Genomic DNA, 142237 nt, shown 5'->3' on the forward strand with positions numbered 1-142237 from the left:
GGCCGGCAGTCTGGTAAGAGGATTAAGCTCCACCCCCACATCCCTGCAACTGACCTCAGGCCACTGACCTGTGGCTTTGGCTAATGGAATGTGGAAGGAAGCAAGAGTGGCACTTCTCAGCAGTCGTGGGGGCCTCCAGGGCCCTTTATCCCTCTTCTATGAACGCGTCACATCCCCAAAGGGGCTATTTGGGGTCCTAGAATGAAGAAGACAGACCACAGCCTCCTGCAACCATGAAATATGAGTGAGGGATACTTTGATGGTTGTAAGCCACTCTCATCTGAGGCTGATTACTACCCCAGCACAACACAAGAAGTTAACTTCCTTTTTAACCGCAGATCGGAGTTGAGTTAATCCTGTTCTCCAGTTCATGACACGTTGTCACCACTGGTGCTATTCCATCTTGCATTTTATTTTATCCACTTATCCTATTTATTTATTTATTTGGCTGTGTCGGGATCTTCGTTGCAGTGCGTGGGCTTCTCTCTAGTTGTGGTTCGCAGGCTCGGTAGTTGCGGTGCACAGGCTTAGCTGCCTCGCGGCATGTGGGATCTTAGTTCCCCAACCAGGGATCGAACCCGTGCCCCCTGCACTGGAAGGTGGATTCTTAACCACTGGACTATCAGTGAAGTCCCCTACCTATCCCTCCATCCACCATCCATCTGTTCTCCCAGCTCCTGTCTTTCAGTTTGAGTACTACCTTCTAGTATCTTCCATCAGGTACCACCTTAAAAAGTTATGGGGGCATGTAAAGAAAAAGTGAATTTTCTTTTATGAATTCAAGTTCAAACTAAGGGATTCAATTCACTCAGTGTTGATGTAAGCCACTAAGCAATGTTTAAAGGGAAATTTATAGCATTAAAGGATTATGTAAGAAACGAAGAAAGGTCTCAAATCAGAACCAGAAAAAAAAAGAGCAAACTAAAGCCAAAGTAAGCAGAAAAAAAGGGGGAAAATAAAAGAGCAGAATCAATGAAATATAAAACAAAAAATAAAGAAAATAATGAAACCGGAAACTAGTTTTTGCAAATGGTCAAAAACTGACAAACCTCTAGCCAAACTGATCAAGTAAAAAGCACACAGATTATCAATATCAGGAATGAAAGAGGGAATTTCACTACAGATCCTACAGACAAAAAATTTTTTTTTTAAGTTTTAAACATTTTATTCTTTCAGCTTTATTGAGATATATTTTACATATAATAAAAATCACACTTAAAAGGGAATATTGTGGACAACTTTATGCCAACAAATCTGGAAACTTAAATGTAGTAGACAAATTCTTCAAAAGACACAAACTACTAACGCTTATCAAGAAAAACATATAACCTGAGTAGCCCTATAACTGTTTAAAAAAATTGAATGTATAGTTAAAATCATCCCAGAAAGAAAACTTTAACCCCAGACGTTTTCACAAGTGAATTCTACCAAACACTTAGGGAAGAAATAATACCAATTCTACACAGATTCTTCAGAAAAGGGAAAGTAAGTACTTCGCAACCCAGTTATGAAGGCAGCATCACCGTGACACTAAAACAAGACAGAAACATTACCAGAAAACTAAACATAGTATCCCTCACTAACCTAGACACAAAAATCCTCAACACCACTTCGTTATACAGCAGAAATTCACACACCATGGTAAAGCAATTATACCCCAATAAAGATGTTAAAAAAAAAATCCTCAACAAAATAATAGCAAATCACATCCGCCCCAGTATAAAAAGGACAACACATTATGACTGCTGAGAAAGGCAGTCTTGTGCACACAGTCTTTTAATCCCCCACTTGGCCCATAACAATGGGCCTTGGGCCTGGAGCACTTCCTCACCAAGAGGTAAAGAGTCCTCAAGCCTGTACTGGGCTTGTCACCTTGTGTGGGAATATTTTCCCCTGTTTTAGGCTCAATATGTGTTCCTTTGTTCTGCTTAAGAGTGTGTGCCGTAGGGCACCTGACCAGCCCCACATCTGCTCCTTGTAGGGAGGAGACGGGGTCCTCCTGCTGCAGCACAAGCGGGGTGCATGCAGGCTAATGGCCACATATCAGCTGCTGGGAAGGACCCGCTGGCCATGGGAGACCAACACTCACTTGTGAAGCTGTTATTTTGCTCTGTCACTTCTCTGTGTGCGTAAAGCTTGTTCCATCGAGTGCTTGACCGTATTGTGTTTTCCTTGGTGACTCCTAAAGCAAGATGTAGTGGGCAGAAGTATCTGTACCTCTCTTCCTGATAATAGGCAATAGATGCTACTTGCCTGAGAATGACCAAGTGGGAATTAGATTAGGAATGCCATAAATGTAATTCACCATACTAACAGACTGAAAAAGAAAAGCCATATAATAATCTCAACAAATACAACAACAACAAATTGACAAAACTCATCACCTGTTCATGATTAAACAAACTCTCAGAAAACTCGAAATAGATTTCAACCTGATGAAAATTTTCTCCAGAAAAGCATCATACTTAAGGATGAAAAATCAGATGATTTCCCACTGAAATCAGGAACAATGGGGAATTCCCTGGTGGTCCAGTGATTAGGACTCTGTGCTTCCCTGGTCAGGGAGCTAAGATCCCTGCTGCGGTGCAGGCACAATAAACAAACAAACAAATAAACAAAGAATAAAAGGCATGCAGGTAGGAAAAGAAGCATTAAAACTGTTTCTACTTACCTGTGATATGATTGTCTATATAGAAAATGTTGAGGAATCTACAAAACTAGCTGCTAGCGTAAGTCCATTTAGCAAGGTTACAGAATTAAAAGGCAACTTGAAAAATCAAATGTATCTCCATATACTAGTAACAAACAATTGGACAAGAAAGTATTATTTAAAGTAGTATTTACAGAAGGATTAAATATACAAAATACTTAAAGGTAAATTTAACAAAATGTGTGCAAGGCCTGTATACTGAAAACTACAAAATATTGACAGAAATTAATGAAGACCTAAATAAATGTAGAGATAAACCTTGTTCAGGGATCAGAAGATTCAACGTTGCTAACGTATCACTTATGCTCAAATTAATCTATAGGTTCAGTATAATTCCAATCAAAATCATCTGGTCAGCATTACTAAGAAGACTGCTGATAACACCGAGGTTTGGTGAGGGGATGGAGTGCTGGGAACTTTCATTCTGCTGAGGGCAGTGCGGAATGGTACAGCCACTCTGGAAAACAATGAGTCAGTTTCTTATAAAGTTAAATGTAAACTTAAGACACAACCTAGCAATTCCACTCCTAAGTACATACCCAAGAAAAATTAAAACATACGTTCACAAAAGACTTGCACGTGAATGTTAACTCATAGTAACGCCACATGGACAAACTATGTCCATCATCTTGTGAATGGATAGTCAAATCTTGGTGGAATTCTACTCAACAATAAAAACAAAGCATTGTCAAGTGAAAGAAGCCAAACATGAAAGACTACATACTTTATGATTGTAGGAGCATTAAAGTTTTTACTAAAACTACAGCAACAGAAATCCAATGAGCAGTTATGTAGGGCCTGGGGCGGAGGAGAGCATGACTGAAAAGGGGAACTTTGGTGGAGGGTTTGGACTAGTCCTGTATTGTGACTGTGGTGGTGACTCATACCAATGTGTACAGTTGTCCAAACTCATTGAATCGAACACTTAAAATCAGTGATTGTTATTGCACATAAATTGTGTCTCAATAAAAACACGCACAAAAATCTGAACATATACATTACTCATGATCCAACAAAATGCAGGCTCAAGTGCATCAGTGCACAAGCATAAGAAAGTTCACAACAGCTTTATTCATAATATCCCCAAACTAGAAACAATCAAATGCTCATCATCAGTAAAATGGATAAATAAATTGTGGCACATTCGCACAATGGCTTAGTACCAGCATTAAAAGGGATAATCTACAGACACAACAACAGGCATTCAGTTGGACGAAAGAAACCAGATGTGCAACAATCATGCTCTATGATTCCATTTGTATAAAGTTCAAAAAACAGGCAAAGCCAAACTGAAATGTTTAGGGGCGCATGCTTAGGTGATCAAAGTACAAATAAACACAAAGAAGTGGTTTCAGTGAAGTCGGCAGAACCTTTGGGGGAGGGCAGGGCGAGCTGCATCTTTGCATCTTCAGTGTGCTGTTTCCTGATGTGGTGGCAAGGACGCAGGTGCTCATATATGTCATTAAACTGTTCCATGCATATTTTATGGATGTTCCTGTGGCTCTATTATATTGTACAAGACAAAAGCTTATAAAACAGTAAAGTGCATGCTGTATCGCCAATAATTCACTGGCTCTGCTTTTGTGAGACTGAGCGCTTTACGTGAACCATCACTTGTGCAGCGTTGGCACAGAGACGCACACACTGCACCTACACGTGAAGATCAATATTGATTGTTCCGGGAAAAAAAGGGGCTTAGAATTAATAATAATAGAAACATTTGAGCATCTAACCAGTTAAAAAGATAAAGGATAAAAATGCTGGAAAGTTAAATGAAAAACAAATTAGAAAAAATAATTAGAATCAGCCAAATTAATTGAAGTAAACACTGTAGGAGATTGGATTTTAGATGCTAATAAATATGTAAGATTAAAATGCAATTTAAAGTTAATAGGGAAAATATTCTTCACTTGACACATGATTACCTCTGTAATCAGAAAAAAACACATGACGGTTTAAAAACATCGTCATCTCTGCTCTCTGTGCCCTGTTTTTAAAATGTGGCAGTGATGCGTCCCACGCGCTGGCGACTCAAGGGTCCCTGTGGATTTGCTTGGCATGTGGTAGGGTCTGTGATTGCAAAACTTACTCCTTCCCACCTGCCCCTCACCACCTAGAGGGGCATTTCTCACGAGGGCGGTGCTTCTTTCCGGAGTGAGCTCCCTGCCTCAGAGTTCACTGTGGGGCCCCCAAGTCACTCCCTGGACCGCAGCTGTGCCAGGGTCCCCGCTGGCCGCTGCCGGGTGGCTGGGAGGGGAGGAGCTTCACAGGTGAGATGGTCAGGGGTTGGGGAAAAGGATTCTGTCAAAAAGCAATGGAATTAACTTTCAAAATGTGCATGGGTTGTTTTAATTTACACCCCTGGTCGTAGGTGTCAGAAACCAGCTCAGGTGCACAGGCGCTCACTGTGAAAGTGGGCGGTTACAGGGTCCCTGTGAGCTTTGTATGGCAGGGACCCCAGACTTCTGCCCCTCCCTCCTGCGGACACAGAGGGGAGACAGACACACTCTCGGCAAGATAGCTGACCATCTGCTGAGTGCCAGGCGGTGGGAGGCCGGGCGGGGGGGAAACCCGAGATGAACACTGTGATGGGGGCAGGACTGTCCACCTGCACGAGACCCCCCACATGCCGCCATTTCCCCAGCCCAGCCTTCTCGAAGCAGTGCTTCTAAAACACAGCACAGCATCCTTTGGCCCTTCTAGGGTCTCCCCATCCTCAGGATGAAGTCCGAACTTGCACAGCTCAAGACACTTTATGACAGGACACCCGCTGGTCGCTCTCTGCCGGCAGAGCTCCACAAGCTCTCCGCAACAGGGAGGTGGGAGCTCTCCCGCCTGCTGGCCTGGCCTGTGTCACCTGGCCCTGTTCTCCTTGGGAGCAAACCTGGACTGACATTAGATGCTGTCACAGGACAGAGCAACCCCAGGTTGGCTGCCATCAACCCATTCATCCATCTGGTCACTCGTCCATTCTGCTCGGCTAGGGCAGGGCCGAGCCCTGATGGGGAGAAGGTGGGGACAAGTCGGACACGGACCCTGCCTGCTCCGAGCTCCCATTCTGGTCGGGAAGACAGACGTTGAGACCACTGGGAGATCCTGCTTGTTATGGGAGACTCTTTGTTAGGAGCTGGAGGGCAGGGAGGTGGGGCGCAGGGAGGTGGGGCGCAGGGAGGTGGGGCGCAGGGAGGTGGGGCGGAGGGAGGTGGGGCGGAGGGAGGTGGGGCGCAGGGAGGTGGGGCGCAGGGAGGTGGGGGGCAGGGTGGTGGGGGGCAGGGGGAGGGCACAGAGTCTGGGTTTGAGTTCTGTCTCCACAGGTCACCCGATTTTGGGTGGGGAGCCTCTGTTAGGATCACAGTGCCAGGTGCCTCAGGGTTTGTCGCAAGGACTGAACAAGAAAGCCCTGGGGAGCACTCTTTACATTGCCGGCAGGACAGAGGGCGCCCAACAAAAGTTAGCTCCGACTAAGGGAGCTGAAGCTAAGCTCTAAGAAATGAAAAGGCTGAGGATGTGGCATGGGGAACATAAAGCAGAAAAAGGCAACAGCACATGCCAAGGCCCTGCTTGTGGAAGAGGCAGGGCTCATTTCAGGAACATAGAGGTGGTCAACGGGAGGGAAGTGTCTAGTGAGAGGGGGCGTTGGCGAGCTCCGGAGGAGAGAGGAGGCCAGATCCCGGAGAAATACTAAACCACAGACCTGCCTCGTTCAGGTCGTTCGATTTGAGAGGCTGCTGCACGACCCCGCCCCCCAGCCCGCCCAGGCCGACTCAGGCCTTCTTTCGAGGCCGGGCGCAGGACCAGGCGAGTCAGCTCCCTTCTCCCCGCAAAGCCTAATCAATCGGGCTGCTGCGGCACCGCATTGGGAATGGAGAAGCGGCTCCATCCTTCACGGAGGTGGCTGCAAACCTCGTCTCCCTGGAAACCGAAATAATCATTGGAAGTCAGCTCATGGCAACTCCGCTTACGCGCGTGGGTGCCACGATTATTATACAAGCTGATTTACACACTGTCCTTTTAAAACCTATACGCCATAAATGTGAAAGAAGGCTCACTACCCCTACTTTTCTGGCAAGTCGTCATGCATGCGGAGCAGGACGGAATCAGGAGGTTCAGCCGATGTTCTAAAATCTGCACCCCCCGCTAAAAATACCGCCAAACCTGCTCCTTCTCCGCGCAGCTACTGACGTTCAAGTCAATCCCACGCAAATGTCCAGAGAGCCGCATGAAGGGCGCTCACATGTATTCACTGGGCAGATGGCTTCCGTGAAACGTGGGCGAGGGACCCCTGCGCGCGGGCTGCCTGGCGAATGCGGGTGAGGCTTTCTCCAGACGCAAGCGGCCTCTGGGGGCTTGTGCCCCTGCTCGCCGGGCACCCTGGACACTCTGTGAAGGAAGGGGCATGACGCTGTGAGTTCTGGGGGACGTCTTCCCAGGCCTGAACTTGCCAAGCGGGCGTCAGGAACGCGGGTGTGTTCTCAAAGCACCCCTGCACCTCCCCCGTCCCCTCCTCCCCCAGCGCGTTCTCTAGCTGCTGCCACTCCCGCCTCCCCTGGATCCAGCGCAAAGTTATTTAACGCTGCAATTAGCCGGCAGGGTGAGTCATCGGCTCCCCGTGCCTCGCTGCAGCAGCGGCAGCGACGGTGTGGAAAGAGCCGAGGGCGCGGGCCCAGCCGCTCGGCCCGGTGGGACCTCAGAGGGCTTTCCAGAGACGCCCCTCCCAGGTCTGGTTCCGGGAGGAGGCTGGGGGCCCAGAGAGGCCTGGGGGAAGGCCATCTCCACGCCCCCAACCATCCCCAAGCCTTCCTCTCACTCATCGAGAGTTCTTCTCGGTCCGCGTCGGTCGGAAGGAGCCGATTTACCCTCCCCCGCGCTGCACCCCCCTCCCCCGCGGTGCTCTCAGGCCGTGAACCGCCTTCTGATGAGTTAACTCACTCGCACCCGCATCTGGGGGAAATTCCTGCATGATCCCTGAGAAGGGCTTTTGCGACTAAAGCGCAACGAGACTCCTCCAAGGTTCTGCCTGAGGCTTCACCTCCAGTTCCGCAGCACTTGCACCCCCTCCCCCGCGCCCTCGAGCCGGTACTACCCGGGCGGCGCCGGAGGGTCGCAGCCCCTGAGCTCCTCCTCCAAACCCTGCCCCCCACCCCGCATCCGGCCTCCCGCCCTCATCTCACCCCTCCCCCGAGCTCCGAGCTCCCCGTCCCTTCCCCCACCCCCACCCCCGCACTCAAACCTCCTTCCCCCCCCCCGGGCTCTTCCTTCTTCCGCTTTCCCCCAGACTCGCCTCTTCCCCCTCCCGGAGTCAGGCTCTCCCCCGTAGCCCCTCAGCGCCAGGGCGCCCCTATTCCTGCCCCCAAGCTAACTTCCCAGGCTTCCTGATTTCTAGCAGGCCGGTGGGCATGGAGTGAGACCCCAGCCCTGTGACCAGGGGAGCGCAAAGGCAGGGTCTCGAGAGGTGGGAGGTGCCGGAGGTGGGGCCTGGGGGCATCAGGGGAGGGAGGCAGGGGTGGGGGGTGGCGTTCCCAGAGAGGCCAGGGGCGCTGATAGGGGGAGGAAGGCGGAGAGACGCGGCGAGCGGGCACCTCTCCTTGGGGAGGCGGCAGAGGGGTGTCCTAGGGGCTACGGGGGTTGGGGGGAAGGGGGAAGGGGGGAGGGCGGCGCCTGGGCCTGGCGCACCGGGCCGCGGGTGGGGTGGGGGGGAGCTGAACGTCCTGGGAGGGGCACCGCGGGCTGGGGAGTGGGCGCGCGCGTCCTGCGGTCCTCCGCGTCGCATCGGTTCCCTGCGCGGGGCCGCGGCGGCGGCGGCGGGAGGCGGAGGATGCGGGCTCCGGCGGCGGCGGCGGCGGCGGCGGCGGCGCGGGCCCGGGAGGACGCGGGAGGATGAGGAGGAGGCCGGCGGTCCGGCCGCGCGGCGCCGGGAGGAGGCGCAGGCGGCGGGGGCGGCGGCGGGCGGCGGCGGGCGCGCGGGGTGCGGGCCGGCTCGGGCGCGGAGGATGAAGTGGAGCGTCCGCGGGGCCTGCGCCGCGCTCTCCTCCTGCCTCCTGCTCGCCTGCGCGCTCAGTGCCGCCGCCGTCGGCCTCAAGTGCTTCTCGCTGGGCTCGGAGCTGCGCGGGGAGCCGTTCCGGCTGGGGGCGGCCGCCGGCGCCTTCTACTCGGGGCTGCTGCTGGCCGCCGGCCTCTCGCTGCTCGGCGCCGCCCTGCTCTGCTGCGGGCCCCGGGACGCCCCCCTCGCGGGGCCGGGGCCGGGGCCGGGCCCGGGGCTCGGGGTCCCCGCGGCCCCAGCGGGGGCTCCGGAGGCTGCGCCGGGCGAGCCGGGGAGCGCAGCCGGGCCCTCGGGGCGGGTGAACAGCCAGAACCTGCTCCTGCTCGGCGTTCTCGTCTTCATGCTCGGGGTCCTCAGCGCCTTCGCGGGCGCCGTGATCGACGGCGACACCGTGTCCCTAGTGGAACGCAAGTACTCCCACTACTGCCTGCCCCCGCGCGCGCCGGCCGCGGCCCCTGGCCCGGCCGCGGGCACTGCGGCCGCGGCCCCCGGCGCGCCGCGCGCCCGCAGCACCCTGGACAGCGCCACGTCCGCCAAGTGCCGCCAGCTGAAGGACTACCAGCGCGGCCTGGTGCTTTCCACCGTCTTCAACTCGCTCGAGTGCCTCCTGGGCCTGCTCAGCCTCCTGCTGGTCAAGAACTACAAGTCCTCGCAGGCCCGGCGCGGCCGGCGCGGCCGGCGGAAGGGAGGCCGGGCCCTGGCGCGGCCCCGCGGCGGCCCGGGGTTCCGTGCGCAGCCGCCAGGCTCCCGGGCGCGGCGGGGCCGACGGGGCCGGCGGGGGCGGAGGCTGCAGCAGCGGCCGAGCGAGGCTTCCATCCTGTCCCCGGAGGAGTCGGACTTCGCCGCCCCGGGGGACTGCGCGGGCTTCGCGGCGCGCCACGCGGTCTCCTACATCAACGTGGGCGTCTTCCACGCGTTTGACGAGGCGGGCGTGGAGGTGTGCTGCGGGGGGCACCCGTCTGTGGAGCTGCCGGGGTACGCGCCCTCGGACCCCGACCTCAACGCCTCCTACCCCTACTGCTGCCGGCCGCCCTGCGACGCGGCGCGCCCCTGGGAGCCGAGCCGGGCCTGCTGAGCCCCCGGGCCGATCCGGATGTACTGCGGCCGCCTCCCTACCCGCCACCGCAGCGAGGGAGGTCGGGGGCTGGCGGGGCGCAGAGCCAGGCCTCTCCGTGGCGACGCATCTTCAGGGGCGGTCTGGCCCAGCGCCTCCGGGGGCCACCCGCCACGAGACTGGCCCTCCAGTATGATTATTTCTGTGTCTGGGAGGTTTCTCTTCTTTTCTGTGTCTGTTCGTATCCGGACTCCATTTTAAAGTTTACAATAAATGTTTTGGGGTTGGCTCGCCCCACCGCACTTCTCTTTGGCAAGTCCGTTCCCTGGGCGCGTTCCCTGGGCGCCCTCCGAGACCCGAGTGAGAGCTCACCCAGCGAGGGTGATTTCGCGGCGGGAAGAACGCTCGCTGAGAGGACAGAAAGACAGAGCAGCTGGTCCTTTAGGAATGGAAGAAGTGAAGAAGCACCCAACAGCAACACTTTGTACACGGATGTGCCTGCTTTTGTTGATACTTTCTTACTGTAAAGCTCTCCATAAACAGTGAAAATGTTTGGTAAATTTATTGCAATTTAAAATTGGTGAGTTCCTTTATTAAATTAATTGCCATGTTATTGGAGATATTCATCACATTGGGGTTAGAGGATGTCGACACAAATCCGTTTTGGGGGGAAATGATTGAATTTGGTCAGACAAATGTTGAGTTTGAACAGTTGTATTATGCTAGTTGGTTGACTAAATCCAACCTCTTTCTGAGACTAAATTTCTGTGTGTATATCAGGTCCCATACATTTCTTTTTCTGGAAACTGGCGATGGGGTTTTTACAGCAAAGCTGAGCTTATTTTGGTTAATACATAAGAACAATCCAATCCTATTCTGGAAAATCACAGTCATAGTTTTTCTGGCAAAGATTATTATCCTGTTGATTAATTCATTAATCTGGTGATTTTGAATATTATAGCATTTCATTTGAAATATACCCCTTAAATAGCCTTAATTGATGTGAAGGTCATACTTTCAAATCATTAGGATATGCATGTGTGTGCATGTTTACACATGCAATATGAAATGCGTTCCAGATGATGGTGAAGTGTGTTTCCACCCAGTCTTGTGGGCTGACTGGGAGCCAGGCAGGCTCTGAATCTTGGGAAAAGGTGATCCAACTCCCATGTGCTGGAATTGTGGTGCCAGGCAGGTGTGCTGCTAATTCTGAACGTGCTCTAAGCAGAGCCCCACCTTGACCCAAATGGTGTGTGCCTCCTGCAAAAGGAGTTGAGGATACACTCTGTGCTCTGCTAGGGTAAGCACAGCACAAGACACCTGAGGTGACAAAAGCTAAGGAAATAATGTGTACTCTCTCGATCTAGAGGGTATAGGGGTCCACTTCTAACTGTGAATAGGTAGCCAGATGTAGCGTTGGAGATGTAGTTTCCGGGTGCAGGCTCTGGGTGAGACCTCTCCTTAGCTCCCGGGCACTGCCTGCAGCTCGAGTTCCCATGTACCCAGGTGACCGAGGCCCACATCCAGCCGGGACCTGGCCAGACTGCCCAGCTGCAACGGAAACTGCTACAGAGAGGAGGCCCTCTTTCCACTCAGAGAAGTGCAGACCTGTCACCGTTCAGTGGAGGAGGCAAAGCAGTCGTGCTGATGCTTGGACAATTACTTTGAAACCTGGGGATTCTGATCGGAGAGGCCACGGGCAGTGTCTTCTCCTCGTTATGCTGATGCCACCCGAGGAAGAAGAATCATCCAGAGCCAACCTACTAGGTCCTCATCCACAGACCTCTTCAGATAATGGTCCATATTGGGCCTCTGGCTTCAGCCAGGCTGAGGGCCCGGCCCAACTAGTCCCACTCCGGTCCTTATGGCCTGGCGCCCCCTGCCCCCACACCCCCAGCCCACTGGCCATCAATGTAAGTAGAAAAAGTGATAAGTGGCAGCACAAGTGACTTTTAAAATACTTTTCCCCATCTACCTAAGCCAAATCAATACGGCACTGCCAGGCATCTCCTGCCTGCTGAGCAGGGCTGCTCCTCACTCCTGGGGCAGAGACCTCACCGGCAGCTGCAAGGCTTGCCTTCCAGAACTAACGAGGAGGCAGCCTGGCCAGTGTGTGCCCAGTGGCTGGGCACGCGGTGGGCTCTTGCGGAAGGCAGCTGGGCGGGGACCCCCGGCACGGAGCAAATGCGTGAGCAGCACAGACGTCAGCTGTCAGACCCTCCCGTATCCTTCCTGTTTTCTGAGGTTCTGTCTTACACGGTTTGTGCAGCTGAAAATGTTAGATGCCTTATGAATCTTTCAAATTTGCAAGCAAAATCAAGTGTCAAACTTTCTTTGGGGTAGAGCAGGAGGGCAGAACGGGGCGGGGCAGCAGAGAGCATCTGGGGGTGTGGACAGGGGCTTCTGCCCCGTCAAATGTACGTTTGACCAAGAAGCCAGATGGGATTTTTAAAGATGTGTTACTAACTCCATGAATATGGTTAAGTCCACGTTATAGAGGCTGATATAATGATGTGGGATGCCAGGGTTTTAATTTTTAAAGTTTACTAGAGGAAATAAAATCTCAAATATCCCTACACTCAAATCGTTCCAAAGACCAGTACTCGGGGAAGCGAGTGGAGAATCGTGAAGCTGCCCAGCTTCCTTCTAATTGGGACGAACTTCCTGTGATGGCTCCAGAGTCCTGGCAGTTTATCCACCGCGCAAGCCCTTCTCATTCACGCTTGTTCTCCTTTTTGAAAGTTTAAGTTAGTTGTTTAGAATTGATTCTTTATGCTCCTTGGAAAATAATACCAGTTCTTGGAGCTTTCTTAAAATATGGGTCTTATTCTATTTCTCAGAATAATGATAAACTCTTGGCCTGGTGGAGGCCAGACCAAGAGTTTATTATCATCATGAAATACCAAAATTAAACACATTTTAGTGTTTTTACATCACTTAATGCTGAGTTTGTAAGTTACTATTTTAAACATAAAGGTTGTTTATATTTAAAAGAATAATTTAATTAACACCACACATGACACAGTCACCAAACAAGCCGTGTTTTCTTAAGACTGATGAACCAGTGATCCCAGAGTGCCTGGGTTTACATGCTTCCTCAGGCAGAGGAGGTGCTCTTGGCAACACAAATCGCAACCACAAAACTGAATTTTCTACTGATATTCAATTAAACAATCATTTAATTTAAAAAATCAGGCAGATGGTGTTTGTGGTGAAGATGAAACTGCTGGTGAGCAATGTTTTTACTCTTGGCTGGTGTCATGACGCCGAGCAGGTGGGAACCTCCAACGTGTACAGAGGCACACACATATGTATGTACGCACACTTATGAATGCACACACAGGCACACAGTTGTGTGCGATGCATGCATGCACATATGAGCGTGCACACACATCACATGAGTGCACACACACATAGGAAAGCCCACAAACACAAATGCACACGTGTGCACATGTACACATGCATGCATGTGTTCATACTGCCACACATACACTTGTTTGCAAGCACATGCACCAGTGTATGAACACACACACACACACACACACACACACAGCCTCCCTGGCGATGTCTGAGGGCCAGGCCAGTGGCCCTGCCTGGGGCACCCAGGACGCCAGGTGGAACGTGTCGGGTGGAGTGGCCTGGCCGTGGGCTGGTGCTTCCCTTGACAAGGCATCATAGGAGCGCAACTTGGAGGGCACCTGTGGGTGCTGAGCGGCACCACATAGACCTGCACACTCTGTCGCATCCAGGTGTGGCGAGCTGGTGGGACGGCGCCTCACCCAGAAGCCAGCACAGCACAGCCAGCCACAGCAGGGCTGCACCGGGGTCAAGGGGGCTGGGCACAGGCTGAGTTCCCAGGCTCCCAGGCGGCAGTGTTGGGGAGACACTGCTGGGCTTGGTGGGCACTGACCTCTGGGTGACCTCCGGGCCGGGGGAGGGCTGCACGCAAGTCCTCAGTGTTGTTATTGCCCCAAAGCACTGTTTTCTCACCAAGATGTGAATGAAAATTAATAAATGAGAGACTCGAAGAAAAATGAATTCTGGCATATAAATAAGAATAAACTCTTTATATACCTGTGTACCTATTTTTGTAGGAGACAGAGGCAGCAGCCTAATGTCCATTGGTTTATTTTCTAGATGATCCAATCTCTTTGCTTAATTTGCTACTTTTCAGCCTAATGTTTTTCAGGAAAAACCCCCACCAAAATGGAAAAAGAAAATGTAACTTTGGAAAACAGTGCCCATACATCATTATGTCCCCAGTTTGAATTCTAAGGACTTACTGGGGAGGTGGGAGAAAGCCTGGTGGTTCCTGTCGCTGTTTATAATGGTTTTCTTAAAATCTCCATGTTTGTTTCATGTAGAGAAGCCACGATCTCTACTTTACCTTTTTATCTACTATTCATCCTCAACAGAATGTCAATAGAAGTCCTGTTACTTTAGGACCAGTGAGATCTGTGTCAAAGCACAGCACATTCCACAGAATGATCATTTCCTCCCTGTCTCTGCGGCGCTTGTCCTGATCGAGCAAACTGTGTGTGTGGTCACGACCACGTGGGCTCTACCGAGGGCAGGAGCTCCCAGCAGACGGGGGTGGGGGTGGGGGTGGGGGATGGGGACGGCTCTGGCACCCGGAGGGCTGCCTTTCTCCCTGACCCCAGGCTGGCTTTGGCCGCACACCTGCCATGTCCGTCCACTATTCCTACACCGCCAGCCTGAGCCCTTTCTTCAGCTCCACTCCTGATACAACTTTCTCCTAAAACGTGTGTCAGATTGTGCTGTCCTACCCAGAAACTTTCAAGAACTGCCTTTTCTGAAGAAAAGTAAACCCTCATGGACCTGGCCCAGCCTGACCCTTCACCCTTCTCCGGGGGCCACGGGGGGCCCCTGTCTGGTGGGGCCGAAGTAGGCGTGGTGACCGAGGCCGGTGTGCTTCCTTGGGGAAGCGAACGGAGCGGTGGTGCTGAGTCCGGGGGGAGAGGAAGGGGCGCGAGGACGCAGGCCTGGACCTTCGCGGGCTCTGTGCTGCCTCGGGCGCCTGGACGTTTTAGGAGCTTATCTTAGTTTCCTGGGGCTGCTGCCACAAGGCATCACAAACTACGTGGGTTAAAACAGCAAGTATTTATTTTCTCACAGTCTGGAGGCCAGAAGTCTGAGGTCAGGGGGTCGGCAGGGTTGGCTCCTTCTGGAAGCTCTGAGGAAGGATCCGTTCCGTGCCTCCCTCCAGGCTCCTGGGGGCGGCAGTCCTAGGCGTGCCCGGGCCTGTGGACTCACCGCTATCTCTGCCCGCCTTTCGTGGCCTCCACCTCTGTGCGTCCTTCTCTGCCTCTTAAAAGGACACCATTGGCTTTAGGCCCCTCTCTAGTCCAGAGTGATCTGCAAAGACCCTATTTCCAGATAAGGCCATGTTCTGGGTGAACAAGAATTTGGGGGGGACAGTGCTGAACTATATTGAACCCAGTACAGAACTCAGTCGAGGCTGAGTGGTTTGCTCCTTCCTTCCTGCCTGGGGCCAGCTCTGAGGACCCCTGGGGACAGGCGCCCCGTCCCTGAACCGGGGCACAGGCATGAAGCTGGTGGAGCCCTCGTCAGCTGTCAGATGAACATTCTAAGAGACGCTGAAAGAGTAAAATTAATCCCCCGAGGCGAAAAACTTTCTGAAAATAAGTTCCATTTGGTGTATTTGCAAACATTTTCAGATAAGAGCCCCGGAGACTGCGATATTTTGTGAATCCAGCCTGTAACGTATCACCCTCCTCTTCTTGGCAGGTTGGGGGGTGGGTGGCCCTGGTGTCAGAGGCTCTCCTCCCGCTGGGAGACTCCGCTCGGGTTCAGGTGAAAGGCCACGGACTGTGTGCTCCCGGCCCCAGGCTGCTCCGAAAGGGGGCTTTTCCCGTCTCCAGGCCTCTGCGCCTGGGGCAGCGCGGACCCTGCTGCGGCCTCGGTCTTGCTCATCTTAAGGGCTTTCTGCCCACCTGCTCTTTCACCTCCCAGCCTTGGTTCGCACAGTCCCCTCAGCGCCTCTGCCCATTCCTGGACCCTTGTCCCCGCCCCGTGTCGTGGCCCCGCTGGGACGTCGCCTTTGCTGGGAGCGCCCCTCAGGTGCACCTGCAGGACCACCTGCGCCGCCGGCCCTTGAGGCAGTGCCCCCTGCCCCTGCCCAGTGGAGCCGCCCACAGCTGTGAGCTCTGCCACCCTCCCGCCTCCCTCACCTCTTGCCATCCCCATCCCTTCCTGGAGGCTGGGAAAAGCTCCAGGGGCTGCCGGAGACCATGCCCTCACCTGCCCGTGCAACTAGCCTTGACGGAGCCTGCATGCCAGCCCCCGGGGTCCCACACCTGCCGCCATCTCTGTCAGCACAGGCATCACCTGATCAAGGGCTAACTTGTCTTGAGGGCTCACCATGGGCCAGGCCCCATGTGGCAAGCACTTTGCAGACACTGCCTCCCCTAATCCTGGAAATGGCACTTTACCGGTGGGCAAACCAAAGCTTAGAGAACGTGCTGTGTGCCCGGGATGGAGCTGGTGTGAGAGCAGCAGTCTGAACCCAGCATTGCCTGGTGCCTGGGCCCCCTGCCTGTTGTAGCCACAGGCAGGACCAAGGTTCTGTTCCCAAGTGGCATTTGTGGGAGTTTTGTGAGCCCAGGTGTGGGGTGGGCAGTGTAACCATCTCCAGCTCCCTCCATACCTCTGTGCCTTCAGCCAACGGCCTGCTCACTGCCCCCTTCAGGGTCCCTCAGGACCCTAAACTAAGCCTTTCGCCAAAACTCAGCATCTCCCTCTTCTTGGTTGAGGGGCTCCGTCCCTACGCCCGTCACCAAGCCCCTCAACGCAGCCTCCGCTAATTCATCTCAGTGTTCATTCAGCAGCTACCCGCTGGGCCAGATGCCGATTCCAGAGGGTGCTGCACGCTCCCTCCCTGCCCCCGGCCCTGATGCAAGTGCATGTGCTCACTCTTGGGAGACTGGAGGGGAAAGAGACTCATATTCTTTTTTTTCCATACGAAGTGCACAGATCTGGTTGTATTTTACACTTAAGGCACATCTCAATTTGGACCGGCCACGTTTCAAAGACTCAGTAGCTGCCGTGGCGCGTGGCTGCTTAGCACCCTAACAGCGGACAGCCTCCTCCCCACACGCTTCCTTTATTTTCATCAGTAAAGATGTTAAATGTGATGCACCGCATATAATATAATACACGCGCATCCACCGTCTAGATTCAGTTTACATGGCATCAAAAATAAAACAGAAAACTCTCAACAGTCTAAAATGTCATTCCCCATACTTGGTCCCCATTTCTCTTCTAATTTTAAATATGTAAAGTGGTACATGGACAGCCAGGGTGTCCCCGTCGTCCTCTGGGTCACCACTCACCTCTCGTTGGTTGTGGGTCATGCCTGGGGTGTTTTCATGCTTCCACAACAAAAGTGTGTGTCTGTGCACATGATATAGTGTTGCTTTGAAATTTTTTTTTAATTGAACTATAGTTGATTTACAATGTTGTGTTAATTTCTGCTGTACAGCAAAGTGATTCAGTTATACATATATATGCATTCTTTTTGATATTCTTTTCCATTATGGTTTATCACAGGATATTGAATATAGTTCCCTGTGCTATACAGTGGGACATTGCTGTTTACCCATCCTGTATATACTAGTTTGCATCTGCTAATCCCAAACTCCCACTCCATCCCTCCCCCTTGGCAACCACAAGTCCGTTCTCTATGTCAGTGAGTATGTTTCTGTTTTGTAAATAAGTTCATTTGTGTCATATTTTAGATTCCACATATAAGTGATATCATATGGCATTTCTCTTTCTCTTTCTGACTTACTTCACTTAGTATGAGAATCTCTAGGTCCAACCATGTTGCTGCAAATGGCATTATTTCATTCTATTTTATGGCTGAGTAGTATTCCATTGTATATATGTACCACATCTTCTTTATCCATTTCTCTGACGATGGACGTTTAGGTTGCTTCCATGTCTTGGCTACTGTAGATAGTGCTGCAGTGAACATTGGGGTGCACGTTTTTAAACTTTACATAATGGTGTCATACTGAGAATAGTTCCTGGACCCAATTCCAATGACTGTGTGTGGAGGCTTCTTCACACCAAGCCGTTCTTGATGCCAGCGTGGAATCTGAGAATTCCACTCAATTCTGACACTATCAACCCAGAGATAGAATCTGATTTTGCCCTCCACTTCAGACACCAAACACAAGTCCAGGTTGTACCTCTGACAGATTGACTATAAATCAGAGGTTCCCATGAGTCCCTCCTCTGGGTCGTTCCATTAATTTGCTAGAATGGCTCAGAGAACTCAGGAAAACCTTATGTTTACTCAGTAGTTTAGTGATTTATTATTAAAGGATATTAAAGGATATGAATCAACAACCAGATGAAGAGACACACAGGGCCAGGTCCTGAACAAAGGTGCTTCTGTCCTCGTGGAGCTGGGGGCCCAGCACGGTGGCACCAGGAATCTTCCTGGTTCCCTGACATGGAAACTCTCCAAAAAGGGTCAAAAAGAACTCCTTTTTTTTTGGTTTTTATGGAGGCTTCATTAAACATAGTCATGATTGACTAAGTCATTGGCCAATAGTGATTGACTCAACCTCAGCCCCTCCCCGCCCCTCCCCAGAAATCAGGGGGTGGGACTGAAAGTTCCAGCCCCCTAATCACCTGGCTGGTTCTCCTGGCAACCAGCCCCCACCCTGGGCTGGGATACAAAAGTCACCTCATTAACGTAAACCCAATTGTGATAGACAGGGCTTGTTACGGATAACAGGACAACCACTTCACCTTCATGGCCGTGAAACACTTTCAGAAACTGAAGACAAGAGGCCAAATGTTATAACAAAGGATACTCCCGTTGCTCTCATCGATATGAAAATTCCAAGGGTTTTGGGAACTGGGAGCCAGGAACTGTGGGTGAAGAGCAAATACATCTGAGAAACACATTTCCGTCACGTGCATATTTTGTAAATGATAATATCACAGGACATGTAGTGTGTTAACCTCAACATCATGTCTTTGAGATTTGTCTGTGGTCTCACTGGAACTTGCTCCCGTATTCTAACTGCTGTGCTGCGTCGGATCGTGCAGCCAACCCTCAGCTCCTTTGCCATTTCCCCACTGAGTCGCTCCTAGGGGATTTCCTTTCTCCCCTTGCAATCCGTGCTGCACAAAACCCCTCACCTGTCTCATTCCCAGGGAAGGCTTCTCGAAGCTTCACACTCAGGTGTGTTCCTGGGGCCTGTGCCTTTCTGCTCTCCCAGGAGCTGCACCATGGGGGCTCTGGGCAGGCGTGTGTAGGGCCTGCCCCCACTGCAGCTCAGGGCCGTCTCCTGAACCTCCCTCAGAGACCCTCGCGTTTCCTCTTGTTAGTTGCTGTGAAATGGTATCTCACAGTTTTCACCTGCATTTCCACAGTTACTAGTGAGGTATTGACTGCTCTGTAACTCCTATGTTCTTATTCTCTAGCATGAAAAAAAAATTGCTTGTCTTTTTACTGATTGATTTCTAGACATATACCCTGGGTACTGCTCCTTATCCCAGAGCTGAGTTGCCTTTTCGTTTGGGGTGTCATTTGTCAAAAAGTAAATCACATTTATTAATCCTTTCCTATATGGCTTGTGATAAATAAAGAAAATGCAGATTAAGTCATCAGCCACTGCAGTGCTGACCGACGTGCACCCTGAGAGGAACTTAGGAAGAAAACAGGATGAGTGATCTGCGCTTTGGACAAGCGGTCTCCTTAGATCATTAGATGCATATGTCAGGAAGAATTTTAATGAAGCCAGGCTCTTGCATCTTCCCCTACATAGAAAAGCACTAAAACCTTTAACCTGAGATGTCTGTTCTTTGTGAACAGCAGTAGTCTTTTACCAAGATGTAAGCTTGACTGCACGTATTCCCAGGCCAACGATTATATATAAGCTAGGCTTCTCGCCTGACCTCTTCAGAGCAGTTTCTCAGAGCTACCGAGTGGCTGTCTCCCAGGCCATTGTCCTCAGTACGGTCCCTGAATAAAACTTAAGCTCACAACACATATGTTGTGCAGTTTTCTGTAAGTCGACGCTTGTCTTCCTGTTTCTTGCTTAAGAAATTCTCCCTATCCTGGTGGTTTTTTGTTTTGTTTTGTTTTGTTTTCGGCCCCGCAGACTCTTCGTTGCAGGGCTCGGGCTTCTCTCTAGTTGTAGTGCGCGGGCTAAGTAGTTGCGGTGCGTGGGCGTAGTTGCGGTGCGCTGTCTCAGTTGCCCTGCGGCATGTGGGATCTCAGCTCCCTGATCAGGGATCAACCCGTGTCCCCTGCATTGGAAGGCGGATTCTTAACCACTGGACCACCAGGGAAGTCCCTATCTTGATGTTTTAAAGATATTTTTCCTTTTCTTGTAAAAGTTTTACAGTTTTGCTTTTATATTTACGTTGTTGGGGCCCAGGGTAGGCTGCCCCAAAATGTGCCTCAATGGCATTTGGATTATTTTGAATTAAAGTTACTTAAGAAATGGCCAGTGCAAAAGGGACACTCTGGACCTCCTCTCTGTGCCCTGAAAGCAGGAAATAAGTCTCCCATGTGAAGGTGCCCTCCCTGTATCTGGACGCAGAAGGACACCCTTATCTCCAGGGACAGGGAATTAGGGCTGAGAAGCCTGTCTAAACAAACCTTGTTACTTTTAAAATTTATTCCCCAAGCCCAGACTCTGCTTAGATTTTTTCACTAATTGAGCACTAAAGCCTAAGTTTCTTTGTCCTCTCTCAATTCCTCACAAATTTATAGTTTCTTTGTCTAAAAAGGATAAAAGCTGCCTGCTTTGGCCACTTCTTAGGTACTATTTCTGTGAGACCTCTGTGCACATGTATTAAATTTTGTTTCTTTTTCTCCTGTTAATCTGTCTTGAGTCAGTTTTATTACTAGTCCAGCCACAAGAACTCACGTGGGATAGAGAGAGAAATTTCCTCCTTTCCAATAAGGCCTTTAATCCATCTGGGAAGTTATCTTTGTTTATAATGTAAGGTAGAGATCTCACTTTATCCTTTATTATTAGATATAAGTGTACGTGTTAACCACCATTTTAGAATCTGAGATGAGACCTGATTAAAATAAAAAGGTGTTTATTTGGGGTTTGTTAGGACTGTAGCCCAGGAGGCACAGATCCAGGATCACTTGAATTGTGTTCTGTGGGACTATGAAACAGGGGATGCGTATGAAGGCAAAATCAGCAAGGTTACAGTTAGTTAAATGAGTTTTTTATCAAGAATTATAACTGGAGCCGGCAAGAAGTAAGGATGCTAGTTAAGCAAGGATTGGTTGGAGTCCGAAATGTTTGCATAGTTAGAAGGGGAGACCTTGAGATCATAAGGTTACAGCTGGCAGTGGCTAGCAGATACTGTCTTGAGAACGGCTGGTGGTGTCCTTGAGTTTAATATGGTTCAGAAAATTCAGGTTCTCAGTGGTGCAGGTAGTGTCTGAGACCAGGTCCTCAGTGGTTGCCTGACTCCATTGTTGTATGCCTTGAGGCAGGAGATAGATGGGCCCTTGGCTGAGCGACTGGAGTTTGTCCCCTGTGGACAGATACTGCCCGACGCAGAGGAGGGGGAGCTGAGCGCTGCCCAGATAAGAGACCGCATAGTTCTCATTCTCGAGGTCAAAGAGGCCTTCCCGACGATACATGCACAGAAAGGCTCCTTGGAGGTCAAAAAGGGAGTGATGTCAACCTACCCATAGGCCTCTTCACTAGAATCCACCTTGGCTAAGAGATGCACGCACATACACGGGAGGTTCCTGAGATAAAGCAAATACGGACTCAAAAGGAGACAAAGCGAGATGATTGGCCAGAGGAAACCTGGAAGAAATGCCCCATGAAAGTGATTCAAACTACCACGAAGCCCACTCTCTCTCTGAGCCTACCCCTGTGTGCCTATTCACATGTACTCTTTTTCCTCCTAATACACACTTCACTTATTTCACTACTTTCTGTTTCTTTGTGGAAATTCATTTTCTGCAAAGCCACACGGGCCAGGGCCTTGTTACTGGCCACTGGTCTAGTGGCTAGGATTCAGCCTTCTCGCTGTCGCAGCCTGACTTCAGTCTCTGGCCAGGAATCGAAATCCTGCTTCAAGCCGCTGCAGGCCAAGGCCACCCAAGATCACGCCTGAGCTATTGTTGCCGAAAACTTGGCCTCTGTGCACTGGTGCCGAATCAAATCTCAGAGACAGAGTTTTGGGTGAAGTAGAAAAGAAGAGCTTTATTGCTTTGCCAGGCAAAGGGTGCCACAGTGAGCTCATGCCCCTCACAAACTGTGTGGCCCCACCCGGGAGGGTTTGGTGAGGAGTTTTATAGCAGTGGTTCAAAGGCAGGTTGCTGGTAAGGATCAGGGTGTGTGCAGGGCCTGCACTCCTTTAATCTGGCCTCAGGTGGTCTCCTGATGAGCTTCTCTGGTTCCTTTAATCTGGCCTCAGGTGGTCTTCTCTGGAATGAAGAATGCTGACATCTTCCATTTGTTGGGGGTTTTAGTTCTGTAAGAAGCTCAAAGACATTGGTTTTATAAAAAAATTATTATTTATTTTATTTTTGGCTGTGTTGGGTCTTTGTTGCTGCACACGGACTTTCCGAGGTTGCAGCAAGCGGGGGCTACTCTTTGTTGCGGTGCACGGGCTTCTAATTGTGGTGGCTTCTTGTGTTGCAGAGCATGTGCTCTAGGCGCTTGGGCTTTAGTAGTTGTGGCACGCGGGCTCAGTCGTTGTGGCGCACAGGCTTGCTGCTCTGTGGCATGTGGGATCTTCCCAGACCAGGGCTTGAACTCATGTCCCCTGCATTGGCAGGCGGATTCTTAACCACTGTGCAACCAGGGTAGCCTAAAGATATTGTTCTGTGTATCCCTTGAGGCGGAATCAGGACCCTCCCCCAAGGTGGTGCTATTGTTTCTTGGCTGCTCCTCCCTTGTCTCTGCATCCCCTCCCTTCCCTGATTAGCAACTGTTTGGACTTGCCATTTAGGACTCAGGGAAGGCCCTGGAGGCTGGAGTCTGTTCCCTATAAACAAGAAACAGGGGACACAGAAAGGCTTCTGTGTCCAGGAGCCCCACAGGGTCCTCTTCAGTTTCACTATGATTACTCTATTATAATTTTGATTTGTCATCAAATGTGTGTGTGTATCTATCTGTCATCTATCCAGGTATCTCCTTTATCATTTTATCTTTATTGTAGGGATAGCTAATTTTTCTCACACATTTTCTTTTTTATTTCAGTGCCTTTATTAAATCTATTATTTTTAAGCTGTTTGTAACATCCTCTCTCACGTAGGGGAACAAAATTTGCCACCCCAAAATGTGTCTCACAGCATATTATTTTAAGCTGGTTATTTTCTAAGAAACAGCAAGACTTGGGGAAAACTCTGAAAACCAGGCAGGAATTTCCTCCCCTTTTGTAAGAAACATTTACATTTGTAAGGGAAATCTCCATTTGTGAGGGCGCCTTCACCTCTATACCAGGAAGAGGAGGGTGACCAAATCTCTAGAAACTCTTAACAGTGGAGAAGGCACTGACTTAAATCGGCATCACAATCTTACCCTTGTTTACTGTGCTTTTCCTGTAACCACCCGTAATTGATTCATCCCACCCTGAACATTCTCTCTCTTTTTTTTTTAAAGGAAATAGTTTTTTTTTGTTTGTTTGTAATTTTATTTATTTATTTTTGGCTGTGTTGGGTCTTCGTTTCTGTGTGAAGGCTTTCTCTAGTTGTGGCAAGCGGGGCCCACTCTTCATCGTGGTGCGCGGGCCTCTCACCCTCGCGGCCTCTCTTGTTGTGGAGCACAGGCTCCAGACGCGCAGGCTCAGTATTTGTGGCTCACGGGCCTAGTTGCTCTGCGGCATGTGGGGTCTTCCCAGACCAGGGCTTGAACCCGTGTCCCTTGCATTGGCAGGCGGATTCTCAACCACTGCGCCACCAGGGAAGCCCTGAATATTCTCTTTTGTCTTTAGCTGAGGATGGTATTAAAGGTGAGGGCTTTGGCCATTTTGGTCAGTTTTCCTGGGTCTCTCCCATGTATACGTGTTAGTAAACTTTTGTGGAATAAAATTCATATTTTATGGCAAGACAAGAAAAATTTAAACATAAAATTTTTCTCTGCCCTTTGGCCTCCTATCTCCCCTCACCGTACATTGTGTATCTGCATTATGCATCAAGCAAACCTCCCCATTGGCAGGAACACCTGCTCAGCCATAAAGAGCAACATTCTCCCAGTGTCAACAAGATAACTCCTTAAAGATAACATTCCGTCTTGATCTTCTAAGGGGTCACATGACCCACCACGATGACGCTTAGATCTGGATTATGTAAACTGTCAATAATACATCTTTTGATGTACAGCCCTCTGTCTCAAAAAACGTATATAACTGTGCCTTGACTTCTAACAGGCAGAACAGTTCTCAGAGTTTTCTGAGATGCTCTTCATGGGTTATAATCCTCAAATTTGGAGCAAATAAAATTTTCCATTTCTTCCTTAGATTGACTAATTAACTTTTCATTGACAGTTTAATTTTCTCCTGTTAATTTGTCTCATGTCAATTTAATTGTTAGACCAGCGGGAAGAACCTAGAAGGGGCAGGAAAATTTCCCCCTCCCCAACACTCACATGTATTGATATTCTATATTTACACAAATTTTCTTCCATGTTATTCATTTTTTTCTATTGAACTGCATGTCCAATGTCTTTCTTCAGAATGTTGCTCTTGGCACTTTCCATGTGCATTTCAGATAAGACTGTCATGTACCCTGCATTACCTTGCCAGGGCACAGGCTAGAATTGCATGGGGTTTACACATTACTCTGAGTAGAATGCCATCCTGTAATTTTGAGTCCTTCCATCTTTGAATAGGTCTATCTCTCCACTTATTTGGGTCTTCTTTTATGTTTTTCAATAAAGCTTAATACTTTTCTTTGTAACTGTCTTGCATGAGTTCTGTTAGATTTTCCCTGAGATGCATTTTAGTTTTTGTGGCTATTGTAAATGTTGCCTTTTTAAAAACTTCATTTTCTATTTGGTTATTGCTGGTGTAAAGACTGTTACTGACCTGGTGTACTAATTTTGTAACCAACAACATTGCAAAAATTTCACTTTAGTTCTAATTATTTGTCCATTTCCAATATCATCTGTGACTAACAATGTTGTCATCCATCTGGTTGTACAAGGGCCAGCTCATTAACCACTGCAGTCGTTAACCTACGTTACGGAACACAAGTCCATGTGCCGGACGCACACTGAGGCCAAACAAACCAAAACGTCGGAGTTTGGAGCAGAGAGAGGTTTATTGCAGGGCCATGCGAGGAGACGGGTGGCTCAAACTCCCTGATGGGAGTATTTCTCAGCCAACAAATGCACATATACTGACTGCTCCCCTACCTCTTCGGAGCAGTTCCTCAGAGCTACCTGAGAGGCTGTCTCCTAGGCTATTGTGATCAGTAATGTCCCTGAATAAAACTGAAACTCACAGCTCTCACATTGTGCATTTAAAAATTTCAGTTGACATAAATGATGTCCTTGGTTTCCAAACCCTCTGCAAGTGATCCAAGTGTTCTTGCTAAGACCTCTGCTGGGGCCCAAGGTAGGTAGAAAAATGTACCTCAATGGCATATTAGTTAGTTTGAGTTAAACTTACTTAGGAAATGGCCAACACAAGAGAGACACTCTGACCTTCCTCTCTGTGCCCTGAAAGCAGGAAATGTCTCTCATGTGAAGGTGCCCTCCCTGCATCTGGATGTAGAAGGACACCCTTATCTCCAGAGACAGGGAATTCAGGGTGAGAAACCTGTCTAAACAAACTTTTACTTCTTTACTACTCAAACCCAAATTTTGCTTACATTCCTTTTTTTTAATCTATTTATTTAGTTGTGTTGGGTCTTAGTTGTGGCACACGAACTCTTAGTTGTGGCATGTGGGATCTAGTTCCCTGACCAGGGATCGAACCCTGGCCCCCTGCATTGGGAGCACGGAGTCTTAACCACTGTGCCACCAGGGAAGTCCCTTAAATTCCTTACTAGTCAAGCACCCAAACCTAAATTTCTTTGTCCTGTCACTTACTCTCAAATTTATTGTTTCTTTGTCTAAAAAGTATAAAAGCTGCCTGCTTTGGCCACTTCTTAAGTCCTTTCTAAGAGCCCTCTGTGATCGTGAATTAAGTTTGTGTCTTTGTTTCCTGTTAATCTGCCCTGTGTCAATGTTACTAGTCCAGCCACAAGAACTCAAGGTGGGTACAAGGGGAAATTTTTCCCTCCCCGACATCTCCAACACAAAGTTGAGTAGAGGTGGAATGACAGGCCTCCTCTTCTTTTTTCTGAGTTAAGTCATTAAGTATGAGGTTTGCCTGGAATTTTGGTAGATACTTTTTAACATTAAGGAAGTTTCTTCTATTTTTAGTTTGCTAAGAGTTTTTTTTGGGGGGGATGGATTTTGTGTGTGTGTGTGTGTGTGTGTGTGTTTTCCAATATAAATAAGCATTGAATTCTATCTATGTATTTTTCCATCGATTATCATGATCATTTGTTTTGTCAACCAAAGAGGAAAAAAAGCCACAGAAGCTTGCACCTAAGAAAAGAGTTTATCTGGGGTCTTAAGAATTATAATTCAGGAGGCACAGATTCAGGTAAAACCAAAAGCGTGTTCTAGGGAATAGAAAGAGTCAGAAGCTTATAAACCAAAAGCCATGAGGCTGTGCTCTGACACAAGAAAGGAAATATTTGTCCTTAAGCGATGGCTGTCATGAGTTGTTTTAGGATGAGGGTCAGATTAGTATCTTGAGTTTCTGGCAGATGCCTTCATTGGGACATTAACTGGTCAAAAGGTCAGATTCCATTCAGGTTGGGACCATATAAGCTCCCGCAGTGGCCCCCAGCTCCATTTCAGAGCTCTCTTAGCAATACTGACTCCATTTTGATTTTCCTTCCACAGTTTTTTCCTGGATTAATCTGTTACTGTGGTAAATTATACTAATCCAGTGTTCAATTTTAAGTCAAGCTAATACTACATCTAATTTGAAAGTCAATTGTACTATTGTTTTATCTGTCTATTCATATTTCCACCCCTGTAAGCAACCATTTTCTTTGATAATATGCCTCCATATGTATGGAAAAAATGATTACTATGCTGGTTATTTCCATTTTAGACTATTACTGATTTCTTTTTTTAAAAATTTTTATTGGAGTATAGTTGATTTACAATGTTGTGTTAGTTTCAGGTGTACAACAAAGTGAATCAGTTATACATATAAATATATTCACTCTTTTTTTAAGATTCTTTCCCTATATAGGTTATTACAGAGTATTGAGTAGAATTCCCTGTGCTATACAGTACGTTCTTATTAGTTATCTATTTGATACATAGTAGTGTGTATATGTCAATCCCAATCTCCCAATTTATCCCTTCCCCCGCTGATTTCTTACTATTGAACATTGGGACTAGTTTTTTTATACCCCCTGCCTGACACACAACCTTCTCTCCCCAGTAGAGTTTTGGGATTTTTAGGGGTCAAATCAGTATTCTCCTTTATTAAGATCATAAACATTGTCCATAGGTGAGGTAAATGGGGTTCTGTGACTACATTCTCTTTCTTGTTTTTGTTGAAATTAACAGCTGACTGATGTTTTCCATGAACCTGTGGCCATGTCATCCCCAACTTTTAATTTTTTTTTTTAATAAATTTATTTATTTTATTTATTTTTATTTTTGGCTGCGTTGGGTCTTTGTTGCTGTACGCGGGCTTTCTCTGGTTGCGGTGAATGGGGGCTACTCTTCGTTGTGGTGTGCGGGCTTCTCATTGCAGTGGCTTCTCTTGTTGCGGAGCACAGGCTCTAGGTGCCCGGGCTTCAGTAGTTGTGGCACGTGGGCTCAGTAGTTGTGGCTCGCGGGCTCTAGAGTGCAGTCTCAGTAGTTGTGGTGCACGGGCTTAGTTGCTCCGTGGCATGTGGGATCTTCCCAAACCAGGGCTCGAACCTGTGTCCCCTGCATTGGCAGGTGGAATCTTAACCACTGCACCACCAGGGAAGCCCCATCCCCAACTTTTGACAGAAGTGAAAACATTCTCTCCATGTGTTCAAATGTTCCAAGTAATCCAGGATTTCTTTTCATACAGACCTCCTTCTTGAGCTCTCATCCCTCCTGACATGGGCTCTGGGGGTCTCTGCACAGTTAATATCCAGGGACCTCCCTCTGCTCTGCTCAGGTCCCTGCATGCAGCTCTACACTGTGTCCCAAGATCTTGGTGTGTGGCAAGTGGGGCTGAAATCCCACTGAGCACACTAGCCAGTCACAGATGTTTATAGCAACTTTACTCATAGTTGTCAAAACTTGGAAGAACCCAAGAAGTCCTTCAGTAGGTGAATGGATAAACTGTGGTCCATCCAAACAGTGGAATATTATTCAGCACTAAAAGGAAATGAGCTATCAAGCCACAAAGAGACATGGAGGAAACTTAAATGCATGTGACTGAGTGAAAATGGCCAACCTGGGAAGGTTACAAACTGTATGATTCCAGCCATGGAGACAATAAAAAGAGCAGGGGCTCCAGGGAGGGTGTGGAGCACGAGGGATTTTTAGGGCAGTGAAATTATTTTATATGATGATATACCATTAGATATATGTCATTATACATTTCTCAGAACCAGTAGATATATAAGACAAAGAGTGAACACTAATGTCAACTATGGACTTTAGCTAATAATAATGTATCAATATTGGCTCATCAATTGTAAAAAGTGTACCACACTAATGCACAATGTTAATAATAGAGCAAACTGTGTGTGTGCAGAGAGGAGACTGTAACATGAGAACTCTCTGTACTTTCCACTGAATTTTTCCATACAGCAAAAACTATTCTAAAAGATAGTCTGTTAATTTAATATAAAGACAATGGTGGGGCTTCCCCGGTGGTGCAGTGGTTGAGAGTCCGCCTGCCAATGCAGGGGACACGGGTTTGATCCCTGGTCCGGGAGGATCCCACATGCCACGGAGCAACTGGGTTCGTGTGCCACAGCTGCTGAGCCCGCGTGCCAGAACTGCTGAGGCCCGCGTGCCTGGAGCCCGTGCTCCGCAATGAGAGAGGCCACTGCAATGAGGAAGCCCGCACACCGCAGCGGGGAGTGGCCCCCACTCACCGCAACTGGAGGGAGCCCGCGCGCAGCAACGAAGACCCAACGCAGCCAAAAATAAATAAATAAATAAAATAAATTAAAAAAAAAAAGATAATGGTGAAGATAAAATGGAACACTAAAAAGCATTAAATTAACCCAAAGAAGACAAGAAAGGAGACACAGAAGAATGACAACAATGACCAAAAATGAAACGAGAAAAATGGCAGCTCTAAATCCAATTCTATCAATAATTACATTAAATGTAAATGGACTAAAAATTTCAATTACAAGGCAGAGATTGTCAGACTGGATAAAAAAGCAGGATGCAAATTTTGAGCTTACAAGAGCCACTTTAAACAGAGTCACAGTAGGCTGAAATTAAAAGGATGGAAAAAGATATATGCAAACAGTAATCATAAGAAAGTTGGAGTGGCAGTATTAATATCAGACAAAATAGAGTTTAAGACAAGGAGTATTACTGGAGATAAATAGGGATATTTCATGATGATACAAAGTAGATATATAAGGAAAATATAACAGACAGTATATATGTGTCTAACAACAGTTTTAAAATATATGAAGAAAATCTAACAGATCTAAGAAACACATAAATCCACAATCATAGGTGTGTTTTTCTTCATTGTTTGAAGTATTTACAATTAAAAAATGACAAAAAATATTATTTTTCCTTAAAAAGGTGGGGTGGGGCAGGCCCTAGAAAGGTAAGGAGGAGGGGGAAGAGGGCAGCAAAAGGAGAAATAAGAAGGTTCAAGGTCAAGAAAACAGTGCAGGAAAGCACAGCTCCACAAGCAGTACCACACATGACTGGGCACTGCCTTGTGTGCAGAAGGAGCTGGTGCAGGCTGCAGACCAGGGCATCTGCTGAGGCAAGGGCAGGGCGGCACAGGCCAGAACCAGGAGCTTGGGTTTTATTCTAAATGAATGGGATGAGCCCTAGAAGGGTTTTGACCAGGGCACTGTTGCCTGGTTTTTACTTTCAAAGATGACTGTGGCCTGCTCTATTCAGAACCCAGGCGAGAGACGCCTGTGACTGAGGCCAGGTGACAGGGTGCATTGATGGGTGGCATATGCCACTGAGGGGGGTGTGATGGGCACCTGGGGTGGGGGAATGCTGCCGTTTCCAACACAGGGCCAGGAGGCAAGGTCTGGAGCCTTCTCTTCTCACATCAGGTCTGGGGTGACCCTGAGCTTTCCCACACACTGCCTGCATCCCCAGATTGCTCCTCCTCCTCTGCGTTCCCGCTGTGTGGCTGCTCTGCCCTCCGCTGGCCACTAAGCCCAGAGGGCCACTGACCCTGGACCAGCTCTCTTGCACTTAACTCTTCATCCCATGTCCTTCACCACAGCAGAGCCTCATAGTGTCTGATCAGACTGCCCACACATTCACTAGCTTTGTGGCCCCAAACGGAATTTTCTGCCTCTACACCTGTTTTTCATCTGTGGTTAGTTCTGATAATAATCGTCCAGGATGGTGGGAAGGTCATATGCAAAGGGCCTTGCAGACAGGGCATGGCCTGCTTTCCTCAGCAGCTCCCCCTGGGGCACGTGCCCCTCCAGCACTCTGGTCAGTCCCCCTTGGTCCTGGCTTTGTGGCACTCTTGCAGCAGCAGCTGGCCAGCCCGCTACATTCCCTCCCTGCTTACGCATCTCCCTCAGCTCCTTCCTGCTGCGGGGCTGTGCTGACCTAGGTGTACCTCATGCACACTTTGTTCAGGGCTCTGCTCAAAGTTGCTTCTTCAGAATAGCTGATTCTGAACATCCTCTCTAAAAACAGCATTTTGGCCATTCTTTACACACTTCCCTTCTTTATTATCATCTTATTCTCAGCAGGGAAAAATGGATCTGAGTTATATCTGCCTTCCATTAGAATGTCAGCTCCATGAGGGCAGGGTTTTGCCCGTTTTGTTCACTAAGGTTCCCCAGAGCCCAGGATGTGCTGGCACCCAGGAAGCAAATATTTGTCCAGGAGCTGAAATCAGGCTCTAATTCCTAGTACCTCAGCAAGAACGATCAGAGGTTCATTCTTTCGAATAAACTCTACAGGCTGCCTGTGATGGGCACCAAGCACATTAAGAGCAACAGTGGGTCAAACCGCTATGCCCGTGGTCACGGTGCTCCTCACCGCCGTAGCTCAGCAGAGGGGCACCAGGTCCCTTAGGACATGCTGGCCGAAGCGGACCGATCCCTCAAGAGCTGGGAATGTACTTGATACACAGGATGCGCCTGGACCGCGAGGTTGTTTCCAGGAAAAGCCCCATCACTGAATGCCATTATTTGTACTTGAAAGAATGACAAACGGGTTGCCAGGGTTTGGGTATGTGGCAGCCATTTCCTTGAAAACGAACCAAGTGAGACTGCCAGTTCAAGGAAAAAAACACTCAGTATTTGCTGTCAACCATAAAATTTGAGTTTTCACATGTAAGTAAAGTTTTGGAAAACTTACATTTGCCACTGTGAGCTTCCAATACTTAAAGACTTTTCTGATGAGACTGTTGGTGACGTGACAAGTGAATTTTGGTGAATGCTGGACCGACTGGGCCAACAGCCGGAAGATCTATACAGCTTAAAGCATCGCTTTTTCCCAAATGATAATACAGATGTTACAGAACCACACCCGTGTAAAAGATGCATTCAGGGAGCAGGACAGATCAGTGGATTTTAACGAAGCAGAGCACGAAAGTTCATTGATACGGTTTCAGATTCCACAATGCAACTGATCTGTTCTTTTTTAAAATAACTTTTATTTTGAAAAGTTTAAATCTCACAAGTTATAAAAATATTACCGAGAGTCCCACGTACAATTCACCCAGCTTTCCCCAACAAGAGTACCTAATATGGCCACAGTCCTTGTCAAACCTGGCAGCGGACATGGGTGCCAGTCTGTTCACTCAGGTGAGACCTGAGTAGGTCTTCACCTGTTTTACACACGCTCATTTCTTCTTTCTCCAACTAACCTTTAAGAAACTGTCACAGATCCAGTTTTAGTGCAGTATCAAGAAAGAACATCCATGATGATCAGAAAAGGATATTAAAGTACTCTTCCCTTTTCCAATGACACATCTGTGCGACTGCTGCAACCACACACACAGACCACAACAGACAGACACAGAATCCAACCGCCTTCAATTAAGTCAGACATTAGATTTACAAAAATGTAAAGCAATGCCACTCTCCTCGCTAAATATTTTTGTTTTGGAAAATATAGTTATTTTTCCTTAAAATGTTATATTAACACACAACGGGTTTATAACCTTAGTTTCAAATGAATACTTATTTTTGAATGTCTTAGTTTTAATTTTAAATGCCATAAATGCTGACAGACGTAACCCACATAAACCCAAGCTGCTGGGGACCCCGGTAGTTCCTGAGTTCTGCGAGGGGACCCCGGCAGCAGATGAGCCTCATCCCCCAGAGGCCCCAGGCCCTCTGGGGCTCCCGTGCACTGTGACAAACCTGGAAACTTTTTATTCTTCAGTTTAAACTGATATATTTGGGTAACTTATCCAGAGGAAATTAAAAGTTCAGAAGTTCCTGGAGTGATTGTCAACAGGGGAATACAATTCATATCCAAACGAAGTATTTTCAAATGACCTTTTTAAACCACTTACTATTTACCCTAAATTCAAGTACAGTAGTCAAAGAAACTGAAACTATTCATCAACCTTATAGAATTCACACCCTGTTTTTTTAAGAATGATCTTGCATTTAAACAGATTTCTTTCATTATGCAAATCCATGAAGTAAACAGTAAAGTTTAAAAATATATTCTTTTTCCAGTGTCTTAATAGCTTAGTCTAAGACTTTGTGCTGCTTTGGTCCATGGCTGTGAAGAATACACAGACAGCAGCTGTGATGAGTAGATGCATTCCCTCATAGAGAAGTTTTGGAGAAAACACACTCCATATAAATAAATGATAACGCAGGGATGTCACCAAAACGATATACGCAGAAACTGGAATAGAACAAATCAGCGCGTAGCAGAAGCAAGCATGACTCAGCGCCGAACCGCTGTTAATAAAAAGGGAAACATGCGTTAGTACCTGCCACCTCTGGATCACGTGAGGCGTGAACACACACAAATAATCGATATTTGCACTTTGACTACAGTAATTCCTGTCCCAGGGACTTAGTCTGGCGGGCACTGTGGCGCCCGAGGAGAGGACAGCTGCAGACGGGCACCTCCAGTCACTTAGGGCCACCACAATCTGCAAAACAGTTTTGAAAAATGCACCCCCAAATTCTACAGTAATTTATTTTAAAATTATACATGTTATAACATATAAACAATGAAAAGAAAATCACGCAAGGATGAGATACGTGTGGTGTCCAGTGGGGTGTCTGGTCTGTCTGGTCTGGTCTGGGGACATTGGCTCACTCCTGAAATAAGAACAGTCCCCCTCAAGGCACATGCATGCACTGCCTTTGTTTCCAAGCCATCCCCACACCATTACATAAATCTAGCCTGTTCTTCAAGGCACCGCCCGGGGTTGTGACCATTTCAGGATGACGAATTCCACCACCCAGGCACCTTTCACTCCTTGCCAACCCCACAGATCCTCGGGGGCCAGGCTTCCCCGACTCCAGTCCTGGCGCCTCTCCTCACACCCCGCCCCGAGTCTCCAGGTGGCCTGTCCGCGGTCAGCCACGATGCGCATCGCTGCCGCTCACCCCTCCTGGAGCAGGGGTTCCGTCACGCGGGCAGGCGTCCTTGCCTGGCCCTAACTGGCCCCCCACTGGGGCTTCAGTGCCCATCCTTCCTGCTGGGCTCTCCAGCTGCCCGTCACCCTCAGTGGGCAACAGGCTCTGCTTACTTCTCCTTGATGCATCACGCAGTCTCGACTCCTACCTGCAGGCCCTCTTCTGGGATGCCGTCCTGACCCCTCACCCCAGCGTTGTGACTGGCTCATTTCGCCACTGCCCCACCGGACTCCGCGCTCCTGGAGCGAGTCCTCATGCCCACACCTTGGGTCCCACTTGGGATCCAGTCCATCCGGCAGGGGATCCCTGGAGAGCTGGGCCCCGAAGCATCACCTCCTCCCTCCCCAGGGCCTTTCCCCCAACACCCAGCAAAGGGCACCCTAGGGAAAGGCCTGGTGGACGACGGGCCTCAGCGGGGGCTCTGCTGCCCCCTCCTGGGGCATCAGGGCGTCTGTGCTCAGCTGGGAGCCTGCTGACCCCACTCCCCTCTTGACCAGACAGTGAGGGAGGGGAGCTCAGGACACTCACTTCCTTGTGTTTCGATTTCACACACTCGGAAGACTCTGACTGGGGTTCCTTCCACAGAGACAGCCAGTGGGGTGACAGTTCCCGTAACCTCAACAAATGACAATTTGCGACCTAGGGGATGAACGAAGGCCCTGCAGCTTGGACCGCTCGGCTGTCCCCGCTGCCGAGCTCCAGACCGGAGGCCAGCCCCCAAAGCAGAGGGGCACGGGCCACCCAGGGCCTAAATTTTGAGCCATTAGAAACATATTTTCTTTTTTTACCACTTTAATCTGGTTATAGTTTTCTTATTTTACTAGAAAAACTAGAAACAATGAGTGAAACTTGAGTGAAAATGAAGAAGAAAAACCTTTACTAAAATAAAGGAGAAACATTCCTTAATTAGGGAAAACATCACACAACACTCTCCAACTGATTAAAACGCTTTCAACTCACTTTAAAAAAATGCTTTCATCTGTCTTTTTTTCTCCCCAGTACAAGTGTAATAGATGAGAAGTGCCAGGAAAATCAAGTTGTGATTTTAGCACTAGGAAGCTGCTCTTCACAGAAGCCCAGGCTCTCACCGTCTGGCCCTCACCCGCCTGGGTCCACCTGCCCAGCAGGCCTGGGGTCTGCAGACGCGGCACACGCAGAGAGCCGTGTTCCAGAGCAGGCAGCCCTCTGGGGCAGCGGCAAGCTCACCTCACCGGCTCCTGGCCCCTTGGTCCCCGACATGCGAAGACACCCGTCGGTCAGTTTGGGCCTCTCGACCCCACCAAACCCACCCCCAGGGGCATCTAGGAATCCGCTAATGAAAGAACCCACAGCTCAGCGGCGATCTTGCAGCTGACGTGGGTTCACGTCCAGCACGAAAGCCTGGGAGGGCGTCCTGGGCCGCACAGCGACCCCACGTCCCTCCGCTCCCGCCAGCAGGTGCTCGGCTCGCGGGAGACCAGATCGGCAGTGGCTGATCAGAGGGGAGTCCGTCCAGACATCCCAGGGGCCACATGCAGGCCCCTCCCTTGTCCTCAGCAAGCCTGCAGCTGGGGAGAGAGAGCCTCTCGCTGGGGAAGCCGAGGGTCAGCCGTGGCAGTCTGGAGAGCAGAGAGCAGGTGGAGCCCACCGGGAGCCAGCGGCCTCAGGGCAGAAGCCCACCCTCCGCAGCGGGAGCCGCATCTTGCTTTCTTGCTCCAAAATCCGATGCTCGCCTTCACCCCGTCCATCGACGTGGACGTGAGCTTGGTGCGGAGGTAGAGGGTCCCGGAGGCCTGTGTCTCAGGAGCTGGTCTGGGGGTGACACGTGGGACTGAGAAGAACCCGTGAAGGAGGCCGAGGAAGCGGGGGCAGCTTCAGTGTGGGGTCAGACGTCACCACAGTGAGGCCTGTGCTGTTAACTCGGGCGGAGAAGTGGGGGCCCCGAGGGGGGGCTGGTGACAGGAAGCTCGCCCTCCCCTCAGCTGCGAAGTGTCCTCCTGGGGCCTCCCTGACCCGCTTGACCCCCCGGGGTGCGGAGGGGAGCGTGTCAGGAGTTCAGAGGCGCTAAGGGAGCCTCACACCCCGCGAAACCTCACATGGGCCTACAACCCGTGGCGGCGACACCATCGCCCGTTTTACAGACCGGGGAGCCAGGGCCCGTGTGGGAAGCACGGAATCACGCAGCCACGCACCGCTCGGGCTGCACTCTGCCAGGTGGGCCCGGGCACCGAGGTTACTGTGTGGATAGAAGCTGGAGGCCCCTTCCTCATGAAGCCCCCTTTCTGCGGGGAGCGGTGTATAAACCAGGAAGGAAGCACTGCATGTGAGGGGGTGGGAACACTGTGGAGTAAACAGGCAGGGGAGGGGGGACGGATGGACGTGCCGGGCAGGACAGAACAGTGGGCTGCCCCGCCAGTCTGGTGGGAAAGGAGCCTTTGGGGCTGGTGACCGTTGGACCCCACGGGGGCGGGACAGGGCAACACAGAGTCGCACCCCCATGGACAGCCCCTCAGGCCTGTCCAGGCTCCTCTCTCCAGAAGGGACCCTGGAGGTGAGAACCAGCACCTCCTGTTCTCTTGTTCCAAAGGGAAGCCCCCCATCCCCCCCGCCCCGTGCTCCAACCAGGTCACCAGCAAGTAGAGAAAATGCAAAGAGACTTTCCTTCTTGTCCCTCTGGAGACACACATTGGTATGAGCTGGAAAAAGCCAGCAGGGGCGTCTGAGCCGTCCCCACACAGACCAGCCCTGCCACGCGCCGTGGAGTGTTCAAGGTAAAGAAAACCGATGAGAGAGACCTTTGAGCCCCTGGGGTTCAGGCGCCCTGTCTCCGTAATAGGAGTTAAGCTGCCGTCAGATCACAGGCGAAGGAGCTCACCTGCTGGCCTCCGAGGCCAGGAAGTTCACCAGGTGGCCGGCCCACAGCACAGGCCCCGTGTACGTCGCAAACGCCGTCAGGAGCACGGCTGGGATCTCCACGTAGGCGTCCAGGCCCACGAAGCCTGCTGAGATGTCCACAGTGGCGATGCTGTTGGAGTTTCCCTGGACACGGGGAGAAACATGCTGAGCCGGCTGGTCTCATACCATGGCCACGAGCAACTGTGAGAGCCAGTCACGGTGACCTGGACACACAGGAGCCCCAGCTGCCCGTTCACTCCTGGTTCCGGGGCTGACCCTAGATGCTGTCCCTCCACCTGCCCGCCTCATGCCCAGGCAGGAGGAGCAAGCGGAATGTCTTTTACCTTCGAGAAACTATACAAATGTAAGTCTGGTGATGAACTATGGAAAATTCCAAACTTCCCCAGATCTATTTACTTCAGACAGACACACCGACCTCCCTCCTCAGGGACCCAGTCTGAGGGCTGCACGTGGCACGGGGGCGCTGAGGGCGGTGTTGCCACGCGGCTCGCTCGAGGGGGGACGCTGCTGTTAGGTGGCGGAGGGAGGGCGGGCTGGCTGCCCGGTGTCTGGCTCACGTGTCAGATGCAAGATCCTGGCCAGTAACAGGACAGCTTGTCCCTCGCAGGGAGGGTGGGGTTTTGAATCCAAGGCAAGGGTCTCACAAGGTTCAGTCCCTCTCCACTCTCAGTCTTTATTGACGCTGGGGGCCTTTTCTGAGACACTCATGATGTTTACGGGTCTGACAGCACAAATGTCTGTCCCAGCGAAGGCCCCTCCCAGGAGCTCTTGACCCGACGGCCTGGGACACAAGTCCGGCTGGGTGAAGCCCACGCCTTCTCCCTTGGCCGTGTGCCACTCCCGGCAGTCACTGGGTCGTGGTGCAGACCCCAAGCATCTCAGAGCTGTGCCCTTCTCTCGACAGTAAGCTCCTTCGTGCAGCTTCCCCCGACCCCCCCGCCCACGTCCGCCTGGGCTTTCCCCCAACTGCACGACTCCCTCCCTGGAGAAGGAGGAGACCCTAGAGCTGCTGAGAGGAGGAGGGGGGGAAGAACAAGGGTCCCAAACACCACGTTGAGGGGAGGCGGGCCGAAGATGGAAAAGCGGGTCCGACACCAGGCAGGTCGCTGGAGGTCCCGCTGAAGCCGATTCAGCTGTCAGAGAGGGTCGACCTAAGGCGCGGCCTGCATGCTCTGGGGCTTTCCTTGCGTTAACTCACTAGATCCTCAACAGTCCTGACACCGTGCAGGTGGGGAACCGAGGCAGGGAGAGACCCAGGGGCCCGTGGAGAGCTGTGGATGCCAGCTGGGCACCACACTCCTGACCCCATACCACGAGGAGCTGGTGAGCTGAAGCCCGGAAGGAGCAGAGAGCCTGTGATTCTCCTGCCAGGAAACCCGACAGGGAGAAAAGGGAGACGCCCGGGGGAAGGGCTGTGGGAGGGGAGGTGAGGAAGGCCCCGGGGCGCTCTGCTCCCAGGCCCGCACAACTGCTGTTCGTCTGACTTGCTGCGCGGCCCGCCGTGCACGGCCGACCTGTGCTGGTCTTGCTCCCGAGGGACCGCTAGCACGTTTGACGGCGCCCGCTGCAGGGACGCCCGTGGCCATTGGACTCGTGCGCTCTGGCTGCCCACGGGCAGCGCCCGAGATGTGCCAGCACCACATGCCGTCACGGGAGCTTCGTGCTCACCCCCGTGGGACGAGGCCACATGCCCCAGGGGAGCAGACCGAACGTCAGAGGCTGCCTCCTCGCTCGGGCGCTACCTGTGGTCAGTCCTCCTGACACTGAGGCCTCAGCGCTGAGCCAGGCTGCCTGACCAGCAGCCGCCCTCTCCATCTGGGTTCAGAGGGAGACTGTGGGCACCAGCCTGATCAGGCCAGCAGGGTCTGCTGTGCCACCAGGACGCACCTGCAGCTTGTAGACTGTGTGGGTGCTGCCGGGAGGGCTCCCACGCAGAGCTGTGGGGCCGTGCGCCCCCGGGCAGGGGTGTCCTGCGTTCATCAGACAAGCCCACTGTTGAGCTGGGCCCTGGGGAGCCTGGAGAAGGGAGAGGGACGAGGCGATCTTCCGATGTGACAGCGTTCCCATTCCCCACCAAGCCACTTGTGCTCAGAGACAGAGTGACCATCGTTAACTGACCTCCGGACAGGAGGCAACCACCAGGAACAGGCCTGCAAGTGACGTCCAGATGAAGAGAGGAAACAGACTGACATGGGCCATCTGGACATCTCTTGAAACGTGCAGTGAAACCTACAGTCCTTCCGAGGCCACACATGAGCTACGCCAACCGGCCGGCGGACAGCTCTGACGCAGGCGCGCTCGGAACAGGCACTCGGGCCGCTCTCCTCCCTCCTCCCTTGGGGCCCACGTTCACGCTGGTCCCTTCGCCGTCTTCCCACTCTCGGCTGGTACTCTGCAATTCTGGAAACACAAGCTCTGCATTTCCCCACATCCATGACGCCTGTGACCTTCTGAATTTCTTCTGACAGGTACGAACAGCTGTGCCCTTGGTGGTAAAACACCATGAGGCACACAAGGAACAGAATCTGTGGTCCGGCGTTCGGTTGTCAGAGAGGGCGCCGTCCTGCGACGGGGGGCTCAGACTCCAGGGAGGTGCGGTCCACTCCCTGGGTCCGCACGGACCCCAGCTGTGACGTCACTGTGGGGTCCTGGTGACAATGGTAGGCACTGAAAGTGGGGGTCCTTGGGGCGAGGCTACAGCTGGAGTGAAAGGGAGATGGAAGGAAAGTGGGGGTGGAGGATTGGGGAGGCACAGACAGGGTGAGGGTCAGGTCACATCCCTCCAGGACTTACAGATTTCTAGTACTTTACCCCTACCCACTTCTGGGCTTCAGGGAACAAAAGGAAAAGCCATGCAACTGTAGTGAGGCTGGAAGCAGCAGGAAACCAGGAGAGGAGGAGGAGGAGACGAGGAAGAGGCCCCAGGCCAAGCTGTCGGGACACAGGGAACCAGGCAAGCTCCAGGGTCTAGACAGAGGAGAAGGGAGGAGATACAGATCCTCACTGTACAGATGGGAAAACACACTTAGACGTTCAGTAGGTTTGCAAAGTTCCTTGGCCGGGGAGTGCGGAGCAAGATGGCGACTCCGGCGATTGCGCTCCACCCTCAGGGGTGACGCATGCGGTCCAGGTCAAGGGCGGGGCCACCTGACCCAGGGCAGCGATGCGGGAAGGCTGGGGTGGAACTCGGTCCCTCCAAGGCCAGGAGCTGGATGCTCCATTCACCTGTCCAGGTGCTTCCCAAGTACACAGCTGCACACTGAGGTCTACCCTGGAGGCGGCTGGACTTGCCTTTACGGGCCCTTCAACACTGGAGAGAAGACGTGACAACCACGGGGCCCAAGAGATTAATAAGCAAGTGGGGAGCCCCAGTAACGCCCAGTGCTGACCGCCAGGGGAGCAGGTGACAGCAGTCACCATCCACATCCGATAAAGCCACGGGAACGCGACGCGCTTCCCTAACTGCCCGCTGAAAGCAGATCCAGCACAGCTACTACACGCTGCCACCAAGGATGTCTGTCTTCAATAACTACATGTACTTTATGTTGTATGTGCCATTTAAGCATAATTCACCACGCCATACTGACAGTTCTTTCACTAAACATACATTATAACTTCCTAGCTTATGGTAAAATTTTCTCAAAGAAAAACTAAAAGATAAACGACATAAAAAGTTAATAGTCTTCTACCCACGATAATGATGAAAACCTACCTGAAAATAGAAGAATGCTTGACCGAACCAGTAATGCATCACGGTGACCTCAGCTGCGTCGTGCCTCAGGGGCCTCCAGACGAAGTGAGTCATGACGGTCTGGATGACGAGGCTCAGCGCTAAGACGGGAAGATTGTGAGGCCTGAGGAGCAGCGCCGCCAGGAGAACTAATCCACTGTATATTTCCCAGAGGCCCACGGTCTTGACTGTGAAGTCATCAGCAGTGATTTGAGATCTAAGCAAGTCTTTGGTGCCCGTGAACAGAATGCCAAGGACAAAGACATAAACAAAACGAGCTTCGGTAATGCCCCTAAAGAAAGCAACACAAGTCAGATTCATTAGCACCAGCTAGAAAAATTCAAACACACGTTTTCCCATGAAAACCACGTGTCTACTGAGCTGACAATACAAGCTTTAGGACCCACCCGCCGGGGGAGCTCTGTGGAACCGAGGGCGTCTGCCTCTGCACATCAGGCCCCCAGGACCCCCTGCCCAGAGGCCGGCAGGCCTGTCCTCTCTGCGCTCACTTCTCTGATGGAGCTGGCTTACAGGAAATCTTGCTCATGTGGCCCAAGGATCACCTGGGTGTAGGACCAGAGCCATTACTTGTAGCCAAAAGAACTGTCCACCTACTTTGCATAGTTAGTTTGAGAAACCACTGCAGTAGGATAAGGTCCAGCTCTGTCAGGAAATTCCCTAAGTTCATAAATGCTAAGACACAACCGAGCATGTTCACGACCAAGCAGTTTAAGTACGTGCTTGCATGTGTATACAGACACACACATACAGTGGTGCAGTCCAGACTGCGGGTCTGGAGGAAGGTGGCGCCAGGTTAGTCTGGGCACTGCCACAGACGAGCTCTGCTGTTGGGGCAAGTTAATTACGACTTCTGATGCTCAGCTTCATATTCGTAAAATGAAGAGAAATGGTACCTCCACCTCACAAGGCTGTCCTGACAATTAAACAAGAGAGCGCACGTAAAGCGTGTGGCGCACAGTAAGTATTAAATACTGCTGTGGGTTAAGTATTTTAGTAGTCATCACCTGTAAAGGATACAATTTACGGCACTATATATTCCTAAAACGTATTTTAGATCCATTTCATAAATCAAACATTTAATAAATACTAGAAAAGCTGATTATTTAAAGTGACGCTAAGTAAATAAAATTTTAAATGAAATGTTCACCTTAAGAATGTATCTGGGGACTTCCCTGGTGGCGCAGTGGTTAAGAATCTGCCTGCTAATGCAGGGGACATGGGTTCAAGCCCTGTTCCGGGAAGATCCCACATGCCACGGAGTCACTAAGCCCGTGCGCCGCAACTACTGAGCCTGTGCTCTAGAGCCCGCGAGCCACAACTACCTGAAGCCCGCGCCTAGAGCCCATGCTCCACAGCAAGAGAAGCCACCGTAATGAGAAGCCCGCGCACTGCAACAAAGAGCGGTTCCCTGCTCGCCTCAACTAGAGAAAGCTGCACACAGCAATGAAGACCCAGTGCAGCCAAAAATAAATAAATAAAGTAAATAAATTAAAAAAAAAAAGAATGTATCTGTGTTGAAAACTGAATTTTCCTATATCAGATTTTCTTAGGAAAAGGTTTATGCATTTTTTAAAAATAGATTTATTTATCTTATTTATTATTTATTTTTGGCTGTGTTGGGTCTTCGTTGCTGCATGTGGGGCTTCCTCTTGTTGCAGTGATCGGGGGCTACTCTTCGTTGCAGTGTGCGGGCTTCTCATTGCGGTGGCTTCTCTTGTTGCAGAGTACAGCTCTAGGCACGCAGGCTTTAGTAGTTGTGGCACGCAGGCTCAGTAGTTGTGGCTTGTGGGCTCTAGAGCGCAGGCTCAGTAGTTGTGGCGTACCGGCTTAGTTGCTCGGCGGCATGTGGGATCTTCCTGGACCAGGGCTCGAACCCGTGTCCCCTGCATTGGCAGGTGGTTTCTCAACCACTGCACCACCAGGGAAGCCCAGTTTCTGCGTTTTTTAAAAATGCTTTTTTTTTAGGATGATCAGTTTAAGTTAAACAGTGGAGCACTATCTACTGGCAACATGGAGACACCAGAGACTGATATGAGGCCTGCCACGGGGCCACATGCTGGTGGAGGAGCTGGGGTCAGATGCAACCACAGCCAAGGTGTGTGCTAAGCTGAGTGCTGATGACGAACCCACAGGGTCAAAGAGGGAGAAATGAGCAAAGGTCCAAGTAATCAGAGAAGTTCCAAAGAAGAGAGGGGCTGGGTTCTGTATCAAGGAGGACGCCAGGGCAGACTGACTGTGAAGAGGAGGGAGAGCACCACCGGATGCCTTTAATGGATCCACCTCTTGCCCTAACCAGTCAGCTGTGCCTGCACATCCAGAACCACTGAAAATTGGCTTTCTGCTCCAGCCAAGTCTGGGCTTCATAGTGGAGAAGAAAGTCAAGAGTTAAATGTAGAGGATTCTAGAATACCGATGGACAGCAGCACCTGCGGGGACTGAAAGGAGAGAAGCAGCTTTCAGGGAGACCTAGAATTAGGGCAGCTTTAGAATTGGGGCAGATCTAGAACCAAGAGGGGTCTAGAATCAGGACAGATGGGGGTGGAGGATGGAAGCATTCTACGGGACGGATGTGAACCAAGCAGTGCCGGTTAACGAAAGGGTGCACTGACCTATAGTTTGGGCACCAACAAGGTACATGCTGTTGTATCCATGAAAGGTAAGGAAGTCATCGAAGTCTTGAAGTGAGTGATGCTGAAATCAGGTGCATCCGAGAGGAAAGAGGAATTTATTCATGTATTGCACTTTGAGATTTAAACAAACACCCCTGGATTGGACGCCCTCACATGTGACATCCAGCCTTGACATCTGCCCAGAGTCTCAGACTTTGAAGTGAACAGTCTTCAAGGTGTCTCCCCACCATGCCCTCCCCACCTGACCTCCCTGCCTCAGGTGAAGGCCTGCCACTCTGCCGTCACCTCAGCCAGGCCCTTGGCATCACTTTGACGTCCCACACCAGTTGACAGGTCTTGTTTCCAGGTGTGGCCCTTGTGCCCCTCAGCCACCCAAACAACCAGGCCATAGCCCTCAGAATTCACCTTGACACCCTTTTAGAGAGGATAACACTTGCTTTTCTTTCTCTGATTAGGAAAGCAATACCAAACATCTAGAGAAGACTTAATACCTATCCTTCTCAAACTATTCCAAAAAACTACAGAGGAAGGAATGCTTCCAAACTCATACTATGAGGCCAGCATCACCCTGATACCAAAACCAGACAGAGATATTGCACACAAAAAAATTATAGGCCAATATCACTGATGAACACAGATAACAAATCCTCAACAAAATATTAGCAAACCGAATTCAACAAAACATTAAATGGATCATACACCATGATGAAGTAGGATTTATCCCAAGGATGCAAAGATGGTTCAATATTCACAAATCAAAGTGATACACAACATTAACAAATTGAAGAATAAAAACCATATGATCATCTCAATAGATGTAGAAAAAGCAGTTCACAAAATTCAACATCCATTTATGATAAAAAAAAAAAACTCTCTAGAAAGTGGGTATAGAGGGAACATACCTCAACATAATAAAGGCCACATACGATAAGCCCACAGCTAACATCATACTCAGTGGTGAAAAGATCTAGATCAAGAACAAGACAAGGATGCCCACTGTCGCCACTTTTATTCAATATAGTATTGGAAGTCCTAGCCACAGCAATCAGATAAGAGAAAGAAATAAAAGACATCCAAATTGGAAAGGAAGAAATAAAACTGTCACTGTTTGCAGATGCCATGATACTATACATAGAAAATCCTAAAGACAATACCAAAAAACTACTAGAGCTCATCAATGAATTCAGTAAAGTTGCAGGGTACAAAATTAATAAACAGAAATCCGTTGCATTTCTATATAACAACAAAGTATCATAAAGAGAAATTAAGAAAACAATCCTACTGACAACTGCATCAAAAGAATAAAATACCTAGAAATAAATCTAACTAAGGAGGTAAAAGACCTGTATTTGGGAAACTATAAGACACTGATGAAAGAAACTGAAGACAACACAAACTGACGGAAAGATATACCATATTCTTGGATTGGAATAATTAATATTGTTAAAATGACCATATGACTCAAAGCAATCTACAGATTCAATGTAATCCCTATGAAAATACCAATGGTGTTTTTCACAGAACTAGAACAAAGAATTCTAAAATTTGTAGGGAAACACAAAAGACCCCAAATAGCCAAAACAATCTTGAGAAAGAAGAACAAAGATGGAGGTATCACATGCCCTAACTGTAAACTATACTACACAGCTACAGTAATCAAAACAGTATGGTAATGCACAAACACACACACATAGATCAATGGAACAGAATAGAGAGCCCAGATGAACCTACACTTATATGGGCAATTAATCTACAACAAAGGAGGCAACAACATACAATGGGGGAAAGACAGCCTCTTCAATAAGTGGTGTTGGGAAAACTGCATAGCTACGTTTAAAAGAATCAAACTGGACAACTCTCTTACATCATGCACAAAAATAAATTCAAAATGGATTAAAGACTTAAACGTAAGACCTGAAACCATAACTCCGAGGCTTATCCACTACTGTTGGCCAACTACCTTGTTTTTCACTCTGTGCAACTGTAAAGTAATGCTTCAGAGAGCATGCCCGTATCCCAGTCTCTCGCCTCACCTCTGGTTGTATTTTTGAGATAAATTCTGTAAGAGGACACCCAAGTCAGAGGGTTGGACAAAGTCAAGGTTCTTAACACGTTTTACGAACAGCCCTCCAGAACAGGCTCTGCCCACCCCAACCCACATCACCATTAAAAACAAAAAAGCTGCCACTTTGACACACAAAAAGTGGTATTGACGATTCAATCACCATGAGCCCCCGCTCCAGGAGCTCACGTAAGTTATGGGAAAGTTTGGTTTTCTGGCATGCTTCGCCCCCCAACTGCTAGGAAGCATCCACTCGTTATTATCCTCATTACTAGTTACTTCTTGATGGAGCAAAACTGAATCCTTTAAATTCTTCATTTTTAAAGAATCCCTTACTAAAAAAAAATAAATCTTAGTGACCTTACTTCCAGGTTATTTGTCTCTCTCTTATCAAAAAAAGAGGCTAACAGAATTGGTTCACTGAGGCGTTATCAGTAACTGTTGACAAAATCACAATTCACAAAGACCAAACTCCAATGTTCTCAAGATTGCATGGCATTTTTTAGTACATAAAACATTAGAACAGATCGAAAAACAAATGCTCGTGTCTGCCAGTACACTTACTTTGAAATGTCTTTGTTGTTTTGTTGCCATGGGAACAGCAGATTTCCAACGGCCACCCTGTAGCAATAGATGCCCAGCAGGCCAAACGCCATGGCCACTTTTGATGCCAGGGAGCACCTCTTCTGAACCAACACAAAAATCATGATGAGGGAAACTGTGGCCAGAACAGAGAGTTCAGCCTTATGATCAGAGCTGAAATGAAATGTAAAATGCCAAAAATTACTACCAAGGATAACTAGTGATATTATGGATCTACACCAAGTGGCTTTCTAAGAACTGTACTAAAAAGAGCTCATTTTCCTGAAAAGCAAAAAAGAAAATTTTTGGTTTTTTAAATTCAAGCAGAGGTTCTTAAAGTGGAACAAATAAAGGGCCGTTAACCCAATCTCTCATTGCTCATTCACAATTGGCACCTACCATCAGCTCTGCACTGGCCAGGGCAGTGATATATTTAACACTATCCCCTGGCTCCCCTGGTGCCCCCTTTCTGGGGCAGCCTCATTTTCCCCAACCACAGGTGAAGAGGTTGTGTGCAAACTCCATATTTACCAGCGTGCGCCCGCTCACGGGAGACGCACACATCCTGGCACCATCCTCTTCCATTCACTCGTCAGTGCAGACAGACTCACTCAGGAGTGTCTGCCCCCTCCCAGGTGGGGAGACTTAGTGAAGAGGCTGGGCACATAGCGGTCACAGGCCCTCTCTCTGCCTGGCCCTTGCCCACCACTCCCTGCTACCTCGCTGAGCTGTGCCCTGGGGAGGCAGGGCTCTTTCCTGTTCTATTCACTGCAGCTCATGCTCATAAAGCCCAAATATTCAATAGCTGTTAAGCCAAGGTATATATATGCCATACGGAAAAACTAACTTGGAAAGATGCAGAGGAAAGGAGGCCAGGGTCAGGGCATGGGTCCCGGGGATGGCAGATGGTGATGGGGGCCACGCTGGGGCCTCTGTTGTTGCTCTGTAAGCTGCATGTTCCATGCAGATCCTGGATTGTTAATTGTCACAAATGGAAAATGGAGCATAGAGATGGCGACTTTGGGCGTCTCTCGAAGGCTCTGCCCTGGAGGAGGAATCACCGAAACTGCAGCCTCTTTACAAACTGACAGGGAGGCTCGTGCTGCAGGAGGGGAGCACTCCTGATGCAAAGGGTGGGGGTCCAGTGTGCTGGAGGGGGGTCTAGACCCAGGAGCGGGCACAGCTGCACCCTGGAGAGTGGGCCAGGGGGGTGGGGGCATCCCTGCACGCATGTTAGTGCCTCTGTGGGTGGAAGTCAGCAAATCCCCCTGCAGTGCTGCAACTTCCCAGGAAAATAAGAAGTGAGGTCGTTGTGCTGCCCTAGCATGCTCTCATCCTCACGTGCTCTGGCTCCGCCTGGTGCTGCCTCAGCTCCCCTCTGCCTTCACACCCCAAGCGTGGACAGGCCAGCGCCCTCTCTTCAGGGTTGCTGTGAAAATGAAACGAGTGGACACACAGCAGGAACCTGAAAAACGCTACCTGTGATTACTATGGTTGCCGAACGTTTGCTAGTATCGTTAACACTTGGGAGAAATTTATCATGAGGATTATTTGGCCAGAGGAATAAACAATCTTACGGCCTCTGATGTATAATTCCAGGTATCTTCCAAAAGGACTGTGCCAGTGTGTGGTCCCAGGACCCTCCAGTGCTCGTCAAGCCTGGGTTTTTGACGCCTCCCTCATCAGGTATAAAACCGCACATTGTTATCTAACTGAAGTTCCCGAATCACGAGCAGAAGCGAGCACTTCCTGTTCTTTCCTTTGGCACTTCCTCCTTTAGGAACGTGTCTACGACCTTCCTGAGTCCTGCTTCCTGCTGACAATTCTTACAGAAGCTCTTCCCAGCGATCCGACAGTGACCCTTGTCACTCTCGGAAATGCTTTTTCATTTCACTGTTCCCGTACTTTAGTTTTCTAAACCTTCACTGACAGAGAGTAAAACTTATGATATAGCCAAATGCTGGTCTTTTCTGTCCTAGTTTCTTCTCTGTACTTCAATCCTCTGTATCTGCTATACTTTCTACTACATTTCCCGGCCACTCGTGAGAGGCCTCAGAGGGGGCTGAAGACTCGCCTACAGGCTCCAACCAATGCAGCTGCCCTTCCTGGGGGCGGGGAGAGAGGAAGGAGGACAGAGAAGGGCGGAAGCACAGAAGGCAAAGCCACTCTCCCAAGGGCTCCTGGACACATGCCCTGCCAGCCTGTTACCCCAGCCTCGCCCCATCGGCGACAGGGCAGCGAGTGACAAACTATATCCTGCTGCAGTGATCATTTTAAAATTCACAGGTTCTCAAACATGAACACTTACAGTGATTCAGCAATAAAAAACCAAACTACCAAGCTAGCCTCAAATAAATTCACCTCTCAATGTCAAATCATGGGTTAGTTTTCTATTTCTTCAGATCTCAAATACCCTTTCTATCCTGAATATGAAAAACAGGCCTGTGGAGGGTCTGGCCCGAGGCCACGGCTTATGCTCTCACCTGGTGAGCCAGTGCCCCAGGTCAGGCCGGTGGGCCCACTGCACACCCGTCTGGTTCAGTGACCGAAGCAGCCGGCAGCAGCTCAGAATCACCCATGGGCTCGCCAGCACCATCCACCTTTCAGGGCCTCTGAGCGCTTCCAGGGGAGAGGGGTGCTTGGACGCTCTGTCGAGCTCCCACACGTCAGGGCCAGTGCTCTTGCCCTGTGGGGCCGCTGCGACCCCGTCAAACTCCTCTCCCGCGTGCGGGCAACGCTGAGGCGCACAGTCGTCTCCCACAAAGCAGTTTCTGTAGATTTCGTGGCACAGAGCTAGACACAGCGTGTTGACGAGGAAGTACCACGTCTGGTGCTCCTCTTCGATGAAGCTGCTTGCGCCCAGACTCAACACGTGGCCCACGGTCCCCGACAAGATGAGAAGATCTAACTCCGACCACCTTGAGTTGGATGGAGGTGGATTCTGTAAAAAGGAAAATGTATTTTGTAAGGGAAAAATCTGCACAGTACGTCTTCTTGCTGCAGGAGCTTCCAGCTTTTGCTCACGGAACACAGCCTGCTGCGACAGACACCCGCTGCTCCTCACGCCCGGCACCCACCCCTCCCCGTCCCCCCGAGCACCGCCAGGAGGACGTGGAAGCAGCAGGGCGGTCGTCCCCGGGACTGCAGGTTCTAAGCTGAGTGACAAGGAGACTGGAGACGTCTGGACCCAAACCGTCTCGGCGGTGCCAGAGCCTGGAGCGCTCGCCCACCAGCCCCAGGCCTGGCCCTCCTTGCACCCTGTCCTCGCCTCTAAGCCCCTGCCTGCTACTCGAAACCAAAGAGCCCCAAGGGTATATTCCACCAAACCAGACATCTAAGTTCTCCAAGAACTTTCCAGAAATCCAGAGAGTTTCCATTACAACGGTTGGCATCACAGTACTAGCCCTTAAATACACTAATTTAAAGCATTTAAAGTAAAATGAGGACGCAATGGCCGTCATTCAATACTACTCGATATTTGTTCTATTAACTGTGTGCAGCTAGCACATGACAGAGCTTGATACTGTGAGACTGGTCAGGCCCTGGAGAATGAGACTGCTCTGGGGAAGCCCATGCTCCAGCGGGGAGACATGTGTGTGGTAAACGACAACACACAGGTGGTGGTGGGGGGGGCGTCTGTGGCCCTGGGACGAGGAGCTGCACTGGGGGCCTGGAGTCACTGCACTGGGTCCCTCGGGCTCTGGGCACTGTGGACCAACTGGGACTGCCCACCTCTCTCTCGCCACCCTGCCACCACAAGCGGCTGATGAATGAAGGTGTCAGAGGCCAAAGGCTGCAAGAATTCTAAAGGGAAACATCAGTCTAGGACAGGAAACTGCATTTCATGAGGCAGGATGAGGATGGGGTCTGAGTCTCCTCCTGACCTCCCGTCAGGCAGCTGCCTGTCCTTTTGTGCCAGCTGCTCTGGACAGTCCCCTGGTTACGGTCCCAGGGACCCTGTCTTTCCAACTGAGAAGGAAGGCACGAGACCTGATAGCACAGGTCTGAGCGTGTCAAGTCGGGATGCTCAGGGACCCGGGAGACCAGCCACTGTGAGCACGTCCTGTCGGCTCCTATGAAGGGTGGGCGCTTTCCTCAGCTCCCATCAGCACCACGCCTGGTACACACCAGGGGTTTAACCCATGTCTCATCAGCTGGAGTGACAAGAACAGCCTATCTGGAAAGCCAGCCTTACCTTACTCAGACGCCTTCCAGCGGCAAACATCCCGGTGAGAGCAGATACGACTGCGCAGAGCAGTGTGGAGATCAGCACCATCACCCCGCCTGCCGCGAGCCACGGGAGGCTGCACAGATAGCACGAGCTGTCAGAGGAGGTGCACACGACGACGTGGAGCGCGGCGAGAGCCAGGAGCAGCAGGTAGAAGAGCAGAGAGGACACGGGCGACAGCAGAGGGACGTCCAGCTCAGCCTTGCCACTCAGCGCTTGCGGGACGCAGAGCAGGAGCAGGGCGACCACCTGGAACAGGAAACAGCGGTGGTGCCCGCGACTTTGACAGACAGGGGACTCCGCCTTCTCTTTTGTAGAAACACTGATACTCTACATCCTTTAAACCCCCAAATCCTGGCTGAGCTATCTGCTCAGTTTAACAGCTGAGCTGCAACACTGCACAGGCGCCCGTACCTCCAGGACCAGGACGGTCCCCGCCGCCATGGAGTAGACGTCATACTGGGCTGCTTGTCTGCTCAGGGACAGGCTCAGGGTCCTCAGCGCGTCCAAGTACTGCCTGCGAACCTTGCTTCCCAGGTTGAAAAGGACTTCTGAGTTATTTTCCTCCAAGTACAGTCTGATCCAGTTCCCGTGCAACCTTTCTGACACTTTAAACTGCTCGAATCCAGGCTCTGACAAGAAGAAAAGGCAACACACACGTATCACCGACATGCACGGACATGTGTAATCTCCGAGTCCTCAGTTATTCATGGCACATGGTAGAGCCTGACACCTAACCAAGATGAACTCCGGGGGTGGGGGTGGCCGCCAACACCCTCAGTAAAACCCCAAGAGCGGATGAAGCCAGCCCATCCTCTGCCGTCCTTCCTGCCCGCCAGCCCTCGGTGCACACCACGGACAGCAGCGTCTGCCCGCCGCTCGGCCCCTCCTTCTCTGCCTCCCGCTTGCCTCCTCCTCCCCCTTCTCTCTCTCCACTCTTCTTCCTCAAGGTGCAATATTAAAACATCCCAGAAACGCACTGCATGAGAAGGCCCTCAGTTCTACAAAATCTTTCTGACCCTCACGCTCTGTGTGAGGACGGGGCAGGCAGTGGCCTGACGCCTGCTCCGCCACGGCCCCTTCCCCAAGGCAGGCTGGCCCCTCCTGCCTTTCACCGTCAGCGCCCCTCTTTCACCTGCTTCCCTTCTTCACCCGTCCTCTTTGGGAAGGGATGGCAGTCTCCCAGCCCTCCTACCACAACGCTATGTCTCCCATGCACCACACCGGCTGAATGATCCACGGCCGACATAAAGCCAGGGCTGCGTGATGGCTCGTGGATGGAGCCCAGCCCCGGCTGCAGCTGGCTCCCCACTAGGGACGACAGTGGCGTGCTGCCCAAGACCAGGGAGCTTGCCTTCCTTCCTGTCAGGGCTGGACCAGACTCACCTGTAACTCGACTGGTCGGCAGAGCAAGAACTTCTTTTCCGAGACTCCCTGGTACTTAACATGCTCTTTCAACTTCACGCAGAGCTGTTCCAAGGTAGTCTGGGCCATGCCTTTCAGGGGCTTTGGCCCAGCCCACCAGCAGTGCACCCACCCCGCCTTCCCTGATCATAGCGTGGCATCCTCACTGCACAACCCCTGAGCGTGGGCCCCGATGCCTGCAGCCCCACCATTGCTGCTGGAGCCAGCTGACCTGTTCCAAGTGCTGCTGGCAGGCACGACCCTAAGCCCCTCACTCAGGTCCTCTCCCCGTGACCTATGGGACCTGAAAGGTTAAAGGCCCACTTCAGAGAGGAGGCAACTCAGACAGCAGCTCATGGGCGGGCAGGTGAGAGCTGGGGTCTAAGTCTGGATCCAAGCTGGTACCTGTACTTGCTACATTCCACCACCCCAAAGTCAAAGACATGGGGGCACCTGTGTCTGCACCCCACCGCCGAGAGTCCCAGAGACATGGGGGGCACCTGTGCATGCGTCCAAACAAAAATGGGCTCAACACTGACTACATGCTAGATGCATCAGGATAGGTCCTGCCAATGCGGGTCTGTGATCCAGCAGGGTTGTCACGCATGCGTGAAACTACAAATAGTGAAAAATACTATGGAGGGAAAGTAGACAGAATAGTGAGAGACCCCTGGTAACGGAAAGGGAACTGACTTAAGAATGGGGTTGAGCGTGGGGTACAAGGGAGGTCTGACAGTGAAGCTAAAATGTAAAGGATGCCCAGGAACTAACCAGTAGAACAGGTAGAACAGCATCCAATGAGCAGGAATAGCACACGCAAAGGTCCAAAGGTGATAACAGCCCCCACTACGACCAAAAAATGGTCAGACGAGCGAGTTGCATCAGACTGGGGCGGATATCATGGCAGGCCTTGACATCTATTTCCCTGTCAGACATGTACCCAGCTTTGCTCCAGGAAACACTGTCACTGATGGTGCAGACGACGGGCATCCTGGATGGGGGTGTGAGGCCCTGGGGGTGCTTTCTCGTTCCGGGGACTGGCCTCTGTTCATTTCACAGGCTCATTACGGCCACAGCTACTGCAGTGCTCAATCCTCCCTACCCTGCTATCCCTGAAATAAGCAAACAACCCCACCGTGTTTTGGGTTTCGTTTTTATTAGTTGTTGGTATAGGAGAAAGGACACACGCTACCAACAACAACAGATTTGCAAAAGCTACCAAACTCATAAGTTATTTGCCTCTGGTCTGCACTGAAACGTGCACGGTGGTTGGGCCTCACCTTTGACAGAGTTGCTGCCCGGGCTGTCTCACGATCTAAGAGCTGGTGCTCCCCATGCCCTCCTGCCATTCAGGACACCTGGTTCCCAACCACTCCCTGCTGGCAGGGTGTGTCCTCCACAACCAACTCAAGGTCAGTTTACATGTCACCACAAACTCACAGGCATTCACTCCACTGGGCAGTACCCCACCACTTCAAGTAGGAAAACCTGCCAACATCCCATCAAATGTTGCCTCAAACTGGGAGGTGACCTCCTCTGCATTTCCCAACAAGCCCCAGCCCCAGCGTCAAACATTAGCCTTGACGTCCCTGGATGGGTCAGAGTAAACTGATTGAAAGTATGGTCCTGGGGAGCTGTCCTACCAAGATATAAACACCCTCCAGTTTCTCGCAGCTTAAAACTAAGGACACACCCCGCTTGGGCCCCATCCACCTCAGATGCCAGCCCGTTGCCCTGTCCCTGGTCCTCACCTGCACCCACGCCAGCCAGGCTGTCTCCATGTGAACCGCTCTGTCAGCAAAGTTGCTGAGACCTCACCTGCCATATGAGCGGACAGTTCTCAGTTCCTCATTTTATTTTTGGCCACGCCGCATGGCTTGCGGGATCTTAGCTCCCGGACCAGGGATCGAACCCGCGCCCCTTGCAGTGGAGGTGTGGAGTCTTAACCACTGGACCACCAGGGAAGTCCCCTCAATTCCTCATTTTATTTTACCTTGAACCCCATTCAACACATCTGCTCACTCTCTCCTTCTTGAAATTCTTTCTTTACTTGGCTTCGTGGACACCGATCCCGCCCCGGCCCCCCAGCATACACACAAGCACCTGCCTTGCAAGCCCGCTCTTCCCACAGCCTTCCCCACCTCAGTGATGGTCACTGCATCCTTTCACTGTTCAGCTGCAAACCCCAAGTTGTTCCTTATGTCGCTGGATTGCTTCACCTCACATCCAGTGCATCAGCCAATCCTGCTTGCACTACCTTCAAAACAGATCCAGAACCAACCATTTGTCCCGGATCCCACTGCCTGGGCCCTCGCTCCCTCCCCTTGCACTGAAGTAGCACACCAGCCTCCTGGCTCTGCGGCAGCACAACACAGAGCCCTCCACACGGGCGCCTCTGAAACTGCAAGTGGAAGGTTTCAGCTCTGCACAACACCCTGCAGGAGCTCCCCATTTACTCAGAATGGAAGTGAGAACCCCTTCAATGTCCAAAAGGCCCTCACCCCTCAGACCTCATCTCCTTCTGCCTTCCGCCAGTTCCAGCCATTCGGGCCCCCGGTCACTCCTCGACTGTGCAGGCACATCCCCACCACAAGACTCTGCGTCTGCCACAGGGCTCCCTCCCAGGCCAACCTGCCCCAGTGGCCCTCGCCCACCTGCATCCCCACCCTTCCCCGGTTGAGCCTTTTCCTAAGGCGCCCATCACTATCTGACATCTGCTGTTGCTTCTCCCTCTCTCCCGCTCTGGATGATGAGCTCCACGAGGGCAGAGCTCTCCTGCTGTGTCTCCAGTGCTTTCAACAGCCCCTGGCCAAACAGGAGCTTAGTGAAAAAAATTCAGCACTTGCTGAATAAATAAATTTACGAAAGATTTTGACTTACATGGTTGCATCTGTGGGTGTTGCTAACGGTGACAGTCAGGGTTCTAATAAAAAGGAACACACAGTCCAAGACTGCTATAGTGCACACCACGGGAACGTCGGGAAGACATCAGGCACAATGGAAACACACACACAGCATGACAGATGTTAACAGCTACTAACTGGCTTACCTTTTCTATACGATGGAACATTCTCCTGCAACAACTTGCTAAGCTGTACTGTATTTAAATGTAAAAATCTCAGTTGTTCCCTCATTGGTTTTCCTTCTACAACCGGGAATATGAGACTGCCGACGCTGCCCCTTGGAATCGGCAGACCAAGCCCTATTGATAGTGTTGCAGCCAAATCAGTCTGTTGGATATACTTTGGATGCCTGACGTCACCTAGAAGAAAGAAAACAGTTTAAGTGACAGGCTCTAGGACACGTGTGATGGTAGCACTCTTGAATTTGACCTTCTACAAGTAATGCAAGTCAAACCACCATCTCTTCAAACCGTCCTGTGTAGATTCAGACAGAAACCACCTCGTTGTTTTTCACGTCAGTAAAAACACTGAACACTCATTCTTTGCGGAGCCTGGTGCCTCCCTAAAAAGCAGCACACAATACACGGGAGAGGCACTAACGCAGGAAACTCAACACCGTGCGAGTTTCAGAGCATGGGGTGGATGCCGAGAGATGCTCACTTTGGTGAGGTCAGCGGGCACCCTGCTGAACGAGGGTGAGGGTGGATCTCTGGCGGCCCTGCCCCGCCGCAGTCACGCAGTCCACGCAGCCCCACAGGGAAGCTGACGCAGACTTCTCCACGCATCCTGAGCAGCAGCAGGTGCCTCTACCGGGGAGAGCAGAACAAGGCTGGGTCCAGCTGGGCCAAGTTCCATAACCAACTCTGAGAAGCGAGACACCGCCTTCCGACAAGTCCAAGGCCCAGCAGTGGCTGGCCAGCCTCCGAATTCCTGCCAGGAGAACGGGTGTGACGTCAGGACACTGGGCTCAGGCCCCTGCTGTGCCACCATCCAGTGGGAGGCTTTGGACAAGAAACTCAGAATTTTGTCATCTGTACAGACAGCATCTGGCCCACAGACCTCAGAAGCTACAATGCAGGTCTTGGGGGCTGAGGGGTCACCAGGAGGGTCTACCCGGGAGAGGCAGTGCTGGTGCAAGTCTCTTAGATACTCTAGTGTGAGTTTATAAAGGTTTTACTATGATTGTGGCAATTTATGGTTGTATACAATTGTTCCTTTTAATTTGATGAAATGTATTAATCTTTTCTTGACCCACCGTTTACTGATGGCTTCTGGGCTCACTTAGAAGAACATTTCCACCCAACATTATTATCTGTTTTCTTCTAGAATTTTCTTACATTAGGTGCTTTGATCTGAAACAAAACAAAACCCAAAACAAAAACCCCATCTTAAAGTGCTTTTGCTCTGATATTAGTGATGGTGCTGGTCTTGTGCTGAGACTACTGAGGGTCTCACAGGATACTCTGTCAGATCCGAGGGTACTGACAACCAGGATTCTAAGCTCGGGAGGGAGACGGTACAGGTGAAAGATCTCAGGAGGTAATTTTACAGCAGTGAAGTGAAGTGCAAGTTATCAATACAAACTCAAGATCAATTTTATTTTAAAAAGATTTCCTCACTTTGTCCAGAAATGAGTAAGCCAGTATGCAAGAGCACTGCTAGCTGTGAGACGGTGGTCCTCAAAGACCCCTTTCCACTGAAAGGAACCAGGGCATCTTGGAAAGCAGCTGATTCCAGGTCCAGGGAAGGGCTTGTGCACAAGCGGCTGGGACACCTTCTCAGACTAGACAGCAACAGAGCCCTCAGAGATACTAAGGCCTCTGGGACCATAAGGTCAGAAGGACTCAGGAGGTAATCTGAAGATGCTCCCAGTTCCCAAAGATGGGACAAACTGAATAGTAAATAATATTAAATAGTATCTAAAGTGAATTGAAACAAATAAAATAAGCTTAAATCCATGAGTTCAAAATGTCCCCAAAATAAAAATAAAAACTAATTGGTCATAGTTGAAGCATGCTAGTGAACTCATAATGAACTAATTCACTGATTTGAAACTGGGAATTAACTGGGAAGAATAAGCCACCATTTACCTCCTCTCTCTTATATAAACGGTAATGCTGGGTAACCAAAAAGTAGATGGGGGAAGATTCTCTTTACTGAATTATTTTGGCTAATTAATGAAAAAAAAAAGAAAAAGGACTTACAGAATTAAAACATCACTATTTGTAACCTCTAGCGAATTAGTGGCCCTAGGTGGTCATCAGTGGCTACTGACATCACCACATAGCAGACAAGTCGGACACTCTGTGCTTCCTGCTAGCAAGAGTCTGGTCCAAACCAACCAAACCAACGGGATCTGAATCTGCTCATGACTCCAGGTCAGGTGGGATTTACCGGATGAGCAAAGGACATGTTAGCAGACAATGCAGAGAGAGACTCCACAGGACAACTAACCAGGTTCTTCAACAGATAATCACAATAAAAGAGGATGGGGGTGGAGACCTATAAATTAAAAGAGACTTAGAGACATATCAACAAGAACTGACATTACTTTAAAAAGAACGTGGGGAATTCAAGCCTAAGGATGCTCTTGAAAACTATGAAGGTTTTGGAGGTAAGCGACTAAGAAGAAGCTGGCAGCTTCATGAGAGCAACAGGCTAGACTGCAGGCCAGCTGGAAGTTTACCAGAGAGGGTCAGGGAGAAAAGACAACTAAGAAGGGCTCCCCTGGCATCAGAACAAACTCAAAGACTGGCCTCGAAATGACTTCTGCAAAGTGGCCCCAATAGGATGAGACCAGACTGCAGAGCACATTGATTATAAATTGTCAAAAATGAGACAGCAATCAGCCTGCAATGAGGGGAGCCAACAGCTGGGTGGGTGTGGCAGCAAGAGAGGCAACAGCTTAGAGCCGCCACAGAAAGTGACCGTCACAGAGCTCTGCTGGCTCCCAGGGCACGGTGCCCTCACAGAAACGATAGCAGACTTTACACGTGGGGGGTCAAGGCTTCCCTGGAGCAGTCCAGTCAAGGTACTCAACAAATCAACACGCAAACAATGACAACAGGCCCTTGGAGGGCAGGGGAGCAGTAGTTAGAGTTACTGCAATATAGTATTTAGTGTTCAGTTTTCATCAAAAACTCAAAGCAATTATGCCAAGAAACAGGAAAGTACGATTCAAAGAGAAAACAAAGCAGGCAACAGAACCTTCCTGGGAAGGGCCCAGATGTCAGAGTTAATAGACAAAGTCTTCCAAGCAGTCATCGTAAATTTGTTCAAAGAACTAAGGGAAACTATGCATAAAGAAGTAAAGGAAGGTATGATGACAGTGTGCCATCCAATAGAGATTATCAATAAAGGGACAGGAATTATAAAAAAGAAACAGATGGAAACTCCGAAGTTGAGAAATATAATAACTCAGTGAAATATTCACTGTAAAGGCTCAACAGGAGATTTTCAACTGGCAGAAGAATCAGCAAATTTATAGACAGACTGATAAAAATTATGCAACCTGAGAAAGAGACAAAAAATCTTCCAAATTTGATGGGAAACATCAAATCAACACATCCAAGAAGCTTGATGAACTCCAAGTTGGACAAACACAAACTAACAGACATAATAAAAATGTTGAAAGACAAAGAGGGAAAGAAGGGAAACTAATTAGATTAATGGTTGATTTCTCATCAGAAACCACAGAGGCCAGAAGGCAGTAGGACAGCATATGCAAAGAGCTGAAAGAAAAAGACCAGTCAACCAAGAATCCTACATCCAGCAAAACTACCTTTCAAAAAATCAAGGTGAAATGAAGACAGCCGCAGACTAAAAAAGCAAAAAAGACAATTCATTGCTAGCAAACCTGCCTTACAAGAAATACTAAAGGAAGTTCTTCAGGCTGAAAGCCAGTGACTCCAGATGGTAATCTGGATCCAGTTTAAAAAAAAAAAAAAAAAAAAAAAAGCAAAGAGTATCAGTAATTATACAGTTATAAAAGACAGCATAAATACATATTTTTTTCTCTTAAATTTCAAAGCAATTATATAGAACCATATATATGTATATATAAAACCATATATGTGTGTGTGTATATATATATATACGTATATTGTCAGCCTACAACATATAGAAATGGAATGTATCTGACAACAACAGCACAGGTAAAGAGAAGCGAAGCTGTACTCGAGAAAGAAAACGGCACCATGAGAAAATACATGTCCACACAGAAACTTGTTCATAAATGTTATCAACAACATCGTTCATAATAGCCAAAAAGTAGAAACAACCCAAATATCCATCGACTGATGGAAGGATGGAAAAACAAATGTGGTACATCTGTACAATGGAATATTATTCAGCAATAGAAAGGAATGAAGTCCTGACACCTGCTACAATGTGGATGAACCTTGAAAACATTACCCTAGTGAAAGAAGTTGGTCACACAGACCATTTATTACATGGTCCATTTATTAAAAGACCATTTATACACTACATTTATTATATGGAATGTCCAGAAGAGGCAAATCTGTAGAGACAGGTAGATTAGTGATTGCCAGTGGCTGGGGGTGGGTGTGTTATTGGGTTGGGGGAAGTGGGGGTGACCACTAAAGAGGTGATATGTCCCAAAATTGACACTGACGATGGCTAACCAAGTCTGAATGAACTAAAACGCTCAAAAAATAAGCATGATGAGAAGACAATATAACTATTCTTAAAGCAAACAAACAAGTAAACAAAATAAGAAAGAGCTCAGACTCACTGTTGGCACTGAGGTCAGCCATGTGAGCAGCCCATGCAGGCGGTTCCTATGCACAGCCGCCCTGGCCCTTCCTATCTGAAGATGTGTCAGGCCTCCCAGGGAGGAGATCCGTAAATACCCATCTGAGCCATGAAACATCAGCACTTCAGTTAAAAAGAACCCTAACACTCCTATAATAAAAGCACGCCAGCTTAGCTGTCTCTTCCCCCCGACTACAAGCTCCCCGTCTGTAGTGCCGGCACAGTGCCTCGCCTACCGCAGGTGCTCAGTACCCCTCTGCTGAATGGCTGGACAGATGGATGGAGAGGGTGTTTCTGGCCTGGGGCTCTCACTGAGGGAGACGGGCCCCACGGGACCCTGCTTTGGGTGTGCAGAGCGGGAAAGCTGGGTGTATGGAGGCCAGTGCTCTGATGGGCACCGTGTGCACTCACTGGAAGGCAGCCTCCAGCTGGGCACCCAGGAAAGGCTCAGGTTACAAGAGCCAAAAACTTATACCTTAGGAGGTCAGACATCCAAGAGGAGGCAGGGCTGTAAAAAGACAAAAGGAGCCAGGTGGAGCTTCTTCCCCAACCAATCCCCACGCAAGTGGAAGATTCATTCACTGCATAAATATTTTCAGCGTCCGTCAAATGCCAGGCAATGTTGAGGCCCGAGGCATACAGTGATGAATAAAACAGACTCTGCTCTGCCCACGTGCAGCTCGCAGCAGGAGAGAGATGACACAAACCACACGATTCAGGCTGTGATTACAAACCACGCGAAGGATGATGGTAGAATACACGAGCACTGCGACACGACCGGAAGGAAGGTACTTTAGTTTTTTGGTTGAGACCAAGGACGAGCGTACGAGCGGGCTGAAGGGCTGAGGAGCACGGGGTCGGGGCACGTGAGGAAGAGTTATCACTTGGAGGACCTGCGGGAGAGGCCAGGATTCAGTGAGTAACGGGGAATGTGGCTCAAGACAAAGCCGTGAGGTAGGCGAGAAGTCTCACGTAGGATTTTTACTGTATCCAAGGTTCAGCTACTGAAAGGTGGTACGTATGGAAGCTGGGAGCCGGGACGGTCTGGCTCATGCAGGGAGAGGGCAGATCAAGGTGGACGCCCAGGTTTCCAACTTGAAGAGCCGCGTGAATGGCACCATCTGTTGACGGGGAAATAGGAAGGGCAGATTGCAGGTGAAGTCACATTTGCTCTATCTGTGGAAGATCCAAGTGGAGGCATCAGCAGGCAGTCGAGGAGACAGTGTGGAGGTTGGAAAAGAGACAGCTGGAGGGATAAATCTGACAGGTGTGAGCCTATTCATGGCACTTAAAACCATGGGAGTGGATGAGATCATCTCAGGAGTGAACGCAGAACGAAACAGAGGCAGTCCGGAAAGAAGGCCAGGGCAAGGACGCTAAGCCAGCAAAGGAGACTGGAGGGAAGCCAGACACGGGGGGTCCCAGGACTCGGAGTCAGCACTGCCGAACGGTGCTCAAGGGCCACCTGAGAGAAGCCAGAGTGTCCAGTGTGGAAAGAGCTGGTGAGCTGGCTGCCTGCGTGTGACGAGGTGAGGGGGCAGAGGCCGTGCACAGGTCTATGCTGGCCGAGGGCCCCGGCGGGTCTGGGTTGGAGAGCTGCGGTGTGTCTGAGCGCTGAACGTGGGCCCTCAGACGGTCCTACTCAGCCCTACTCCTGTGGTTCTCGTTGACCGCTGCTGCTCAAGATATAGTCTCAAATAACGGATACTGTTTCTTAACTTTAAATTTTTATGTTTCTCTCAATTCATACATGCACTTCAGATGTCTCTAAGCCACTGGCACTTTTTATTAACAGTTCCAGATATCGAGGCAGTGACATTCATAGCACACAATTCCCAAAAAGAACATTTGTATTTTAAGAATCGGCAAGAAATGTAAACTCCAAATCCTGACTGGCCCTTGTCCCATTATTTTTCATTCTCACATTGTTCAGGGTTTTTCAATTTACACAGCTTCCAAAAATGGTTAAATGGTTTTTAAAATTAAAATCAAACTACAGAAAGCAAAGAAATAAAGTACAGTTTTAAAGTGTGGAACATTCCCAAATTCTCACCAGGTTTCCTTTCAAATGCAGAGCTGATTAAGATCAGAGCGGTGTTTACTTCCTCCACAGAAGAGGCCCCGTGACCTCCAGCTTCAGACATGCCATGATCACCACAAAGAACCAGCAGATTGGGTAACAGAGTCTCTCTCTCCTATAAGGCAAAGGAAATACATTTCAGCTGAATCCAGACTGGGGAGAAGAAGATCATGTGTTCTCAGATTTCAGCTTTACTTTGTAAATAGTAGCTCTTCCTAAAATTTTTTTTTTTTTTAACTTATGAGCTTATAGTCAGATCAAAGGGTCAACATTGAGTAATGTCATAAATAAAACAAACGGAATCATATGGAGGTCACAGAGCACAGGAAGGTTGTGTTAGGCCTCTCAGGGCAGAGAATCAGGGTTTGGTTTCTGTCTTTGCCATTTCCAAGCTATGGGAGCCTGGGCACATTGCTCTTCATGCCCTAGTCTCCTTATCTGTCAAACAGAGCTGCCTGCCCCTGGCCCCTAGAGCTCCGGCCAGTGGCTTTTGCTGCCCCTGCATGTACCTGACAGGCTCTGACTCGCCCCTGCTGCTTTTTCACCTGGAATACACCTTCACAGATGGCGCATTGGCACCCCTGCCCTTCAAGTCTCGGCTCGCATCTCCCACGTCCTTAAGGAAGACTGCTCTGACCATGCAGTTTAAAATTACAGCCTTTCTCTCAGATGTTGTGCCCTCCTCCTGCCCTACGTTCTGCTATGGCACCAATCACTGTCTAGAATACTTATGTCCTCATTGATTATGCTTCCTGTTCTTCCCTCCTGGCTAGAGATTAAGCTCCACAAATGCCCAGACAGGAACAGTGACAGAGAAGGCCTCCAGGAAACATGAGCTGGATGAACAGGTAGAGATATTAAGAGCCGCTATTCTGCAGGGCTGCTGGGTACGGTGCCCAGCACACGGCACGTGCTCGGTAGGTGAAGGCTGCTTGAGTGATGGTAGGTATGAAGCTCACACAAGGTCACCCCAGCTCACTTTAGAAGCTACATTTCTTCTGGGAAACACTGGCACCGCGACATTCTAGGCCCACCTCTGAGAGCAGCGAGGCGTGGATCTTCATCAGGACGCTGTCCATCTCGCTGAGCTTGCGCCCGATCAGCGGGCTGCTGGGCCCGGAAATGTGGCCGATGTGGTCCAGCCCAAGGTAGTGGAGGATTAACACATCCCAATCCCGCCTTTTTAATACTTTGTCCAAATGTCTTGTAACATTATCATCCACCTTTAAAGGGAAAAAGAGTACGTATGAATAGCCTCCCTAATTTCCCTGGTGTTCACTCTTCCAGGAAAAGTGATATGGTCATTTTAAAATCTACGGGCTTGGGGTTTCCCTGGTGGCGCAGTGGTTGAGTCTGCCTGCCAATGCAGGGGACACGGGTTCGAGCCCTGGTCTGGGAAGATCCCACATGCTGCGGAGCAACTGGGCCCGTGAGCCACAACTACTGAGCCTGCGCGTCTGGAGCTCGTGCTCTGCAACAAGAGAGGCCGCGATAGTGAGAGGCCCGTGCGCTGTGATGAAGAGTGGCCCCCACTTGCCACAACTAGAGAAAGCCCTCGCACAGAAACGAAGACCCAACACAGCCATAAAAATAAAATAAATAAATAATAATTAAAGAAGTCTTGCAAAAAAAAAAAATCTACGGGCTTATTTTAGGTACTAGGACTCATGGGAGTTTGAAAAGACCAAAACCAAAACCAAAACCAAAACACCAAACAAACCAACCCCCAAAATAAAAACTGTCTTAAAAAATGTTTGCATTAGATTAAGCTTTCACTAATATTGTTTTTATGTCTCTAAGTTATGGATAGAACATATTATAACTTAAACGAACAAAGGCTGTTCTCACAAAACAGTTCTTCAGGATCACTACTGGAGCTTAAACTAAAGCTGACCAGATAACCAAGTTAAATGGGTGCCAGGTTGTTATGAGGCAAGTGAGGGCTAAGGGCAGTTAGCTAAGACAGGACAGTGCCCAGAGTTCAAGAAACCAGCAGGGTGAAGCTGGGGGCGTCTGCCTGTGTCCTACGAGAAGGCTGTTTGGGGAAGAAAGAGGCACACACTCAGCGGTTCCCAGCCACACAGCCCCTGACAGAGCCACTAGCCAGGTCAGCCCTGACCCCTCCCTCCCACTGGAGAATCTACTACAAAGACAAGTGCTTCTGAGCCGTCACACACAGGGTGGGCAGTGACTGCTGTGTCTACACGGTCAGCTTTGGAAAAGGGTGTTGGTGTAAACAGGACGGCAGGCGCTCCCCCGGGCCAAGCAAATGGGTTCATCCAATGCCAGCTCAGACGCACGGTGCCTTTGCCCTGCGGGCCTCCCTCTGCCCCGGGGCCAACATGGGGGGTGTAACCTCCTTGTCGGAGGCTGCACACGCAGCACAGGGCCTACGCTCTCCGCACCAGGTAGGCTCGCCCAGCTCACGTCTGCCCTTATGCTGCCGCCCTCGCAGGAGAACAGCAGCAAGGCAGGATCCCAGGCAGACCGTGGGGACCTCAGGCTCTGCCTCGCAGACTCCGCCACCACATTCTGTCCACTTGTGAAGGCCCCACTCACCTGTCGAAGCTCCGGCTGAGCGGCTCCTCCTGGGAAGCCCTTCCCGACCCCCGTGCCCATCGACAGGTGCTCACCTGGTCTGGGCTTTGGGCTCAGAGAACTATGCTCACACCTGCGTTAGGGTTTACGGTCCTGGCTTGTAGCTGATTACGGGAAGGAACAATTTTTTCAATCTCTCCATACTATTCTCAGTATATTGATAAAAGCCACATACAAAACAACGTTGCCTCTCACTACGTTAGAGGGTACCAGGCTCTGTCTCATAGGATATATTTTTCTTAAAAACTGACCTCTGTATAATCTGATACAAAAAAAGAGGTTGTTCCATCATATTCCAGAAAATGCTTTGGGAATAACTTCACCCATGTTTCATCTCCATAAAAGATGATTCTTTTCCCCGCTGCTTTTGCTCGTGTGATCACGTTGTCTTCCAGCAGCGTGGGAGAATTGAGGTTCCTGACGACATCGATGAAGCCGGGGAGGCTCCCCGTCATCAATGCCTGCAGAAGGAAGCATTCAGGAGTCAGACCACAGAATCCAAGTACAGCGTGGGAACGGGTGCCGAAGATGACTGTAACAAATGAAAGAGGCAAGCATAAAGCTAAAGCGGCACCAGTACTGAAGGCTGGGTCAGTATTAGGACAAAGGGGGAAAAGCTACACAGATTCTTGGCAAAACCAGCAGACTCAATAAGTGAAGAACTGACCATATTTCAGCCGATGAGAGGACAAAGGAGGAGGCCGTGGGGTAGCTAGACGGCTGTGGTCAAAATAGCAGTGAGGGATAGTAAGAAATGAAACAAATGGCAAAGGGTGGTATGCACTCTGTATACCCAAACCCACTGTCAGCTCCTCATCTAAGCTTCAGATCTGCTTCATGTGACAAGCAAACTCCACACACTGACCCTGAAACCCAGCAATTCTACTGTCCACCCCTGAGAGAAAGAACAGCCTCTCACACAGCCAGGGAGGAAAGCGGTCTCTAAACAGGAACTCTGAGGAATCCTCACAGTAAACTCGCCCAGGGGTGCTGGTGGGGCCACCTCCCCGCCCCACTCAGCGCCATAACTTCTTGGAGGAGCAGGTGGCTGTGACATGTCTTCACACCTTTCTGCTACAGAATTAAGTCAACCACCTCCCTCATTTTAGCGGAATCTAAATGGGTCCTGGGTCTCCATGATCTGGAGTTAGCTGACAATCTACAACACTGGCATCCAGGGACCTGTGCAATGAAAAGAGGAATCTGGACAATGCTAACAAGTATAATAATTTTGCCAAGACGTCTTTAACAGCAAAGTAACGCAAAAATGAATTAATCTTGGACTTTGAGGATGAGGAGCTTGGCAAATCCTCTCCCTGAAGAGCAACGACAAAACTGGATAAAACTGTCAAAAACAACCCCTTCAAGACTTTGAAAACTCAACGAAGGTATACACAAATTGAAATGTTCTTATTCAAAACAATTTCGAATTTCGGTAAGAACTGTGAGTACCTATGGTGTTTTAACATGGGCTGCTCCCCTCCCGCACACCCAGTTCTGTGACGTGGTAGCCATGAGGACCAGGAGGGGCCTGCCCAATTTGGCACTCCATGGAGAAGCCCCACGCCAGGGACAAGGTGAAAACAGGGAAGGCCAACATCACAGCTACCTGAGGCTTCAATGCTGGTAGCAGTAAGACACAGGAAAAAGTCTGGAAAGGGGGTCTGGGGAATGGGACAGCTGCGGTAGGCTTCTGTGAGCTCCCACATGTTCCTGGAATCTGGAAGGCTGTGTGCACACACAGGGTGAGTGTACACTCAGGAGAGAACAGAGAGGGCCTAGTTGCCTGGTCCTTCCAGCTGAACACAAGGCCCTGCTCAAACAAAGTGAGAGTCAGGAAAGACTCATAAACCGCCTGAAGATGAGCTGACGGCTGGAGCCACACACAAAGACCCCCTGTAGAGAGTGGAGGCCACACCACAATGTGTTTAAGCACAACCTGTGACCAGTCATTGGCTCACCACTCAGCCATGCTGACCTGGCTGCCCCTCAGGAAGAGTGGCTTACTTAAAAAAAGACCGAGGAATTAAAAAAAACACAACAAGCAGAGACATCAGTGAGTGTACATTTCAGGACCTCAGGAGAGACAAACTCTCTAGAAGTAGCCCCAGCAAGTCAGCAAAACAGCGACAGCCACCAGCACTCCCGGGTGGGGGTCAGGACCGAGCCGAGGTGGGAGCTGCATGGATGTACACACTCGGTCAATCCCATCAAACTGTAGTTTACAGTACTGCATGAAACAAAATTCTACCTCAGTGAAGTTAGTTTTTTAAATGTGAGCCTTTCACCCCAAAATTCTACTTCCTAAAGGTAACCAGTTACTTTGGGTGAGTATCCTTTCATCCGTTTATGTACAATCAGAAATATATAAAGTACGTATTTTTTTTTTTTACCAAAATGGTAACAAACTATATAGATAATTCTGCAACTTGCTTTTTTCACTTAATACCATGAACCCCTTTCCACAGAAAACATACAGGTATTTCACCATCTTTTTAAAAAACAGCTACAAAGTACTCCAGTGTTTGGATATACAATATATTTATCGAAGACGAATTTAATGACAATTGCTTTATTTTTATTTTTGAAAGCAGAAAAGAGAATTTATTTTATGGATACTGAGTACCCACGAGCAGAAAGTCCAGTCAGGTTTGAGGAGAGATTTAACTTTTGGAAAGCTAACAGGAACTAAGGCTAGCGGTTCTCTCAGTCACTCAAAGGACACAGTCTCGCATGTGTCCCTTTTTTTCCTCTGTGTTTGTTTGTTCTTTTCTTTCTGTCACTCTTCCTTTTTTTTTTTTTTACATCTTTATTGGAGTATAATTGCTTTACAATGTTTTGTTAGTTTCTGCTGTATAACAAAGTGAATCAGCTCTATGCATACGTATATCCCCATATCCCCTCCCCCTTGCATCTCCCTCCCACCCTCTTTAATCCCACCCCTGTAGATGGTTGCAAAGCACTGAGCTGATCTCCCTGTGCTATGTGGCTGCTTCCCACTAGCTATCTATTTTACATTTTGTAGTGTATATATGTCAATGCTACTGTCCACTTCATCCCAGCTTACCCTTCCCCCTCCCCGTGTCCTCAAGTCCATTCTCTACGTTTGTGTCTTTATTCCTGTCCTACCCCTAGGTTCATCAGAACCATTTTTTTTTTTTTTAGATTCCATATATATGTGCTACCATACGGTATTTGTTTTTCTCTTTCTGACTTACTTCACTCTGTATGACAGACTCAATTTTGTTTCTTTTTATGGCTGAGTAATATTCCATTGTATATATGTGCCACATCTTCTTTATCCATTCCTCTGTCGATGGACACTTAGGTTGCTTCCATGTCCTGGCTATTGTAAATAGTGCTGCAATGAACATTGTGGTACACGACTCTTTTTGAATTATGGTTTTCTCAGGGTATATGTCCAGTAGTGGGATTGCTGGGTCACATGGTAGTTCTACTTTTAGTTTTGTAAGGAACCTCCATCCTGTTCTCCATAGTGGCTGTATCAATGTACATTCCCACCAACAGTGCAGGAGGGTTCCCTTTTCTCCACACCCTCTCCAGCATTTACCGTTTGTAGATTTTTTGATGATGGCCATTCTGACCAGTGTGAGGTGATACCTCATTGTAGTTTTGACTTGCATTTCTCTAATGATTAGTGATGTTGGGCATCTTTTCATGTGTTTTTTGGCAATCTGTGTGTCTTCTTTGGAGAAATGTCTATTTAGGTCTTCTGCCCATTTTTGGATTGGGTTGTTTGTTTTTTTGATATTGAGCTGCATGAGCCGCTTGTACATTTTGGAGATTAATCCTTTGTCAGTTGCTTCGTTTGCAAATATTTTCTCCCATTCTGAGGGTTGTCTTTTCTTCTTTTTTATGGTTTCCTTTGCAGTGCAAAAGCTTTTAAGTTTCATTAGGTCTCATTTGTTTATTTTTGTTTTTATTTCCATTTCTCTAGGAGGTGGGTCAAAAAGGATCTTGCTGTGATTTATGTCATTGAGTGTCTGCCTATGTTTTCCTCTAAGAGTTTTATAGTGTCTGGCCTTAAATTTAGGTCTTTAATCCATTTTGAGTTTATTTTTGTGTATGGCATTAGAAAGTGTTCTAATTTCATTCTTTTACATGTAGCTGTCCATTTTTCCCAGCACCACTTATTGAAGAGGCTGTCTTTTCTCCATTGTATACCCTTACCTCCTTTATCAAAGATAAGGTGACCTCATGTGCGTGGGTTTATCTCTGGGCTTTCTATCCTGTTCCATTAATCTACATTTCTGTTTTTGTGCCAGTACCATACTGTCTTGATTACTGTAGCTTTGTAGTATAGTCTGAAGTCTGGGAGCCTGATTCCTCCAGCTCCGTTTTTCTTTCTCAAGATTGCTGTGGCTATTCGGAGTCTTTTGTGATTCCATAAAAATTGTGCAATTTTTTGTTCTAGAGTTCTGTGAAAAATGTAATGGCAATTGCTTTTAAAAAGCCTCCAGTGGAAGTGCCATTTGAGCTGAGGTGTGAAGGTGGAGTGTTGTCTAGGTGAGCTGAGGTGAGGCTTTCCAGGGCAAAGCACAGCAAACTGCAAAAACCCCAAGGTGAAAGGGGGCAGCACACATGGGGAATGGAGCTAGGTGTGATCTGCGTGGATAAAACACACAGGAAGAGGGAAATCAGCTCAGATGAGGGTGAAGAGGTAAACGGTGGAAGACCACGCACCCTGAGGCCTGGGTTAGGAGGCAGAGTGTAAGCCACTGGAGGACTGTTGGGACTAGAGCAGAGCAACGTGATCTGTTTGGACAGGTTCTGGGTGAGAAGTGCTGGGACAGTTTTCCATCCAGGCTCACACCATAGCAGACTGGACTACAGTGGGGGTAGTGGAGGTGGTGGCTGAGTCCGGTTAGTCACATAAACAGTATACAGAGATCTGTTCACCTCATTTCTGTGAGGAGTGTTATCATCAACCTTTCAATTTTTACAATGTGATAGATTCTTTAGTTGCCTTTAATCTGATTACTAGTACAGTTAAGAGTCTTTGTATATGCTTACTGGCATATTTCAACTTCTTTCTATGTGGAGTTCTTTATACCCTTTGTCCAGCTGCTACTGGGTTGTTGCCCTTGATCAGATCCTCTTTACACATCATGGGGTTCACATCTTGTTTGTTGTGCTAACTGCAAATAATTTTTCCATTTATTGTCTGTCAGTTGACTTTGTTTATAATGTCTTCCACCACTTTGGGTTGAATCTGTCCACCCTTTCTTCTGGGCTTTAATAAGGCACTTCCCTCCTCTTCACACTAGTTTGGGTTCACACGGACATTTTTAAGAAGGGTAGGGACTACCTGGTATCCCCTTCACCCCAGGAAACATGTAGGCAGCAAAAAAGTTGCAGCTGAGATCCCAGGAATTTTAAGTGAGTGATTGTCTGTCATCTCCTTGGAGGTTTTCCTGGGGTTGCTGTGGTCTTGGGAACAGTAGTTTCCTGACTTCTGAGAATTAAGGAGGGCTGTGCAGAGACTATTGAAAGAGAATTTGACCTGGTCACCTTATTCTGTATAACACAGTGTTGCTGTATAACACAGTGTGACCAACCGAGGCTCTGGAACTAGGCACACATAAGGTTATGCTCGGTTTCTGATGCCAGCTGTGAGATTTCACACTTCAAGCCTGTTTCCTCATCCGGGAAATGGAGAAGAAAGTGGCACCAACATCATGGAGCTTCCACGGGGCTGTGGTAAGAGTGTACAAGACAGTGCCTGCACCACGGGCGCGCCACAGCCAGTGGTAACTGCCGCTATTACAACTATAAATTCCCAGGAAAAGGAAAGGCATTAAAAAATCAGTTACAACGTTTTAGAAGGAAGCTACTGCAGCATCTTAACATGTGAACATGCTACTAGAGACATTAGTCTTGAAATTTTAAAACTGGTGTCTCGTGGCAATTGTATCAGCACCTCCAGATGAACTAAGTCCCTTCCTAAGTGGAGGCAGGGCAGGGGACACACTCCTTAGCCAACACTACCTGATCTTATCAAATTCCAGAGCAATGTAATCCTAACTCCAGGATGGACTTCCTGTATGCTAGCTCCTCCCGGACAGAGAATGAGGAGCAAGAACCTGCAAAGGACCCAAAACAAAACACTGGTTTGGTAAAATGAAACAAACTGGAGAAGGGAGGACCACACCGGCCAATGCGCAAGACTGAACAGAACCTGGAGCCACCACGCTCACTTACATTTTTTCTTACAAATCTGCCCAGATTCCTAATAACTCTTTTCTTATCAGAACAAAGGAAGAATGAGTTCCTTCCACACTTCTGACAGGACAGATAAAGAAAGCAGTGATCCTGATGGTCAGGAGCCTGGATGCCTTTCTTCCAGCTTCCACAGGACTTGTTTCAGCAGAATGACTGCACCCCGAAAGGCTGTTCCCAAGCGTCCTGACTACAGGTAGCCTCCCCCACTCCCCATCACTCTCTGTCACATTCTCCTCCTCAATTTCTTCCATAGCATTTATCATCTCCTGAAACAATTTTGATTATTTATTTGTATACTTACATATTTTCTGTTCCCTCAATTAGAAAGTAAGCTTCATGAGGACAGGACAGTTGCTGTCTTGTTTTTTCACTGAACCCCTCTTATCTAGAACAGCACACAGTACATATAGATGCTCAATGAATGTTGAATGAAGGACAAACCACATCCAAAAGTGGCAGAGAGAATGGGAAACTCAAGAAAAAAAAATCAGTAAAAGATGCGGCATGAACCCCTTTAATCCCAGACTGCTTTACTCATCCAGTAAACATTTGTTGAGTAACTACCAATGCTGCCCCCAAGCTTTAAAACAAGTGACACCTTCTCACCAAATAATAAGGTGTCACACGATCATCCACAGATGTAAGGTTCAGCTAGAGACGTCTACACCATACCGGCCTGCAGTATATTCACAAACTTTTAAGCTCCTCTGTCCTTTTCTGATCCCACCTCTTCACTCAACCTTCGGGTCTAAGCTTGAATGCAATTTCCTCAGACAGGCTTTTCTGAACCACCCCAATCTAAACTGAGCCCCCAACTAGCACTGAACATCACGCTCTGTTCTTCATTATGCATTAATCACACTTTGTAACTGCACATTTACTTGTATGTTCATTTGTTTAATGGCTATGTCTCTCATTAGAGACTGAAAGTTCCATGAAGGCAGAGATGTTATTTTCAAAAAGAAACTTGTTTTTGAGCAAATCAATAAAGCTTTACTCTTTTCTTTCCCCATAGTTCTTAAGTAAAGCATATGCACTTCAAAGGCACTCCCAGTAAACTGAACACCTGAAGGCGGTTTATAGAGTAAAAACAGGTATCTGTGAGGCCAGATCATGTTGGTTTGGTCACTGTGTATACTAAAATTTTGTACAAGTCATTTAACTTATCTGCATTTGCTTCCTCATCCATAAAGTCAAGTGATTGAACTAGATAACCCTAGAGGCTCCTCCCAGAATTCTAACTGACCCACTGATGATTAAAGAAGATAGCAGGTTAGCAAGGAGCATGGTGTCTCTTGGATTAGATTGGCCTAGATGATCTGGCTCTAAATCTGTTATGCTTCCCATGAAGCATGAGCTTTTGGCTACCTTTACAGAGGGCATAAATCATGGGTCTTAGTTCCATCCTATCTGGGAGGCTTTTTCAGCATTCTATTGCCCCAGCCAGGTTGACAGCACCAAACTAATTTCCACTTAGTTAAAATTGGGACTCCAAGTAACAGACTACAGAGAGCCCCTCTAAACCTCTGAACGAGCCAAACCATGATCTATAGTATATTAAGTCAAACTGTTTACCTTGATTCGAGGCATAGTAACTGTAGGTGGCTTTGCTTCAGCCACAAAACTGTGAGATGATCCTTTTTCCACAAGATAAGTTGTGTAGGGCATAAATTTCACACCCTTTGACCCAAACACAAAATCATCTCTCAAGGCGTCTATCAGCATAATAACAACTTTACTGAAGAGAGGTGGTGGGAGCTTGGTCCAGTTGGAAATGGCTCCTAAGTGTTTGAAAAAGAAAAAGGAAATTGAATTTTAACCTTTATTTAGCATTCAAGCACCTTATAATCTAGTTTCTGCTTACCTCTCCAGCACATACTCTGTCACACCTACATATCCTGAGCCAAAGAAAAAGGCCTGTTCTTGGGAAACAACGCTGGGGTCAGGGGGTGGGCAACAGGTAAGCTCAGGGAGCCCTAATATTATGTAGTGAACTACCCTTAGCATGATGGGAAGTACTGGCACAGGGGAGTCCCTTCATGAGTATCCTGGAATGGGACATTAGGGAGATTGACCTAAAACACAGTGTTGCAGGTAGGGGATGGGCGAGCATTTACAAACTGTCTTTCCATGGTTAGCAGCTGGTATTGTGTGGATTTGATCCAAAACGTGAGTTCCTTTACCTAAGATATACTGTTGGGTAGGTGAGGGCTAGGAAGGGGCCTAGGCAGGGAGGTCTTAACTACCGGAAAAAACGGGGTCTTGGAGGAATGCCATAGAAGAAAACACGAGAGGTCGGCAGCAATCTTATCTGTTGTGTCTTTCTGAGCAAAAAGGGTGCCTGGAACAGGGAGTGACCCAAACATCTGCTCAGGGAAAGGAGGGTCCTCCGGGAAAAGTGGGGCCCGGGGAACAGAGACGCCCGGGGAGCGGTCCATACCAGCCGAGGGTTCGGCCGCTGGGGACTCTGTTTGGTGCTCCGTCCCGGAAAAGGAACAAACGGGAACCGGGAAGAATCCCCGGAGGAAGAGCGCGACCCCGAGCACCTCGATCACTACGCAGCAGGCGGCGAAGGTCCCAGAGCCCAGCCGCATCGTGCCCACCCGCCGGGCCGGGATCCGGCTTCCCGGACTCCAAGTCACGTCTCGCCCAAAGGCAGCAGCTTCCGCCTCCAGGGAGCCGCCTCCGAGCAAGCGCGAACCGGAGATCCGGACAGGTGCCCGGCGCCCCCGCGTCTGCCGTCGCGCCGGAAATACGCGCCGCGGTCCGGGCGCTTCCGGGGCGGGGCGGGCCTGAGCTCACGGGCCCCTCGTGTACTTCCGGGGCGTCTGCCCGCAAGGCACCGCCAGCTCCTTGTTAAGGACTGAACCGCTCCGGCTGTCTCGGGTTTGTGGAGTCTGTGCTGTGTGCCGTGCCTGCTGCTAGGAGCTGTCACGCATTTTGCCGCGTTTGCTCCTCAGCAGCCTGCTGAGTCAGGTGCCATCGCCCTGAGAGCCCTCGTGTGTCTTGGGCAGGTCTGTGCAGAGGACGCCGTCTCCGACCATGACTTCGAGTTGGGCTGCCGTTACCTCGCTAAGGGACCTCCAGAAGGCAAGCTGACTTCCTGGGTCTGGGTGTCCCTGTGCGGGATTGGACCCCGGGACTTTCTTGGGGCCGCATTCAGATCCCTTTACTGCCCGGTGCCTCCATCTCCGGCTTCTGGGTGTGCTGGGGGCCAACAGCTCACAGCCACCCCCTTCTCTGAATAGTTAATTGTCCTTGGCTGATGGGAACTGCTGCGCTCTGGAAGTTATCACTCCCCAAACACCTGGAGCTCATGATTGACTGGGGTTGCAGTATAAAGGCCCAGCTCCTTTGCCTCCAAGAGAGTTGACTCGTGCTATTCGTGCTCCGAGCTCCTCTGGAATGAAGTTGAAGGTAGTCTTCAGCTAAGACCACATCCCTGCTGCTTTCTCCTGCTATCTTCACGTCCTCCTCCCCAGAGCCTTCCCTTGTTAAGGCTTATGCACCCGACCTCCCTTCTAAGGCTCTCCTTTAAGGAGACCAGGCCCAAGGCAGACTCCAAGGTGTGTCTCCGAGCCTTAAATGTGATGAGTCTATAACGAGTCAGTTTTCCCAAGCTCTGACGACGACAGTCTAAGCTTCTACCACCTTCTCACCAGTACACACTAACCATGAATGTTAATAATAACCATTTAATGACAGCTGAGGTTTATCTAGTTTATCACCTGCCAGGCACTAGATCAAGCCCTTTAAATGGATTATTTTATTTGGTTAACACAACAACCCTTTGAAGTAGGTAGTCTTATTATTTTTTATTGCAGACAGAGAGATGATGTCAGACTATAAAGTAGCATATCCAGAGTAACACAGCTAAACAGCCAGAGAGGCAAGATTCAGAGCTATCGGTCTGACTCTGAGCCTGAACTTTGAATCTCCACACTTTGCTAACATCTCAGAAAAACAAAAAACATCTTCTCCCTTCCAGTGGTTCTTGTTATGGGCTGAATTGGGTGCGCCCCAAAATTCATATATTGAAGGCCTAACTCTCAGTAGGTCATGATGTGATTTTATTTGGAGACAGTGCTTTTAAAGATATAATTAAGTTAAAATGAGGTCATTTGGGTGGGCTCTAATCCAGTGTGACTGGTGTCCTTAGAAAAGAGATTGGGACACACAGGCGCAGAGGGAAGACCATGTGCACACATGGTGAGAAGGTGGCCATCTAGGAGCCAAGGAGAAAGGCCTGAGGAGAAACAAACACTGCCAACACCTTGATCTTGGACTTCTGGCCTTTGGAACTGTCAGAAAGTAAATTTCTGTTGCTTAACTGACCCAATCTGTGGTACTTTATTATGGCAGCCCTAGCAAATAAATACAGTCTGTATTAGGTTTATATCTCTTCATAACAAATACCACAAACTTAGTAACTTAAAACTAAGTTTTATGATTTATGATCTCAGCATCTGTGGGTGAGGAGCCTGGGCATAGCTTGGTGGGTCCTCTGCAGGGTTGCATTCGAGGTATTGGCTAGGGCTGTGTTCGCATCTGGAGTCTCGACTGGGGAAGGATCCAGTTCCACTCTCACTCAGGTTGTTGACAGAATTAATTTCCTTGCAGCAGTAGGACTGAGGCCCTGGCTTCCTGCTAGCCACTAGCCAGAGGCCACCCTTGACTCCTAGACACATAGGCCTCCCTAAATAGCCGTTGACATTTCTGTGAATTAAAACTATGATGTTCTAGGTTTATGTATAAAAAAGATAACTAGTGAGAACCTACTGTATAGCACAGGGAACTCTACTTGGTGTTCTGTGGTGACCTGGATGGGAAGGACATCCAGGAGGGAGGGGATATATGTATACGTAAGGCTGATTCACTTTTCTGTACAGCAGAAACTAACACAACGTTGTAAAGCAACTATACTCCAGAAACAAACAACCAAACAAACAAACAAAACTCCTAGGTGACGCAGAATCAGTGATCCCTGGGAATCCCTCTGGCAGTGTGTCCTTATTCAGCTGGGCATGGCTGGGGGAGATGCAGACACTGGGTGGGGGTCAGACCTTACAGGGGCTGCTGAACATCTCTGTCCTTTTCCTATCCTGTTCAGGAGTGAGAATCCCCAGAATAATGAGAGGACAACCAGCAGGGGAAGGAAGTCCCTGGGAGGTGAGTTGGTCTGTTTGTATTTTCCTTATTTTAGCATGCATTTTGTTATTGTGTGTTTTTGCTAGGAAATCACCAATTTCCTGTGGATTTCCAGTTTGATGCAATAGGTTTCTTTTATTTGAGTTTTAATTTTTCCTCTTTCTCTAGTTTTCAACAGAATTGTCACAATTAACGAACAAATATGGATACCTTATTGTTAACTAAAATCCATATTTTATTTGGGTTCCCTTCGTTCTCCCATTTTCTGTCCTAGGATCCCATCCAGGGTATCACATGGCATTGGGTCATAATGTCACTTTAGTATGTTTTTGGCTTTGACATTTTCTCACACTATCCTTCACTCTATGACCTCAGCAGTGTTGTGGTGGACTAGTCAGGTATTTCATAGATTGTCCCGCATTGAGATTTACTTGGTGTTTTTCCTGTGATTAAAATGGGGTCGTGGGTTTTGAGGAAGCAGATCACAGGGGTAAAGTGCTTTCTTATGACTTTATATCATGGGAACATACATCAGGGCAACTTATCACTGTTCATGTTAGCTTTGCCCTTCTGGCCCAGGTAGTGTTTGTCAGATTTTCCCCACTGTGAAGTTACTTTTTCCCTAAGTCTGTACTGTGTGTCTTCTTTAGGATGAAGTCACTCTGTGGCACCCACACTTCAGGAGAGGGGAGTATTTTATTTACCGTTGCTGTGTACTAACATTTGAAATTGGGCAGTGTGAGCCTCCAACTTTGAATTTCTTTTGAAAAACTGTTTTAGCTCTTTGGGGTCTCTAGAAATTCCATATTTTGGCGTTTCACATTCTGCTCCCCTTCACATGGATATACCCCAATTTGCTTATGCATTCATCTGCTGAAGACATCCTGATTCCATTTAGGTTTAGACATCATGAGTAGAGTTTCCGTGCACAATAGCGTCCTTGTTTTTGTTTGGATAGAGTTTTACAAAGCAGTTGTGTAAATATTGAAGGTGTGATTGATGGATCTCAAGGTGTGAGACTTGTTTGGCTTTGGAAAATCCTCTCAAACTGTATCTCGAGGCCATCTACATGTTCCATCAGTGATGAAGGAGAGCTGCTGTTGTTCCCCACCCTCCAGTGATCGGGGTCTTCATTGTGGGAGGAGGTTAGCAGTTCTAATAGGTCCATATCGCTGCCTTGTTTTACTTTGTGATTCCCTGATGGTATATGATGTTGATCACGTTTTTGTCCACTTATTATCTGTTTATCTTCTTTGGCTAGACATCTGTTCAGATCTTTACCCATTTTTAATGCAGTTGTTTGTTTTATAGTCCTTTGTATAATTTGAGTACAAATTCTTTATCAGATATGTGTTTTGCAAATATTTTTCTCCCAGTTTGTTGCTTGGGTTTCAGTTTTCTGAAAAAGGCATTTCACCAAATAGAAATTTTTAATTTTATAAAGAACACGTTACTGGGATAAACCATAATGGAAAAGAATGTATATATATGTATAATAACTGAGTCACTTTGCTGTACAGCAGAAATTAACACAATATTGTAAATCAACTATACTTCAATAAAAAAAATAAATTTACAAAGAACATGTTATTAACTTTTTTCCTTTTGTGCATTGGCTTTTTGTGTTGTGTGTTAAAAGTCAAAGCTCATGATCTATGTGACCAAACCCATGGTCATGTAGATTTTCTTCTCTGTTTTCTTTTATAGTTTTTATAGTTTTATATTTTAAATTTGTCTGTGGACACTTTGGAATGACTTTTGTTGTAAGTTGCAAAGTCTGTGTCTACATTCATTTCATTGCATATGGTTTCTGATTGTTCTATACCTATTTTTCAAGAAGTCATGGTATATTTGCTGCCATATGTTTGAATTTCCAAACATTAGTGGATTCAGCAGGACGGCCAGCAGGGAACTCGGTCTCCTCTGAACTGGGAGTGGGTGCAGCCTGCATTTCCCACTTTGACAGCACAGGGCGACAAGCCCGCCCCTCTTACCAGTGCGCACCTGCCTTTTCTGCCCACAGGCCTGGCCCTGTGCACAGCTGACAGGAGCGTGGCCTCCTCAGGAACCTCCAAGGATTTGGCTTCGGGACAGTGCAGGGCTGCACCCACACTGAGACGAGCTCGGTTTCCTCAGGACCGGCTGGGAGGTGCCTCCATGGGAGAAAAAGGTGAGGAAAAAGTGGGGAGAAGGTTGCTGTGCTGACTGCGTGGCTGACTGCCTGGGGGTGGGTGTCTGTTTTCAGAGGACCCAGCAGAGCAGTGGCTTGATGTGGAAAATTGTGGGTTTTAGTGAGTTTTGTGTGTGGTGCAGTGTCCAGTGTCCTCCTCTGGCTTGTGATGTTCCATTTTCCAGGCAGTTTATTGAGGGGACTGTCCTTTCCCTGGTGTATGTCCTTGGCAGCTTTGGCATAAATTAACTGACCACATGTGTGTGGGCGTATTCTTGGGCTCGCTATTCTATTCTTATGGCCCCTTTGTCTCTTTTTGTGTCATTTCTACACTGTTTGGTTACTGTAGCTTCGTAATATGGTTTGAAGTCAGGGAGTGAGTTTCCTCCAGCTGCTGTTCTCCTTTCTCAGGATCCCCTTGGCTGTTTGGGGTCCTTTGTGGTTCCATACAAATGTCAGGACTGTTTGTTCAGTTTCTGTGAAAAATGCCTTTGGCATTTTTGTAGGAATTGCATTGAATGTGTGTATTTGGGTAGAATGAACATTTTAGCACTACTAATTTTTTCTATCCATGAGCACAGGATATCTTTCCATTAATTTACGTCTTCAATTTCTTCATCAATGTCATAACATTTTCAGTGTGCAGGTCTTTCACATCTTTGGGTAAGTTTATTCTTAGGTATTTTGTTCTTCTGATGTTACTGTAAATGGGGTTGTTTTCTTAATTTCTCTTTCTGATGGTTCATTATTAGTGTATAGGAACACAGCTAATTTTTGTCTACTGATTTTGTATCGTGCAGCTTTACGGAATTCATTTAGTAGTTCTAATAGATTTTTGGTGGGTTGATGTGGAAAACTGGAATTAGAAATCCCACTGTTTCTACCACATCCAGGTCATCCAGAACACCCAAGGCGGGACTTCCCTTGTGGCGCAGTGGTTAAGAATCCACCTGCCAATGCATGGAACGCGGGTTCGATCCCTGGTCCGGGAAGATCCTACATGCCGCGGGGCAGCTAAGCCCGTGCGCCACAACTACTGAGCCTGCATGCTGCAGCTACTGAAGCCCTTGCACCTAGAGCCCGTGCTCCGCAACAAGAGAAGCCACCACAATGAGAAGCCTGCGCACGGCAACGAAGAGTAGGCAACGAAGAGTAGCCCCCGCTTTCCGCAACTAGAGAAAGCCTGCGTGCAGCAATAAAGACCCAACGCAGCCATAAATAAATAAATAAATAAATAAATTTTAAAAAATAACTAGACTTTTTTTTTTCAAAGTTTTAATTAATTAATTAATTTATGGCTGTGTTGGGTCTTCGTTTCTGTGCGAGGGCTTTCTCTAGTTGTGGCAAGTGGGGACCACTCTTCATTGCGGTGCGCGGGCCTCTCATTATCACGGCCTCTCTTGTTGCGGAGCACAGGCTCCAGACGCGCAGGCTCAGTAGTTGTGGCTCACGGGCCCAGTTGCTCTGCGGCATGTGGGATCTTCCCAGACCAGGGCTAGAACGCGTGTCCCCTGCATTGGCAGGCGGATTCTCAACCACTGCACCACCAGGGAAGCCCCAGTGTACAATTCTTGTACACCTTTTTCCTCACCTCTATTGGAGGCTGATTCAGAACACACACAACCTCCTGGAGAAACTTGCCCTGACCCTGCCATGTACTGCCACCTAGCTGGCCTGGTACTGAGTCACCAAAAACTTTTGTTCTTTACTTGATTCTTAATTCCTTTGGAATTCTTTACTTTACTGTTGTAAATGTTTATTGTCCTTGTAATAAATCTTTTAAAAATAAAAATGAAATATTGTACTTTAATTACTCCATAGATGAGTGATGAATGGATCACACTTGACATATGATTGTAATCTTTTTAGAATTATTAAAGTAATATACACATGTTATAAAAAATTGAAATATTACCTAAAGAAAAGAGGTTTGCCAATCCCACCCCCAGAGGTGACTGTCTTGAATGCATCTGTAGTCTTACAGATGGGATCCTGGGTGCAGATGGTTGGTCCTCGTGCTTCCCACCTAAGAGGACCCTGAAGTCTCCCCTGTAATCAGGGGAGTGGGGGCATTTGAGGGCATTTCCCTCTAAATATGCCTTAGTGACATACTGATTATTTTGAATTAATGTTACTTAAGAACCGTGCAAGAGAGACACTTTCTACCTCTTTTTAGGAAGAAATAAATCTCTCCTGTGAAAGGTACCCCACCTGGGGGCTGAGACCTGAGGGCAGAGGGCTGCAGGCGTGCTGGCCCCTGCAAATCAATTCATTCTGGGAACCTTCTGTCGTGACTACTGAGGCGCCAGTTAGCTTTGTGATGACCAAAGCCAACTCCTCTCTCTGCCTATTTCTGAGAAAAGGCCTGAGTCTGAGCCATTGTAGATTCTCTGGATTTCTTGGCATATGGACTGACCTGCACCCTCTCGTCCTGACAGACCCCTTGTAGAAACACCTTCACTTTAAGAGTTCTTTCACCTCGTCCAGAAAATAAACAAAGCCCCCATCCCCATCCCCAACAAACAAGCAGACAGATATCCGGCTGCTCTCCTACCTCAGCCACTTCAGAGAGTCACTCTCTTAGAAATACCTTAAGCTCAATGACATACTGCTGTCTCCCTTTCTCTGGCACCATGCCATCCCTGGGTGAGCCCCGTCTTATGTGGGCTTGACGGCACCACTTAGATGAGCCAGAGACAGTACCCCAAAGTGTCCTGATGGTACCACCATACATTGAAAATGACCTACACACCAAATTGGCCTTAAACACGGTGGTCCAGAGACCAGGGATGTGCATGTGCCTCTGATGAAATCATTGCTCAGGAGACCCCAGCGTCTATCATCCATCTTCTCCATGTTCTTCTGACCTTTGCTCTTCCTCTTTTTAGCTGATATCTTGCTAGATTGTTCATGGACAAATTAGATCCCATCTGGCAAGAGGAGAATCATCTTCCCAACACATGAGAAGAGAACAGTCATGGGCCCGCACCCATCTTATCCTCCTCTGCCTGCCCAGCCCGTCATGTCAGAAACATGTGTCCCTCCTCCTGTCAGAAGCCAGATGCCAGGTAAAGGACTTAGATGTAAAGGAAACCAGAATATTGTCTTGAGCTACAGACACTTCAAAAAACAAAGCAAAAACAACATTCCCCCCCCCGCCAACAGCAATACACCAGGTGCAGAAGGGCATGCTGAGCCTTCCCCTTCTTTTTCCTGGAAGCAGCAGATAACATGTCATGCCCCACCCGCCCCAGGAAGACATCTTCCCTCTCCTGGAAGGAGAGTGACATTGTGATCGTCAGGGGCAGAGAGTGGAGAATGAGAGAATTCTGTACAAACAGACCTTGTTCAACCTAATTCTCATCCTCCTTAGCCTCCCCACTTAGTGCAGTTCCTTTTCCACAATCGCCTCTCTTTGTTCAACCCAACAGAAAAGAATTTAGGTTTTGCCACTTCTCTGGGTCTTTCTTCATTTCCTTAGGAGGGCGTCCTGGGTCAGGTAAAACTTGTGGGAAATAAATGTGTATGGTTCCCTCCTGTGAGTCTGTTTCATGTCCATTTAATTCTCAGGACCAGCCTTCAGCTCTATGAGGGTGGAGGTCTGGTTGTGTCTCGGCCACATCTTCCTTGCCGGCATCTTTGAATTCTACCTCCTTCCTTGGCTTGATTCCTCAGCATGCTGACATGCTCTCAGCTACCATCTTCAGAAGCTCTGTGAACATGGGCTGTGTGTTTCAAAATGAAACACGTTTGTACCCTACGATACAGCCCTTGAATTCCTTGGTATTGATGGACCTAAATGAGTCGAATGCTTATATCTCTACAGAAACCTGTATGGGACATTTTATGGCAGCTTTATTCATAACAGCCAAAACTTGGAAGCAACCAAGACGTCCTTCAGGAGGTGAATGGACACACAGACTGGTCTCCATCCATGCAACAGAATGTTCTTCAGCACTGAAAAGATATGAGAGCGATATGGAGCCATGGGGAGATGGGAGGGGCACCTTAAGTGCATATCACTCACCAAAAGAAGCCAATCTGGGGCTTCCCTGGTGGCGCAGTGGTTGAGAATCTGCCTGCCAATGCAGGGGACACGGGTTCGAGCCCTGGTCTGGGAAGATCCCACATGCCGCAGAGCGACTAGGCCCGTGAGCCACAATTGCTGAGTCTGCGCGTCTGGAGCCTGTGCTCCGCAACAAGAGAGGCCGTGATAGTGAGAGGCCCGCGCACCGCGATGAAGAGTGGCCCCCACTTGCCGCAACTAGAGAAAGCCCTCGCACAGAAACGAAGACCCAACACAGCCATAAATAAATAAATAAATAAATAAATAAATAAATAAAAATTAAAAAAAAAAAGCCAATCTGGAAAGGTGGCATAGCTTAGGGTACCAACCACATATGACATTCAGGAAAAGGCAAACCAAAGAAAGGGTGGGTTGCCAAGGGTTTGTGGCAGGGTTGAGGGGTGGGGCATGATAAACAGGTCAAGCACAGAGGATTTTTTTTTTTTTTTGGTATCTTTTTAATAACTTTACTGAGGTAAAATTCACATACCATACAATTCACCCATTTAAAGTATACAATTCAGTGGCTTTTAGTATAGTCACAGAATTGTGCATCTATCACCACTATCAATTATAGAACCTTTTTATTACCCCCAAAAGAAACTTTGTACTTTCAGTCTCTACTTCTCAGTACTCTCAAATCCCCCAGCTCTAGGCAACAACTAATTTTCTATTTTCTGTCTCTGTAGAGTTGCCTATTGTGGACATTTCATAAAAATGGAATTATACAACATGTGGTCTTTTGTGACTGGCTTCTTTCATGTAGCATAATGTTTTCAAGGTTCATCCATGTTGTACCATGTGTGAGTACTTCATTCCTTTTTATGGCTTAATAATATTCCACTATATGGATATACTACGTTTATTTATTTATGAGTCGAGCATTTGGGTTATTTCGACTTTTTAACTATTATGTATGATACCGCTACGAACATTCACGTACAAGTTTTTGTGTGCATATACGTTTTTATTTCTCTTGAGTATGCATACCTAGGAATGAAATTAATGGGTATGTATACCCAGTATATATGTTACTGGGTCATATGGTAACTGCATGTTTAATCATTTGAGAAATTGCCAGACTGTTTTCCAAAGTGGTTGTACCATTTTACATTCCCACCAACATTGTTTGAGGGTTCCAGTTTTTCCACATTCTCACTAATATTTCATATCTGTTTTTTAAAAAAATTATTATAACCTGGGCTTCCCTGGTGGTGCAGTGGCTAAAAATCCGCCTGCCAATGCAGGGGACACGGGCTCAAGCCCTGGTCTGGGAAGATCCCACATGCCATGGAGCATCTAAGCCCGTGAGACACAACTACTGAGCCCACGTGCCACATCTACTGAAGCCCGTGTGCTCTACAGCCCGTGCTCCACAACAAGAGAAGCCACTGCAATGAGAAGCCCGCGCACTGCAATGAAGAGTAGCCCCCCCGCTTGCTACAACTACAGAAAGCCTGCGCACAGCAGCAAAGACCCAACACAGCCAAAAATTAAAAAAAAAAAAAATTATTATAACCATCCTAGTGGGTATGAAGTGGCATCTCATTGTGGTTGTGATTTGCATTTCACTGATGGCTAATGATATTGAGCATCTTTTCATGTGCATGTTGGCTATGTGTGTATCTTCTTTGAGGAAATGTATTCAGATCCTTTGCCCATCTTTAAATTGCTTTTTTTCCCTTTTATTACTGAGTTGTAAGACTTCCTTACATATTCTAATACAAGTTCCTTGTCATATATGTGCTTTTCAAATATTTTTTCCATTTGTGTCTTTTCACTTTCTTGATGGTGTCCTTTGAGGCACAAAAGTTTTTGATTTTTATGATGGTCATTTATGTTTTTGGTAATATCTAAGAAACCACTGACTATCCAAAGTCATAAAGGCACCTATGTGAGACTGATAAAAGTTTTTTAAAAATTCAAAATCAGGAATAAAAATAGGATCACTGAAGAGTCTAAAGAGATTATAAAGATCATAAAAGTATATACAGACAATTGTATGTTAGTAAATTTGAAAATGTAAATGAAATAGAGAAAGTCCTAGAAAATACAACTTAAAAATAACACGAGGAGAAATAGAACTGAATATTCCTATAACTAGTAAAAACATTTTAATAAATTAAAACACGTCACACAAAGAAAATTCCATTTGGCTTCATTAGTGAAAATTCCAGTCTTCACAAATTCTTCCAGAGAATTTTAAAAAGGAGAATACACTTAACTCGTTTTATGGGAAGCATAATCTCGATACAAAACCCAACAAAGACAGTAAGAGAAAGGAACATTATAGGCGAAGTCATTCACGAATATAGTTGAAAAAACCCTGAGTGGGAGTAAGATGGAGTAAGCACATCCCTCTTGGTCTTTCCCACTGAATGCAGCTATAAAACCTAGCCAGAATAAACAGAGCAGAAGCTATCTGAGGACTCTGGCAAATTGGGGAAGACTGAAATATGGAGCTCTGAACTGGCAATGAGCTCACCATTTTTTATCCTCTGGTCCTTCTGCCACTTGACCGCAGACATAGGCACAGCTATGAAAATGCATGGCAGAGTGGGCTAAGTAAAGCTCTAGCTTTTACTTTTCCACAGAGGATTTTTAAGGCAGTGAAACTATTCAGTGTGATACATTCATGGCGAGATACATTTGTCAAAACCCATAGACTGTGCAACACCAGGAGTGAACCCTAGTGTAAACTCTGGACTCTGGTGATCATGATGTGTCCATGTAGATTCATCGATAGTGACCAACACACAGAATGTTGATAGGATAGTTGGGGAGAGAGAAACTCTGAGCGCCTGTGTAGGTGGGGAGGGGGTAGATGGGGAGAGCAGTAACAGCAGAGCAGGGGGCATATGACACCTCTCTGTACTCTGCCCAATTTTGCTGTGAACTCAAAACTTCTTTAAAAAAATGATAAACCTTATTTAAGCAAAGAAACAAATAACATTCCATTAGCATCACATGGCTGTTCCTCTTCAAATCCTCAATCTGTCTGGGCCACTTGAAAGTCAAACTTCAGCGGACAGTTGGCCTTTCAACCTGCATCTTTTCAAAGCTTCTTCTGCATCTACTCTTTATCTCACTACACTTTTGTTTTTTAATTTTCAATTAAAAAAAAAAAATTTTGGCCGCTCTGTGAGTCTTGCAGGATCTTAGTTCTCCAACCAGGGATCGAACCCGCACCCTCAGCAGTGAAAGCATGGAGTCCTAACCACTGGACTGCGAGGGAATTCCCCAACACTCTTTTTTTTTAAGATAGTATTTTTTCTTCTTTTTAAAAATTGATGTATACTTGACGGGCAATATTACATATTAGTTTCCTGGTATACAGCATAGTGACTTGATATTTTTATACACTACAAAATAATCACCAAGATAAGTCTAGTTACTATTTGTCACCATACAATGTTATTACAGTATTATGGACTCTATTCCCTATGCTGTACATTACACCCCATGACATTCGTTTTATAACAGGAATTTGGAACCTCTCAATCTTTCTCACCTATTGCACGCATCCCTCCACCCCCCCTCCCATTTGCCAACCACCAGCATGTTCTTGGGATCTATGAATCCCTTTCTGTGTTGTTGTGTTTGTTCATTTGTTTCGTTTTGTTTTGTTTTCATTTGTTTTGTTTTGTAGATTCTCTATATAAGTGACATCATAAGGTAATTCTCTGCCATATTTCACTTAGCATAATGTCCTCTAGGTCCATTCATGTTGTCGTAAGATTTCGTTCTTTTTTATGGCTGAGTCATATTCCAGTGTGTGTGTGTGTGTGTGTATGTAGTTTTCATATATATATATATATATATAAATATATAAATATATATATAGAGAGAGAGAGAGGGAGAGAGGGAGAGAAACTATATATATGAACTTTTCTTTATCCATTTTTCTATCAATGGATACTGTGCTGGCTTCCATATCTTGACTGTTGCCAATAAAGCTGCCATGAACATAAGGGTGCATATATCTTTTTGAATTCGTTTTTTGGTTTCCTTCAGAAAGATACCCCCAAGTGTAATTCCTGCATCATATGGTATGTCTATATTTAATTTCTTGAGGAACCTCCATACTGTTTTCCATAGTGGCTGTACCAATGAGCATTCCCAGCAAAAGGGAATGAGGATTCCCTTTTCTCCACATCCTCGGCAATACTTTTTATTTGTTATCTTTTGGATGATAGCCATTCTTTCAGGTGTGAGGTGATAATCTCATTGTGGTTTGGATGTGCATTTCCCTGATGATGAGTGATGCTGACCATGTTTTCATGTGTCTTTTGGCCATCTGTATATATTCTTTGGAAACATGTTCAGTCTTCTGCCAATTTTTTATTTGGATTTTTGTTTTTCTGGAGGTTGAGTTGTGTGAGTGAGTTCTTGGTCTACTTTGTGTATGAACCACTTCCAGCTATATTGCTTGCAAATATTCCTCACATTCAGTAGGCTGCCTTTTTGTTTTGTGGATAGTTTTTTTTGCAGTTGAAAAGCTTTTCAGTTGGATGGAGTCCCATTGGTTCATTTTGCTTTTATTTCCCTTGCTTGAGGAGACAGATCCAACAAATCTTGCTAAAACTTATGTCAGTGTACTGCCTATGTTTTCTTCTAGGAGTTTTATGGCTTCAAGTCTTATATTGAAGTGTTTGATTCATTTTGAGGTTATTTTTTTAGATGGTATAAGAAAGGATTCCAGTTTGATTCTTGTGCATGTAGCTGTCCAGTTTTCTCAACACCATTTATCGAAGAGGTTATATTTTCCCCATTGTATATTGTCACCTCCTTTGTCATAGATGAATTGACCATGTAAGCATGGGTTTTTTTCTGGGCTGTCAATTCTGTCCCATGGGCATATGTGTATTTCTTTTGTTCCAATACCATATTGTCTTGATGATTCTAGAATTGTAGTATAGTTTGAGATCAGGGAGCGTGATATGTCCAGGTTTGTGCTTCTTTCTTAAGACTGTATTGACAGTTCAGGTTCTTTTGTGTTTCTATACACAGTTCAGAATTCTTGGTTCTAGTTCTCCGAAAAATTCCGTTGGTATTTTGACAGAAATGACATTGAATCTCTAAATTGCCTTGGGGTGTGGAATCATTTTAACAATACGAATTCTTCTAATCCATGAGCATGGTATGTCTTTCCATTTGTGTCGTCTTCAATTTCTTGCATCAGTGTCTTCCAGTTTTCTGAGTACAGGTCTTTTACCTCCTCGGTTAGATGTATTCCTAGGTATTTTATCTTTGTTAATGTCATTGTCCATGGGGTTGTTTTCTTAATTTCTCATTCTGACATTTTGTTGTGAGTGTATAGAAATGCAACCGATTTCTCTAGATTAATTTTGTATGCTGCAACTTAACTGTGTTTTCTGATGAGTTCTATTTGGTTTTGGGTGTCATCTTCAAGATTTTCTGTATAGAGTACCATGTCATCTACAAACAGTGACAGTTTTACTTTTGCTTCTGCCATGAGATTCCTTTTATTTTTATTTTTTAAAATCTAATGACTATGACTAGGACTTCTTAGACCATGTCAAATGAAAGTGGCTGGAATGGTCAGGGTTAGAGTTAGGTTTAAGCATAACTGGCCCTCTTCCCCTTCCTCTCTCTCCATGTCTCTGAGACCTCCATGAAGGACAGGACTAGTCCACAGTCACAAATAGCTCAGGGAGTTGAGCTGGACCATTGTTTTTCTGCCCCCTAGTCCTGGGCATAGTTTTGTGTACTGTCTGTGTATCTTCTTTGGCCAGGTGTCCATTCAGATCTTTCCCTATTTTAATTGGGTGGTTTGTGTTAGAATTATTTGTATGTTTTGAGACAAAACCTTTATTAGATATGTGTTTGCAAATATTTTTCTCCTGTCTTGTGACCTGTCTTTTGATTTTCCGAGTAAGGTCATTCACAGAGTACAAATCTTTAATTTTATTAAGTCCATGTTATTCCTTGTTTTCATTTTTAGATTGCCTTTTTGTGTTGTGTGTTAAAACTCCAAAGCTCATGATTTACATGGGCAAACCCAAGCTCATGTCAATTTTCTTCTATAATTTTGAATAGTTTTGTATTTAAAATTTGTCTGTGGGGACTTCCCTGGTGGCGTAGTGGTTAAGAGTCCGCATGCCAATGCAAGGAACAAGGGGTTGAGCCCTGGTCCAGGAAGATCTCACATGCCACAGAACAACTAAGCCTGCGCGGCACAACTACTGAAGCTTGTGCGCCTAGAGCCCATGCTCGCCCACAAGAGAAGCCACCGCAATGAGAAGCCCGTGCACCGCAACGAAGAGTAGCCCCGCTCGACGCAACTAGAGAAAGCCCACATGCAGCAACGAAGACCCAACGCAGCCAAACATAAATTAGAAACTACAATAAAATTTGCCTCTGAATAACTTTGAGTGAATTTGGTATAAGTTGTAAAGTTTGCATCTACATTCACTTCATTCCAAATGGTTTCCAATTAATTGTTCCTTAACTACTTTTAGAAAGCTTTTGGGATAGAGACTCCATTTTAGTTTGAATGTCCAGTTTAATGGATTCAGCAGTCCTGTCAGTAGGGCACGCTGCCTCCAGTGACCTGTGAGGGAGGCGCGGCCTGCACTTCCTGCACTGACCACAGGGTGGCGCCGAGTTCGCCTCTCTGACCCACAGCGCACGCTCGTTCCCTGCGAACTCGATTGTGAGGTCAGCTGAGAGCAGTTGAGCCTCCTCAGGCGCGGGGGCGGGGGCGGGGGCCTTCGGGTAGGACGCCCGGCTCAGCGTCTCTGCTGAGAGGAGCTCGGTCTCCGTCTCCTTAGGACTCGCTGGGGTTTCGGCTTCAGGACAAGGTGGGGCTGCGTCCACGCTGACTAGGGAACTAGGTTTCCTGAGGACCCAGGTGATGCCTGAGGAAAAGGTGAAGAGACGGTGAGGAAAAGTGGGGAGAAGCTTCCTGTGGGCGACTGACCGTTGAGGGGGTCCGTCTTCATGTGAGCGAGGGAGGGCTTGGCGTGGAAAGCTGGGTTTTTGTTCAGGTTTGTGTGCAGGGTAGCCAGCGTGAGTTATGGGGCGTCCAGTTTTCCCAGCACCATTTATGGTGGGGAGTGTCGTGCTCCTTGGTGTGTCCTTGGTCCCTGTGTCATAAATTCACCGACCCCGTCCGTGGGGGTTGAATTCTGGTCTCTCTGTCCTGTTCCTCTGGTCCCTGTGCCCGTTTTGAGCCAGTTCCACACTGTTTTGGTGACTGTAGCTTCTCAGCAGAGTGTGACGTCAGGGAGGGAGATGCCTCCAGCCCGTTCTCTTTTTTCAGGGTTTCTTTGGCTATTTGGGGTCCTTTGTGGTTCCCCACAGATATTAGGAGGATTTGCTCTATTTTGGGGGAAAATACCGTGGAATTTTGGGAGGGATTGCATTCACTGTGTCCATTGCTTTGGGTAGCATGGATATTTTAACAATATTAATTGTTCCATTCCATGAGAACCGGGTATCTTTCCATTTATTGGTGTGTTTTTCAATGTCTTCATCAATGTCTTAAAGTTTTCAGTGTGCAGGTCTTTCACCTCCTTGGTTGACTTTATTCCCAGGTATTTTGTTCTTTTTGATGCATTTGTAAATAGGGTTGCTTTCTTTCTCTTTCTGATGGTTCATTATTAGTGTTTAGAAATGCAACTGATTTCTGTGTATTGATTTTGCAACTTTACTGAATTTATGAGTTCTAATAGTGTTTTTGTGGCATGAAGTGGAAAATTGGAATTCAAAAATCCCACTGTTTCTACCATATCCAGGTCGTCCACAACACGGAGGACAGCGGCTCCTAATATAACCTTCCCACAGCGCCTCTAAATGACATGTGGACTTTGGGTGAACTGGATCTGGGTAAGGCTTGGCTTCTATCTGGAAGTTTGATGTTTTCTCTGCTTTTCTGGCATGCTATTGACATACATGATGTTTTGAAAAGTAATTGACTTTCCAGTAATTTCAAACATACAACTTTACATACATAAAAACAAGTGGTTTGGAGGGTTAGCATTAGGGCTGGGGCTGGTGTGAGGGTTGGGGCTGTGTATGGTTTATGGTTGCTGTGATGGTTTAAGTTTTATGCTTAATGAGTTATTTATGGGTATGGTTAATGAATATATTTTATGGTTTGCTTATGGTTATGGTTTCGCTTATTGGTTAAGGTTTATGGTTTTGGTCTCAGGGTGTTAGGGTTCTGTGTTAGAGTGGGTGTTAGGGTATGGGTGAGAATTGGGGTACAGGTAGGATGTGGGTAGAGCATGGGTTAGGGTAAGGTACAGGTTTAGGGTGCGGGTTAGGCTAAGGTTAGGTCAGGGCTTAGGGTCAGGATCAGAGTTTAGGGTTAGGGTCCATGTCAGGATTAGCGTCAAGGTTGAGCGAGGCCATTGTTTTCTGCTCCTCCAGTGCTGGATTCTCATTGATAGATGAATGAAATGTCTGCTCTGGTCACCCACTGTTTCAAATTGAGCTCAGCCTTAGTCAAGGGTTCTTAGGGCCTCAGAGGTCATGCAGGGTTTCCCTCCACCCTCCCTCCTGGGAAGGGTGATGCAGGCCCCACTCTGTGTGGGCAGCCCCAGGTCCAGCATGGCCCTGACATGCAGGATACTAAGTAGACGTGATGTAAGACTCGGTGCATCAGTCTGCCAGCCCCCAGGTGCTGCCTTTTTTTTTCGCTTAATTAATTAATTAATTAATTAATTTCTGGCTGTGTTGGGTCTGCATTGCTGCACGGAGGCTTTCTCCAGTTGCGGCGAGTGGGGGCTTCTCATTGCGGTGGCTTCTCTTGTTGCAGAGCACAGGCTCTAAGCGCGTGGGCTTCAGCAGTTGTGGCTCGGGGCTTCTAGAGCTCAGGCTCAGTAGTTGTGGCGCACGGGCTTAGTTGCTCCACAGCATGTGGGATCTTCCCGGACCAGGGCTCAAACCCGTGTCCCCTGCATTGGCGGGTGGATTCTTAACCACTGCACCACCAGGGAAGTCTGGTGTTGCGTTTGTGAGGGCTGGTGGGGCCCTCTTGGGACTGGACGGATCCTTTGTTCCATCTGCACGGGTGTCCAAGCAGGTCTCAGAACAGCCCTTGGCCTCTGAGCATCCAGGCAGGCACCCACGTTCCTCCAGCTCTGGTCAGCCTTGGCCCCTCCAGCCCCCGTGGCCAATTACTGAGCTGATTGTGTCTTTACTCTTTAAAATTAAATCACTCTCTCCAGGTGGGCGAGAAGTTTACTTGTGAACTTAGTTCCCACTTCTCCATTCTTTGGCCACTGAATAAAGCCTGTGCTCTGTCAGTCTCAGCTTTGGTTTCGTTATTTGCCTATGTGAACCAGAATGGAAAAAGGAAACGTTCCCTGTCGAGGCAGTGATCCTCAGCCAGGCTAGGGCCCGAGTAGGGTTCATATGACTTGATTTGGTAACAGTGTGTAAGGGGACGGTGGTCTCTGCCCGTGGGGTGGTGGAGGGCACACCTATAGCCACAACACTGGTTCCGTGGACAGCATGGTCCCTTGTGGGCCTGGACCGTGTGCTCTCGTCCCCCCACGCCCGACACCACCTGACGGTCATGACGTGGTGACACTGGCTGCTGGGCGTCCAATCAGGAGGGACCCAGAGGCAGCTCCTGGTGCCAGACCAGACGTGTCTTTTCACGGGCCATGGACATACTGGGTCTGAGGACTTTGCTTTGTGTCTAGAGAACAAACGGAGCCGCTAGAAACTGATCTGTGCTGTGGATTTGAAACTCATGGGCAGGGCAAGAGCTCCCACTGGACACTGGCTCGGAAGCTTCCGCACGGGTGATGACCACACCAGTGCTTCCTGCCTGAGCCCTCCAGGCTTCCCGCCTGCCTCCTCGGGCCCCAGATACTGGGCTGATAGGGCTCAGCGGCTGCTGGGACTTGAGGTCCAGATGCTCCCAGATGTGTGGTAAACACGCCACTACCCACTGGAGCCTCCCTTCTCTGAGGTTCAGGAAACAGGAGGACCCACCAAACTGAGCCCATCCCTGGGCTCTGCTGCAGGTCTGCTCAGATTTGCTCTCCTGATCCTGAAGACAGACCTGCGGGAAACAGGGTCTGCGATTCCCATTCTGATGGTGTTCTGTGGAATTTCCATGGGACCCCTTTCTACCCTGTTCTGAGCAAATTACTAGTCAATCCATGCTACTGTCACCCGATGAACAGACTGGGAAGTTGAGACTCCAAGAAGCCAAGTAAGCTACGCAGAAGCACAGATGTGGGAGCAGGAAGTGGGGTCTGTGCCCATCGCCCGCCCAGGGTGAACGATTGCTCCCAGCAGGTTCCATGTCCCCCCTCTGAGGGGACTGGCTCACAGGGCCTCCTCTTAGGCGGATTCACTTTGCAAGCCTTCCCTTCAGCAAGATTCCTCTTACAAAACCTTCCTTTCATGGGATTCATCTCACAATGCTGTTTTTGGGGTCACCCAGGAAGTTTATATCACCCTGAAGCGTGTTCAGCCTCACGTCACCAGAGCAGCTTTCCTGGGTGACACTCATCACTTGCCCGTCCACTCCGAGCTGAGACCCAGAAGTGCCCCCTTGGTCCCCAAGCCCCACGGCTCTGCCTGGGTGCCCACTCCCCTCCTGCCTGGTCCGTCCCTCTCATGTCCCCTGCAGGGTCACCAGGAGCTCCCACTCATCCTGTGCAGGCTGTCCGCTCTGTCCTGGGGAGGCCTCCGTGGTGTCAGGTAGAAGAAACAAGAGGTACTGGTGGGGCCTCCCTCACGCAGCACAGCAGCCAGCAACCGCCTACTGACCTCGTCACTGTGGCTGGGCCTAGATGGGGGTTTAGGGGGCCAACAGTAGCTCCTGGTTCTCATCTCACCCCAGCACCGCCCACAGGGAAGTGGCTAAGCAACTCTGTGCTGGCTGCATAGAGAGGACGCTCATTCACATGCTCCTCCCAGCCCCCGGGGCTCTCGTGGTCAGGCCCCTCCCAGGATACGAGCTCACCTGGGCAGGCACCCAGCAGCCCCCGGGGCTCTCGTGGTCAGGACCCTCCCAGGATATGGAGCTCACCTGGGCAGGCACCCAGCAGCCCCCGGGGCTCTTGTGGGCAGACCCCTCCCAGGGTATGGAGCTCCCCTGGGCAGGCACCCAGCAGCCCCCGGGGCTCTCGTGGTCAGGCCCCTCCCAGGGTATGGAGCTCACCTGGGCAGGCACCCAGCAGCCCCCGGGGCTCTTGTGGTCAGGCCCGTCCCAGGGTATGGAGCTCCCCTGGGCAGGCACCCAGCAGCCCCCGGGGCTCTCGTGGGCAGACCCCTCCCAGGATATGGAGCTCAGCTGGGCAGGCACCCAGCAGCCCCCGGGGCTCTCGTGGGCAGACCCCTCCCAGGATACGGAGCTCACCTGGGCAGGAACCCAGCAGCCCCCGGAGCTCTCGTGGTCAGGCCCCTCCCAGGATACGGAGCTCCCCTGGGCAGGCACCCGGCAGGGCTGGGCACACAGGAACCGTGCACGTGGCCCTCGTTGCAGAGCACCCCAGCCCGCCTGTTGGTCAGAGCTGACCCTGAGCACCTCAGAGCAGGACCTGAACTAACGAACAGCAGCTCCGACAGGTCTGTGACCCTGGGCTTCACTCTGTGTGGCCTCCCTCCGCCTGGTCTTCCGGGGGCTTCCACTGCAGCCGGGGCACCAGGCCTCTGTCTCCACTCACTACCCCTCCTCTTCCTGACTCCTGGGTTCCTCTCGTGTGGAGAGGGTCTTCTTGAAGTTGTTTCCTACTCATGAGCCAGTTAAAATGATTAGAAAATCAGCCAGAGTTGTAGCCCCGTGTGTATCCTGACCCTCAGGACCCCACACCTGTTCCTTGGGCCTGGCCGGCACAACAAGGCCCGTTTTCTGCAGTTATGAGCCTTTGAGGGGCGAGGATTGGCTGACCTGGGCAGCCTGACCCGGCCGGCGGGCCCTCCCCAGGTGTGCCTGGGCTGAGGTCAATGTAAACACCCCTCCAGGCAGCAAGAGCCCCTGCAGCTGTGCCTGACGCCGTATTCTCTGCCCCGTCAGCAGTCTCGGGGCCGGGCTGGTGGGAGGGAGTGAGGGGCCACGGCCGTGAGGGTGTCCCGGTCTGAGTGAGGCTCTGCTGGAAGTTCTCCCCGGGCAGAGGCGAGGAAGCGAGAAAAGGGCAGTGGGGGCCAGGACAGGAGGGGTAACTCGGGTAGGGAATGGAAAGCTTCCAGAAGAGCAGCCGGGGCCAGGACCATCCTGTGTGACGTGCAGGAGCCCACGTAGCACATGTGCTGTCACTGGGGTGGCTGCAAGCCCTTTCCTCCAGCCTGTGAGGTCCTTGCACATATTCAGGCGGCTTTCCTGGGAAGGGTGGGTAAAGTTCAGGAGCAGCTGGCTTGGAGGTCAGCTAACGTTCACAAAGAGACGCCTCCGCGCGGTCCAAGCAGCTTTCCAATGAGGATGGTCCTTGTGGGGGGCTGCTGGCAGCATGTGAGAAAATGCCCCGCCTCCGACCAACTTCAGAAATTTTCATCAGTGTAGCAAGTATCTTGATAGGGTTTTCCTCTAACTAGTGGGTTCTTAATTAGCAACATGAATGGTGACATTAAATGTCCTCAGTCAAGATTGAAATACCCCCAACATGTACCGGTGTAAGAACCTCGGGAGGCCGTGTGCAACCCGCACCTTTAGGGATGGGCTTCCTACTTGACCCCTCAACGTTGTGGTGTCCAGCCACTGATTTAGGGTTTCTGGGGGCCCAATGCTGACTCTAAGGCTGAGTGGTGGTCTCAGCATGAGCTGGGGTTTGAGAAAAGTGTGATGAAGTTAAGTCTGACTTTCTGTGACAGCTGGGGAGGGGTTTGTAAAGCACCTTGGCTTTTAGGGCAAAGGTTTGTTACTGGAACCAAGTGTCCCCCCCAAAATGGGCTGAAGCTCAAGATGTCTCTGTCCCTTTCATGTGAGAGTCCAGGGCAGGTGGGTGGCAGGGCCCAGGCTCTGTCCACCTTGTTTCTCCTCCCTGCTTCCAGGTGAGGGCTCCAACCAGCAGGGTGGGGTGACCAGGTGGGCATCATGCCCTCCGTCCTAGGATGCAGTCTGGCCAAGGCCCTCACCACCTCCATCTCTCCCCCTTGGTAACACGAGACACTGTGCCCCAGCTGTAAGGGGTGGGAAGGCTGGGAGGTGCAGGGTAGCTGTGAACAGGAAAAAGGGAAATGGGTTCTGATGGGCAGCTGCGCGGCCCTGCTTTGAGGGTCGCCCGGACGCTAGCGCACAGACTCTGGGTCCTGTGAAGCTTTGATGCTTTGTGGTTCTGGAAATCCTATAGGAGACGGTCCACAGCAGGTGAAGCTAATGCTCTCAGTGGAGGTGGTGAAGCCAAAGATCTCAGTTCAGACTGAAGGTGCCGATGTACATACAGGACAAGACCATCTCGTGTGAATGGACTTCAGGCACGTTTAACACGAATGCAGTCATGTTAATGCCTAGCACCTTCTATCTTGTGCCTCTCCTCAGGGACCCCCTCCTCAGTTCCTAAGGATCCTGTAACTCCCGTACAGGGGGATGGAGAGTGGGCTCTGTCCAGTCTGAGCCCTGAGTTACCCTGCGTGTGAGTCTGCTCAGGACCGCCGTAACAAATACCACAGACTGGGCAGCTTGAATAACAGACCTATCATCTCCCAGTCCTGGATGCTGTCTGAGATCAAGGTGTGTGCAGGCTGGCTTCTCCTGAGCCCTCTCTCCTTGGTGCTTAGACAGCCATCTTCTCCCCAGGTCCTCACGTGGTCTCCCCCTGTGCCTATCTGTGTCCTAATCTCTTCTTGTAGGACATCAATCCTATTGGATTAGGATCCACCCTAGTGACCTCATTTTTACCTTGATCGCCTCTTTAAAAATCCCATCTCCAAATACAGCCACATTCTGGGGTCCTGGGGGTTAGGGATTCAGCATGTGAATTTGGGGGGACGTGACTGAGCCTATCCCATCCTCCTTAGGAACCAAGTGTGCCTCGGTCCTTCCTTCCCTCAAGTCACACGAGGTGATGTAGTGGCTCAGGGAGAGGCCACTCGTGCAGAGTCTGTGTCCCAGCTGGGGAGCCCTTCTCTGCTCTCTCTGATCAGGCCGTGGCCGTGCCAGTCCCCTCCTGAGGTGAGCGGTTCTGGGGTTTCCTGCCGTGTCTCCTGGCCTGCTGAGGTGCTCCTTGTCAGGGAACTCAGGAGCCGGCAACCTCGTGGGGATGCCGGGGACTCTCAGGGCCTTGGCAGATGTCTCTCCCAGCAGATGCTCTAGCGAAAGTGGGGAAACATTTGGGGGATTACAGGTGGGGGAGAGTCACAGTCTCGTTTATGCTTCAGAAAGACCACGTTGGGGTGGGATGTGAGGTGCACCGTGCGGGCAGGGAGTTTTGCCAGGGCCTGATGGAGGAACCAGGCACAGGATCGGGCTTGGGCCAGGGCTGTGGGCGTAGAGGTGAATTAGTGTGGGAACTGGCCACAGACTGTTGTCGAAATCTCGGCTTCCCCGTGCACCGAGGCTGAACAGAAATACGGAGCCAGGGATTTTGGAGGAAGAGAGAGATGGTTTTATTCTTCTGCCAGGCAGAAGGGAAGACACAGCCAGCTAGCGCCTCAAGAACTGGGCCCGCCCTCCTTGAGAATCAGGGAAGGTTTTATATGTGGGGCTCTCGCAGTCTGGGGTATAGGATGAGGATCAAAGTAGTGAAGGTCTTGCATTCCTCCTTTTCTTTGCATTATTTCAAAACAGTCATAGTTGGCATCAGGCCGCGTGGTAATTGGGGTCCAGCAGTCTGGTAATTGCGTCCGTTTGCCTCTGGTTTATCGGCCGGTGACCTTGTTTCTGAAATGCAAAGACTATAGGGGGTGACTTGTTATGAAGGGCGTATAGAATGTAAGTGCTGGACATAATAAGGTTAGGGAGTGAGAGGCAGGGGATGTAACTCACACAGAGTTAGGGGTGATGGGTGCCAGAGGTAAATTACGTAGTGTCAGGGAGTGAGGTTCGCTGTGTAAAGTACACATCTAGTTACTACAAATTAGTGACAAAGTAAAACGAGGAGTGATGAACTCTTTCAGGCCAGGTTATGTTTCTTCTCTAGCCTGTTCGCTGTTCCCTTTGTTTTCCTTGTTCTCAGCGGAGGGAAACTTCATTTCTATTTTTGCTGCAACAAGACTCTGGAGGAGCAGATGACAGTCAGTGGGGCACAAGGAGAGTGGGAGCCTGGGAGACCCCAGTGTTACCGAACAAAACTTGGGTCCGCTTGCCTGAGTGCAGTAAAGCCAGTCTACTGACACCGGGTGTGGTGAAGGCAAGTGCAGCTTTAATTGTAAAAGTGCCAATACAAGGAGAACAGGTGGCTTGTGCTCTAAATCCCCGAACCCCCTGAAGGATTTCAGCACAGCAGTTTTAAAGGCCAAGTGAAGGAGGGGGGTTGCAGGGTATGAGATCAGCTGGTGCACAATTCTCTGGTTGATGGTGAGGTAACAGGCAGTTAACATTCTAAATTCTTAGGCATAAGTTCCGGGGCTACCTGTTCAAGATCATCAGGTAGTTAATTTCTTCCGTTTGGTGGTGGTTTTAGCATCTGTAAAACAACTCAGGAAGCGTGCATCAGATGCTGTTATCCAGGTACTTCAGAGAGGAGCTACAGCAGAGGATGTCGGGGAGGGGTCTGTCCTGGGAAGGCCCCGTAGGGTCCTGCTCGGTTACACCCCGTGCCTGGGCTCAGCAACCAGGGAAGGTGGGGCTGCTTCTGGGTGTGGGGAGCTGCAGGATCCCGGTCCTCTGAGGGGCCTGTTAACCCCCAAGGTGAGATGGGGGTGCAGTGACTGGACAGAGGCGTCTGGCCTGCGAGAGGGTTCCAGGCTGGAAATGTCACGGGACTCATCGCAGGGAGGGAGAGGAAAGACCAATGGGGGCAGGTAGGTCACAGCAGACTACGTGCAGGTGACTGCGGTCCTGTTGGAAGCAACTCAGAGCCAGAAAGGAGTGGCCGTCAGGGGCTCAGCTCCATTCTCTTGTTCCTTTGTAAAACCACTGTGTCAGAGTTTGAGACACTGCCAGGAGACGTCTGGGGCCAGTGCTGCCATGGCTTCATCAAAGGGGTCCAGGGGGAGCACAGAACCACTGCAGGCCCCGCCCATGTCCGCACTGGGAATGAATCCCATTGGGGCTCCTGGGCTCACAGACTTGAGGGAACCTCTGTCCTCAGGACTGGTCCTCCTCCTTCCTCTCACCTGCTGGTCAGAGGCCCAGGAACCCCCAACCTGGCTCCACCCCCAGGGCCTGGATTCTGGGACAGCTTAGGGGTAAGCAAGACCCTCATGTTCCTTTATCTGCCTGGGGGTGAGAATGTCTTAAACGCTGCAATTGACTGATGATGGAGGGCTGAGTGTTTCCAGCAGGTATGGGTGGAAAGATGGGGCGTGAAGTTCCTGTGTCTGCAGGGTCTTCCCAGCGTGAAGATCTGTGTGTTTCCCCGGCCAGTCAACATCCGCCCAGGAAGCCCAGATCCAGCATTACGAGGGCAGAGGCTCTCCCCTTGCTTATCTGTAACTTCCCACTCCCACAGTGAGGAGCCTGGCTCCCACCATCTGCCAGTTATGTATGCATTGCTCCTTTCCAGGTTACATGTGCAGAGGTTTCAGAATTGTTAGCTACTACACCCTGGAAAGAACTTCGTAAAATGAAGCCCACTGTATATGTACGGTCCAGTTTGCCTTTAGTCTACAGATTCCATTCATTTCCAAAGGTAACTTAGGTCAGCACCTTTTACCCCATCCCGTACAGTGAGTTGTTTCCATATATTTCTAATACAGTTAGACTCTCTCACATTATGTATTCCATCCTGCAACACTCCTACATCCTAAATAACTAAATTTGAATAGATTATGATTGGCCCCTTGGGCTACACACATCTGAGGGCTTAGACAAATGCATAGTGACAGGTATCCATCCTAGAGTGTCACATGGAACACTTCAAACCCCCCACCGCATGGTCAGCTTATCATCTGTGTAGCTTTGCCTTTCCCAGAATGTCACCAGTGGGGTCATACTGTGTGCAGCCTCCTCAGCCTGGATGCTTTCACGTAGCAGTATATACTGAGGATTTATCCATGTCTTTCCATAGGCTGATGGTGCATTCCTTTCTGCGGAGTAGTATTCCACTGCATGTGTATGGGCGGAAGAACAATTTCCCCTCTACTTTTCTAGGTTCTTGGTTGAGGCCCCCCTGCCCCTGAAATAAAAGACAGATTACCAGGAGAAAAGCAGAAGTTTAATTACATGTATACCTTCTGAATACAGGGGGGATACCACGGAAAACTGAGTCACTCCCTGAAATGACCAATACCATCCCCTTAAATACCGTCTTCAGCTAAAAACAGAAGAAAGATGCTGGGGAAGGGGGGAAGGCCAGTTATGGCAGGTTATCATGCAAAGCACAGTAAACAAGGGTATGACTGTTTGCACATTTAAGTCAGGACTTCTCCATTGAAAAGAGTTAAGATTTAATTATCCTTCTATTTTTGGTGCAAAGAGGGACATACCCTTATAAATGGAGACTTCTCTATTGTAAATGTCCTTCATAAAACGGCAATCTCAGTTTTCTGAATAAATTTATTATTTTATTTTTGGCTGCATTGGGTCTTCGTTGCTGCATGCAGGCTTTTCTTTGGTTGTGGCGAGCAGGGGCTACTCTTCATTGCGGTGCGCAGGCATCTCATTGTGGTGGCCTTTCTTGTCATGGAGCACAGGCTCTAGGTGTGCAGGCTTCAGTAGTTGTGGCACACAGGCTCAGTAGTTGTGGCTCGCGGGCTCTAGAGCGCAGGCTCAGTAGTTGTGGCGCACGGGCTTAGTTGCTCCGCGGCATGTGAGATCTTCCCGGACCAGGGCTCGAACCCGTGTTCCCTGCATTGGCAGGCGGACTCTTAACCACTGAGCTGCCAGAGAGGCCTTTTTTTTTTTTTTTTTTTAAAGCAGACCAATAATCCTTATGCCAGAGAGACATATTTTGGGGTGGCATATTCTACTCGCCTTGACATGGATATACCCCAATTTGCTTATACATTCATCTTTTGAAGGATATCCTGATTTCTTCAAGTTTTTAGCCATTATAAAAGTGCTGTTGTGCATAATTGCATCCTCGTTTGCATTTGGACATAGATTTTCAAAGCAGTTGCCTAAATGCTGGAAGCATGATTGTTGGATCCCAACGTGAGACTTGTTTAGCTCTGGAAAAAACTGCCAAATTGTCTTACAAAGTGGCTGCACATGCCTCCCCCCAGCTATGAGGGAGAGCTCCTTTTGTTCCTCACCCTCTAGCCATTGGTATTGTCATATTTTTGGAGCTTAGCAGTGCTAATAGGTGTGCTGTGATATCTCACGATTTTAATTTGTAATTCCCTAATGGTATATGATGTTGAGCTTGTTTGTGTATGACTTTTACTATCTGTATATCTTTTTTGGTGGGATGTCTGTTCAGATCATGCTGTTCACGTTCACGCTGAGAGGAGCCCTGTCTCCTCAGGACCCGCTGGGGCTTTGGCTTCTGGGACACGCGGGGCTGAGTCCACACTGATGGCCGGGCTTCGGGACAAGCCGGGGTCGAGTCCACACTAACGGAAGCCGGGTCTCCTCAGGACCCCCTGGGGCTTCAGCTTTGGGACACTGTGGGGTCCAGTTCATGCTGAGAGGAGCCTGGTCTCCTCAGGACCTGCCGGGAAGTGACGCCGTTGAGGGAAAAGGTGAGGAAAAGTGGGCAGAAGGTTCCTGTACGTGGCTGACCGCCAAGGGTGTCTGTCTTCAGAGGACCCAGGAGAGGAGGGGCTTGATGTGGAAAACTGGGTTTTTGGCCCCTTTTGTGTGTGGTGTAGACAGAGTGCAGTGTTGTTCTTTGGCGTGTGGCGTCTGGTTTTCCCAGCACCGTTTATTGAGGGGACTGTCCTTTCCCTGGTGTATGTTCTTGGCTCCTTTCTTGTGAATTAACTGATCACATACCTGTAGGTTGATTCCTGGGCTCTCTGCTCTGTTCCTCTGGTCTGTGTGCCTGTTTTTGTGCCAATTCCACACTTTTTTGGGACTGTAGCTTCGTAATGAAGTGTAAAGTCAGGGAGCGAGATGCCTCCAGCCCGTTCTCCTTCCTCAGGGTCGCTTTAGCTCTTCTGGGTCCTTTGTGGTTCCACACACATCTTAAGATTGTTTGTTCTGTTTCTATGGAAAATGTCATTGCACTTTTGGTAGGGATTGCATTGAATGTGTACATTAATTTGGCTAGGATGCATATTTTTTTTAAATTAAAAAAAAATTTTGGGCCACACCATGTGGCCTGCAGGATGCGGGATCTTAGTTCCCCAGCCAGGGATCGAACCCGCGCCCCCTGCAGTGGGAGCGCAGAGTCCCAACCCCTGGACGGCCAGGGAAGTCCCACCTTAGAATGCATATTTTCACACTATTCTTTTTACCCATGAGCACGGGGTATCTTTCCATTTATTTTTGTCTGTTCAGTTTCCTTTATCAGTGTCTTCCAGTTTTCAGTGTGCAGGTCCTTCACGTCCTTGGTTAAATTTACTCCTGGTTATCTTTTTGGATGCAGTTGTAAGTGGGATGTTTTTTTAGAATTCTTTTTCTGATGGTTCATTATCAGTGTATAGAATCACAAATGATTTTTGTGCATTGATTTTTCTTTTTTTGTATCCTGCAGCTTTACTGAATTCATTTTTTAGTTGTAACAGTTTTTTGGTGGTTGAATGTGGAAAACTAGAATTCAGAAATCCCACTGTTTCAGCTACATCCACATCATCCACAGCACCCAAGACATAGTGGCTCCCAATGTAGTCTTCCCACGGTGCCTCTCATAGTATGTGGACTCCTGCAAGGGTGATTGGCGTCCCCACTGCGGGTGAGCTGGATCTGGGTAGGGCTTGGCCTCTGTAACAGAGTTTGATGTCTGTATTTCTGGCGTGGTACGACATGGTTGTTTGATAAGTACTTTATTTTCTAGTAAATTTCCAGTGTATAAAAAACTTTAAATAGCAGTATCAAGTTTTCCACATTCACAAAATACTCCAGTTTGTTTTACCCTGTGAGAGTGGGAGGGCCACTCTCCCAGGGAACCAGCACATAACCCCAAAATGAGGAGTAATTATGGTTTCCACATTATAATCCTATCCACAGACCTGCTTCAACTTTCACCAGCTGCCCCAGCTTTGTGGAAATGTATTTTCCCATTCGAATACAGTTTTCTTTTCCTGGAACCATCACTGGGGCTTTTCCTCACTTTAAAAACCTTGCTGGATTTAAAGTGTACAAGATGAGCATGATCTGGGTGGTTTTTCTGTGTGGCTTCTTTCACTTAGGATGTTTTCAGTGTTTATCCACATTGTAACGTTGATCATTATTTCATTAATTTTTTCCATCATGATTAAAAACACATAACATTTACCATTTAAACCATTTTTTTAAAGCTTTTTAAAAAATTTATTTTATTTTTTATTTTTTGGCTGTGTCGGGTCTTTGTTGCTGTGTGCAGGCTTTCTCTAGTTGCGGCGAGAGGGGGCTACTCTTCGTTGCCGTGTGCAGGCTTCTCATTGCAGTGGCTTCTCTTGTTGTGGAGCACGGGCTGTAGGCGCATGGTCTTCAGTAGTTGTGGCACGAGGGCTCAGTAGCTGTGGCTCGTGGGCTTAGTTGCTCTGCAGCATGCGGGATCTTCCAGGACCAGCGCTTGAACCCATGTCCCCTGCATTGGCAGGCGGATTCTTAACCACTGTGCCATGAGCGAAGCCCCATTTAAACCATTTTTAAGTATACAGTTCTGTGGCATTAACTACATTCACATTGTTGTAAAAATATCCTCACCATCCATCTCCAGAACTTTATTTTCCCCATGTGAAACCATAACCATTAAACACTAACTCACCTCAACCCCTGGCAACCTTATTCTACTTTGTCTTTGAATTTGACTTATCTGGATACCTCATACTAGTGGAATCATAGAACGTTTGTCCTTTTTGTGTCTGGCTTGTTTCACTTAGCATAATGATGTCAAGGTTCATCCACATTGTAGCAAGTGTGAGAATTACCTTAGTTTTAATGGTTGAATCATATCCCATTGTGTATATAATACACTGTACTTATCCATTCATCTGTTGAAGGATGTGTTGTGTTGCTTCCACCTTTTGGCTATTGTGAATAATGTTGCTATGAATATGGGGTACAGATATCTGTTCCAGTCCTTGCTTTCTAATGTTTTGGGTGTACACCCTAGAGTGGAATCAAGGGCTCATACATTTTCCATGTTTTTGAGGAGCCACCATAGAGTTTTCCACAGCGGCTGTATAATTTTACTTTATTCCTTTATATGACAGAATAACGCAGCTTATGGATCTACCTTATTTTGCTTATCCATTTACCTGCTGATGGACATTTAAATCTTTTCTACCTTGAGCTATTGTGAACAGTGCTGCTATGAATAATTGGTGTACAAGTTTTTGTTTGAACACCTGTTTTCCATTTTTTGGGTATATATCTAGGAGTGGAGTTGTTGAACCACATGGTAATTATATTTTATATTTTTGAGTAAATGCTAAAGTTTTGTACACATAGACTGCACCATTGTACATCTCCACAAGTAACTTTTAAGGGTTTCAGTTTCTCTACACTGTTGCCAACATTTGTTATTTTTATTTATATATTTTAAAATTTATTTTTATTCTAGTGTGTGTGAAGGGGCATCACACTGTGGCTTTAATTTGCATTTCCATCATGACTACTGATGTTTGACATCTTTTCATGTCCTTGTTGCCCATTTGTATGTCTTGCCTGGAGAGCAGTCCGTGCAAGCCATTTGTCTGTTTCATAAATTTTATTGTTGGTCTTTTTGTTGATGAGTTGTAAAAGCCCTGGGTATATCCTAGGTAAAGAGTCTTATCAGATATATAATGTGCCAGTATTGTCTTCCATTCTGTGGGCTGTCTTTTTACTTTCTGGATAACCTCTTTTGATGCACAAAGGTTTGTAATTTTGAGGAAATCCAATTTATCTATTTTTTTCTTTCATTTCTTATGCTTTACTGTCAACTCTAAGAAACCACTGCTAAATTCATGGTCAGAAAGATTTAATTCCTTGGTTTATTGGAGAGTTCATACAGTCATCCCTCGGTACCCACTAGGCCAGGCTTTAGGCCTGGGGTTGAGTCAGTGTGAGGGTTCAGGGGTCACAGTTTAGGGTTATGGGTCATTGTTGGAGAGTCATGATTGGAGAGTTATGGTAGAGGGTTGTGGTTAAAGGGTCAGGGGCGAGGGTCTGGGGCTAGGGTTGTTAGGGGGTTAAGGTTAGAGGTTAGGGTTCTTAGGGTAAAGGTTAGAGTTAGGTTTAAGCACAGTTGACCCTCATTGCCTTCCCCTCTCCTTCTCTCTGAAGCCTCCAGAATGGATAGGACTTGCCCAGGGTCAAACAGGAGTCAGGGAGCTGAGGTCAGTAGCTGTTTTTCTGGCCTCCCTTCCCCCAGTCCTGGGCTCTGAGAGAAGAATGAAATGTCTGTTCTTGTCTCGGACTGTTTCTCATCCAACTCAACCTCTGTCAAGGATTGGGGAGGGTGTCAGAAGTCATGCATGGTTTCCTTCTGCCCTCCCACCTGGGAAGGGTGATGCCGGCCCTACTCTGCCTGGGCAGCCCCAGGTTCCAGCACAGCCCAGACAGCAGGGCACTCAGTGGGCATGTGTGGGTTTATACAGGACTGGGTGCAGTGACCTGCCAGCCCCCAGATGCTGCCTTCTTAAGGGCTGGTGGGGCCCTCCTGGCACTGGAGGCATCCTTTGTCCCATCTGAGTGGGCATGAATAGATGATCAGGTCTCAGGCAGGACAGCCCTTGACCTCTGACTAGCCAGGCAGGCATCTGTGGGCCTCTAGCTCAGTCCAGCCTGGGCATTGTCAGGGCCTCATGTACAGTTACGGAGCTGACCAGGATGCCAGGCAATTGAACAGCTACCTGGGCAGTGTAGACATTCCTTTGAGAAGTTTCAACTACCAACATGCATGTGGTTGAGAAAAAGGCCTCCTGCTCACAGCCTCATAGGCTGCCAAGAGAAGTAATAATCCTCTAAACATCAGAGTGCGTCCCTGACACAACAACCATACAGCAGACCATGGCCCTGCAATCCTTTGTCCTGTCAGTCGTTAGAAACTTTTGACATTCATAGTCATTAAGAATCAAAGATATGGGGGCATCTGGACCTCCCAATGGAAGGTTCACAGTGACACTGCATTGTCTTGGAGAGCCATATGCATCCACGTGGCCTCTGGAAAGCCTGCCAATTATGGGTTCCATGGCTTGGAATAATTCTTGAGCCTCCCATTACTTCATTGCACAAGAGTTTCCTTACCACCCTAGCATTTGGTTTCTTCCGCTTAGTAAAGGAGAGAGAAGAAACTGGAAAAGGAGCAGTATTGTTTTTCAGGGATGGGCAATTAATATGGCCATGGAGATGGCATAACTCAAGGGCTCCCACCTCTCAGGGGCAGGAATGAGGTCTGTGTGTCTTCTGAGGGCACATGGGCTGTTCTGGGCCCGCCTCTGAGATGTGAGGACCTGATGCCCAAGGAAAGAGACTTGAGTTTACCACCACCAACGATCCTGACTTTTCAGTAAGTGAAAGAACTTCTTGCAGTCTTGGGAGGACAGTGACAGCACTGGATGAGTAGCTGCAGCCCCTGACCCTGAGTGAACCCCTTTCTTCCTTTTGTGTCAGATTCTGTGCTGTGCAGTGAGCTGTCGTTGACTTAGGATCTGTTGCTTTCTGCCAGCCAGCATCTGTTCTGAGGCCCAAGTGCCTCAGTTTTCCTTTGGGAATTACATCTCTCCTGCTTCCAGTCCAAACAGTTGCAGAAGGATGAGCCCATGTTGCACCCAGCTCGAAGATGGGTTTACAGCCCACATCTAGCCAGTCCCACTTTCCATCTTCTGGTGATGGGCCAAGGATGAGAATGCAACCCAAGCCAGATCAAAGGCATTTAAAACCATGACTTTCTTGGAATCCAAGAAAAGGAGAAACTCTCGGAAAATGGATGGTGACTGGTTGTCAGCCTAGGATTGCTGTTGGCCCAAGGGCAGCGAGAGAGCCTGTGCCTGTGAATGGGGTCCCCCAAAGGCACTGAGCAGGACAAAGTTTTGGAGAGAAGCAAGGTCACACTGAGATAGTGTGAGCCACTGGACCTGCCAGGTCCAAACCCATTCTTCAACTTGCCACTTGCAAGTATTAATTTATTTCTACCCTTACAATAAATACTAATTTATTTTACTTCAGTAAGTGTGTCCAGTCGCTGGGAAAAGAAAAAGTCCTGGTTGATACATCTGAATCAATAATCCCTGATCCTTCCTCAGGTGTCCTCACTGGGTAGACGTGGCTGGGGGAGATGAAGACACTGGGTGGGGTCAGATACTAGGGGAGCTGCCAAACAGCTCTGTCCCTGTTCCTTCCCTGTCCCGGGAGAGGGAAACCCTGGAACAGTGATAGGATAACCAGTATGGGGAAGAGGTTCCTCAGTGATTAACTGGTCTTTTTGTATTTTCCTTAACTTAGGGTTCATTTTGGTAATGTGTTTTTACAAAGAAATCCCCCTTTTCCTCTAGATTTCCAGTTTGTTACAGTAGGTTTCTCTTATTTGACGTTTAATCTTTCCTGTCTAATTTTCTACAGAATCATGACAAATAATGAACAAATATTGATACTTTATTATTAAGTGAAGTCCCTATTCATGTTTCCTTTGTTATACCTTTCCTTGTTCCAGGATCTCAAAGGACATGGGGCCATCATGTCTGTTTAGTCTCTTCTGGGCTTTGACAGTTGCTCAGACTCTCCTTGTTTCCATGACCTTGACAGTGTGGAGGAGGACTGGTCAGGTATTTTATAGACTGCCGGGCACTGGGATTTGCTTGGTGGTTTTGTCGTGGTTAGACTTGGCTTTGAAAAAGCAGACCACAGAGGTGAAGTGCTTCCTCTTCACTATATATCAAGAGGACAGGCTCTTAAGGAAACTCCTCACTTATATTCTTAACTTTGGTCACCTAGCTGAAGTAGTGTGTGTCAAGTTTTCCCACAGTGAGGTTAATTTTTCCCATGTCCATCCTGTGCGTTTTATTTAGGAGGAAGTCATAATGCAGAACCCACACTTGAGGAGAGAGGGGTTAGCTTCACATCCTTGATGGACAGCTGAGTGGCTATATACATTGCTTAGAAGCTTTCTGCATAGGAGATTTCTATTTAACGCCATTCATCAAAAACTATGTAATTTATTTTTACCAGTTTGGACACGTGAATAATTACTGTAAACTTTTGGTTATAATCCAGCACTACATTATTAGACTGCTTACTTAATTCTTGCTTTGGCTGGTGAGAGCTTTTTCCATTTGCTCCTGTTTTCATTTTACATAATTTTTCTTTTGTGGGTTTTTAAAATATTTGGTACTTCTTTACTTTCTGATATTTTAAGATTATCCTGCTTCATAGATTTACTGTCTCAGTCCTAGCATCAGCCCTTTCTTCAAAGAGCCCTTGTTCCTTTTATTAGAGAATGGTATTAAAAACTTACACGTGGGAGCTAAATATGCTCAGCTGACAGTGCATGGAAATATGTGCATGTATCCCAGCCTATGCATATACACATAATTATAAAGATTTCCATGTGGAACTATGTGTAGGCTAAAGATAGTTTATACTGATATCTCCAAGCGGATCTGTTATGACATGGATATTGTAACCTTCTCCCTTTGTTTGACTGTAACATCCCACTCCAGTGGTAAGAAACCTGGCTTCCACCATTTGTCATTTATTAAATTCAGTGCTTGTTCCATTCGATTACTGATATAGTAGTTTTGGTACCGTTAGCTACTACCCCTCATGGAAAGAACATAGAGTCCACTGTGTATGTATGGCACATTTTGTCTTTGGCCTACAGATTCTGTACATTTCCAAAGTTAACTTAGGTCAGCCCATTTGTCCCACTACCAACAGTGAGTTTTTTCATACATTTCTGAATCAGTTAGATTCTTTGTTACGTTCTGTATTCCAGTCTTTGACACTCCCATATCCTAAGTAGCTAAGTTTGAATAGATTGTAAATTACTTATTGGGTTGTGAAAATCTGTGGGTGTAGACAAATGCATAGTGACAGGTATTCACCACTAAACTATCATATGGACTATTTCAACCACATATTCCGTAAACTGTTTACCATTGTCAGTTTTGCCTTTTCTAGAATGTCATATAAATGAGGTCATACAGTGTGTAGCACTTCAGACTGGATTCTTTCACTTAGCAATGCAAGTGTTAGATGCATCTATTTTTTTTTTTTTTTTTTTGCACGGGTTGATGGTCCATTCCTTTATATCTCTGAATACTATTGCATTGCATGTATATGAGAGGAAAAATAGTTTTCCCTCTACACTTCTATGTTCTTTATTGAGATCTCCCTTGTAATGAAAAAGAGACGAACTGGAGAAAACAATCAGAAGTTTAATATATACCATGCGTACCTCCTGTATACTTGAAAGATACCCAGGAAAACTGAGTCACTCCCTGAAATGGCCCAAGCCATTACCTTAAATGCTATCTTCTGCTGAGAACAAAAGAAAGATGTTAGGGAATGGAGGAAGAGATTTAAGGGATGTTATTAGTCAAAGCCCAGTAAACAAGGGTATGGTTGTTACACAGATTTACATCCAGGCCTATTTCATTGACAAGCTTTTTTTTTTTTAAACATTTATTTACTTGGCTGTGCCAGGTCTCAGTTGCGGCCTGTGGAATCTTTAGTTGCGGCATGCGGGCTCTTAATTGCAGCATGCGGGATCTAGTTCCCTGACCAGGGATTGAACCCTGGTCCCCTGCATTGGGAGCATGGAGTCTTAACCACTGGACCAGCAGGGAAGTCCCAACAAGCTTTTCTTGATATTTAGTCATCATTCAATTCCTGGTCCAGAGAGGGACATACCCTTACAAATGGAGAGATCCTTAATAAATGTAAATTTACCTCCTAAAAGGGCATTTTCTACTTGGTTTTGAAAGATTCTCCTGGGTCTGCTGTTTCTTAAATTAATCAGTCCAAAATAATCCTTTTGTCAAATGGGCATATTTTGGGGTGGTGTATTCTTCTCCCCTTGACATGTATGTGCCCTAATTTGCTTATGAATTCATCTACAGAAGGACATCCTGATATCTTTAAGTTTTTAGCCATTATGAATAGAGCTGCTGTGCATTACTTGATGCTAGTTTTGGTTTGAACACAGTTTTTCAAAGCAGTTGTCTAAATACAAGAGGTACACTTCTTGGATCCTAAGGTGAGACTTTTTAGATTTGGAAAAAACTGCCAAACTGTCTTCCAAAGTTGGTTGTACGTGCATTCCACCAGCATCTTGAGTATATTCTTGTATGCTTATTTACTGCCTGTTTATCTTGGGCCAGGTGTGTGTTTCAATCTTTACCAAATTTTAATGGCGTTGTTGGCATAATTTGAGTACAAATCCTTTATCAGATATGTGTTTTGGAAATAGTTTCTTGCAGTTTGTGGTTTGTCTTCCAGTTTTCTGAATAAGGTCACCAGACCCAAAGTCATGTAGATTATCTCTTTTTTTTCTAGGAATTTTATAGTTTGGTAATTTAAATTTGTCTATGGGCAATTTTGAGTGAATTTTGGTTTAAGTTGTAAAGTTTGTGTCTACATTCATTTCATTGTATATGGTTTGTAATTAATTGCTCCTTAAGCATCTTTTGAGAAGATACAGTGAGATACTTGGCTCCATTTCAGTTTGGATTTCCAAACTTAGTGTATACAGCAGAACTGCCTTCCGGATGAGGCCTCTGGGTTTGTGAGTGCGGCGCTCCCGGCACTTCTCTGACGTCCCACAGGGGGCGCTGAACCCACCTGTCTGACCCTGGGGGCACAGGTGCACCCTGCCCACAGACTTTGCTCCGTGACAAGCAGACAGGAGCTTTGTCTCCTATCAGGGCTTAGGTTTCTGGACCATGAGGCATTGTCCACACTGACAGCAGCTGGGTTTTCTCAGGAACCACTGGTGAGGAGACTCCACAAGAGGAAAAAATGAGCAAGTGTGGAGAATCTTCCTGTGCAGCTGACTGCTGGGTGGGTGGGGCGCATCTTCAGGGGCCTCAGGAGAGAAAGGGTTTAATGTGGAATACTGTGCGCTTTTAGTTAGTTTTATGTGCTGTGTAGATGGTGACCAGTGTCGTTCTTTGGAGTCTGGTGTCTAGTTTTCCTGGCACTGTTTGTTGATGGCTTTGGGTAGAATAAACATTTTAATAGTAGTAATTTTTCTGATGCATGAGCATGGAATATTGTTTTCTATTGTGTGTTCAGTTTCTTTATCAATGCTTTATAGTTTTCTGAGTATAGGTCTTTCATGTCCTTGGTTAAATTTATTGCTAAATAGTTTGTTCTTTTTGATGGAATTGTAAATGGGGTTGTTTTCTTAATTTTTCTTGCTGGTGGTTCATTATTAGTGTATAGAAGCAAAACTGATTTGTGTATATTGATTCCATATTTTGCAACTTTACTGAATTTATTTTTTAACATATTTTTTGAAGTAATGTGAAAAATTGCAATACTAAAATCTCAGTGTCTACTGCATCCCAGGCAATGCACAGGACCCAAGACATGGTAGCTACTAATATACTCTTCCCACGGTGCCTCTTAATACCATGCGGACTCCTACAAGGGAAATAAGTATCACACCTTTGGTTGAACTTGGTCTGGGTGAGTCTTGGTCTCTATAACAAAATTTGATGTCTGTCTTATCTGATTTTCTGGCATGATACTGACATGGTTGTCTAGAAAAGTAATTTACTTTCCAGTAATTTAAAATGTACAGAAAAGTTGCAATAATGGCAAAAAGTACTCACATTTGCCACGTCACACAAAATGCTCAGTGTGTTTTGCCCAAGGAACCAGCACATAACCCCTAAATGAGGAAATCCTGATGTCCACATTATAATTTAATACTCAGCCCCACTTCAACTTTCACCTGCTGTCCCAACTGTATGAAAATGTCTTTTTCCATCCTGATCCAGTTTTCTTTTTCTGGAACCATTACTGAGTTTCCCCCTCATTTGGACAACCTTGATGGATTTGAAGCAGACAAGATGAGTATGGGATCTAGGTGGCCTTTTCTGTATGGCTTTTTTCACTAAGAATGTTTTTAATGTTCATTTTTGTAACAAATATCAGTGCTACACTTTTTTTTTCTTTGCCATTAAAAATGCAAAACATGACTTTAGCATTTAATTCACTTTACGTATACAGGTTTGTGGTATTAACTACCTTCATATAGTTGCACAAACAAGTTAACTAACATGTGTACCTCCTGTGTGCATGGCAGATACCCAGGAAATTGAGTAACACCCTGAAACGGCCCAAGACATCACCTTAAATACCGTCTTTATCTAAAAGGAAAAAAAAGGAAGGCTATAGTTGTTTCTGTCTGCATTCATTTGATTGTATATGGTTTCCAATTGATGTTGTATAACTAGTTGTGGAGAAGTCATGGGATAGGTGGCTTCATTTCAGTTTGAATTTCCAAATTTAGTGGAATCTGCAGGCTTGATACAAGGTATACAAACTTCATATTGGATCAGGGCATCCCATGGTGTAACTGACATTCATGGTTTGTTCAACAGTTAAAGTTCTGTGTGATATGAGTTCATCCCGGAGTAATCCAGGTTAGCTTCTGTTATACATTTGTCCCAGGATGGAAGGACAAGAGAAATAAGGCCTGATTTATAAAAGTGCCTTCAAACTAATTGATACTGAAGTATAGTTGACCTACAATGTGGTGTTAATTTCTACTGTACAGCAAAGTGATTCATATATACATACATACATATATACATATTTTTCATATTCTTTTCCATTATGGTTTATTACAGGGTATTGAATACAGTTCCCTGTGCTGTACAGTAAGACCTTGTTTATCCATCCTATATATAATAATTTGCATCTACTAATCCCAAACTCCCAATCCATCCCTCTCCTCTGTCTTCCCCTTGACAACCACAAGTCTGTTTTCTATATTTGAGAGTCTGTTTTTGTTCTGTAGATAGGTTCATTTGGGTCTCATTTTATAATCCACATATAAGTGATATCATATGGTATTTGTCGTTCTCTGTCTGACTTACTTCACTTTGTATGATAATCTCTAGGTCCATCCATGTAGCTGCAGATGGCATTATTTCATTCTGTTTTATGGCTGAGTAATATTCCATTGTATATATGTATCACATCTTCTATACCCATTCATCTGTTGAGGGACATTCAGGTTGCTTCCATGTCTTGGCTATGGTGAATAGTGCTGCTGTGAATGCTGGGGTGCACGTATCTTTTCGAATTATAGTTTTGTCTGGATATGTGCCCAGGAGTGGGATTGCTGGTTCATACGGTAATTCTAGTTTTAGGTTTTGAGGAACCTCCATACTGTTTTCCATAGTGGCTGCATCAATTTACATTCCCACCAGTAGTGTAGGAGGGTTCCCTTTTCTCCACACCCCCTCGAGCATTTATTTCTAGACACTTTAATGATGGCCATTCTGACCACTATGAGGTGATACTCACTGTAGTTTTGATTTGCATTCTCTAATAATTAGTGACGTGGAGCATATTTTCATGTGCCTATTGGCCATCTGTATGTCTTTGCAGAAATGTCTATTTAGACCTTCTGCCTGTTTTTTGATTTTTTTTCTTTTTTGAGTTGTATGAGCTGTTTGTATATTTTAGAATGAGGCCCTTGTTGGTTGCATCATTTGTGCGTATTTTCTCCCAAACAGTTAGCACAGGTTCTGGAACGACTGGATACCCACATGCAGAAGAATAAACTTGGACCCTTACCTCCCCTCACCCCGTATACAAAAATCAACGCAAAATGGAAAAAAGGCCTAGATGCAAGAACCAAAATTATAAAACTCGTAGAAGAAAACATGAGAGTAAATCTTCATGACCTTGGATTTAGTCATGATTTCTTAGATCTGCTACCAAAAGCACAAGCAACAAAAGACAAAATAGATGAATTGGACTTCCTCAAAATGAAAAACAGTTGTGTATAAAAGGAGCAAGGAATAAGATAATCCACCATCTAAAATGGCACAAAATGTTTGCAAACCATGTATCTGATAAAGGACTGTAGCCCACCAGCCAAGCCCCCGGTGGTCCAGTGGAGTGTCTGTGTGGCCCCTCCCGTCCTCGGTGATCAGGGGCTCTCAGGCCCCACAGCACCCGAGGGGTGGACACTGGTCATCTTCTGCACCCTCAAGGAGTGAGCGCTGGATGGTCTTGAGCCCAGATGCACTCCCATTACTGCCCTCAAAGGCTGACGGCTTCAGCATGCCTCCAGAAGGACACAGAGTATTTTCAAGTCTTTGAGAACCAAGAGAACCGTCTTCACTTTTCTGAAAAGGGCATCTTATTATTTCACAGCATGACCATTTTCAACCTGGCTCTCAGGGGTGCCCTCCCACCTTCTTTATTTCTCTGAGAGTGGCCATGGTGGTTTGGCTGTCCCCAATCGCCACACCAGGTGACAAGGCCGGTGGGGCCAGATCCTGGTGGTCCTTAGCTTCATTGGAGACTAACCCAGACTCTCAGCCTGAGATTGAACGTGGATGCCCCTGCTTCTCCCCATCACCGATTCTCATCTCCTCCCCTCTCTCTTTTCCTCTTGCTTTTCAGTCTCAGATTTACCTGTTGGTCACCACTCACAGTTCCCGCAGAGCCCAGAGATTTCTCCTTGATGGAAAGGTTCTGGAAAATCAGAGGGATAAATAAAGAATGCAGCTGATTCCCGCCTTGTGCTGACGCCCAAGAGGGTGAGGAGAGTGAGTGTTTTCTCATTAGAATTTTAAATCCTCCAAGTAATAGATCATTTGGGAGGGGCATCCGATATCTTCCTGCTCATTCTAATAATGTCATTCCTAAATTTTAATGTGGTAAGTAATTTAAATCATAAATATGCTGAGGGGGAGATCCATTTAAAAAATGTTAGAGGTAACTCCAGGGGATTTACAACAAACAAGGACACAGAACCCTGTGTTCAGACGCTGGCTGAGAGATTCCTACCCTGAGCTGCAGTCCCCTGGAGGGCGGAGTGGCCATGACTCTCCTCCCGAAGGTGAGCCTACACAGGCACATCCCACGTGGGACCACTGCATCACAGAACCTTAGAGTGGCCAATGGCGGGCAGCTGGCTAGAGATGCGGACAAGAGAAAACTGCCCAGCAGCCTGGGACCACCCCGGGGTGAGGCCTTAGGAAGGGCCAGTGTCAGAGCCTCAGAGATAACTTGAAGAGAGTTCAGGCTGTTAGGGACATCGTCAGAGATGTACTTAGGGACATATTCAGGGCCTTAGTTATGGACAGGATCAGGGCATTATTTAGTGACAGCTTAGACTATAAGGGACAGCGTCAGGGCCTAAGTTAGGGACAGTGTCAGTGCTTCAGTTAGAGATAATGTGAGAGCCTTAGTTAGACAGAGTTCAGGCTGTTACTTAGGGATATCTTCAGGGCCTTCGAGCCAGCATCATGGCCATAATTAGAACCAGTGTCAGGGCGTTAGTCAGGGCCAAAACTAGGGTGTTAGTTAGGGAAAAAGTCAGGTCATTAGTTACAGACAGTGTCAGGGTTTTAGGTAGGGACAGCGGCAAGTCCTGAGTTAAGAGGAGTGTCGGAGCCTCACTTATCCTGACGTCAGGATGTCAGTTAGGGAGAGTCAGGACACTAGAATGTCAGATTCCGAGGTAGAGACAGCATCAGGGCCTCACTTAGGGACAGCGTCAGGGCTTACTTTGGGACGGTTTCAGGACCTTAGTAAGACATGAGTGAGGATATTAGCTCAGGATAATGTCAGGACTTTAGATATTGACGGCAGCAGGGCCTTAGTTAGGGCATTAGTTAGGGACAGTTCTGGGCCAGATTTAGGACGAGCATCTAGGCCTTAGTTAGGGACAGTGTCACGGCCTTGGGACTAAATTCAGGGCCTGAGTTAGGCACAGCATATGGGCTTCAGTTAGCATAAGGGGCAGGACATTTGCTAGGGACAGGGTTAGGGTAAAGTCTAGGGATCGTGTTAGGAAATGACCTAGGGATAGTGTCAAGACCTTAGTCCCTGAGAGTATCAGGGCCTTATTTAGAACCAGTGTCAGGGCTTCAGGTAGGGACAGCGTCAGTGCCTGACTCTGGAGAGCGACAGGGCCTGAGTGAGGCCTAGCGTCAGGCCCTTAGCTGGGGACACTGTCAGGGCATGATGTAGGGGCAGCATCAGGGCCTTTGTTGCATCAGCATTAGGGTCTTAGTTACAGACATGATCAGGGCCTGAGTTAGTCACAGCGTCAAGGCCTCAGGCATAGCTTCAGGGACTGAGTTACGGACAGCCTCAGGTCTTCACTTAGGACAGCGACAGGGCTTTCTTAGGGACAGTGTCAGGACCTTGGTTAGAGATGGGTCAGGATATTAGCTCAGGATAGTGTCAGGGTTTTAGTTATTGCCGGCAGCAGGGCCTATATTAGAGATAGATTCCGGGCCTTAGTTAGAGACAGTGTCAGGGCCTTAGTTAGGACTAGTCAGAGCCTTAGTTATCGAGAGCATTAGGGTTTCAGTTAGGATAAGAAGCAGGACATTAGCTCCAGACACAGTCAGGTTCAAGGCCAGGGAAAGTGTCAGGAAATGAGCGAGGGATAGCGTGAAAGCCTTAGTTATTGAGAGCATGAGGGCCTTAGTTAGGACCAGCGTCAGGGCCTTAATCAGGACCAGTGTCAGGGCTTCATGTACGGACAGCGTCAGAGCCTAACTAAGGTACGGCAACAGGGCCTAAGTGAGGCCTATCTTTGGGGCCTGAGTAAGGGACAGTATCAGGGCATGACCTAGGAGCAGCATAAGGGCCTCTGTAGGATCAGCCTTAGGGTCTTCGTTAAAGACATTCTCAGGGCCTCTGTTAGGGACAGCCTCAGGGCCTCGCTTAGGGACAGTGTCAGGGGCTTAGTTTGGGACAGTTTCAGGACCTTGGTAAGATCAGGGTCAGGGTATTAGCTCAGGATAATGTCAGGACTTAAATATTGACGGCAGCAGGGCCTTAGTTAGAGACAGTGTCAGGGCCTGAGTTAGGATTTGCATCAGAGCCTTTGCTAGGTACAGTGTGAGGGACTGAGTTAGGAGTAGTGTCAGGGCCTTAGTTAGGGACAGTGTGAGGGCCTGAGTTAGGACAAGCATCCAGGCCGTAGTTAGGGACAGTGTCAGGGCCTTGGGACTAATTTCAGGGCCTTAGTTAGGGAGAGCATCAGGACTTTAGTTAGCATAAGAGGCAAGACATTAGCTAGGGACAGGGTTAGGTTAAGGTCTAGGAATAGTGTCAGGAAATGAGCTAGGGATAGTGTCAAGACCTTACTTACAGAGAGTATCAGGGCCTTACTTAGGGCTAGTGTCAGGGCTTCAGGTAGGGACAGCATCAGAGCCTGACTTAGGGAGAGCGATGGAGCCTGAGTAAGACCTAGCGTCAGGGCCTTAGCTAGGGACAGTGTCAGGGCATGACTTAGGAAGAGCATCAGGGTCTCAAAGACATTTTGAGGGTCTGAGTTAGGTACTGCGTCTGGGCCTGAGTTAGGGACAGACTCAGGGCTTCACTTAGGGACAGTATCAGGGCTTACATAGGGACAGTGTCAGGACCTTGGTAAGAGATGGGTCAGGATATTAGCTCAGGATACTGTCAGGCCTTTAGTTATTGCCGGCCGCAGGGTCTGTATTAGGGACAGCTTCCGGGCCTTAGTTAGAGACAGTGTCACGGCCTTAGTGAGGACTAGTCAGGGCCTTAGTTATGCAGAGCAATAGGGCTTCAGTTAGGCTGGGAGGCAGGACATTAGCTAGGGACAGGATGAGGTTAAGGTCTAGGGATAGTGTCAGGAAATGACCTAGGGATAGTGTCAAGACCTTACTGACAGTATCAAGGCCTTATTTAGGACCAACGTCAGGGCTTCACGTAGGGACAATGTCAGAGCCTGACTTAGGGAGAGTGGCAGGGCCTGAGTGAGGCCAAGCGTCAGGGACTTAGCTAGGGACAGTATCGGCATGACTTACGAGTAGCATCAGGGCCTTCATAGGATCTGCATTAGGTTCTTAGTTAGGATAAGAGGCAGGACACTAGCTAGGGACAGAGACAAGTTACGGGCTAGGGATAGTGTGAAGACCTTAGTTATTGAGAGCATCAGGGCCTTATATAGGAACAGCGAGCGTCATGGCCTTATTCAGGACCAGTGTCAGGGCTTGATGTAGGGACAGCTTCAGAGACTGACTAAGGTACAGCGACAGGGAATACCTGAGCACTCTCTCAGTTAGCACCTGAGTTAGGGACTGTGTCAGGGCAGGACTTAGGAGGAGCATAACGGCCTCATTAGGATCAGCATCAGGGTCTTTGTTAAAGACATTATTAGGGCTTCTGTTAGAGACAACCTGAGGGCTTCACTTAGGGAGAGTGTCAGGGCTTATTTAGGGACAATTTCAGGAACTTGGTAAGACATGGGTGCAGAAATTAGCTCAGGATAGTGTCAGGACTTTAGATATTGACAGCAGCAGGGCCTTAGTTAGGGACTGTCAGGAGCTTAGTTAGGACTAGCATCAGAGCCTTTGCTAGGTACAGTGTGAGGGACTGAGTTAGGAGTAGTGTCAGGGCGTTAGTTAGGGACAGTGTCAGGGCCTTAGTTAGGACTAGTCAGGGCCTTAGTTAGGGAGAGCATTAGGGATTCAGGGAGGATAAGGGGCAGGACATTCGCTCGGGACAGAGTTAGGTTCCAGGCCAGGGATAGTGTCAGGAAATGAGCTAGGGATTGCGTGAAGACCTTAATTATTGAGAGCATCAGGGACATAGTTAGAACCAGCATCAGGGGCTTAATCAGGACCAGTGTCAAGGCTAGATGTAGGGATAGCATCAGAGCCTAACCAAGGTACAGCAACAGGGCCTAAGTGAGGCCTATCTTTAGGGCCTGAGTTAGGGACAGTGTCAGGGCATGACTTAGGAGCAGCATAAAGGCCTCTGTAGGATCAGCATTTGGGTCTTCGGTAACGACATTATCAGGGCCTCTGTTATGGACAGCCTCAGGGCCTCACTTAGGGACAGCGTCAAGGCTCACTTAGGGACAGTTTCAGGACCTTAGTACGAGATGGGTCAGGATATAAGCTCAGGATAGTGTCAGGACTTTAGATATTGACGGCAGCAGGGCCTTTGTTAGGGACAGTGTCAGGACCTGAGCTAGGTGGAGTGTCAGGGCCTTAGTTAGGGACAGTGTCACGGCCTTAGTTAGGGCTAGCATCAGAGCCTTTGTTAGGTATCATGTCAGGGCCTGAGTTAGGAGTAATGTCAAGAACTTAGTTCGGGACAGTGTCAGGGCCTTAGTTACGCCTAGCATCAGAGCCTTTGTTAGGTATCCTGTCAGTGCCTGGGATAGGAGTAGTGTCAGAGCCTTAGTTAGGGCCAGTGTCAGGGCCTGAGTTAGGAGTAATGTCAGCGCCTTAGTTAGGGCCAGTGTCAGGGCCTGAGTTAGGTGTAGTGTCAAGGCCTTAGTTATGACAGTGTCAGGGCCATAGTTAGAACTAGCATCATAGCCTTTGTTATATATTGTATCACGGCCTGAGTTAGGAGTAGTGTCAGAGCCTTAGTAAGGAACAGTGTCAGGGCCTTAGTTAGGACCAGCATCAGAGTCTATGTCAGGAATCGTGTCAGAGCCTCAGTTAGGAGTAGTGTCAGGGCCTTAGTTAGGGACAGTGTCAGGGCCTGAGTTAGGTGTAGTGTCAGGGCCTTTGTTAGGGACAGTGTTAGTGCCTGAGCTAGGTGGAGTGTCAGGGCCTTACTTAGGGACAGTGTCAAGGCCTTGGGTACGACTAGCATCAGAGCCTTTGTTAGGAACAGTGTTAGGGTCTTAGTTAGGATTAGTGTCAGGTCCTTCTGTTAGGTACAGTGTCAGGTCCTGAGTTAGGAATAGGGGTAGGGCCATAGTTAGGGTCAGTATCAGGCACTGACTTAGGACGAGCATCTAGACCTTAGTTAGAGACAGTATCACGTCCTTGGGACTAAATTCAGGGCCTGAGTTAGGCACAACATAAAGGCTTTAGTTAGCATAAGAGGCAGGAGGTTAGCTAGGGACAGGGTCAGGTTAACATGTAGGGATAGTGTCAGGGAATAACCTAGGGATAGTGTCAAGACTTCAGTTACTGAGAGGATCAGGGCCTTCTTTAGAACCAGTGTCAGGGCTTCAGGAAGGGACAGCGTCAGAGGCTGACTTAGGGAGAGCGACAGGGCCTGAGTGAAGCCTAACGTCAGGGCATTAGCTAGGGACATTTTCAGGGCATGACTTAGGAGCAGCATCAGGGCTTTTGTAGGATCAGCATTAGGGTCTTAGTTAAAGACATGACCAGGACCTGAGATAGGAGTAGTTTCAAGGCCTTAGGTAAGAACAGTGTCAGGGCCTTAGTTAGGACTAGCATCAGAACCTTTGTTAGCTATTGTGTCAGGGACTGAGTTACGGACAGGTTCGTGGCCTTTGTTAGGAAGACGTTTAGGGTTAGGGTTAGAGTTAGGGTTTTAGGGTTGGGGATAGGGATAGGGTTAAGGGTTAGGGGTTAGGGTTTAGGGTCTAAGGTTAAGGGGAGGGTGAGGGTTAGTGTTAGAGGGTTAGGATTACATTTCCAGAGCACTCGAACAGCATCAAGACCACATTTCTAGACAGTCCAACGTGCCATAGAAGTCTTTGTCATGGCCCTCGTGTGAGGTGACATGAGAAAACACTCTGCTTAGAATTCTTCAGTGACCGCATACCTGAAGTCACCTTACTCAAGGAGAAAGTCAGCATCCTACCATGTTCTGTCGCTCACGGGAAACCCAACGTGAGCAATTGCCTTCAGGTAAGGCCCTGAATTGCCATGCAGAAGCGGAGGCATGCAGCAGTTTCCATGAGGCCGTAGCCGGTGCTCTGCATTATTTTAACGTCAGTACGCTTTGCAGGACATCTAGGAGCCTCGCGTGGGCACCCTATTCCCTGCAAGAACACTGAGTACCCCCAGGCCCCCATGGGCCTCCTAAGCCACATCCAGGCCGGTAGCCCTTCGGAGCCACTCTGTGTATGCCGAGTGTAGGGCAACAGAGTGCACTCTTTCTTGGGACAGCTTGATTTCCCCAGCACTCCCACAGGTCCACGAACACCGTTCTAGCAGGTCCAACATGCCGTGCAAGTCTGACTCATTGCCCTAGTCTGAGCTGCACTGAGAAAAACACTCGACTTCGCATTCCATCTGGGACCCCCTGTCTGAAGGCACCCTGCATCCGGGGGAATGTCGGCTTGCGTTCCGACTGCAACTAAAGCCCAGTTCCTCGGGTAACACTGCAGGCTTTTGAAGAGCCACGGGCCCGGAGGCCTAGCTGGGGCTTTCCTTGGTTGAGGCAGTTCGCTAGATGCAGAACACCCTGCTTCGAGGAGTTGATTCAGGGAAGGAACCACTGGGTAACCTGTGTCTGTTTGGACTTGTTAGAAAGCACAGGGATGTATGCTGCGTGTGCCCGTGGAAATGGGGGCCTGATGGAACTAGCCTTGCTTTCCCATTTTGCAAGCTCCATTCATGCTGCCTTGAAGCTACTTGAAATTGACTGCTGTTGACAGGCCACTAGCCACTGTAGGCATGGCTCTGGGAAGAAAAGGAGTTTTCTCTAGCTAAGCCGGGTGCTTCGATGGCCGGGGTGGAGCTCATCCTGCCACGCTCTAGAGCTAAAGGGAAACTCAACGTGAGTACTGGCCTCGAGGTAAGTCCCTGAGTAGCCGCGCAGAAATGGAGGCATGCAGCTCTTTCCACGAGGTCTTAGTCGCTGTTCTGCTTTATTGTATTTTATTTTTTTAATGTTTTATTGTTTTTTTAAGATTTATGTATTGATTGATTGATTGCTATGTTGGGTCTTCGTTTCTGTGCTAGGGCCCTCTCCAGTTGTGGTAAGTTGGGGCGACTCTTCATCGCGGTGCGTAGGCCTCTCACTATCGCGGCCTCTCTTGTTGCGGAGCACAGGCTCCAGAGGCGCAGGCTCAGTGGTTGTGTCTCACGTGCCCAGTTGCTCCGCCGCATGTGGGAACCTCCTAGACCAGGGCTCGAACCCGTGTCCCCTGCATTGGCAGGCAGATTCTCAACCACTGCGCCACCAGGGAAGCCCCTGTTCTGCTTTATTTTAAAAGAAGTACCCTTTTCAGGACTCCTAGGCCCCTCGGGTGTGCATCATTTTCCCTCCAAGATCAGTGAGTACCTCCAGACCCCTGTGGGCCTGCTGAGCAACATCGAGGCCCAAAGGTCGGTCTCTCGTAGGCCCTCTGTGTATGCCGAGTGATGGGCAACACACTGCTCGTTCCTTCAGAAGAGCTACATTTCCAGAGCACTGGAACAGCCTCAGGACCACATTTCTAGACAGTGCGACGTGCCATGGAAGTGTTCGTCATGGCCCCCGTCTGAGCTTCCATGAGAAAACACTGTGCTTAGAATTCTTCGAGGACCTCTTACCTGAAGTCACTCTGCTCGAGGAGAAAGCCAGCATCCTACCATGCTGTGGCGCTAACGGGACACTCAGCGTGAGCACTTGCCTCGAGGTAAGGCCCTGAATTGCCGTGCAGAAGCGGAGGCGTGCTGCAGTTTTCAGGAGGCCGTAGCCCCTGCTCAGCTTTAGTTTATTTATTTATTCATTTGTTTATCTATCTGTCTATCTATTTATTTATTTTCTTATGTAATTTATCATTTTTGTTTTACTGTGTTGGGTCTTCGTTGCTGCATGTGAGCTTTCTCTAGTTGTAGCGAGCGGGGGCTACTCTTCGTTGCGGTGCTCGGGCTTCTCATTGCGGTGTCTCCTCTTGTGGTGGAGCAGAAGCTCTAGGCACGTGGACTTCAGTAGTTGTTGCATGCGGGCTCAGTCATTGTGGCTCCCGGACTCTAGAGCGCCGGCTCAGTCGCTGTGGAGCACGGGCTTAGTTGCTCCGCAGCATGTGAGATCTTGGTGGACGAAGGCTCGAACCCATGTCCCCTGCATCGGCAGGTGGATTCCCAACCACTGCACCACAAGCGAAGCCCCTGCTCTGCATTATTTTAACGTCAGTCCGCTTGGCAGGACATCTAGGAGCCTTGCGTGGGCACCCTATTCCCTGCAAGAACACTGAGTCCCCTCAGGGCCCCATGGGCCTTCTAAGCCACATCCAGGCCCGTAGCCCTTCGGAGCCACTTTGTGTATGCCGAGTGTAGGGCAACAGACTGCACACTTTCTTGGGACAGCTTGATTTCCTCAACACTCCCACAGGTCGACGAACACCTTTCTAGCAGGTCCAACATTCCGTGCAAGTCTGCCTCATTACCCTAGTCTGAGCTGCCCTGAGAATAACCCCCGGCTTCGCATTCCATCTGGGACCCCCTGCCTGAAGTCACCCTGCCTCCAGGAGAATGTCAGCCTGCGTTCCGACTGCAACTAATGCCCAGTTCCTCGTGTAACACTGCAGGCTTTTGAAGAGCCACGGGCCCGGAGGCCTAGCTGGGGCGATCCTTGGTTGAGACAGTTCGCTATTTGCAGAACACCCTGCTTCGAGGAGTTGATTCAGGGAAGGAACCACTGGGTAACCTGTGTCTGTTTGGACTTGTTAGAAAGCACAGGGATGTATGCTGCGTGTGCCCGTGGAAATGGGGGCCTGATGGAACTAGCCTTGCTTTCCCATTTTGAAAGCTCCATTCATGCTGCCTTGAAGCTACTTGAAATTGACTGCTGTTGACAGGCCACTAGCCACTGTAGGCATGGCTCTGGGAAGAAAAGGAGTTTTCTCTAGCTAAGCCGGGTGCTTCGATGGCCGGGGTGGAGCTCATCCTGCCACGCTCTAGAGCTAAAGGGAAACTCAACGTGAGTACTGGCCTCGAGGTAAGTCCCTGAGTAGCCGCGCAGAAATGGAGGCATGCAGCCCTTTCCACGAGGTCTTAGTCGCTGTTCTGCTTTATTGTATTTTATTTTTTTAATGTTTTATTGTTTTTTTAAGATTAATGTATTGATTGATTGATTGCTATGTTGGGTCTTCGTTTCTGTGCTAGGGGCCTCTCCAGTTGCGGTAAGTGGGGGCGACTCTTCATCGCGGTGCGTAGGCCTCTCACTATCGCGGCCTCTCTTGTTGCGGAGCACAGGCTCCAGAGGCGCAGGCTCAGTGGTTGTGTCTCACGTGCCCAGTTGCTCCGCCGCATGTGGGAACCTCCTAGACCAGGGCTCGAACCCGTGTCCCCTGCATTGGCAGGCAGATTCTCAACCACTGCGCCACCAGGGAAGCCACTGTTCTGCTTTATTTTAAAAGAAGTACCCTTTTCAGGACTCCTAGGCCCCTCGGGTGAGCATCATTTTCCCTCCAAGATCAGTGAGTACCTCCAGACCCCTGTGGGCCTGCTGAGCAACATCGAGGCCCAAAGGTCTGTCCCGCGGAGGCCCTCTTTGTATGCCGAGTGATGGGCAACACACTGCTCGTTCCTTAAGGAGAGCTACATTTCCAGAGCACTGGAACAGCCTCAGGACCACATTTCTAGGCAGTGCGACGTGCCATGGAAGTGTTCGTCATGGCCCCCGTCTGAGCTTCCATGAGAAAACACTGTGCTTAGAATTCTTCGAGGACCTCTTACCTGAAGTCACTCTGCTCGAGGAGAAAGCCAGCATCCTACCATGCTGTGGCGCTAACGGGACACTCAGCGTGAGCACTTGCCTCGAGGTAAGGCCCTGAATTGCCGTGCAGAAGCGGAGGCGTGCTGCAGTTTTCAGGAGGCCGTCGCCCCTGCTCAGCTTTAGTTTATTTATTTATTCATTTGTGTATCTATCTGTCTATCTATTTATTTATTTTCTTATGTAATTTATCATTTTTGTTTTACTGTGTTGGGTCTTCGTTGCTGCATGTGAGCTTTCTCTAGTTGTAGCGAGCGGGGGCTACTCTTCGTTGCGGTGCTCGGGCTTCTCATTGCGGTGGCTCCTCTTGTTGTGGAGCAGAAGCTCTAGGCACGTGGACTTCAGTAGTTGTTGCATGCGGGCTCAGTCATTGTGGCTCCCGGACTCTAGAGCGCAGGCTCAGTCGTTGTGGACAACGGGCTTAGTTGCTCCGCAGCATGTGAGATCTTGGTGGACGAAGGCTCGAACCCATGTCCCCTGCATCGGCAGGTGGATTCCCAACCACTGCACCACAAGCGAAGCCCCTGCTCTGCATTATTTTAACGTCAGTCCGCTTGGCAGGACATCTAGGAGCCTCGCGTGGGCACCCTATTCCCTGCAAGAACACTGAGTAACCCCAGGCCCCCATGGGCCCGCTATGCCACGTACAGGCCTGTAGCCCTTCGGAGCCACTCTGTGTATGCCGAGTGTAGGGCAACAGACTGCACTCTTTCTTGGGACAGCTTGATTTCCTCAACACTCCCACAGGTCGACGAACACCTTTCTAGCAGGTCCAACATTCCGTGCAAGTCTGCCTCATTACCCTAGTCTGAGCTGCACTGAGAATAACCCTCGGCTTCTCATTCCAATTGGGACCCCCTGCCTGAAGTCACCCTGCCTCCAGGAGAATGTCAGCCTGCGTTCCGACTGCAAGTAAAGCCCAGTTCCTCGTGTAACGCTGCAGGCTTTTACAGAGCCACGGGCCCGGAGGCCTAGCTGGGGCGATCCTTGGTTGAGACAGTTCGCTATTTGCAGAACACCCTGCTTCGAGGAGTTGATTCAGGGAAGGAACCACTGGGTAACCTGTGTCTGTTTGGACTTGTTAGAAAGCACAGGGATGTATGCTGCGTGTGCCCGTGGAAATGGGGGCCTGATGGAACTAGCCTTGCTTTCCCATTTTGAAAGCTCCATTCATGCTGCCTTGAAGCTACTTGAAATTGACTGCTGTTGACAGGCCACTAGCCACTGTAGGCATGGCTCTGGGAAGAAAAGGAGTTTTCTCTAGCTAGGCCGGGTGCTTCGATGGCCGGGGTGGAGCTCATCCTGCCACGCTCTAGAGCTAAAGGGAAACTCAACGTGAGTACTGGCCTCGAGGTAAGTCCCTGAGTAGCCGCGCAGAAATGGAGGCATGCAGCCCTTTCCACGAGGTCTTAGTCGCTGTTCTGCTTTATTGTATTTTATTGTCTTAATGTTTTATTGTTTTTTTAAGATTAATGTATTGATTGATTGATTGCTATGTTGGGTCTTCGTTTCTGTGCTAGGGGCCTCTCCAGTTGCGGTAAGTGGGGGCGACTCTTCATCGCGGTGCGTAGGCCTCTCACTATCGCGGCCTCTCTTGTTGCGGAGCACAGGCTCCAGAGGCGCAGGCTCAGTGGTTGTGTCTCACGTGCCCAGTTGCTCCGCGGCATGTGGGAACCTCCTAGAACAGGGCTCGAACCCGTGTCCCCTGCATTGGCAGGCAGATTCTCAACCACTGCACCACCACGGAAGCCCCTGTTCTGCTTTATTTTAAAAGAAGTACCCTTTTCAGGACTCCTAGGCCCCTCGGGTGTGCATCATTTTCCCTCCAAGATCAGTGAGTACCTCCAGACCCCTGTGGGCCTGCTGAGCAACACCGAGGCCCAAAGGTCTGTCCCGCGGAGGCCCTCTTTGTATGCCGAGTGATGGGCAACACACTGCTCGTTCCTTAAGGAGAGCTACATTTCCAGAGCACTGGAACAGCCTCAGGACCACATTTCTAGGCAGTGCGACGTGCCATGGAAGTGTTCGTCATGGCCCCCGTCTGAGCTTCCATGAGAAAACACTGTGCTTAGAATTCTTCGAGGACCTCTTACCTGAAGTCACTCTGCTCGAGGAGAAAGCCAGCATCCTACCATGCTGTGGCGCTAACGGGACACTCAGCGTGAGCACTTGCCTCGAGGTAAGGCCCTGAATTGCCGTGCAGAAGCGGAGGCGTGCTGCAGTTTTCAGGAGGCCGTCGCCCCTGCTCAGCTTTAGTTTATTTATTTATTCATTTGTGTATCTATCTGTCTATCTATTTATTTATTTTCTTATGTAATTTATCATTTTTGTTTTACTGTGTTGGGTCTTCGTTGCTGCATGTGAGCTTTCTCTAGTTGTAGCGAGCGGGGGCTACTCTTCGTTGCGGTGCTCGGGCTTCTCATTGCGGTGGCTTCTCTTGTTGTGGAGCAGAAGCTCTAGGCACGTGGACTTCAGTAGTTGTTGCATGCGGGCTCAGTCATTGTGGCTCCCGGACTCTAGAGCGCAGGCTCAGTCGTTGTGGAGCACGGGCTTAGTTGCTCCGCAGCATGTGAGATCTTGGTGGACGAAGGCTCGAACCCATGTCCCCTGCATCGGCAGGTGGATTCCCAACCACTGCACCACAAGCGAAGCCCCTGCTCTGCATTATTTTAACGTCAGTCCGCTTGGCAGGACATCTAGGAGCCTCGCGTGGGCACCCTATTCCCTGCAAGAACACGGAGTAACCCCAGGCCCCCATGGGCCCGCTATGCCACATCCAGGCCTGTAGCCCTTCGGAGCCACTCTGTGTATGCCGAGTGTAGGGCAACAGACTGCACTCTTTCTTGGGACAGCTTGATTTCCTCAACACTCCCACAGGTCGACGAACACCTTTCTAGCAGGTCCAACATTCCGTGCAAGTCTGCCTCATTACCCTAGTCTGAGCTGCACTGAGAATAACCCTCGGCTTCTCATTCCAATTGGGACCCCCTGCCTGAAGTCACCCTGCCTCCAGGAGAATGTCAGCCTGCGTTCCGACTGCAACTAAAGCCCAGTTCCTCGTGTAACGCTGCAGGCTTTTACAGAGCCACGGGCCCGGAGGCCTAGCTGGGGCGATCCTTGGTTGAGACAGTTCGCTATTTGCAGAACACCCTGCTTCGAGGAGTTGATTCAGGGAAGGAACCACTGGGTAACCTGTGTCTGTTTGGACTTGTTAGAAAGCACAGGGATGTATGCTGCGTGTGCCCGTGGAAATGGGGACCTGATGGAACTAGCCTTGCTTTCCCATTTTGAAAGCTCCATTCATGCTGCCTTGAAGCTACTTGAAATTGACTGCTGTTGATAGGCCACTAGCCACTGTAGGCATGGCTCTGGGAAGAAAAGGAGTTTTCTCTAGCTAAGCCGGGTGCTTCGATGGCCGGGGTGGAGCTCATCCTGCCACGCTCTAGAGCTAAAGGGAAACTCAACGTGAGTACTGGCCTCGAGGTAAGTCCCTGAGTAGCCGTGCAGAAATGGAGGCATGCAGCCCTTTCCACGAGGTCTTAGTCGCTGTTCTGCTTTATTGTATTTTATTTTTTAATGTTTTATTGTTTTTTTAAGATTTATGTATTGATTGATTGATTGCTATGTTGGGTCTTCGTTTCTGTGCTAGGGCTCTCTCCAGTTGCGGTAAGTGGGGGCGACTCTTCAACGCGGTGCGTAGGCCTCTCACTATCGCGGCCTCTCTTGTTGCAGAGCACAGGCTCCAGAGGCGCAGGCTCAGTAGTTGTGGCTCACGGGCCCAGTTGCTCCGCGGCATGTGGGATCCTCCCAGACCAGGGCTCGAACCCGTGTACCCTGCATTGGCAGGCAGATTCTCAACCACTGCGCCACCAGCGAAGACCCTGTTCTGCTTTATTTTAAAAGAAGTACCCTTTTCAGGACTCCTAGGCCCCTCGGGTGAGCATCATTTTCCCTCCAAGATCAGTGAGTACCTCCAGACCCCTGTGGGCCTGCTGAGCAACACCGAGGCCCAAAGGTCGGTCCCTCGGAGGCCCTCTGTGTATGCCGAGTGATGGGCAACACACTGCTCGTTCCTTAAGGAGAGCTACATTTCCAGAGCACTGGAACAGCCTCAGGACCACATTTCTAGGCAGTGCGACGTGCCATGGAAGTGTTCGTCATGGCCCCCGTCTGAGCTTCCATGAGAAAACACTGTGCTTAGAATTCTTCGAGGACCTCTTACCTGAAGTCACTCTCCTCGAGGAGAAGGCCAGCATCCTAGCATGCTGTGGCGCTAACGGGACACTCAGCGTGAGCACTTGCCTCGAGGTAAGGCCCTGAATTGCCGTGCAGAAGCGGAGGCGTGCTGCAGTTTTCAGGAGGCCGTAGCCCCTGCTCAGCTTTAGTTTATTTATTTATTCATTTGTTTATCTATCTCTCTATCTATTTATTTATTTTCTTATGTAATTTATCATTTTTGTTTTACTGTGTTGGGTCTTCGTTGCTGCATGTGAGCTTTCTCTAGTTGTAGCGAGCGGGGGCTACTCTTCGTTGCGGTGCTCGGGCTTCTCATTGCGGTGGCTCCTCTTGTTGTGGAGCAGAAGCTCTAGGCACGTGGACTTCAGTAGTTGTTGCATGAGGGCTCAGTCATTGTGGCTCCCGGACTCTAGAGCGCAGGCTCAGTCGCTGTGGAGCACGGGCTTAGTTGCTCCGCAGCATGTGAGATCTTGGTGGACGAAGGCTCGAACCCATGTCCCCTGCATCGGCAGGTGGATTCCCAACCACTGCACCACAAGCGAAGCCCCTGCTCTGCATTATTTTAACGTCAGTCCGCTTGGCAGGACATCTAGGAGCCTTGCGTGGGCACCCTATTCCCTGCAAGAACACTGAGTCCCCTCAGGGCCCGATGGGCCTTCTAAGCCACATCCAGGCCCGTAGCCCTTCGGAGCCACTTTGTGTATGCCGAGTGTAGGGCAACAGACTGCACACTTTCTTGGGACAGCTTGATTTCCTCAACACTCCCACAGGTCGACGAACACCTTTCTAGCAGGTCCAACATTCCGTGCAAGTCTGCCTCATTACCCTAGTCTGAGCTGCACTGAGAATAACCCCCGGCTTCGCATTCCATCTGGGACCCCCTGCCTGAAGTCACCCTGCCTCCAGGAGAATGTCAGCCTGCGTTCCGACTGCAACTAATGCCCAGTTCCTCGTGTAACACTGCAGGCTTTTGAAGAGCCACGGGCCCGGAGGCCTAGCTGGGGCGATCCTTGGTTGAGACAGTTCGCTATTTGCAGAACACCCTGCTTCGAGGAGTTGATTCAGGGAAGGAACCACTGGGTAACCTGTGTCTGTTTGGACTTGTTAGAAAGCACAGGGATGTATGCTGCATGTGCCCGTGGAAATGGGGGCCTGATGGAACTAGCCTTGCTTTCCCATTTTGAAAGCTCCATTCATGCTGCCTTGAAGCTACTTGAAATTGACTGCTGTTGACAGGCCACTAGCCACTGTAGGCATGGCTCTGGGAAGAAAAGGAGTTTTCTCTAGCTAGGCCGGGTGCTTCGATGGCCGGGGTGGAGCTCATCCTGCCACGCTCTAGAGCTAAATGGAAACTCAACGTGAGTACTGGCCTCGAGGTAAGTCCCTGAGTAGCCGCGCAGAAATGGAGGCATGCAGCCCTTTCCACGAGGTCTTAGTCGCTGTTCTGCTTTATTGTATTTTATTGTCTTAATGTTTTATTGTTTTTTTAAGATTAATGTATTGATTGATTGATTGCTATGTTGGGTCTTCGTTTCTGTGCTAGGGGCCTCTCCAGTTGCGGTAAGTGGGGGCGACTCTTCATCGCGGTGCGTAGGCCTCTCACTATCGCGGCCTCTCTTGTTGCGGAGCACAGGCTCCAGAGGCGCAGGCTCAGTGGTTGTGTCTCACGTGCCCAGTTGCTCCGCGGCATGTGGGAACCTCCTAGAACAGGGCTCGAACCCGTGTCCCCTGCATTGGCAGGCAGATTCTCAACCACTGCACCACCACGGAAGCCCCTGTTCTGCTTTATTTTAAAAGAAGTACCCTTTTCAGGACTCCTAGGCCCCTCGGGTGTGCATCATTTTCCCTCCAAGATCAGTGAGTACCTCCAGACCCCTGTGGGCCTGCTGAGCAACACCGAGGCCCAAAGGTCTGTCCCGCGGAGGCCCTCTTTGTATGCCGAGTGATGGGCAACACACTGCTCGTTCCTTAAGGAGAGCTACATTTCCAGAGCACTGGAACAGCCTCAGGACCACATTTCTAGGCAGTGCGACGTGCCATGGAAGTGTTCGTCATGGCCCCCGTCTGAGCTTCCATGAGAAAACACTGTGCTTAGAATTCTTCGAGGACCTCTTACCTGAAGTCACTCTGCTCGAGGAGAAAGCCAGCATCCTACCATGCTGTGGCGCTAACGGGACACTCAGCGTGAGCACTTGCCTCGAGGTAAGGCCCTGAATTGCCGTGCAGAAGCGGAGGCGTGCTGCAGTTTTCAGGAGGCCGTCGCCCCTGCTCAGCTTTAGTTTATTTATTTATTCATTTGTGTATCTATCTGTCTATCTATTTATTTATTTTCTTATGTAATTTATCATTTTTGTTTTACTGTGTTGGGTCTTCGTTGCTGCATGTGAGCTTTCTCTAGTTGTAGCGAGCGGGGGCTACTCTTCGTTGCGGTGCTCGGGCTTCTCATTGCGGTGGCTTCTCTTGTTGTGGAGCAGAAGCTCTAGGCACGTGGACTTCAGTAGTTGTTGCATGCGGGCTCAGTCATTGTGGCTCCCGGACTCTAGAGCGCAGGCTCAGTCGTTGTGGAGCACGGGCTTAGTTGCTCCGCAGCATGTGAGATCTTGGTGGACGAAGGCTCGAACCCATGTCCCCTGCATCGGCAGGTGGATTCCCAACCACTGCACCACAAGCGAAGCCCCTGCTCTGCATTATTTTAACGTCAGTCCGCTTGGCAGGACATCTAGGAGCCTCGCGTGGGCACCCTATTCCCTGCAAGAACACGGAGTAACCCCAGGCCCCCATGGGCCCGCTATGCCACATCCAGGCCTGTAGCCCTTCGGAGCCACTCTGTGTATGCCGAGTGTAGGGCAACAGACTGCACTCTTTCTTGGGACAGCTTGATTTCCTCAACACTCCCACAGGTCGACGAACACCTTTCTAGCAGGTCCAACATTCCGTGCAAGTCTGCCTCATTACCCTAGTCTGAGCTGCACTGAGAATAACCCTCGGCTTCTCATTCCAATTGGGACCCCCTGCCTGAAGTCACCCTGCCTCCAGGAGAATGTCAGCCTGCGTTCCGACTGCAACTAAAGCCCAGTTCCTCGTGTAACGCTGCAGGCTTTTACAGAGCCACGGGCCCGGAGGCCTAGCTGGGGCGATCCTTGGTTGAGACAGTTCGCTATTTGCAGAACACCCTGCTTCGAGGAGTTGATTCAGGGAAGGAACCACTGGGTAACCTGTGTCTGTTTGGACTTGTTAGAAAGCACAGGGATGTATGCTGCGTGTGCCCGTGGAAATGGGGACCTGATGGAACTAGCCTTGCTTTCCCATTTTGAAAGCTCCATTCATGCTGCCTTGAAGCTACTTGAAATTGACTGCTGTTGATAGGCCACTAGCCACTGTAGGCATGGCTCTGGGAAGAAAAGGAGTTTTCTCTAGCTAAGCCGGGTGCTTCGATGGCCGGGGTGGAGCTCATCCTGCCACGCTCTAGAGCTAAAGGGAAACTCAACGTGAGTACTGGCCTCGAGGTAAGTCCCTGAGTAGCCGTGCAGAAATGGAGGCATGCAGCCCTTTCCACGAGGTCTTAGTCGCTGTTCTGCTTTATTGTATTTTATTTTTTAATGTTTTATTGTTTTTTTAAGATTTATGTATTGATTGATTGATTGCTATGTTGGGTCTTCGTTTCTGTGCTAGGGCTCTCTCCAGTTGCGGTAAGTGGGGGCGACTCTTCAACGCGGTGCGTAGGCCTCTCACTATCGCGGCCTCTCTTGTTGCAGAGCACAGGCTCCAGAGGCGCAGGCTCAGTAGTTGTGGCTCACGGGCCCAGTTGCTCCGCGGCATGTGGGATCCTCCCAGACCAGGGCTCGAACCCGTGTACCCTGCATTGGCAGGCAGATTCTCAACCACTGCGCCACCAGCGAAGACCCTGTTCTGCTTTATTTTAAAAGAAGTACCCTTTTCAGGACTCCTAGGCCCCTCGGGTGAGCATCATTTTCCCTCCAAGATCAGTGAGTACCTCCAGACCCCTGTGGGCCTGCTGAGCAACACCGAGGCCCAAAGGTCGGTCCCTCGGAGGCCCTCTGTGTATGCCGAGTGATGGGCAACACACTGCTCGTTCCTTAAGGAGAGCTACATTTCCAGAGCACTGGAACAGCCTCAGGACCACATTTCTAGGCAGTGCGACGTGCCATGGAAGTGTTCGTCATGGCCCCCGTCTGAGCTTCCATGAGAAAACACTGTGCTTAGAATTCTTCGAGGACCTCTTACCTGAAGTCACTCTCCTCGAGGAGAAAGCCAGCATCCTACCATGCTGTGGCGCTAACGGGACACTCAGCGTGAGCACTTGCCTCGAGGTAAGGCCCTGAATTGCCGTGCAGAAGCGGAGGCGTGCTGCAGTTTTCAGGAGGCCGTAGCCCCTGCTCAGCTTTAGTTTATTTATTTATTCATTTGTTTATCTATCTCTCTATCTATTTATTTATTTTCTTATGTAATTTATCATTTTTGTTTTACTGTGTTGGGTCTTCGTTGCTGCATGTGAGCTTTCTCTAGTTGTAGCGAGCGGGGGCTACTCTTCGTTGCGGTGCTCGGGCTTCTCATTGCGGTGGCTCCTCTTGTTGTGGAGCAGAAGCTCTAGGCACGTGGACTCCAGTAGGTGTTGCATGCGGGCTCAGTCATTGTGGCTCCCGGACTCTAGAGCGCAGGCTCAGTCGCTGTGGAGCACGGGCTTAGTTGCTCCGCAGCATGTGAGATCTTGGTGGACGAAGGCTCGAACCCATGTCCCCTGCATCGGCAGGTGGATTCCCAACCACTGCACCACAAGCGAAGCCCCTGCTCTGCATTATTTTAACGTCAGTCCGCTTGGCAGGACATCTAGGAGCCTTGCGTGGGCACCCTATTCCCTGCAAGAACACTGAGTCCCCTCAGGGCCCCATGGGCCTTCTAACCCACATCCAGGCCCGTAGCCCTTCGGAGCCACTTTGTGTATGCCGAGTGTAGGGCAACAGACTGCACACTTTCTTGGGACAGCTTGATTTCCTCAACACTCCCACAGGTCGACGAACACCTTTCTAGCAGGTCCAACATTCCGTGCAAGTCTGCCTCATTACCCTAGTCTGAGCTGCCCTGAGAATAACACCCGGCTTCGCATTCCATCTGGGACCCCCTGCCTGAAGTCACCCTGCCTCCAGGAGAATGTCAGCCTGCGTTCCGACTGCAACTAATGCCCAGTTCCTCGTGTAACACTGCAGGCTTTTGAAGAGCCACGGGCCCGGAGGCCTAGCTGGGGCGATCCTTGGTTGAGACAGTTCGCTATTTGCAGAACACCCTGCTTCGAGGAGTTGATTCAGGGAAGGAACCACTGGGTAACCTGTGTCTGTTTGGACTTGTTAGAAAGCACAGGGATGTATGCTGCGTGTGCCCGTGGAAATGGGGGCCTGATGGAACTAGCCTTGCTTTCCCATTTTGAAAGCTCTATTCATGCTGCCTTGAAGCTACTTGAAATTGATTGCTGTTGACAGGCCACTAGCCACTGTAGGCATGGCTCTGGGAAGAAAAGGAGTTTTCTCTAGCTAAGCCGGGTGCTTCGATGGCCGGGGTGGAGCTCATCCTGCCACGCTCTAGAGCTAAAGGGAAACTCAACGTGAGTACTGGCCTCGAGGTAAGTCCCTGAGTAGCCGCGCAGAAATGGAGGCATGCAGCCCTTTCCACGAGGTCTTAGTCGCTGTTCTGCTTTATTGTATTTTATTTTTTTAATGTTTTATTGTTTTTTTAAGATTAATGTATTGATTGATTGATTGCTATGTTGGGTCTTCGTTTCTGTGCTAGGGGCCTCTCCAGTTGCGGTAAGTGGGGGCGACTCCTCACCGCGGTGCGTAGGCCTCTCACTATCGCGGCCTCTCTTGTTGCGGAGCACAGGCTCCAGAGGCGCAGGCTCAGTGGTTGTGTCTCACGTGCCCAGTTGCTCCGCCGCATGTGGGAACCTCCTAGACCAGGGCTCGAACCCGTGTCCCCTGCATTGGCAGGCAGATTCTCAACCACTGCGCCACCAGGGAAGCCCCTGTTCTGCTTTATTTTAAAAGAAGTACCCTTTTCAGGACTCCTAGGCCCCTCGGGTGTGCATCATTTTCCCTCCAAGATCAGTGAGTACCTCCAGACCCCTGTGGGCCTGCTGAGCAACATCGAGGCCCAAAGGTCGGTCTCTCGTAGGCCCTCTGTGTATGCCGAGTGATGGGCAACACACTGCTCGTTCCTTAAGGAGAGCTACATTTCCAGAGCACTGGAACAGCCTCAGGACCACATTTCTAGGCAGTGCGACGTGCCATGGAAGTGTTCGTCATGGCCCCCGTCTGAGCTTCCATGAGAAAACACTGTGCTTAGAATTCTTCGAGGACCTCTTACCTGAAGTCACTCTCCTCGAGGAGAAAGCCAGCATCCTACCATGCTGTGGCGCTAACGGGACACTCAGCGTGAGCACTTGCCTCGAGGTAAGGCCCTGAATTGCCGTGCAGAAGCGGAGGCGTGCTGCAGTTTTCAGGAGGCCGTACCCCTGCTCAGCTTTAGTTTATTTATTTATTCATTTGTTTATCTATCTGTCTATTTATTTATTTTCTTATGTAATTTATCATTTTTGTTTTACTGTGTTGGGTCTTCGTTGCTGCATGTGAGCTTTCTCTAGTTGTAGCGAGCGGGGGCTACTCTTCGTTGCGGTGCTCGGGCTTCTCATTGCGGTGGCTCCTCTTGTTGTGGAGCAGAAGCTCTAGGCACGTGGACTTCAGTAGTTGTTGCATGCGGGCTCAGTCATTGTGGCTCCCGGACTCTAGAGCGCCGGCTCAGTCGCTGTGGAGCACGGGCTTAGTTGCTCCGCAGCATGTGAGATCTTGGTGGACGAAGGCTCGAACCCATGTCCCCTGCATCGGCAGGTGGATTCCCAACCACTGCACCACAAGCGAAGCCCCTGCTCTGCATTATTTTAACGTCAGTCCGCTTGGCAGGACATCTAGGAGCCTTGCGTGGGCACCCTATTCCCTGCAAGAACACTGAGTCCCCTCAGTGCCCCATGGGCCTTCTAACCCACATCCAGGCCCGTAGCCCGTCGGAGCCACTTTGTGTATGCCGAGTGTAGGGCAACAGACTGCACTCTTTCTTGGGACAGCTTGATTTCCTCAACACTCCCACAGGTCGACGAACACCTTTCTACCAGGTCCAACATTCCGTGCAAGTCTGCCTCATTACCCTAGTCTGAGCTGCACTGAGAATAACCCCCGGCTTCGCATTCCATCTGGGAGCCCCTGCCTGAAGTCACCCTGCCTCCAGGAGAATGTCAGCCTGCGTTCCGACTGCAACTAAAGCCCAGTTCGTCGTGTAACACTGCAGCCTTTTGAAGAGCCACGGGCCCAGAGGCTTAGCTGGAGCGATCCTTGGTTGAGACAGTACGCTATTTGCAGAACACCCTGCTTCGAGGAGTTGATTCAGGGAAGGAACCACTGGGTAACCTGTGTCTGTTTGGACTTGTTAGAAAGCACAGGGATGTATGCTGCGTGTGCCCGTGGAAATGGGGGCCTGATGGAACTAGCCTTGCTTTCCCATTTGGAAAGCTCCATTCATGCTGCCTTGAAGCTACTTGAAATTGACTGCTGTTGACAGGCCACTAGCCACTGTAGGCATGGCTCTGGGAAGAAAAGGAGTTTTCTCTAGCTAAGCCGGGTGCTTCGATGGCCGGGGTGGAGCTCATCCTGCCACGCTCTAGAGCTAAAGGGAAACTCAACGTGAGTACTGGCCTCGAGGTAAGTCCCTGAGTAGCCGTGCAGAAATGGAGGCATGCAGCCCTTTCCACGAGGTCTTAGTCGCTGTTCTGCTTTATTGTATTTTATTTTTTTAATGTTTTATTGTTTTTTTAAGATTTATGTATTGATTGATTGATTGCTATGTTGGGTCTTCGTTTCTGTGCTAGGGCCCTCTCCAGTTGCGGTAAGTGGGGGCGACTCTTCAACGCGGTGCGTAGGCCTCTCACTATCGCGGCCTCTCTTGTTGCAGAGCACAGGCTCCAGAGGCGCAGGCTCAGTAGTTGTGGCTCACGGGTCCAGTTGCTCCGCGGCATGTGGGATCCTCCCAGACCAGGGCTCGAACCCGTGTCCCCTGCATTGGCAGGCAGATTCTCAACCACTGCGCCCCCAGGGAAGACCCTGTTCTGCTTTATTTTAAAAGAAGTACCCTTTTCAGGACTCCTAGGCCCCTCGGGTGAGCATCATTTTCCCTCCAAGATCAGTGAGTACCTCCAGACCCCTGTGGGCCTGCTGAGCAACACCGAGACCCAAAGGTCGGTCCCTCGGAGGCCCTCTGTGTATGCCGAGTGATGGGCAACACACTGCTCGTTCCTTAAGGAGAGCTACATTTCCAGAGCACTGGAACAGCCTCAGGACCACATTTCTAGGCAGTGCGACGTGCCATGGAAGTGTTCGTCATGGCCCCCGTCTGAGCTTCCATGAGAAAACACTGTGCTTAGAATTCTTCGAGGACCTCTTACCTGAAGTCACTCTGCTCGAGGAGAAAGCCAGCATCCTACCATGCTGTGGCGCTAACGGGACACTCAGCGTGAGCACTTGCCTCGAGGTAAGGCCCTGAATTGCCGTGCAGAAGCGGAGGCGTGCTGCAGTTTTCAGGAGGCCGTAGCCCCTGCTCAGCTTTAGTTTATTTATTTATTCATTTGTTTATCTATCTGTCTATCTATTTATTTATTTTCTTATGTAATTTATCATTTTTGTTTTACTGTGTTGGGTCTTCGTTGCTGCATGTGAGCTTTCTCTAGTTGTAGCGAGCGGGGGCTACTCTTCGTTGCGGTGCTCGGGCTTCTCATTGCGGTGGCTCCTCTTGTTGTGGAGCAGAAGCTCTAGGCACGTGGACTTCAGTAGTTGTTGCATGCGGGCTCAGTCATTGTGGCTCCCGGACTCTAGAGCGCAGGCTCAGTCGCTGTGGAGCACGGGCTTAGTTGCTCTGCAGCATGTGAGATCTTGGTGGACGAAGGCTCGAACCCATGTCCCCTGCATCGGCAGGTGGATTCCCAACCACTGCACCACAAGCGAAGCCCCTGCTCTGCATTATTTTAACGTCAGTCCGCTTGGCAGGACATCTAGGAGCCTTGCGTGGGCACCCTATTCCCTGCAAGAACACTGAGTCCCCTCAGGGCCCCATGGGCCTTCTAAGCCACATCCAGGCCCGTAGCCCTTCGGAGCCACTTTGTGTATGCCGAGTGTAGGGCAACAGACTGCACACTTTCTTGGGACAGCTTGATTTCCTCAACACTCCCACAGGTCGACGAACACCTTTCTAGCAGGTCCAACATTCCGTGCAAGTCTGCCTCATTACCCTAGTCTGAGCTGCCCTGAGAATAACCCCCGGCTTCGCATTCCATCTGGGACCCCCTGCCTGAAGTCACCCTGCCTCCAGGAGAATGTCAGCCTGCGTTCCGACTGCAACTAAAGCCCAGTTCGTCGTGTAACACTGCAGCCTTTTGAAGAGCCACGGGCCCGGAGGCTTAGCTGGAGCGATCCTTGGTTGAGACAGTACGCTATTTGCAGAACACCCTGCTTCGAGGAGTTGATTCAGGGAAGGAACCACTGGGTAACCTGTGTCTGTTTGGACTTGTTAGAAAGCACAGGGATGTATGCTGCGTGTGCCCGTGGAAATGGGGGCCTGATGGAACTAGCCTTGCTTTCCCATTTGGAAAGCTCCATTCATGCTGCCTTGAAGCTACTTGAAATTGACTGCTGTTGACAGGCCACTAGCCACTGTAGGCATGGCTCTGGGAAGAAAAGGAGTTTTCTCTAGCTAAGCCGGGTGCTTCGATGGCCGGGGTGGAGCTCATCCTGCCACGCTCTAGAGCTAAAGGGAAACTCAACGTGAGTACTGGCCTCGAGGTAAGTCCCTGAGTAGCCGTGCAGAAATGGAGGCATGCAGCCCTTTCCACGAGGTCTTAGTCGCTGTTCTGCTTTATTGTATTTTATTTTTTTAATGTTTTATTGTTTTTTTAAGATTAATGTATTGATTGATTGATTGCTATGTTGGGTCTTCGTTTCTGTGCTAGGGGCCTCTCCAGTTGCGGTAAGTGGGGGCGACTCTTCATCGCGGTGCGTAGGCCTCTCACTATCGCGGCCTCTCTTGTTGCGGAGCACAGGCTCCAGAGGCGCAGGCTCAGTGGTTGTGTCTCACGTGCCCAGTTGCTCCGCGGCATGTGGGAACCTCCTAGACCAGGGCTCGAACCCGTGTCCCCTGCATTGGCAGGCAGATTCTCAACCACTGCGCCACCAGGGAAGCCCCTGTTCTGCTTTATTTTAAAAGAAGTATCCTTTTCAGGACTCCTAGGCCCCTCGGGTGTGCATCATTTTCCCTCCAAGATCAGTGAGTACCTCCAGACCCCTGTGGGCCTGCTGAGCAACATCGAGGCCCAAAGGTCGGTCTCTCGTAGGCCCTCTGTGTATGCCGAGTGATGGGCAACACACTGCTCGTTCCTTAAGGAGAGCTACATTTCCAGAGCACTGGAACAGCCTCAGGACCACATTTCTAGACAGTGCGACGTGCCATGGAAGTGTTCGTCATGGCCCCCGTCTGAGCTTCCATGAGAAAACACTGTGCTTAGAATTCTTCGAGGACCTCTTACCTGAAGTCACTCTGCTCGAAGAGAAAGCCAGCATCCTACCATGCTGTGGCGCTAACGGGACACTCAGCGTGAGCACTTGCCTCGAGGTAAGGCCCTGAATTGCCGTGCAGAAGCGGAGGCGTGCTGCAGTTTTCAGGAGGCCGTAGCCCCTGCTCAGCTTTAGTTTATTTATTTATTCATTTGTTTATCTATCTGTCTATCTATTTATTTATTTTCTTATGTAATTTATCATTTTTGTTTTACTGTGTTGGGTCTTCGTTGCTGCATGTGAGCTTTCTCTAGTTGTAGCGAGCGGGGGCTACTCTTCGTTGCGGTGCTCGGGCTTCTCATTGCGGTGGCTCCTCTTGTTGTGGAGCAGAAGCTCTAGGCACGTGGACTTCAGTAGTTGTTGCATGCGGGCTCAGTCATTGTGGCTCCCGGACTCTAGAGCGCAGGCTCAGTCGCTGTGGAGCACGGGCTTAGTTGCTCTGCAGCATGTGAGATCTTGGTGGACGAAGGCTCGAACCCATGTCCCCTGCATCGGCAGGTGGATTCCCAACCACTGCACCACAAGCGAAGCCCCTGCTCTGCATTATTTTAACGTCAGTCCGCTTGGCAGGACATCTAGGAGCCTTGCGTGGGCACCCTATTCCCTGCAAGAACACTGAGTCCCCTCAGGGCCCCATGGGCCTTCTAAGCCACATCCAGGCCCGTAGCCCTTCGGAGCCACTTTGTGTATGCCGAGTGTAGGGCAACAGACTGCACACTTTCTTGGGACAGCTTGATTTCCTCAACACTCCCACAGGTCGACGAACACCTTTCTAGCAGGTCCAACATTCCGTGCAAGTCTGCCTCATTACCCTAGTCTGAGCTGCCCTGAGAATAACCCCCGGCTTCGCATTCCATCTGGGACCCCCTGCCTGAAGTCACCCTGCCTCCAGGAGAATGTCAGCCTGCGTTCCGACTGCAACTAAAGCCCAGTTCGTCGTGTAACACTGCAGCCTTTTGAAGAGCCACGGGCCCGGAGGCTTAGCTGGAGCGATCCTTGGTTGAGACAGTACGCTATTTGCAGAACACCCTGCTTCGAGGAGTTGATTCAGGGAAGGAACCACTGGGTAACCTGTGTCTGTTTGGACTTGTTAGAAAGCACAGGGATGTATGCTGCGTGTGCCCGTGGAAATGGGGGCCTGATGGAACTAGCCTTGCTTTCCCATTTGGAAAGCTCCATTCATGCTGCCTTGAAGCTACTTGAAATTGACTGCTGTTGACAGGCCACTAGCCACTGTAGGCATGGCTCTGGGAAGAAAAGGAGTTTTCTCTAGCTAAGCCGGGTGCTTCGATGGCCGGGGTGGAGCTCATCCTGCCACGCTCTAGAGCTAAAGGGAAACTCAACGTGAGTACTGGCCTCGAGGTAAGTCCCTGAGTAGCCGTGCAGAAATGGAGGCATGCAGCCCTTTCCACGAGGTCTTAGTCGCTGTTCTGCTTTATTGTATTTTATTTTTTTAATGTTTTATTGTTTTTTTAAGATTAATGTATTGATTGATTGATTGCTATGTTGGGTCTTCGTTTCTGTGCTAGGGGCCTCTCCAGTTGCGGTAAGTGGGGGCGACTCTTCATCGCGGTGCGTAGGCCTCTCACTATCGCGGCCTCTCTTGTTGCGGAGCACAGGCTCCAGAGGCGCAGGCTCAGTGGTTGTGTCTCACGTGCCCAGTTGCTCCGCGGCATGTGGGAACCTCCTAGACCAGGGCTCGAACCCGTGTCCCCTGCATTGGCAGGCAGATTCTCAACCACTGCGCCACCAGGGAAGCCCCTGTTCTGCTTTATTTTAAAAGAAGTATCCTTTTCAGGACTCCTAGGCCCCTCGGGTGTGCATCATTTTCCCTCCAAGATCAGTGAGTACCTCCAGACCCCTGTGGGCCTGCTGAGCAACATCGAGGCCCAAAGGTCGGTCTCTCGTAGGCCCTCTGTGTATGCCGAGTGATGGGCAACACACTGCTCGTTCCTTAAGGAGAGCTACATTTCCAGAGCACTGGAACAGCCTCAGGACCACATTTCTAGACAGTGCGACGTGCCATGGAAGTGTTCGTCATGGCCCCCGTCTGAGCTTCCATGAGAAAACACTGTGCTTAGAATTCTTCGAGGACCTCTTACCTGAAGTCACTCTGCTCGAAGAGAAAGCCAGCATCCTACCATGCTGTGGCGCTAACGGGACACTCAGCGTGAGCACTTGCCTCGAGGTAAGGCCCTGAATTGCCGTGCAGAAGCGGAGGCGTGCTGCAGTTTTCAGGAGGCCGTAGCCCCTGCTCAGCTTTAGTTTATTTATTTATTCATTTGTTTATCTATCTGTCTATCTATTTATTTATTTTCTTATGTAATTTATCATTTTTGTTTTACTGTGTTGGGTCTTCGTTGCTGCATGTGAGCTTTCTCTAGTTGTAGCGAGCGGGGGCTACTCTTCGTTGCGGTGCTCGGGCTTCTCATTGCGGTGGCTCCTCTTGTTGTGGAGCAGAAGCTCTAGGCACGTGGACTTCAGTAGTTGTTGCATGCGGGCTCAGTCATTGTGGCTCCCGGACTCTAGAGCGCAGGCTCAGTGGCTGTGGAGCACGGGCTTAGTTGCTCCGCAGCGTGTGAGATCTTGGTGGACGAAGGCTCGAACCCATGTCCCCTGCATCGGCAGGTGGATTCCCAACCACTGCACCACAAGCGAAGCCCCTGCTCTGCATTATTTTAACGTCAGTCCGCTTGGCAGGACATCTAGGAGCCTTGCGTGGGCACCCTATTCCCTGCAAGAACACTGAGTCCCCTCAGGGCCCCATGGGCCTTCTAAGCCACATCCAGGCCCGTAGCCCTTCGGAGCCACTTTGTGTATGCCGAGTGTAGGGCAACAGACTGCACACTTTCTTGGGACAGCTTGATTTCCTCAACACTCCCACCGGTCGACGAACACCTTTCTAGCAGGTCCAACATTCCGTGCAAGTCTGCCTCATTACCCTAGTCTGAGCTGCACTGAGAATAACCCCCGGCTTCGCATTCCATCTGGGACCCCCTGCCTGAAGTCACCCTGCCTCCAGGAGAATGTCAGCCTGCGTTCCGACTGCAACTAATGCCCAGTTCCTCGTGTAACACTGCAGGCTTTTGAAGAGCCACGGGCCTGGAGGCCTAGCTGGGGCGATCCTTGGTTGAGACAGTTCGCTATTTGCAGAACACCCTGCTTCGAGGAGTTGATTCAGGGAAGGAACCACTGGGTAACCTGTGTCTGTTTGGACTTGTTAGAAAGCACAGGGATGTATGCTGCGTGTGCCCGTGGAAATGGGGGCCTGATGGAACTAGCCTTGCTTTCCCATTTTGAAAGCTCCATTCATGCTGCCTTGAAGCTACTTGAAATTGATTGCTGTTGACAGGCCACTAGCCACTGTAGGCATGGCTCTGGGAAGAAAAGGAGTTTTCTCTAGCTAAGCCGGGTGCTTCGATGGCCGGGGTGGAGCTCATCCTGCCACGCTCTAGAGCTAAAGGGAAACTCAACGTGAGTACTGGCCTCGAGGTAAGTCCCTGAGTAGCCGTGCAGAAATGGAGGCATGCAGCTCTTTCCACGAGGTCTTAGTCGCTGTTCTGCTTTATTGTATTTTATTTTTTTAATGTTTTATTGTTTTTTTAAGATTTATGTATTGATTGATTGATTGCTATGTTGGGTCTTCGTTTCTGTGCTAGGGCCCTCTCCAGTTGCGGTAAGTGGGGGCGACTCTTCATCGCGGTGCGTAGGCCGCTCACTATCGCGGCCTCTCTTGTTGCGGAGCACAGGCTCCAGAGGCGCAGGCTCAGTGGTTGTGTCTCACGTGCCCAGTTGCTCCGCGGCATGTGGGAACCTCCTAGACCAGGGCTCGAACCCGTGTCCCCTGCATTGGCAGGCAGATTCTCAACCACTGCGCCACCACGGAAGCCCCTGTTCTGCTTTATTTTAAAAGAAGTACCCTTTTCAGGACTCCTAGGCCCCTCGGGTGTGCATCATTTTCCCTCCAAGATCAGTGAGTACCTCCAGACCCCTGTGGGCCTGCTGAGCAACACCGAGGCCCAAAGGTCGGTCCCTCGGAGGCCCTCTGTGTATGCCGAGTGATGGGCAACACACTGCTCGTTCCTTAAGGAGAGCTACATTTCCAGAGCACTGGAACAGCCTCAGGACCACATTTCTAGGCAGTGCGATGTGCTATGGAAGTGTTCGTCATGGCCCCCGTCTGAGCTTCCATGAGAAAACACTGTGCTTAGAATTCTTCGAGGACCTCTTACCTGAAGTCCCTCTGCTCGAGGAGAAAGCCAGCATCCTACCATGCTGTGGCGCTAACGGGACACTCAGCGTGAGCACTTGCCTCGAGGTAAGGCCCTGAATTGCCGTGCAGAAGCGGAGGCGTGCTGCAGTTTTCAGGAGGCCGTAGCCCCTGCTCAGCTTTAGTTTATTTATTTATTCATTTGTTTATCTATCTGTCTATCTATTTATTTATTTTCTTATGTAATTTATCA

General features: G+C 49.0%; 2 protein-coding genes and 2 long non-coding RNA genes across 14 annotated transcripts; 2 read left to right on the plus strand and 2 right to left on the minus strand.

Moving 5' to 3' along the window:
* Window positions 1–3758: 3758 nt before the first annotated feature.
* LOC309661434 lies at window positions 3759–7864 on the minus strand. The gene is made up of 2 exons (XR_014264044.1): window positions 6945–7864; window positions 3759–6622 (listed from the first exon to the last, which is right to left on the minus strand). It is a non-coding gene; the product is annotated as an uncharacterized lncRNA (long non-coding RNA).
* A 795-nt stretch (window positions 7865–8659) lies between these two features.
* On the plus strand, window positions 8660–10422 carry TMEM271 (transmembrane protein 271). The gene has a single exon (XM_082462409.1). The coding sequence runs from the start codon at window positions 8701–8703 to the stop codon at window positions 9823–9825; it is 1125 nt and encodes a 374-aa protein (XP_082318535.1). The 5' UTR covers window positions 8660–8700; the 3' UTR covers window positions 9826–10422.
* A 21250-nt stretch (window positions 10423–31672) lies between these two features.
* On the minus strand, window positions 31673–72558 carry PIGG (phosphatidylinositol glycan anchor biosynthesis class G (EMM blood group)). Of its 9 annotated transcripts, none has more exons than XM_082464074.1 (13): window positions 72239–72557; window positions 71374–71579; window positions 63807–64016; window positions 61992–62180; window positions 60931–61072; window positions 54251–54463; window positions 50212–50429; window positions 49765–50046; window positions 48053–48510; window positions 45552–45743; window positions 40257–40566; window positions 36504–36667; window positions 31673–32959 (listed from the first exon to the last, which is right to left on the minus strand). In XM_082464074.1, exons 1-13 carry the CDS (start codon window positions 72390–72392, stop codon window positions 32746–32748), a joined length of 2952 nt encoding a protein of 983 aa, XP_082320200.1. In that variant the 5' UTR covers window positions 72393–72557; the 3' UTR covers window positions 31673–32745. The 9 variants fall into 9 exon arrangements, with proteins under 9 accessions (XP_082320200.1, XP_082320203.1, XP_082320201.1 ...); XM_082464077.1 differs by having other exon boundaries at window positions 72345–72555; XM_082464075.1 differs by lacking the exon at window positions 31673–32959 and adding an exon at window positions 32969–35440 and having other exon boundaries at window positions 72345–72556.
* A 32-nt stretch (window positions 72559–72590) lies between these two features.
* LOC309661947 lies at window positions 72591–85153 on the plus strand. 3 transcript variants are annotated; one of them, XR_014264388.1, is made up of 5 exons: window positions 72591–73215; window positions 74909–74967; window positions 76970–77116; window positions 80005–80184; window positions 80943–85153. It is a non-coding gene; the product is annotated as an uncharacterized lncRNA (long non-coding RNA). The 3 variants fall into 3 exon arrangements; XR_014264389.1 differs by lacking the exon at window positions 80005–80184 and having other exon boundaries at window positions 80943–82924; XR_014264390.1 differs by lacking the exons at window positions 72591–73215; window positions 80005–80184 and adding an exon at window positions 73273–73364 and having other exon boundaries at window positions 80943–82924.
* The last annotated feature ends 57084 nt before the right edge of the window (window positions 85154–142237 follow it).

This window comes from Balaenoptera physalus, assembly GCF_965194825.1.
Source record: "Balaenoptera physalus genome assembly, chromosome: 5".
In the NCBI taxonomy this organism is placed as follows: Eukaryota; Metazoa; Chordata; class Mammalia; order Artiodactyla; family Balaenopteridae; genus Balaenoptera; species Balaenoptera physalus.

What these genes read in the sequence shown, in the direction of transcription:
- PIGG (XM_082464073.1), bottom strand. Translation starts at nt 72,392, where the DNA reads ATGCGGCTGGGCTCTGGGACCTTCGCCGCCTGCTGCGTAGTGATCGAG. An exon ending in TTACTATGCCTCGAATCAAG is followed by an intron (nt 64,017 to 71,373) that starts GTAAACAGTTTG and finishes TTCCTTCTGCAG; the next exon opens with GCATTGATGACGGGGAGCCT. An exon ending in CTGGCCTCGGAGGCCAGCAG is followed by an intron (nt 35,441 to 36,503) that starts GTGAGCTCCTTC and finishes TGTCACCCCCAG; the next exon opens with ACCAGCTCCTGAGACACAGG.
- TMEM271 (XM_082462409.1), top strand. Translation starts at nt 8,701, where the DNA reads ATGAAGTGGAGCGTCCGCGGGGCCTGCGCCGCGCTCTCCTCCTGCCTC.